Source organism: Embiotoca jacksoni, unplaced genomic scaffold (genome assembly GCF_022577435.1).
Source record: "Embiotoca jacksoni isolate LCO1_2020_lvr unplaced genomic scaffold, fEmbJac1.0.p SCAF_8, whole genome shotgun sequence".
Classification (NCBI taxonomy): Eukaryota; Metazoa; Chordata; class Actinopteri; family Embiotocidae; genus Embiotoca; species Embiotoca jacksoni.
In genome coordinates, this window is record NW_027185436.1 from 14278921 (window position 1) to 14423099 (window position 144179).

Sequence of the window (144179 nt, forward strand, 5' to 3'; positions counted from 1 at the left end):
TGGATTTTATATTTCTGCAAGGATTTCAATATTTGTTTACTCACATGACTCCCAATGAGAATATGTGTGTTTTTTATATGCTGCTAGAAAAACACATGAATATGAAAATAGTCAAATGTTTGCCTTTGATGACAGGTTTTGATTATTTTTTTGGTAATGATATGTGTAAAAGACAAAGGAAGTAAAATATTCTGTTACGCAAAATTCAACGTGAGGAAGAAATAAAAACATACAATACATATTTTTTAAGACATGGAGCAATTGTGACTGAGATTGAATCATAAGATAATTCCTGCTTTGCCAACCAGTCGAGTTGCAGTTTCCACGCATGTCTGTCCAGACTCATGAGATATGTAGTGATGACTTTAAAGGAATTTGAGCAATAAAGCTGATTGACAGTAGTCAGTGCTTTAAATATGGATGTTACAGCAAGAACCTACACATTCTAAAATGTGGATGCTTCACACATTGTCATAATAGTCATAATCTCCCCTTCTGTTCCTGAGTCATGGTGTTGTACAAGGCCAGTTGTACAGTGTTGTTGAACTTTGACCTTTTGGATGTAAAATACCACCACATTATAATTATATTTGTGTGGAATTTTGTCATAATTAGCGTATGAATTCTTGACTCATAAATATTTTGTGAGGTCGCAGTAAACTTTGACCAATAAATTCTTATCAGTTCATCCTTGAGTCAAAGTCAAGGTTTGTGCCAAATTTGAAGGAATCCCTCAATAATTTCCTGTCAGACGGATGTAAACAAAAACATAATGCCTCAGGCCATATCTGTCACTGGCGGCGAGGCATAAAAACGGTAAAAGGACATGCACGTTGGAATTTTACAGATCGGTATGACTTAATTGGGTAGTCAGAGTGGCCTGTTTTTTTTTTTATCTAGTCTAAAGTTGTGAAGTGCAATATCACCAAATCAACTTTTTTTGATTTAAATTAAAGTCACAACAGATGGCATTTATCAGCTGTATATTATAGAGTATTCTTTGTTTCTTCTCAGATTCTCAGCGTTTAAAAATATAAAAATAATGCTTGTACAAAACCAACACTGAGGTGCCCTACTGATTTAGGTTGTGCAAATTTACCTGTTCAGTTGTACAACTCTGTTATCAGTGAAGAGGGCTCTGCATCCATCACAGTGACCCAGGGATTCAATCTGTGTCTCGTTAAAATGTCCTTGATGTTCTGATCATGAATGAGATAGTATGTTTACCCTGTAGATAACAATATCACCCTTCAAACATCCTACCAAAGCTCTGCATCACTCTCATGTTAGAGAACAGGCTTAACATGGCACATTTACAAGAAAGAGCTCCCATATTTAAATTGGACTGTTCTCACCTCCTGCAGCTTTGATGGCTTGAGGCTGAACAGCTATCGACACACTCAAGCCACTGGGATAATTCAATGAAATCTGTACTTTTTAAAGAACAACAAGAATTTTACTTGATTTTATATGACTTGTAATCTTGTTAGTGTCTGGGTAAAAGCAAAATGTTAGTTATTGACAAGTCATTGAGAAAATATAAACAGCAAGTAAATAAAAAAAAAGAGGTAGTTAATCAAATTTTCAGTATTTGTTCTATAAAAGTCAGATTATAGTTAAAGATTAATATACTGTATTTTGTGAGTTCTGTTGTGTTTCAGGTCCCATAAATTAATTAAAAAGAAAAAGGGGACATTCACAAGACTGAAAGATGCACGGATGAAGTATTGTTATAAAATAATGCAATGAAAATGGGGCTCAGAGCCCCCCAGATCACTGCAGATACAAATATCCAAACCACACTACCAACGCCTTGAGGAATTCTGTTCGTATTATTTGATTCTAATTGGGTCCACAGAGGATCTAGAAAAGCATGAACATTCGAACCACCAGACAAAGAAGTAATTTAAACATGTGTCTACAGGCGACAAATGATGAGCACCATCTTACACTTGTTCCAAAATACTCACATTTATTCAAAAGTCCAAAACTCAATTCAAACGTCTCAGATGGCAGAGATCTGTTTATGTGACCTTAGTGCTTTTCTCCTCAGAGCGACAAGTGGGGAAGTGGGGAAAAATACAAAAGGATTAATTCGATTTTTGTGACATTTTATCAGATTTTTAATGGTTGTTATATACTCAGTTTTCCCTCTGATTAATGTTTTTTTTTTTTTACAACAGCATAAGCAGTGGTTATGAGAGAACATGGTAGCTGTATCAAATCCATTTTAGGAACTTGTAAGTACGTAAATAATACCATAAATTATTTATTCTGTTAATAATTTATCGGTTAATTTCATACACTGTGTAAACTGCTGTTACTGTAGGTTGATTGAGATCTTGGAGAACTTTCTATGGTTTCTGTGTAGATTTCAGTTGACTCGGCTGCTTCAGTCTCTACTTGTAATTGCTGATGGACTCCATGATGTTGGGATTAGGGCTCTGTAGGGCCTTGCTGGATTTATTATTCTTTTCGCTGAGGATAGTTGCTGAGGGGGTGGCTGCAGCTCAGATGTTGAAGCGTTTTGCCCACTAAACATATGAAGTTGGCAGTTTGATGCTTAGGTCCTCCTGTCCGTAGTGTCCTTGAGCAAGACTCAGAACCCCAGGTTACTCTCAACGGCAAGCGAACACTTTGCAAGGAAGCCCTGTCACCATTTGTGTGTGAATGCGTTTGTGAGTGGGTGAATGCGAGGAAAACTGTGAAGCGTTTCGAGGCCGCTAAGGTGGTAAAAAGCTATATAAGGGCAAACCATTTACCGTTTAGTTCTTTATGACTATGTATGTGTGAATGTGTTGTAGTCGGGGCTGCAAAATGGATTTTGGGACTGATTAGGCGCCTCTGATGGAATTGCATAATGAAGAAGAAAAAAATCTAAAGAGCCTAAAGCTTTTGTCCATTAGCTTTTGTCACTGCTTTCCATACTTTGTCAAAGAATACACCAAAAATGTCATCCGCTCTCCTTGTTATATGTACTATACATATGTTCATAGTATTTTGTTTTCAAACATTTCTCTTATCATAAAACTGTATATACAGTTGTGTCAAGAGAAGATTCAAAATTAACAAGTTTGACTGTAAAATTGAAATGTACGTTGACATAACAGTGTGAAATACCTACCCAAATAGTTGTTCAGGCCTCCAAAGACCATTTTCCCTGATTCTGAAGCTCTCACTGTGTTCTCAATCCTTCAAGCATTAACTACAGTCCAGAGTATTTTAGACCATTCAGGCTTTGTGCAAGTTGTTAAAGAGGTGACTCACAGGTCCAAGACTCTCACGTTCCTCTTGAAATGGACTGAAAGCTTGCTGGACCTTGGCTCATGCGTCTTTCATAGACTCTGCTGCAAAGTTCTTGTCACCTCGATCATCCCGTAACATCGTCACTGAGGGACAAGGAACTTGTCATTTCCAGCTGGAATGACTTTTCGCTCGTCTCCTTCATCATCACCCCCTTCACAAGCTTTGATTTTTAGCCCCTAAAATTGGTTATTTTCTATCCTCACATTATTTGCATTGTACCAAATTACACTTTGCTTATACTCAAAATGAGACACTCCCAGTTTTTTTTTACAAAAACGCCACCCAGTCTAAAAGGTTAAAGCTTAAATGTCATCCCTGTGTTCACGGATGATTTTTCTAACTCCTGATTTGGCAATGATGGAAGGAAACAGTTCTCATCAAGGTTACGCAATTACTAGGAGATTTCATGCCATTATTGTACTCCACCCTCTGCTTTCCTGTATTTGCTTTGTTTACTGAATTTTGACCTTCAATAATAATCAGCCCTTATCCAATTTAATATTACATTTAAATCATACCAAAGCTGTGCATGATCCGAGCCCAAAAAAAGCACAAAATTGGAATATAGTATGGTCCTGCACTAGTGATCTGTGTTACAGGGAACGTTTTGTTTTTTTCCAAAAGACATTAACACATTATTCCCAATGTATAGACCTCTGCCCAAATACACTGGCAGCGTAAGGCAATTTTTTTTGTGTGCTTTTTATTTATTTATTTAATTTGCATTGAATTTATGGAACACAATACATTCAGTTCTGCCCCATGTGTAAAAATAGATTTACCTTTGCACCGAGGCAACTACAGTATTCCTAGATAAAAAAAAAAAAAAAAATAGTCTTTTCATTATTCTGCATGCAATCTGTTGCCTCATTCTTTATTTTCTTGAGACACATGCTTGCTAACAGTCTTACATTGTTGCATTTAAGCAGCTGAAAACGGAAAGCTCCTTCCAATAATGTTTTTGACGCAGCAGAAAAGAGTGCTAGGATTTTGGAAAGTAGAGTACGGGAAGAAAGCTGTGATAATACTGGACTTTTCCCTATTGTTTCACTGTATAACAGCTCCTTTGTTAACTTTTACTTAAATAATTTACATTAATAAGACTATCTCAAGATAATAGTATGATGAGGTCAAAGAAAAGAAGCCTACACTCAACATTTGTTTGGTCAGCATGCGACAATTTAAAGTCTTTAAGTGGAGGTTTCAGGACCAAAGTGTTGGTGAACTGGCAGCGCTGTGATGCTGAAGGAGACGGAGCTGAGCTTTGATAGGGTGTGATTTAGATGTCAGGAGGCTGAGCTCAGGTGAGCTTCAGCCCAACTTAACCACCAATGCGTGGTGAGAGCAGTGAGAGTGAACCAAAATTAAGTTGTCGGCCATATAACAAAAACAAAACTGTAGAGCTCGGGGGGAGCAGTGGGGTGATCATTTTCTGTCGGCTCATCACGACAAATGACCCCTCTCTCATTAAAAACACTCATATAGTTCATAGTTAGCATGAAAATATGGATAAATGCAGCTCTGACTTTAATGAGACAGGGAGCGCGCAACATTTTCTTTTACAAAACGTACTTAAACCGCTGTTTTCAAATGTAAAAAAAATGATGCCATGTTTGTCGAACTTTAAAAACAATTATGAATGTCAACTGCTTGGCTAATATTCAGCTCTTCGGGATACATTTCCTGGGAACACATACACATACTGTCACAATGAAATCATGATTATCTCGAGGACATCAGGGAACACATGTATTCCCAATTGACTGTGCCTGCATGAAAAGGTAATTTTAAATAATGCATAAAGTCCAGTGACTTGGAGCACCAAGATGCCTCGAGATGTCCTTGTGATACCCATTTGGACTGAACTTTGTTTGTGTTAATGTTTTCTGTTTTCACACAAACTGGGGTTGTTTTATCAACCTTTCTTTGCTCGCTGTCTAATGAGGCATTCATGCTGACCTCCATATTAAAGGACAAGAGATAGTTTGATGCATTCAGGAGCTTCTGCGGCAATCTCGGTCCCTCTACAGGTACAATAACTGAACCAAAAATAACATTTGCATCAGTTTCACTAGAGAAGTGAACAGTGCACACAAGACTGCCCCAGTTCTGCCAAAACCCCCCCAAAGACTACACAAACAAGATAACAAGAGAGATATCACAGGGCACTTGAAACTCATTTGCCCTAAATAGTCATTGCAACAAACAGAGCGGCATGCAGATGAATTTAGTCCATATGATAAGTGACACTATATATAGCTCACACATCGGGTGTATCTTAGTGTTCCAGATACAAAATGTCCCGGCTGAGGTATAATGAAATTTGTCACCACAGTTTTAGCAAATGAGGTAAGAAATCAAAACGGTGTGAGATCAGTGAATAAACATTGTGGGTTTGTTGCATGGAGCAGAGATTATTACCAGCATTACCAGCTGCAGCAAAAGTACTCGTTTTGACTGGTAGAAAAGATAGTCCAAATCAAACAATTCTGATTTGATTTGAAAACGTTACACAGGAGATGGCTCTTACTGTGAAAAAATTATAATAGTAGAACACTCTGAAACAATGTCCATGTTTATTTTTTTCCTGTCACGTGACTCCATGCAGTTGTGTGAATAATGTATAACATGCAGAAAAAACACCTGCACTCTATATGTACATATTGGATGAATAGGTATTTAAATCCTCTTTGACTGAGATGTCAGTGCTTGTGTCCTTTGCCATGAACACGTCCTCATGATAAGAAATCCAGATCAGTAAAACAGATGTAAATTCCTGTTATTTATTTATTTTTAATTTTCAATTCGTTTGACTGATCGTGGGAATATATATTTTTTTTAAATCTAATTTAAGTTGTTTTAACATCGGTATGTTCTAAATCAGCAGATTTGACTATTATTGTGACATGAAGCTCACTTCCATGCACCACTAGAGTTACTTCCTAAATGAGGCCACCAGAATTGATGGTTTATTATATAGTTAGACCTATAGATCCATTCAGGATAGTGTGATATAGTTGTTACACTGGAAATTCACTAGCTTTGCACGAATGGGAGTTGAATTAAAATAGCTTTATAAAAAAAATCTGACTTGCGGTTCATTAAAACATGTTGGTTAAATCTGAATGCACTAAGTTACAGTGCCTTATAGTTTCCATCCATATCATCCTGTCACTTTCGTCATACCTATTTAAACTCTCAAACCCATCGAACAGAATGACGTCAGTGCTAGAAATCATTTTACGTGTAACATTTGCGGTTCGATTGGTAACTGAAATAAGCTTCTTTTTTTTTCAGGAAATCACATTGAGGTCAAGAGAAACCTGGGAACAAATGTCATATATCCAAAATTGTTTACTTCAAGCAACCGTCCCACCATACTGTCTATTCATGTTAACAAACCCCCAGGCAAGAGAGGACCCATAAATAATCGTCAGAAGCATCCAAAGTTGGATTTAAACATGAATGGTATCTATTATATGGCCATAATGTTATCCATCATGGGTCGGAACTGGCCTATTCATCCTTGTCGATACAGTTATTGCTGTGGATTTTGTTTTTGTACTATTGAATGTCATATTGCAACACAGTGACATGAATACCACAACAAATACAGGATTATAGGAATATTTTTACAGTCATGCAAAATACAGTGATGTGCACAGTTGGAATTTATGACTTTCTTCCATGCAAGCACTTTATTCAACCCATCAGTGTTAGTTTGTTGTCCTTTGCTGTTATTGGTAGCCATATAATGAGTCGTAATTTTGGATAAGCCACCTTGAACATTTATGGGAGACAGCGTCACATGTCTCAGCAGTGACAAAACCCTCGAGTGGCTGTAGACAAAAAAATCTATGTGTGGAGGGGGTTGGAGTGGATGGACAGTTGGACTGTAGAGGTCTGGTTCGAGAAATTACCAGGTAGTGTAAATTAAATTCTCTGCTATACAAGTTTCTACAAGTGAAATAAGACAGACACAGTTGGTAAATTATTTCAAAAATTCTAACATTTCCAAAACAATTTCAACATGCTAGCTTTTGCTGTGCAGCAAGAGGCAACCCCTGTTAAACATTTTCTTTTCTTCGGTTTCCTGTGCCATTCCCCTTGCAGCCCCGTCAGTCTGTTATACATGGGAAAAGCAGGAGAGCATTTACAGTGGTCCAAGCCCTGTCATTTCAGCTCGCATGATAATGTGACGTTCTACAGCATTGGGGTGGACACGCTCCTGATTGGAACAAGTCCTAATCTCCACTTTTCTACAAATAGCTTTTTGCAAATTCTATAGACAGGCAGTCAGGGAGACTCAGATTTCACTACGCAATCCCCCAACATTTTATCCCTCATTCTCTTAGTCTGGCCTTTTAAAAATAAACTCTCTGGATCATAATATGCTACTCCTAATATCTCTAAAGCTATGCAACACCATGCTTGAAACTTTAAATAATTCAGGGGGAAAAGAAAGTGTTTGAAATGGATCCTGGCACGACCTTGTACATATTTTATATGATTAAGTTCTATGATGCCACAGTGAGATATTTTAACACAATTTCTTCACGACAGTGTAGTGGACACGAAGCAGTTGAAGTGAAGTACCATTATTTTATTAACACTTGTAGATGATACCACCAATCTCTCTAGTCAGTATTACTGAGTGCTATTAGCATAAGCCTAAATGTGTATTTTTACACATTACATTGGCTTATTATTTTACTTTAGACAATATAAATGTACATAAACAGTGTGTCTTACAATTTAACCCACTTCAAAATGAACAGTTTCTCTCTCATACAAGTACCTATGGCTATCCTTAAGCCCTATCAAATGGTCAGTTTTTTGTTATAATGATGAAGATGATGATGGTTATCATTATATTTTGGTGAAATTAAATTGTTGTTTTTCTCCACACAAGGCCTTTTGTAAAATAGAATATTTCCATCTTAGCTGTGTACACAGTTCAGTGATGCTGTAATCTGTCGACTCATTTAATCAGTTTGCAAATCTAATAATAATTAGTGGGTCACCAGAATAAATGTAACTTTTCATTACAGTTATAGAATTATGATCCTTGCTTGAGAGAAGATAAAAGAAGTGGGACTGAAAACTGAAATGGGAATTAAAGGTCAGGAAACAGAGAGAAGTCCAAACAGCTATACATCTGCTTAAATTAAGATAGCAAACAATGTATGGTTGCTATATTACACTGAGAGCTTCTTAAAACTACAGCTTCTTGAAATAAGAGGAAATAATCTGAACTGTTGAGAGGACAGAGGAGTGATGTGCAAGGAATTATACATGTATGATGTGAAAATTACAGTAATAAATCGATAAGAAATATCCTGGCCAGTTAAATGAGCTGTACTTGTCATGTGAGCAGTAACAGATTTATATTTATATTATTACACATATTGGTAGCCTATTAAGCAATATAATATTAACTTAATATGTATTATTTTGTTCTGCAAGCTATAGTGATTCCAATAAAAACATTTGCACATTGATACTTTTAATAATGTATTAACAGTTCTGTACAGCAAGTTGTACTAATGAGCATCAAATCTAACAAACGCAAGGAATTAAACAAAACAAACAAACAAATTGTGCTTTACTAATTTACATCCTTGCATTTGGAGGAAAATACTGTGGCAACTTATTTTAACAGGGAGAAAATGAGTAGCTTACTTGCATCCACAATGTTAGCAAATCCTTTGTTAGACAGAAAATCTGTGTCTACCTTGCGTTCTGTATTGATTTGATGCAGATACAATACCCCATAGGAACTATCCATTTCAGAGTGAACAATCCTCCTCAAAGACCACAAAAAAGTGGTCACTCACACTTTAACTGTAGAATCTTTAGTGATCCCACTTTAATGGAAAGGACTATCTCACTTAATTGAATTTTTTTTTCCGAAGAAGCCTTTAATTGCCAAGTAGCTTCATTCAGCAAATTTACAAGCCAATTACCTGCTCCTGCACTGACAAACTGATACACTCTTTATTCAAATGTTCAAAAAAAAAAATGCATGTTTTATTAAAAATAGATATTGTTTGCACCCCTTACTTAGATCTATTAAATTTGGTTGCTTTATTCTCAAAACTTACGAAAGAAGAAGTTATGCTGGGAAATATAAATACAAATACAAATCAGTTTGTGATCTGTCATGTGTGATGGGCTTTTGGGATTAGGGGAGAGGCCCATAAAATACTGTCACAAGGGCCAACCACAATCATTTTATGCTGCAGTGTACTGTTGCTCCAAAAAAAGAAAAAAGAAAAAGGCCTGCTTAAGAAACATAGGCAGCAAACAACACTCCAGGGTGTAAAACAGTAGCTGTGATATGTTGTACAGTTTGCTAGTGATTCCCTGCAAAGACGGGCTGCAACCTTGTTAACACACTGATGAGGCTGCTCTTCAGCTGGGGAAGGCCAGTTAGATAGACAAAGAGTGATGTAATGTAGAAGGAAATTAGCATTTCCCAGCATACCTCATTCCCTTGTAACTTTTGAGAATAAAATAATTACACAAAATAGTTTTTGAACACCTCAATAAAGACAAACAAAGAAAATCTAAATAAGCTATGACCATAAGTGCACAAGGTGTAAAGGTGGTATATATATACATCGCATCATGATGGCATCACGATAGTGACGCTAGATGGGTTTATCTCCTATCTGTTGAATCGGTCCTTCTCTGTGATGCTTGGAGATGCCTTCTCTTGTGCTCTGCTTTCTTGTGGGGTCACCCAGGGGACTATTTTGGGTCCTTTCCTGTTCACTATATACATACTACCCCTGGGAAAAATCATGTGTAGTCATACAATTTATTTTAATTTCTATGTATGTAATTTCTTCAATTAAACAAAGATAAAACAGAAGTAATTGTTTTTGGGGCCAAGGAAGAATGATTAAAGTCAGCGCTCAGCTTCAATCACTGATGTTAAAAACCACGACGTGTCTTCCTGCCCTGATGAAATACAAAACTTGCTGTCTAATAACTTACTGCATTTGAATGATTCAAAATCAGAAGTAATTACAATAATCCCCCCAGCCCTAGTACTAACAGCATCAATAATCTTTCCTCTTGTCTGGCTTCCTATCAAATAATATTTGTAAAGAGGCCCGCAACCTTGGTGTTATTTTTGATTTTGAGTTGTCCTTTGATGCTCTGGTGACCGGGGTGGTGTAATTTTTACATTGCCAAGCTGCAACATTTATCCAAGATCAGGTCTTGCCTCTCATCTGCAGATTTAGAAGAGGTCTTCCTTGCTTTTATTTAATCTAGACTTGACTATTGCAATGCACTGCATTCTGGTATCAGCAAGCAAAAAATTCAAAGACTGAAGTTGATACAAAATGCTGCTGCCAGGCTTTTAACTCTTACTAAGAAAAGTGATCATATTACACCAGTCCTTGTAGCCCTTCATTGGATTCCTGTGAGATTTAGTTTTTAAGCTTTTACTGCTTGTTTGTGAAGCTTTGAATGGTCAGTGAGTTGTTAAACCCTTATGAGCCCAATTGCTGTCTGAGATTCTTCGGTAAGGCCTTAGTAATGGGGCTAAAATCACAACTTGTCACAAAGGAATAGGTTTTGCTGTTCAGGCCCCTCTGCTATGGAACTCCCTGTCCTGAGGTCTCAGGCAGATAAACTCTCCTCTTTTAAATATATCACCTTTCACACTTTTATCGAATGGCTTATTCCTAACTGTTGGTATTGGCTGTACCCATTTATTTTATTCTGTCCCGTTATATGAAACGTTTTTGGGTCTTTTCTCATTGCATTACTTGTTTTTATTGTAAGGCACTTTGTAACTTGATTCTCATTATTATAACTACATCGATTACAGACATTTTAAATGCTGCGACCTGCAGCTGGTTAGCTTTGCTTGGGGTCCAATAACTTTCAGGATTCTCCGCTGGTAACTGGTCCCAGGTGGGAAATTGTCCGGCATATAATCCTTTGTGAAACCGTGACTTGTAGTTTTTACACTTTGCTATTAATTGTGAAACTAGGCTGTCAGCCTTTTTGGGGTGCATCATGTGAGTATAGCCAACAATGAGCTTGTTCATTGCAAAGACTGTAACTAACTTCATGACAACAGTGGGGGAAGGTAGTTACAAGTAAAATAATTAAGATGCTAAAGATATACATAAAATTGAATTAAATTAAAGGAAAGAATAACCATCAAAAACAAATGTTAATATTAATAATTTCCATCTTTCAATGTTACTCTTTGCAATGCTTGTATAGGCTGTGAGCACCTGATATCACAGCTCCAGAATCTTAAGTAAAACATCCTGTATCAAGATTTAGTGTTTCATACAGAATATCAAAATAAGTCATCAGATGTGTAAAGAAAACAAAGGAAACACCCCATATTCACAGATATTTTTTATTTGTTAAACTGAAAGAGCTTTCGTTTGAAGCAACGTCTTTTTTGACTGTACACAGTTTCTCACGCTCCTCTGCAGGCTTAAACCTAACCAGCATTATAATAGGTACATTTTCTAGATAGTGGTTAACACTCAGACTGAGGAGGTAAGAAATATTATGTGAACAGTTGACGCAGAAATACAAAGACAGTATGAGTTTCCACGTTACACTCCCTTTTCGGACCTGTGAGATGAAGTTTTACAATGCACAAGACAACTGACGGTGACTTCAAAGTAAAGGCTAGTAGATCTTATTATGATATGCAAGAACATAATGTGCCTGTGGACATCTTTGTTATACTTTACTGTTCAAACTCATACATCATGCAGACTTCCTCAAAGCTTTGTAGCAGGCTTGCTCCGTGATAAATGCTCACAGGAAGCTTCACTACAAAGATCAATCAGAGCAGATGCTGTCCAAGATACAGCTATTTGGCAATTAAGAATTAAAGATTTGAAATGTCGAAAGACAAATAATCTGTGAGAAATAATCTATTTAACCTTATCATGTGTCCATGAACATACAGTGACAGTCACTGATTCACACCAATAACAATTTTCACATATTGGCAATTTACAGCAAAGTCTTTTAGTGTAACTTAAATGTGTAAACCTTTCTAATATATCCCCATAATGAGACACATCGGGGCCTTTATAGTGTGCTATATCATATACTGCGTATCACATTGTAATTTGCTGAATTAGAGTACTTCTGGTTACGCTCAGCTCCAGTTATCCATATCATCAAAAACGTTGTTGTTTTCAGACTTCATCCAGTTACTTGTTAGCTATAACAACATTTGTGGCTGGCACGACAGCAAAAAAAATGCCCTGGCACACAGATATTACTATGCAATATTTGGATGGCAACACATTTCTTGATGTTTTCTTGCTGTGCTTTTCATCATTTTGGATGTCGAATTAAATTCCCAAATTTTGGATTCCAATTTTACATTTTCATTCATTCATTCAATTTTCAGATATAGAGAGATGAAAATATCAGTGGCAGTCAAAATTACTGAGAAATGGTGATGCATTAAATTAAACAGGGTTTTAGTTAAATGTCTTGATTTTTCTGTCAGGCTGTGCTGCAATCTCAGAGAAAATAAATTCCAAAAATATGAATTGGTTTGTTAGGGGACTGACCGCTGTAAGTGACACATGAAGCCTAAAAGTGGATGTGGCTTCTTTCAGGTTTTATTATAGCACTCGGGAGCTTTAGAATAACTAGTCAAGAGAAGAACCACGAGAGTAATCCATGCCTATTTTTAAGCTGTACAGGTTTGATCCTGGTAAAATACCTCAGGACTTGTTTGCTTCCATTTATTTAACCAGCCAAGCATCGCTGTTCATTTCCTGCAGAATTTGTTTTGTTTGTTTGTTAAAAAAAAATCGTGTTTGTTAAAACAAACAAACACAATTTTTTGAAATGATTGGCATAACAGCATCTTTATCCCCCATATCCTTAATGGTTTTAAATATTTGTAGCACCCTGCAACTACTTGAAAATGCAGAGAGCTGCTGTCATATCATGTGAAAATAGCCCCAAGCTCTTCATTACTGTACTATTTTAATCCAGTAAAATAATAAAGATTCAATCCCCTGAAATAAAGACTCTTTCCACTTAGAGCTCTGTACTGTACTGGTTCATCATTATTTTAGGTTGGAGATAATGACATCTATGAATATATTAGTAATCTTGGACATTTGCTCTTTTTTGAAAATAAGTTATCATTTATCATATCAAAGGGATTAAAGGAAATCATCATTTGATTTGTGCATAAAGGGTTGATTTAAATAATTGCTTTCACTCCTCTGACATTTTCTTTAAATAATAACACACATACATCTTTAAATAGGTGGCCAAAAAATTATACATTGTGGGTTATTGAGTGACATCTATCCTGAGCTTTTTAATTGGTTCAAATTAGATCGCCAAGACAACACAAGGACATTAAACACTGATTTTATGAACCTGACAGCCGAGACAAAAATAAAATAAAAATAAATACAAAAAAAGATCAAGCACAAACAATAATACCAAATATCTTAATAATCAAATAGTTACAAATAAAAAAAGAGGAAAATCCTTATGAGAGCATTGAAACATTTCAACTAGAGACAGCCTATGAGCCTCAGTGTCAGTGCTGCAGTACCACTTTTACCTGCAGTGCTTGTTTATTGTCTCATATATCAGTCATCTTTTAATAAGCTTTTGCAGTGTGTTGTAATGTTTCAGAACTATTTAAAAATGCACATAAAAATAGGTCCCTAAATCAAAGCCATTTGCTCTCAGGGCTGGAGGTTTTAAATGATTTTGTCATAATATACATTTATAATTCACGCACCATGCAATTTCTTAGTCTTTTACATATAATACAAGAGCATTAATAGTGTTTTGATTGATGTAGCGATGCCAGTGTTCATTAGGATAAAAGCATGGCTTGAAGATGTGTAGTAATCAAAGTAAAAATATATTTAATAATGAGATAACATGTAATCTCTACATGGTACTTTAGACCGTTTTGTGATGTATGAAGGTTAATCATGTCCAATGAAGCACGACAGACAGATTCCACATCTTTGTTAAAAAGTGACACTGTACAATAGCTTCCATGGCAACAAGTTAAAACCACAGTGAGACCCACGCTCTGACCCCCCAATCCCAACCCGCCCATATATTTTATAGAAGTTAATTCCAAACAGGATGGCAAATCTTGAGAATAATAAAAAGACAAAGATTACGCTTTGAATAGGAAACTAAAAGACAGAAGTGGGACAGGGGCAGGTTTTAAATCATTGTACAAAAGAACAAACAGCAACCCACCACAACCAAACACTTATTCTTGAAAAATCCATTGGAAATTGATTTCTTTTTACAGGTTGCACAGTTTATTACTGAAGTACTGCCGAGTTACTCCAGTATGCCAAGGGACAGGGGACGATGGCAATAAAGATGGAGGAAAGGGCTTCACTCTTCCTCTGTGCATCCGAGTATTTCTACACGCAAAGTGATCCTGCCGTACCATGACCAGGGAAGGATCCGAATGAGCCGAGCGTAGATGGGTGGATCTATCACGTTCTTTCTGTGCGTGTCGTTGTCAAAGTTCCCCTGGAATACCTGTAGAAATGGCAGCATGGAGGGATGATTAATTATTCAGTGGATTTTTCTATCACAGAACACAACCTGAAAATGTCTATTTGACTGTTTTCCCTACAAAAATCAACCATCTTGGAACATGTTCATCTGAAAATATTCTTTTAATGCTTTCTTTGAGTCCTTAAGGGCTTTAGGACTCCAGGAATTGTAACCACATCCGTTATCGATCAACTTCTTGTGGCAAAAGATCTTGAGTGAAAAACCACAAAAAAAAACAAAAAAAAACCAATCTGATGGCTTTTTATCGGGAGACTGGTGCAGAACGTTCTTGGTGCATTTCTTTCTTGATTTCACCAGACTGTTACCTTGAAAAATTCATTCCTGAGCAGGTACTGAAGCGCAGCCAATCAGACCTTCAATTCACACACTGCCAGTAAAAGAGCATTCCCCGAACTCAGTTCTATTCTTGATACTTCTCTTTTATGTGCCACATATGTGAGCACATCAGCAGTTTCCCCCTGGGGAAAATTGTGCATTGTTGAAGTGGCACAGCTAAAGTACCACCTTCACAATTAGCGACAAACATCAGCTGCTGTTTCTCCTGCTCACTGACTGGTGTTCATAACATGCACCTTAAGCTTGTTGGTCTTGTTTTCCTTCAGTTTTGCTACACATCTCACATTTTTTCACCCTAGTAATAAAATACAGGCTTTGACGGATGCCAGGAAAGTTGCTATAAAAGAAAAGCTATAAAAGTTTCTCCAGTAGTCGCTCCATAAAACTTGTGACATGTTGTGCTATGGCCTAATATGCATCCTGGACCAACGCAACTGCATACATACACTTGTCATATGGACACTGTCGCATTTTCACAAAAATTACTAAAAATAAAATTCAGTTTTATTTGTATGGCACCAAATCATAACACAAGTAACCTCAAGGCACTTCATATGGTAAAGTCCATACTGCAGAATGACAAAATATAGAGAACAACCCAGCAATTCAACAATTTTCACATGAGCAACAGCTGCAAGGGAAACTTCTCTTAAACAGAGATAAAACCTCCAACAGTGGGAAGGAAAACTCCCAATACATTTGTATTTCCAATCTATGTCAGCATAAGCACCACTTCCATATCAGTTCAATGACATTTAAGAGCCGTTAGATGAACCCTGAAACAACAATTGAATGGTTGACCACATCAAACAAGTATAATTGTCACGATGGGACACATGCTCTGTTGTTTAATATCAGAAGCCTTGGTGTGTGCTTCATAGACAGTAGAAATAGGTCCATTAGGAAGAAATGTATCGACAGAGTGCTTCATCGAAGGATATGATCATTTCAATTAAACAGATATGATTATGCTTGCGTAATTGGGATGTAATGGGACTCAGTGTTGTGTGGAATGAAAAAATCAGTGGGCTGAATCCAAGCAAGAGCTGAAAATGGGGATTTACATTTTGTTTGGAGTAAATTTTCAACTAATTCGCTTTCAAGAGACAAACAAGGACGGATAATTTTGGAGGAAAGTAGTTTGCATGGTTGAACAACAGACTGTACAGTGTATCCTAAGGACAGAGAAGAAACTTTAAGATTTAAGATTTAAGTTTTAAGTATCATTCAAGTATCAGTATTAGGTATTATCTCAACATCCTCTGCCAGTGTGATTTCTAATTTATAGATATAGTGGCAATATAAATAACTGCTTAATCAAAGTAAAATAAGTGAATTACATATTCATACAAAAACCAGTTGACAGGACGGAAGTGCAACTTTGAATATATAAACTGGTATTTAAATTAGGTCTAAGTACTTCAACTCAATTTAAGACAGTACGATATAAAAACTAAATCTGATATGGAGAGTGCAACGCAATCTTTAGAAAGGTGTGACAGCTTCTGTAGGTGTTATTTAGCTTGATGTTGGTGCTCATGAAAACCTGACACATTGTAAGAGAAAATTTCATTTCATCCTTTCATTCCTACTGACACTTTTCAATCTAATTTTTTTGTAAAAATAATCTCAATGAAGCACACGAGTGTACAGGTCTCTAAGTATTTTATACTGCTCAGATTCTACCAACAGCTGTAGTATGAAACATTGTTTACAGACATCAGATTCTCTCATGGACCATTTGGTCATCAAGTAGCAGGTGGACGCCTAAGACGTAATTGTCCCACATCAATATACAATGATGTGACAATCTATCACATCTCTTCCTTCTCTTCCAAGAATATGTGTATGTTGCCATTAATAAGGCTATGTTTGTGTAAATATTTATTCAGTGTGTTTGGTTCTGTCATTTTGAGGGCTTTTGAGACTTACTCTTACTGAGAGCTGAGGCTGAAATAATGTGACAGCTGTACTCTTTCATTACTTTCCTTATTTCACTTGTGGGATACAAACGATTGTAGGTCACATATTCATTCTACGTTCTTTTTCATCATTTTCCTGCTGCAGGAAAACCTATTTTCTCCCCTGTCTTTCTCATCTATATTGTAGCACAGAGGTTAGACTGTAGTCAGACAATGTTAGTATCTGCAGACAAGCAAACAACGCTACATCAAATGGCATTCTGCTCTTTGTCAGACCCATTTTTTTTCTTTATTCTATATATGTCTATATGCTTTTTACCATATATATTTATAATCTCAAAGTGTTTAACATATTTTGAGTTTCCATACCCTGTACTTCAATAAACAATATTTTCACTTAATTTCTATCCGAGTCAATCACATTCTTGTTGTTTTTATATCTATATCTGAATGTAATAATATTTCGGTTTCTTAGAACAAAGTGAAAAGAAACATACACCTCTGAATGAGACCAGAAAAATCAGCAAGTTATTGTCAATATATTTTAGATAACCAACTCTGATGAGTTTCGGGTGACAAATGTTATACAGTAATGTGGACGCATTTTTAGACAGCCTCTGGCAATTCAACATTGCAAAGGAGAAGCCCAACTGAATTTCAAGTAGAATTTTAAATTACTTTTTTTTTCTTCTAAACTCTGTTTCCGTCTCGCCAGTTTGTGTTTTTCTTTCAATTAGCAAAAATGAAAAAATAAGATGCTGGACGAGAGAGTACAAATGCAATAGTTTGGACCTGTGTTCTGGTACCAGGTGTATTTCTAAACTACCATATGGTACATTATGGTCTTTGTTACTGACAGTCCAGTACATGACCAGCACAAACAACAACACACCATGTGGTTTCATATCAGGTATATTTCGAGATTACCTACGCTTAAGTTCCCCAGTACTAATTTGGCAGCTGCAGCTGCGCTGCTTTTAGCCTGTATTATATGTTACATTTTTTGTCACATTTGTCTAAGATTACAGTTTGCGTTTCATTTGTAAAATATGCCGCTGTGCTGGCAGCACACTTGTCCCTATCTGTGATTGGTCAGATACGGCAAACCCTGCCCCTTTAATGTGAACACACTTATAGCTGGATTGGGAAACCCTGGATTAATTTAGAGATTTGATATTCACCTCTGTGTGACCGCATAGAATGATTACGTTTGTTAAGATTAGTTAAGCCAGATAACGAAGACATATCCTGGGTTATGTTCAACCCACTTCGTTGAACAGTTCTCCGGTGTGTACACTGCATAACATTTCAACATAAAACGACATGTTGATAGTGTGTCTCAGTTGCATATTGCTTACATTGATAACTGATGATATAAGAAGTGTTGACTGAAGAAAGTCACCGCAGGGCATAACATTTCGAAACCATTGTGTGTGTGGACTCTTTTCACCTCCCTTATAGTCTCTTAGAATGACAACGTTTGACCGTGGGAAGTCTGAAATATGTCATCTGCAGGAGTGTTGCTATGACTGTCATATGACACCCGGGTTACATGATAGCACAGTGCAGTAGTCCAGTAAAGAAAGCATGCATGCAAGGCATTGTCTATTAACTCTGGGAATCTCTCGGTACACTACGTGGAAAAATTTGTACCTAACCTGCTGTCTGACCTGTGGTTAGCCTACCCAATGGCAGCAGCATCAGAACCACAGAGGATGAGAGACTGGGAACTGACAGGTGGAACCATCTGGTAATATTTGTGCTACGGTTAACGGAAATACAGAAATGCGGCAGTGTTTTACCATTAACTATTATTGTTCAGGCAAAACTGTTCTGGAGAAAACATCCAGCCAAGTGGTGTTTTTTACATTTATCACATCTTTAAGATTGGAAATTTTGTCAAATATGTGGGAACTAGTTATGTCCCACTTCACCGCCGGGAAGTAGATAATCCAACATGTCTCTAAGTGTCTTCAGACTGACGCACTCTGCTCTTAACTATTGATTGTCCAGGCTGCTAGAGTCAGAAGTTCGCATTACTAAAAGCCTTGTGTGCCTCTGGAGCTACAACACGGCCCATACTCCATTATTTAAAGCTGCTGCACAGGTCAAGGGATCAGGTCGCTGAGATCTCTTTGCTCTCTGCCCTGACGTTGCCTGAGCCATCTGAGGTAATACCAGGAAACCTCAGCTACGACTTCATTGAAAGGTCAAGAGTGGTCCGCCAGCTTTAAAGAGGCAGTTACACTCAATCAACCTGAAATGCACAACAAGACTACTTCTTCTTGGAGGTCGACAATATGTTATCTAGTAATGTGTCCTTTTGATCCTGAGTTGCACTGAGGCTCACAGCTAATATTCTGTTCAACAAATATGACTGTTAGTGGTTAATCTTAAAATTATTGCATTTATAGCTATCTATCATTCAGTTACCCTATGACCTGGAGGGAATTGAATGCTCTAATGACTAATTAACCCCATGTCACCTGACTGAAACACTATTAACCATTAATCAATTACTTTTGTGCTTGATTGCCCTCATCAGCGGACTATATAAATATTGACACCCATGAAAGAGCAGTGGTGCACAACTACAATTTTATAGAGGGATACTGTTGTGCGCGTGCGTGTGTGCTCGCGCGCGCTGCTTTGACAACATCTGTATTCTGACGGAGGCTCCTCGCTCAATCTAGATCTAACTGCCTGCAGCCTGTGCCACACAGGAGCTGGAGGGGGGAGCTGAGGAGAATACTTACAAGCCTATACCACTGTTCGAACCAGACACCCAGAGAGAGAGAGAGACACACACACACACACACACACACACACACACACACACACACACACACACACTTTCACAGTATATCCCTGCCAAGTCAAGCATTGTGGTGTGGCAGGAGGAGCCTCGGGAGTCCAACAGCCAAATGTGTCCTCTAGCATCAATGGCTGCTTCACCCGACTGAAGGGGGAAAACACCTTGAAGGATCATACATCTGAACAGCCACTTGGCTTCGTCTGGGGACAAACTGATTGACATTCACAGAAGTCTTGCTAAACATGCCTGCCCTCTAATACAGAGCACACATACTAAGATTGACTGCCTATACTTGGTTCTGCTCTGAACTATACAGCAGTAAAAACAGAGGGTAGAATATAGATGGTTTTGGAAATGGATTGAAAAAACTGTTGCATTGAGAAAAGTGTTGTGCTCCACTAAGTTATTTTTTTTTTGCGAAAATGAAATTAAAAAATAAACCTAGTAGGTTCCTGAGATTTCACTTGTACTTTTCTCTCCCTCCCGTTGCAATCTCAGATGATGTTTACCAGGCCTTCAGAAGGCATCCAGTGCTCGGTATAGAGATTGCTTGAGTGGAAATCATGCTGAGCATGCATTGGCCCCTATCCAAAGATCATCATGGGTGTTATAAACTCCTCAAGCAACACATTTGAACTGTACGAATGGAAAAATATTTCTAGGCACCAGCAGCTTCACTGGATCCGCAACAAGGATAAGGGCATGAACTAAGGGCGGTTATTTGCCTTAATAAAGTGCTGCTTTAGATCTATTACACTGAGCCAAACTAAATAAAAGCCATTCTGTAAGAAAATCCTATTTTGAGATGGCAGTTGAAGTTACCAAATAACCTCTACAAACTGCTCAGAATCAGTTTTGATGAGAAAGACAGAAAATCATAGGTGAGGCTTTTATGTGCCACGGACTGCAGGGCATGGACAGCAGTTGACCTATGAAATAAGCATGACAGCAAATTTATAACCAAAGGATTCAAAGCCATTATATAACAATCTACCAATGCTTTCATATTGTATAATTGTGATCTAAATGGGTGTAAGAAATTTGTATAAATTAATGAAGGCGTGACAGTACTGAGAGTGAATCTAACAAAGTCTATCAGTCTGCAGTTATTAATCAAACACTATGCATCTAAGCTACCACTAGCTTTCAGTGGTTACCAGTTTGCGTGCTTGTTTAACCTCATGAGAGGTTGCTGAGGCACACCATTTTTTTTCATTCAAGCATGAAGATGTTCTCCCTTTACCTGAATATCTTATAAGCACTAAGGTTTTAATTATCTTTGCAAACTTTTCCACTTGGTCATTCTGACATATAATTAACCACTAAAGGTCTTTCAGTTGAATGGAAACGTTTCCACATGAAAAGAGCTGAACTTTGTTTCATAAAAACAAAACAAAAAAAACTTCATCTTCAGTGATATATTTATGTATGGAGCCAGATTGGGGCCAAAAGTTTTGTTAATTCGAAAAAAAAAATAAGTAAATGAAAAACTAAAGTGAAAGTTCAAGATTTGATCTTTAACTTTTCAAAATACAAAAATGTATTTAAACTAAAAGGATTTGTGGAAAAAAAATTTTTTTTTTTTAACTAGAATATAATTTTGTATGTATTTATCTAAAATTGTAATTTCCTTATGAATTTTGGTGCTTATTTTTTTCAGCTGTAGATTTTATGCTACTAGATTCAGATCGTATTTTATTGCAGTTTTGGATCTTTTTTTCACTTTCAAATCTTTTTTTCACCTTCAGATCGTATAAGTTCAGTTCCAGACTTTTGGCCAGGTTCTGGCGTGGTGGCATAGCGTCAGCTGAGATGGGAGTGGAATAATGAGTGACAGCATAACAAAAAATGACTGAGGACCTGACCTTACTCCTTCAGGGAACGTAGGGACTGCGAGAAGTATGACTCAATACTTTCTCTACGCAATAACCAGGTGATTCACAATGAAAAGACTGACGCCAGTGACAACATTCCGTTTAACAAGCTGTTGTAGATATTACTTGGCACCAATTGCAGTACAAGAGTGACAAACTCAGCCAGATGAATAAAAACAACCGTGCCAGGTAACGCTAGCATATCGTCAGTCGACCACAACTATGAACAGTCGTGGTCCACAAATCAACAATTAAAGGCAAGACGAATAAAATCGTATGTTAACGCAAGCAATGCTCATCCCTTCAAGTTATTTCATGATCCAAGGGTATTTGGCTTCTTGATTTCCATCGTCAACACATCAGCATTACATGAATAAGAAGAAGAAGCAGTGCTTATCTTTCAACAACACAGCAAGAGAGAAACGTAAACACTACTTCTCTTGCCACCAGCATCTAAAAGACAAGAGGCTTCAGTTTTAGCTGTAGCCTTGTGCCTGCAGCTCTCGTGCTATCAGCAGAGAGGCTGCTGCAGCTCCGCTCTTCTTGTCGTGGGCGATTGGAATGGACATTTGTACTGTGTTGAAGGGCTGTAAACAAGATTTTCAGCATAGCACTGACCAGGCCAGGTTGACAGCATGGTCTTATCTGATCCCAAACCAGAGGAGAGGCAATAGGACAGACCAGGCAAGCTCAGTTTGAGCCACAGATAAGAAGATGCTAAAGGGAAGTGGAAGGAGAAACAGACAACTCCCAGAAAGGAAATTTGTACATTCAGTTTGTTCCTTTGCTTTTTTGTCTGCTTCAGGTGTTTCCTGTGCATTTTTCTGTTCAAGCTGTTTACCCAGAATGCACTTTTCCTCAGTGGTGTGGCATATAATTCAACAGTACATACAGGAATATGATTCCACAGTATTTGTCAATGGTTGTTTTACCATTTACAGTAAAAAGGTATTTCTAGAAACACAGTCTTGTTATTAATATGTAGAAAGATAAAGATTAAACCTCATAGACTTGTGTTTGATCAAAGTCATATATTATATATCATGTATTGTGAAAGCAACTTACCTTGTCTTTCCCCTGTTTCTCATCTTGATATACACTCCACCGCTCTCCATCATTACTGTAAGCAACTTTGTAAGAGCCAACAAACTGGACATGGCCAAAATCTTTAGCTCCCTGGGTGATGATACCTGTGACCTTGGTTGGAACAAGCAAGTCCACCTGAGAGAGGCAAAGGCCACAGGAGAAAGTGCAGAGAGAAGGGGAGACAAACAGGAGAACAATACATTTCAATGCTGAAGAAACAAAAAGTGTCAGACATGATCAATTTTCACAATGTAGTCAGCATCTTAAAAAAAGAGGATTTAGTGAATAAAGACACTGAATGCAAGTCAAGTCAGTTAAAATTATTCACAGAATATTGAACAGCAAGGCTAAGTCCACAACCTCGCCTCAGCAAAACAGAAATTATCTGCTGCAGCAGCTTCTGAGACCCGCACGGCTCCATTTGGGTTAATTTTTAACAGGATCTCATTTGTTGCAAAGAATTTACTGCGCATGGGTTCCAGGCAGTAAATACACAAACTGTTACTTTTACACATTTTAGTGTGCAATTATGCTTTTATTATTTAGGAAAGTACTCAACACTGTTGAGTTGATACTAAAATAAAGTTAAATTGAGCCTCAAAATGCGGAAACAGGAAAACTTGGCTCACGCTGCTCCAAGGACAATATATTCTGCAGTTATGTTTAAAAAGGGTTAAGCTTTTTTTTTTTTATAAGTGAAAGCTTTCCATTGTGTTATGTCAAAAATTGTATGTGAACCATCTAAAGCAGAATTTAGGTGAAAGACATTATCTACTAACATAGGCAATACACTGCAGTGCAAAAACACAATTCATATTATAAAGCTCAAGGGTACAGTAGTATTATGAAATTAATCACTCTCACTGATCTTTCATAAGTATAAAGCAGCGGGTGTGTAATGTTAAAGCTCATTCAACATAGTGGGAACTTCACTTCTCTGTATCACATTATACACAAGCTTTATTGTTGTTTTTGAAGGCAACCACATGCATTTAATACTTCTACATATCAAACATATGATAAATTAAAAGTGTGACATTTCCATAACTTCCCATGTGACCCAATTTCTTTAAAGAAGTGTGTCATTTTGTAATAATGCAGAAATATAAACAGTAAATAACAGCATTGCCTGGAGATAGTAATATATTAACGTCACTGTAAAACTGTTTTACTAATTACGTATATCAATGCAGTACCAATTTGCTGTCAATGCAAGATGAAAAACAGGATTTGACTCAGCATTTTGCTGCAAAATAGATAGTGGCAAAATTTTGAAGCACAGAACCTGAGAGGGGCAGAAGCACGCAGATTTATTTATTTTGCTGAATACGCTGTACACAACACTGAGACAACCATACATCACACTAATTGGCCTGGTCACGAGCCTACATATACTGTGTCACACGGCTCTGACAAAACAAAATAGGGCCCCTCATAGATTAAACAAATAAGGAAACAAACTAAAGCACGAGGTAAGGCTCCATTGTCACTCTACCTGCTGGTCCTGAGACATTGCAGAGCACTGCAGTGCGCCATGGTACACTGCACAACTCTTTGTTGAATGAAATATGTTGCAAACCCTAAAATGACTTCTTTTTTTTTTTTTTTTTTTACAAAGTGGTGATGTCAATGAGATTGCTCTGGAGTTTTCATCTCTTATAAGGTTTCAGCAATGCTTGAGGGCTTTTCTTCTCTCCAAGCTACTTTCAGATTGAGGACTTCTCCCTGGGTATTATAGAGTCCTTCTTAAATGCTGACATCCTGCTGTGCACATGAGCAGCCATACTAGACCTTAGTCCTTACACACGTAGACAAAGCCATGCCCTCACCACTGAAAAGCGAACTCTTCACTTTCTAAAAGGCATCCACGTGGATAAACTCTCAGCTCTGCATTTGTCAATAGAAGTAGGACAAAACTTTGCGTGCAGACTTAATTTCCCTCTTAACAGTGCAGTGTTTACAGGTATGCAATTATGCAGATGCTGCACAGTATGCATGCTTCATTTGTTGTGAATACGCTATTCATGAAGTTTTGCCTTCAAATTATTTCTGCCTATGCCTCCATTTTTGTGAAATGCAGTGATCATTGCTGTTTCTGAATGCAGAGCAGAATATTTTCCTGTGATGCATATGAATAACTTCAAACAACAACTTTGTTATAATGACAATAACGTCACAACAAACCCCCTGAATAAAGGGGCCACGTAAAAATGGTGGCAGGAGCTGCTTGGTTGACTCAGAGGGGCATGACACCTCGCATTGTGAGGCTTTGATTATGTTCCAGTTGCAGAACATTGAGGTAATCTCGTTCTACCCAAGCAGTCAAGTCTGCCACCAAAACAAAGGCATGCTTGAAGGGGAACCTGTAATTGCTGTCACAGGTAGCGGTCAAAAAATACGACCGCCCCCAGCGACGCCTGCTCTCAACACTTTGATGGCCCAAACCGAATTAGGGTGCGAGATAAGCTTGTTAAAGCAGGGCCTCTCCATCAGCCCCCACTTTCTGTTCTTGCTCCCCATCACACTCTAAACCGCGTTTCCTCCTCCATGAGCTTTTAACCCAGCCAAACTAGGAGTGTGTGAAGTCTTTGTAGCAATCTCTGAATGCTTGTGGTTTAGATGTTCCAAAAAAATTAAACACAAAAATCAATTTTAGGATTTTGCTCACTGTGTCTGAGATTAGAGGATAAGATTCATACAGCTAAGCTCCTAGTTTTTCCAAAAATCCAGCTACACATCCAAAAGGGAGTCAGGGTCAATTACTTGTTTGTACCTTACTTTGATAGCTGCGTTTGAAGGGGTGAAGTTTGCGCACTTCTGCCAGACAAACACTTATCCCTCCTGCTCATTAAGACAGGAGTTGGTTTGTAAATTTCATGTTCCTATTTGAAGTGGCTCTGCCATTGCAGGATAAAGAGATTAATGCAGTGAGAGGCAGCTATATAAGGAGCCAAACGAGGCCCAGTTTACTACTCTATGAATACATGACATGCATACATAGGAATCTGCTATCATACTCCTTCCAGCTGTGCTGTATGTAATGACGACTCATTTAATCTTCACAGCTTTAGGGAGATATGTTCGTATCTGTGTGTGAGATGCGTATTTTCTGTATATTTCTGAATTGTGGGCTCGCAACTGACAGGAGGAATGGGAGGGCAGTCAACCTCACGACAAGACAGCTATCATTAAAGCTATAGTAGGAGTATGTACAAACAGCACAACAACCTTATTTAGAGACTTCTCTAAACGAGTGTCTAAACAAGACACAGTCTTGATAAACAGGTCTGTTTACTTAATCATGAATCCTGTGCCATGCCACCACAGCACAGAGTCATTAGTATGCTAACCCGGCACCAGGTCTGGTAAAGGCTCTTCTGAAGACCTGGACCATGCAGAGATAAAATCATGCTGGAAATGTTAAGTTCAGGTTTACACAGAGGAAATTAAACGTGTAACATAATTAAGAACGAATAAGAACTGTAATTCCATGTATCAAGTATACTGACAGTCAATTGTGCACATTTCCACATGGCGTACAAGCACACCGGAGATATCAAAGTCACTTTAGCATCATTACTTTAAATGATCTTCTTTTTAACTCGTCTAGGCTCATGTTTTTGAGCAGTTTCACGGTGCTTGGGACTCACAGTATTGTGGGTTTTCTATATTACTGGGATGTCTGAGCAAAAACAATTCTACCTCCTAATGAACAGAATAGAGTAGAATGGAGTACCAAAAGCTTTAAACAAAGAGCACACGTGCTAAAGACGAGAACGCCCACAACAGACCAAACACATTAAAAACCTGATCATTAGACTGCTGTGACTACGGTAGGGACTGGAATATTTCTCCCAGGATTTAAAAAAAAAATGTTTTTCTAGAGATATACATTTAAAAAAATAGCCATCCAATGTCACGATGTTTTCATGATAGCAAAATGTTGGTAGTCTGTAACAATACCATCTAAAATCCCCATTTCTCCATAACAATTTTGATATCACGGTAAAAAAAGAACACATTTGGTATTGACATGGTACCAAACTATCAGTTTGTGTGACATCCCTCGTCATTTCTTTCAATTCGTAATTTCTTTGAAACTTATGTTCGACTCATGTTTACTCATGTAGTTATCTACAACAACTGTAAAGGCACTGGTAAATGTTTTTCAATAGCTGTTTAATGTGTTTCTGTAGTGATACATTATACAAATAATCATCTAATGTCACCATGTATTTTTGTGAGATTCATTCACACTGTACAGAGTAAACAGATAGGACATTAAAACCACTGCGATGCCCAACATCGTTGTTGGTGAACATGGAGGAAAATGAGGGAGCCGTTACAGGAGCTTCAGTGTGTTTTGTGCCAGAGGAGAAGTGACCCAACTGCAACCAATTTGCATGAGGTTTTCCACGAGGTATCAGATCTGCCTGCTCTTTGGACGTGATATTACATGCCACATGACAAACTACGCTATTATGTGCTGCTGCAAACCCACCGTCTCCATAAACGCCCCTTAAAAGCTCACCTCAAATTACTAAAGAAAAAAAACGAGGGATGAGGCAGCAGGCAGACCATTTCTAGATAGATGGCTGACTGAGTGCAGCACTTCTCTACTGAGAGCAAAGAAAAAACTGTTTGTGTCATGATACCTTTCTGACTTTAAAATATGTGCCACTGCACACACGAGTCAATTCCGCAAGGAGGAACCAGTGGTCTGAGTCCCGCCGAGCATATAAAACGTTATGTGACAAGTATTTTTCTGTCCCAGTACCCTAAACATTTAAATGAAAATCTATATAGGGTGCAGTTATGGCCTTACCAAGCAGTTACATTGACTCAATTAAGTTAGACTGAAACCTGTGTTCATTAATGTTGTGTATTTTGTTCATTACTGCAGCAAACAAACAGCCTGTAGCCCCTCACCAACTCAGCCTGTCGGACAAAGAATGCTAATCACTTATTAAAATGTAAAATTTAAATGCTGATCATAGATAGCTGCAGGTCAAAATGTAACAAAAAAAGCAAGGTAAGTGTCTTCGCTAACAGCTTGCTTGGGGTAAAATCTAAATATTTTGAGAAAGTACACCTTCACACCTTCAGGCAACCTATGGCATGAGGTAGTACTAAACATGTTAAGTGACTCCCCAAGAAACAGTTTTGGGAAGAGAATCTATAAATTAACCCACAACCTGACGGATAAAGATAATTTCTTCACAAATTTCAAAAACACATCTCATAGTTTAACAGCAAACAAAACAGAGCTGCACAACTTAACATCACTCAGGAAGTGTGTGTGTGTGTGTGTGTGTGTGTGTGTGTGCCTCGGGTTAGGGGTGCAGTGGGAAGATACTATCCACGCTAGAAATACACAGCTTCATTTTAGGTGACTTTAGTTCACACAAGTACTTTGTGTACTTACCTCAAATAATATCACGATTATACAATTTAAATAAACGTAACCCAAACATCAGGGTATATACAGGAGTTTTGTCCCTGCCCCGCTACCTGTCATCTGCTTCATGGTACACGTTTGTTTATGTTATCTGATGATGTCTCGTGCTCCATCAATACATTATGACTCATTCTTTCTTGGTCTTTCTAAGGTATGCACACACATCCACACAGACTCCAACTTCATTTTTTCATTCCCTTGTTTTTTTTCTTTTGGTACTCTCTGATATATTATTTTTTTGTTCTGTGATTTTCTGTCTCGCTCAGTAATGTAGGATTTTAAATCAAAGTCTACAATTTAACAGAATCCATGCAGTAGCTCAAAGTCCAAGATCTGTGTTTGAAATGAATTATTAAGTCTTCTTTTAAACTTTAGTGTGGCTCTTAGACACACACACACACACACACACACACACACACACACACACACACACACACACACACACACACACACACAGACTGTGAACCTCCTTTCTTACACCTTTTGTGATCAGTGTTTCCACATGTGGTGGAGGGATGTCAGAAGGTATAAATGCCTGCTGAGCTTTTACACAGTGAAGGGAAGGTGTGCAGGCAGTCAGAAGTTGCCCCGCAGCTTTCAGCATAGAAAAGGTAATGTCACAGAGTGAAAGCATCACAGGCTGGTCAGTGTGGCATTCACCACCTTCCAGCATGAACTTACACATTTTCTCCTTTTTGAAACTGGACTTGTATGGAACAATTTTGAAAGTGCTACAGTAGTAAATGTGGAATGTGAATCGAATGCACTTTCCTTAAAGAAACATCTTCATGTGCCATGTGCTGCCCTGACATGAGGATAGATGTCTTTGTCACAGAGCAAGATGTCTTGTTTTGGCAGTACATTACAAGAGTCAGCTGCTTGGCTGGTCAAAGCACATGTCACAGCCAAAATGCGCTGGGGATATAAATGCGGTAAAAGCTCTTGTGCAGTGGCTCAGTGAATGACAAACTGCTGGCAAACACATACATTTGAATGCCAAACAGATATACATAGCACGGACATTGTTATGCATTAAACATCCACCCTCTTCCTCCCTGCTCCTCTTTACTATCTTCATGCTAGCACACTTCCATTAAAATGATGTTGCATGTAAATGAATTTAAATTCATTGTTTTTCTCTCTAAACAAATAATTTTTACATCTTCACAGTGAGCTTAACGCGGTTAAACTTCAAATGAACCCTGCATTTCGAATCGCTTATTGTGTTTTTTCATTTTTAGTACGCACTGCAGCTGCATTTAAAAAGTACTCACTGCTGCATATAGTATATGTACAATTGTGATATACTACTTCATCGTAAAAATGCACCTTGAACTTTGACCATCTTGGTCAAATATGTTGCGATCCGAATCGCAACATTTAAAGTAGAACGAAAAATGACTGCGATTTTAAACGAGTACGCTTCCTTTTAATCCCTCTTCCTCTTCTTCTCTTTCTTCCTTTTGCGGTCAGGAGCATTACCTTCACCAACTTTCTCGGCGCCTCAGTCAATGTGACATATCCTCCGGCGCACAGAAGACTGTGCGTCAGAACAGCGAGAGTAGCAAGCTGCCCTACATACTGCAAAATACGGCTGAATATGGTATGGCAGCCTGGTACTTTTGGCATAATACATTTAACATACTATGTATTGGGTCACACTAAATCTTGTTCTGGCTTACTAAATAGTATGGTAGTATGAACATTGGAGCGTAGGGGAAGAATACCTCCTTGTAGATAACAGTTACAACATTTTTAATTATGCTAGTAGAAAGGGTCAGACATTCATGTCCACCTTGGGATGAATTGTAATAACTTTGGTGATCCCTCAGTTTTTGGCTAGTGTCACAGGCCAATTTTTTTTAAATTTTTTTTTAATTAAAATTCAATATTTTGATTCATACCTGCAACTACTGAGAAATCCATCAGTTTCTGCTGTATTGTAGCAAATGATGACATGTGAAAATGCTAATCTGTCAAGATAAATATCACCTGCTAAACATCAGCAAGTTAGAATCAGAATGTTTTAGTACCAGAATGGCTTTAAATGCTTGGATTTTGTTTATCAAAAAAATATAAGACAATTGTTAGTTTCTCAAATGACAAGTAATGGAGAGGTTGTGCTATGTATGATTATGATGCAGACATGTTACTGAAGCTTTGATTGAAAAGTGATCCTCCCCTTTAACAGCTTGCAACACAAACACCTGCATGGTCAGCTTCATGTTTTTCAGACCTGTTTTTCTCCATCTATAATTTAACAGAATAACCTGAACGCTTTAAAATAGAAAGTGCCTATTCAGGCCATATAATTCCTATTCTTTGCTCCAAAACAAAGGCAGCCTTTCATCAAAGCCAGCACATTAAAGCACAAAGCATTGCTACCTGGATAGGCCTCTAATAGGCTGTTCAGACCAAACAGCCATAAAACAGATGGAGCTTCCCTTCAGCATGTCAAGTTAGATCTGAATGGTTGCAGGAACTGATGAAGAGAATTGGCAATGGCAAAAGGAACAGGAAGGATATCAACCATAGTGGTCTGGATCATTTAGAGCTATTACAGCGGGGAGAACAGCATATACAGACCCAGCCAGATGCTAACCATGTCGGCATGAGTGAAGTGAGGGAGGCAGATCCATATGCGTAAAAAATGGGCTTGTCGGTACACTGGTAAGGGACTTGGGGAATTTCACAGTCTGTTTAAGGCTTACTGTGACATGACCGCTGATGGGCACTTACTCACTGATACAAATCTAAAGTAGTCTGTCTCCATGTCTGATTTTGACTGAAATGAAATCTGGAATTCATGCTGGAGAAAAGAAAAACTGCTTTTTGTTAAAAGATTAAAGCACGTGGAAAATTAGAAATTATTTATTGACCGAAAGTGTGGTTTTCCCCATTCAAACAACAATGCTACATGTTTTAAAGATCCTTCTAAAGAGGGGGCATTTAAAAATATAATTGTTTATGACTCTGACTGCTGCACATACAGCTCATCATACTTCATTCCTCTGTCTCCTCTCCTCCTTCTCACGTGGTATATAAAATATTGATAAGAAATTCTCACTCGTATGCACACATACAAGCACGCACGCACTCTGCACACAAAAATAACACGGTCTGCTTGATAAGCCAAAAAAAAACAAAAAAAGGACAGCATGAAATTTAGATAATAGATTTTTGGACATAAGTGGTCTTTGTGATATGTTTGAATCAATGTGCAGTTTCTATAAAACCTTTGCTTAACTTTGGACTATTCTGAATTAATCATTATACTGTAGCACGTAGCAGTGCTCTTTAAGCGCAGTCCTTACTCTCCTGGGTGGATACCATAAAGATGTCTAATTTAAATGTATGACATGAGTGGCGGTATATCTTACATGTAAAGAGATGGCTCAGAGACACTCTGAAACCACAAGATACACATGCAGAACACATTGGACCCAATCTGTACTGCACTGATTCAAGATCTGGTGCCTTCACTTCTGACAATTCCTGTAGATCCCATGATTACAGCAGGCGCTGCTGCAGACTCATGAATCAATCATCCCAAGATAAAACAGATAAATGCATCCTGTGTTAGCTGAGAGGGAGTGAGCAGGACAGAGGTAAAGAGAGAGAGAGAGAGAGAGAGAGAGAGAGAGAGAGAGAGAGAGAGAGAGAGATGGGAATCAGGATGTGGTGTTGAAGGATAACATGGCTTCCTTGGATAATGAAAACAAAAGACTTGCATTACATCCCAGACCTGTACATTTAAGGAGATAGTTGGAGGGAGGGAAGACTAAAAAACATCCAATTCAATCAGAGAGGCAGATGGATTTACCATCCCTTCCGTAACTTCATTTGGAAGCTAATTGAATTAGCATACTGGCTGCAGGGAAATTGAATAAAATAGGGCAAAGAAAGCCATATTGGACAGGATTAAAATGAGGCTCTGACGATACTGCCTTAATGGAATTTACAACCGGCGTGTTTTCAAATTAGTGTGGCTTCTTTCTAAAGTTCTTCTTGAATTATTGGATAATGTTTCCAAGATGACTGAATTAGCAACAGTTAATTGCTAGGGAACATTTATGAACCAACATTTTGTATTCATCTCTTGAAATTATATGACGGAGTTGCCAGCAGATAGATATATGTTATCGAATGGGTCCCATCTGACATGCTTTGCTGTAAAAGTCTGATAATGACCCACAACAATCCCCCTTAATATGGTCCTTCTCCATATTCAAAAAAACTCGCCAAATCTTATAATCATGCACACACTGTTCATGGCTAGTTGGTGCAAAACTGATCTTGTCTTTCTGAAACGGAGCTGGCGCATCTGCTAAAGCTGGTGCTGGCAGAGGGATTTGTAGTCATGGTCATCTGTTTCCCTGGCTATCTAGATTTGTATCATCAGGCAGTGCCATAGCTCAGAGCTTGTCAACAAGTAAAAAAAAGAAACAAGATGCAATGCAGTTAATATATTAGTTGCAGCCATACATATGCAACTCGCTGCTGTTTACACTGACAAATTGTTGGCTGAACTGTAAATCTCACCAACATTGTGTTGAATAATTAATATTCTTAGGTAAATATAAACGCTTGTGAAGTCTGAATCAAGATAAAATTGACATGCACAGAAGTGTGGTAGCAGCTTGACAGATCAGACGCTCAAGTGTTCACACATTTCATACTTCAAACTTTTTCCAGCATTTTCTGCATCTGTGGCTAAATGGTTGTGTGCTTCTCACTGATTGCAACAGAAACCAATTGGAGGCGTTGGCCCTGTAGCATTCTGTCTCTTTAATTAGTTCAGCAAGAAAACTTTGCTATGGGTGCTGTTCCTATTGATTTGGTTTTGTGTGTAGTGTAGTAGGACAAATAATGATAAAAAGCTGTACAGCCAGTAGAATAAATAATGTCATTAGAACTTTGAATAGTCCTATCTGCAGAGACATGTGCCTCTGTCTAGTTTCGACCAGATCAATATGGTATGACAGTAATACAAATGCTGGATTTAAGGGGATACCCATGCTGCCTAACATTTGGTGTACAAACTGTGTTTTCCATTCGGGGGGGGAATCAAACTTCAAGGACGCAGAAGACGGCTCACCCTTGAAAGTTGCCAATCAATTCTTAATGTCCATTTCCCCCCAAAAAAGTACTAGTCTTTTGTTGCTAAAATAAAGACATGATCATTGCTATTGCAGATAATCAGAATCCCTCTTAAATCCTTTCATGCTACAATGCCTTCACTCTCTCTGAGGCAGCTTTTCTGCTCTCAGAAAGGACACTTCATCTTTACTGCATAAACACTCAAGAAGAGATGAGACTTTCAATGGGACAAATTAAAGCCATTCTCCTCTGTGGAGGGATGAAACAAACACCCAGCTAATTCTATTGATTAAAAGAAATGGTGTTTGTTGTCAGCAGTGCTGTATTTGAGGCAGCAATTTGATTAGGAAGCTGTGCTTGTCAAAATTGCTGAAATGCTAATGCCAGATTTGATTACATCAAATGCCTACTCACAGGCACTGAGTAAGAATCAATCTAGCATCTCATCTAGTCATTGTTCCTTCTAGCCTCTGCTCCACATGGGACAGTGCTCTATGTGAAGTGTCAACAAGCACTAATGCTTTAGGAGCCACTGGAAAACAGCTGCGGTCATTTGCTTGTAGTTTATACATTTGTGCACTTTAAAACCTACTTTCAAATTATTAAAGGCTGATAAATAGTTTTGAAGACAATTAAAACAATTTACAAAATATAATTTGATGAGGGGAATTTGAAACACGAGACTGAAACTGAAACGTATTCACTGTTTTAACCGTAGAGAGTCATTATGATGACAAGCCCATTATTAGATGTACCATATGTTTTAGCTAAAACCTCACACTATTATTTTCAGTCAGAATTATTCCAAAAACTACTATTTCTGAAATAAATATATTTAGACCCAGTGTAGCCACGCAGCATAAGATTGATCAAGTTAAAATGTTGGGTTGTATCCATCTAAATGCTGCTTGAAATGTGCACATCCTGAACATGACAAGACTTTACTGTCATATTCAGCCTGCTGGGACTCTCCTCCGGTCCTCTGTCTGACCTGTTGCGCCCCTATGCTCCTCGCTACTTGCTCAGGTCACTGGACCAGCAGGTTTTAGTGGTATCTAGATCAAGACTGGCACCTAGGGCTGACCGAGGTTTTCTCAGTCGCTGCTCCAAAACTTTGAATAAACATCACCCTCCAGATCAGGTCTTCAACTTCATTGTTCAAATCTCGATTGAAAACATATTTATTCTCAGTGGCATTTCCTGATTAGACCCAATTTTAATTTTATTTATTTTTTCGGTATTAATTACTCTCCATGTCTATCCTCAGGCATTGTTTTACTTTTTAATTACTTCTAATTTAGTTTTATTGGTTAATTTGCTTTTAATGGTGTCATTTGGGTAATTCTGTGTGATGCTATGCAGCACTTTGAACAGCCTATGTTGATAAATGGGCCATATAGATAAACTGATTTGACTTGACTTGGTATGACCCGCGCCAACCCCTTCCGGGGCTTCCAAGGGCTTCATGTTTAGAGCTTTGGACCATGAGTTAAATCCACTTGCCTTGAAATAAAAGTGTTTCGCGACTTGTACACTTCTCTTTTGGTTGAAATATATTCATATTGTACTGAATGACTTATGTATGCTAAGGTATTATTTCTACTGTCTCCATGACCTTGAAATCTCCTTGAAAAGTTTGCAGTGTTCAAACAAGCGACAATGTTTTTTCTTCCCATGACAAACCATACAATTCTACGTGGTCACTAATCCCTGCTAGACTAGAAATGAATGCCATTACCATATACACAGAGAAGGTTCCAGATAAACAGCGATCGTCTATCCTTCCTCTGTGTGTGTGCTGGAAGTGTGTGCTCCTTCTTTGGTCACTACTGTTCTTTCAAGAAGTGCTTCAGCTCTAGAGATGTAAATACTATCAAGACCACCAATCACCATGCTCTGTCTTTTGTCTCCAAAGCATTGAGCTCCTGCAGGAAGTCACCGTGTTCACAAAGCTCAACAAGCACGGCAATCATCTCATCTCATGGAACGAATGGAAGAAGATATAAACCACCAGGTGTAACAGGCGTGACATGTTGAGTTGTTTTGTCTGTGGGTCTCTGGATGACACAGAGCATCAGAGTGTGTATTTATTGTCCTTCAATAGTGGAGAAGCAGTTTCGAATCAGTGTAAATTCAATGGCTCAACTATCTGCTCGCTGGGTTTCCTCCTCTCTAGTGACCATTCATTGCACAGACGGATTTAGCCAAAGTCTGGAAACAAATGGCAGCAACCCAGTTCTGTCATACAGCTGCAGTGTTTTCTGAAACCAAAAACAACACTTTGGTGGCTGCGCTATGTATTGCTTTTACACCCTATTTTCATTATTCACCTGGAATCCTGGGGCCAATACAATGTGTCTGTGGGGCTCGAACAGTGTTTCATCATAGCACCTACTAAATGATGCATTCTGACTATCATAGTCAATCAGTATGAGACCACCACCATTTCATGTGCACTCTTCTCCTATTGGCTGTTAAATGGAAAGAGACTTTATCATATTGGCAATGAAGAGATTCAGATAAACTAGTGTTAGACAGGTACTAACACCAACAGGAGCCAGTTGAACGCTCCAGTGATATCGCAGCTGTGTCTGTGACGGGTCACATTACTTATGTCTCTTCACTTTGTTTCCCTTGACTTTGTTTATAACCTCCCACTGTGCTTTCTGTTTCATCCTGTGTGCTCCAGCAGAGAGGAACTTTTTTCCCCATGTGCATGCACCTGCTTAACTGCCACTATTTACCTCATCAGTATCTGCCAATGCAAACCTCCACTGTCCTAGTACACGCTAATTATGTGTGTTCTGCTCTGCAGATTTACTCAGATTAATGGGATCCTGTGAATTAATTGCTAGAACCATGCTTCAAACTAAACAGCAACAGCAACAGTTGGGTAAATCTGTCTAATCCAGTATAAACATCAATCTTTGTTCACTTAAGTAGAAAAAGAAGGCTGTTGTTATTTCACTTTAGAAACCACAGGAACACCAAATTTATGTTGAACAATTTCAGTGATCAGCCTCTGCTGTATGTTGTTAAATCCATAGATGCACTCAAGTAAAACTATATGTAAAAATATTATATGCATTGCTTTGGTTTACTTATGCACACCTGGTTGGACAGATACATGACTTGTCAGCAAAAAATAATTACACATTACATATTTGGTCACATTACAAGACATGCTATGTAGTATTAATGCATTAGGCAAGAACCGATTTGAAACTATGACTGTATGATGAAATAACATTAGCCTCAATGTACCATTTGCAAAGGAGGTACTTGAGTTCTTTCAAAGTTTGTGCACAAGCTTTAGCTCACTCTGCATCATCAGAGGGTGAGGTGATTATCAGGGGGCCACAGCCACACAACACATATTTATCACTTTAAGGAGATAATAGAGTGTGAAAATCTTGGAGACAGTGGATAACAAATGAACCACAAGAAAGGAATAGCTTCTTTTGTAACCTTTACAGGCTACTAATGAATTTAAAAAGTTGAAAATGAAGTGACTGCATTTTGCCCTAACAATGTCGACACAATAGTGTGTTACATTTTGGGATATTATTCAACTACACCTCATCATTTACAGCACAAATGTACACAGACCACATTGAAGTTATTCACTCAATGCAGTCTATGCAATTATTTAGGCTATTTATTGGACTGATTGTATTTCATATTGCTGTGTTCCTGCCTTCACAAAAGTGCATTTTAGAGAGAACTTGGTGTTCCAAATTGCAAGAAAAAACACGGGGAGATAAATGATGTGAAAAGGCAGAGTTGAGCTTCAGCTACGTGGAACATATCAGATTAATGGTGCGTTCATGAGCAACTGAGAAGTGAGGAATTTCTGACCTCCGAGTGGGAGAATACACGTGAACGCCTGTCAAACAATATCCCACTAAGGTTTTTGAGAGCCCTGAGAAGTAGGTTTGAAAGCACTGGACATGCCAGGGTTTGTGGTGAAAGGAAGAAATGTACTTGCGCCGAGAATATTCAGACTTGGTTAGCCCAGCCTACCGAGTTTGTTAGCTGTGTTAAACAGCAGAGCATCAGACCATGTAGAAATAGAGTGTACAAATAATCCTGCCCTCCTCAGCTCTATTTGGTGGCCATGTTTGTATATATAGATGATGATGAGGTTGTTTGTCACTTTTTTGTAATCTGACAGCAGAAACAGAACCGACTTTCTGGAGGCTGCCGTGTTACCTGTTTATGAAGGCTTTGAACTACGCACAATGAGAAACACTAACAAAGAGTATACAGCATGGGACCTGTATGGCAATTGTGTATTTCGAAACTGAACTGCTTCTTTCGATGCTGTAAGACAAAAATGACTTTTTTTTAATAGAAAAAAGGAAATATAAAGTACATTTATTGCGAAGTGTTTTTGTGATAAATGTAGTTTTCATTCCTTAAAATACACAGAATGTCAATAGGTAAGTAATTCTACTTTTACTTCAGATATTTGAATACAAATAGCTTCACGTATCAGAATAACAGCCTGACTCATCAGTAGAGCTTATCTGTACACCAAAAGACGACTTGGATGCAGGTATGTTTGAATGGAGTTTAGGAGACAACACAGTATTTATTTCAAGTTTTCCTCTTCTTGATTTCCTGTTTGTGGAGCTAGCTACCACCTAAAACCTCGTCAGTGCAATTCAGCATTCAACATCATGATCATGAAGGTGTAATGAAAGTGAATCCTCACCAAGTGATTTGTTGACCACAACAAAATTAAGAGATATAAGAGGAAGAGACACAATCTGTCCTTCCTACACTTGTTTGTTTGCTTGAGGCATGTTTCCTAAAAATCCACCACAAAACCTCTCCAGTCGTGAACAGCACTTGTTAGAAAATTTGCAGTGCACATGTCACATTAGCAGGAACGCTGTGAAACTAAAAAGTAGCTACTGTCTCTCTAGCAACTTCTCTTTGCTGTGTGGACATGTTAATGTGCATAATTAACTAATCAGCTCATGCCAGCTGGAGCAATTGGCAGCTCGGTCTGACAGCTTCAGCATCTCTCTTGAAAACATCTTGAAAGTTTCTGGTTCATTCTCCCTCGGTGTAATTTTATCTTCTGCCCAGGATAACTTCAGCTTCGACGGTACCGAACAAGTCCAGCTCTTGGTCTCTTTGTTTTAACAAACAGAGTTGTGTGGTGAAACATTTCAATTCTGGAGTATTTATTCAGCTGTGCCCAACAAGTGGAGCAAACAGTTACATATCAAACAGTTACAGTTACGTAAAGGCCCCATATTTTACTCTTTTCTGGTATTTAATTTGCAGTCTTAATATCCATGCGAAGATATTTTTGTGGTGTTAACTACCAAAAAAATATCTCTATAGTTTTGCATCTCCTCTCTTAAGCTTCTCTCTAGAGCTCTACCAAGAACATGTGTTTTGAGTCTGTATCTTTAAGGTGGATTGATGTCATTGACACTTTCTTCTGATTGGCTGCCATTTTTTCTGATCGATACACACCCTGGTAAAGCATGGGTTTTCTTTGATCTTGTAGCTTGCTAACTCCGTGATGGGATGACCGCTCGGTCATTCGATAAACTGAATTTGTGTAATATGAGATCATAGAGACTTTTTTGATCAAATATTTGAGATTTTGTTTGATGGACACCATCATTTTGTGGAGCAATGTCTTAATTCTCGATTTAAAAAATAATAAACTGTCATTGTCTTGTTTAAAATTCCATGAAACTGGATAGAAAAATATCTAAAGATCACTAAAGACCACTGAAAATATTGTCTGACAAACAATCAATACAACAACGACACAAAACACAGAGAAGGAAAATCATTTGTGGCAAAAGTGTTAATTGCAGGCTAAAAGACACAATCTATGTATTAGCTAATAATTCCACTGTCTGCTATTCAAATAAAATCATGTCCAATCTGATGCATTAAGGAATCCATATTTAATATGTGGTGCCTGCAAAGAGTTTCCCTATGCTTCCAATCCTCAACAGAGCAGTTGTCTTGATTTATAGGAATACTTATTTTATCATTAAGGCTGATTAATTCCAATAGTCTGTGAGGTTTTAAGTCATTCAGTAATGTCACTGACAATCAATTATTTGCCATGGCAACCAGTAGAAAGAAGACAGGGATTGTGGAAATTTAACAAATGCATGTAAGATGATTACTAAACTATACAAAGTGTTCAGTTCCAACAGATGTATCACTATACATGTGATACAGCACTCTCGCTTTCAACGTTTCAAAATCCAGATATTGTGTATGCCTGTGTGCACAGCAATTGTCTTTGCCAGTGGACACCATTGATTGTCTCACTGTATCTGTATGGCATCTCCTGTTTCCTGCCTTTGCAGCATGTAATATGAGACAGCAAGTTTTCCTTTACCCATTGCAATCAATTTTGCTTAGCTGAGCTCCCTGGCATGGATGGAACCTGCCTAAGTACCTGTCTCCTCCGACACACACAGCCCTGAATACCACCCTATGAAAAAAAAAAAAAGCTTTCAGTGTAATACAAATCTGAATCAAGACCCGACCAATCTAATAATGGCCAGACAAGTCAGTTTGACTATAGAGCGCTAACTGTGTCACTGCTAGGGAGGCGGTATGCGTGGAGCGAGTGCACGAGAATGACCAAGAAATCACTGATCATCCCTGAGAAGATGACTTCACAATTTCTTCTATGTGATGAGTTTTGCAGCTTAAAGTAAGATTTGGTTTCTGACTCTGATAGCAAAGAGCATTTATGGCCTTTTATCTTAAAAGAACCCCCCCCCAAAAAAAAAAAAAAAATCCAATATAAAAGGCCATATGTGAGGGCATACTGGGCATGATTGAGTCTGATTGATACATATCTCACACTGCCTCGGCCCGCATCAATCTCACGTATTATTAAACAGAAAGACTGGGAGGTAAACGTTCACTTTCAGGAGACATGTTCAGCCATCAGTAACTGTAATGAAAACAAATAGATTGGCTGGTTTCATAGAGATATAAAGCCTGGATGGCAGCCAAAGATAACAGGGCTGAACTCTTCCAACAAAGGCAGTGTGGGTGTCAGATTCAAATATAGTGTCGTGGAAATAAACAGAAACAACAACCTATTACTGAGAGCTACCCAACACAAGTAGGATTTTTAGATTTAATTTCAATCGTTACCGTACCTCTACGATGAAGTATTTTCCTATGATATATAATTGAATCCATTGTCATGCATTACCATGTACACATCATCAATTACTATGCCAGGGAGGGAACAGCTAATCCTTCAGCAGAGTGAAAGCCAGCTATCTGCAAGTACAGGCCGTCTGTTGTTCATTTCCCTGCTAATATATTGATTTATCTCTACAGTAGCTACAATAGATAACAGACTTAGCTCAGATTACATCTCACCTGTAGCCACTGACTCTGGTCACTGTGTCCAGCTGTCCAAGCATTGACCTTGCCCTGTTTGTCCAAACGGGCCTTGCCAGGCTCCCAAGTGAACATGTCCATGTTGAGCGTCCGGAAGATGCTAGAAGCTGTGACCTGATAGTCCTGGATATGGCCTGACTTCATTCCCAGTGGTTCAGAACAGCCTGCCAATGACAGAAAACAAACAGATTAGTTCCAACTTTTTTTAAACAGACAACCTCCAAGAAATTTTAGTGCTACTTAAAAAAGGGAGCATGAAACAACTTTTGTAAGTAGGGTGCATAATACTGGAGTGGATTTTCAAATATTTATGATTTATTCATGATTGATGATAATAATCTGACTCAGTCAGACAATAAAAATCTCACCCACCTGTTAGCTCACAACCGAGCAGCTCCATGCGTAAGGTACAGTGCCTCCTGCAGACTTGGGGGTAAATGCGCACGTACTGGGCTTCGATGGGAGGGGTGAAAGAGTTGGCTGATGGAGCGTTGTTATCGACATTTCCTCTGAAAATCTGTTGCAAAGGGATGAAATAACAGCAGATTGGGATGGGTTTGGAGGATGGTAAAGCAGATCAGTTTGCAATAATGTGGCAGTCTATCTTCCGCTGTCTCTAGTGTCTACTCCACACTCAACAAATTGTTGTCATTCAAGGTCAATGAGCTAGAATTACACGGAAAAATGTATAATTTCTCGCACCATTTGAGCCAGTAATTCATAAGAACAGTGGTGTGTTTTAAATTAGTGCTCCAATTACATTGCTATATATTTTAGAGTGTTTAATTCCAATGTTTAAAGATAGTCTGAGATAAGCACTGTGATTTCAGTGGAATAAGTGCACACTGTGACAGACATTCTTGCTTTCTGTATGTTAAGTTTTGACTGACAACACATCAAAAACATTTTTGAGATCCAATTATATTCAAGTCCAGACTCAAATGGCTATGTGTAATAAATCTGATCTGGGTCTTTGGTTGCACGGCCAAACAGAGGACAGACGTGGTTTGCTGTCATGGATGATAGAATGCTGTGTGGCCTATTTGGTGGCTGTTCATCCCCAAATAGTATAAAAATTCAATCTAGAAGTCATAAAAGTGGAGGGGGGTAAGGGGCAGCAGGATGGGCCCGGTGTGTGCTAGCTAATTAAAAAGCCATCTCATCATGTCCTCCACTCTGCCCTTGACTGAGTGCATAGTCTCTAGTCGCTGTGTGTGCGCTTGGATGAGTGTGTATCTTTATCTGTGTATTACAGGGGAAGAAACAGTGGACGAGGGTGGATGTGCATGCCTGGGTCTGTGTGCCCACATGTGTGTCTCACCATATCCTCATCTTTGCCCTTGACTTTGTATGTTCTCCAGGTCTTCCCGTCATCACTGTAGGCTACTTTGTAAGACTTGACGTACTCTGGGCTGCCAATACGCTTTGCACCCTGGGTAATTAGGCCTGTGACCCTCATTCTCCTCTGCAGGTTTATCTGTGGGGAAAAAGGCAAAATCATGAAATTATAGCTTCATTCTCAGACACTACAAAAAGTATGGAGATGTGTCTGTCCGTGTGCGCGAGCAGAATTGTCACGGTGATCAATTCACCCCCCTTGTATCTTTTCTGTCAGGGCCATCCATCTTATTCAGAAAGTCTGTTATCAAATGGAACATTTAATCAATCCTCACGCTCCTCATCCAGTCTGTCCAGCCTGTGCAAACTGTCAATATGGTGCCAATGTAAAGCAGCTTGGTGAGCCAAGAGGAAAAGAGGCAGCTAAGAAGGAGGAAAATGATGAATAGTTTCCATAGATCCTGCTTAGCGCACACAAAGCAGGTTCATTACATACACGGCAGTTTAAGGTCTGGCACTGACGGGTCATTTTAATAGAATACATTACTGCAAAATTGCACCTTTTCCACATATTTTCTCTTCACACATTAACAACAGCATATATGAAATTTTGCAATCATTGGATGGGTTTTGATGTCTGTGTAAAATGTATCTTTTTATGTTTACATACCAGTGTTCCTCATTACTACATATTGATAATGCTGAATAGTCAGGTTCATAGCTGAATCATTTGGTCCTTAAATATATATTATTTGTACCTATATACCTTTAAACTAATTAGCCACCATATTTATGTTCAAGCCTGTGCTAAAGATGCACATCACAAAATGGCTGATACATGATGGCTCCTCCTCATCAAGGGCCAGCATCTCTCCCAAAGTCATTAAAATGCAGGGAACATGATGGTCTTAATAACTAGTGTCACATCTTCAAATGCACAGCGTGTCTAGGTCACTGAAGAACGATACGTTGGCAAGTATTATTGATTATTGATTGAGTCTCAGCCCTTCACACTGATGGTGGTTGATCTTTCTTCAGTCCCAGCCATGCTCCCACAAAACATCATTAGCCTGTCCCCAATTACAAGCCTGCAAGACCTATAAGGGAATATTACACGTCACAGCCATGTTTTCCCACAGTCTGTGCCTTCAGTCTGTCATCGTTGGTTGACTACAAAAGCTCCCCTTGCCGTGCAATTCTGGTGAACCTGTGTATAAAAATGAGACAGCTGATGAGAGTTGATGACAGCTCATTTCACTGTGACAAAATAAAGAACCCTGTGGTGACAAAATGAAGAAGCCTGTGGTGACGAAGTGGTGCTGTGTTGGACTACTCGTACACCAGCATGTATAAACTGTGTATTTGTTACGGTGAATCTTAATATTGATTTTTTTTAAAAAAAATTTTTATAAAGTAGGACAGGAGAGCACTGGGTTGATTTCAGTAATATAATACAGTAGATACATAGTCTGTGACAAGATGAAGCAAATAAAAAGCGATGAAAATGATTAATTAATCATTTTGCCACCACATTCGCACCAAGCTGCTTCATTTTTAGAAAGAAAATTAAAATAAACTATTTGGCTCATCTAGCTCACCCTCTGACGAAATCTAAAAACACAGCTGTCTTGTCCTCCACAGCTGCAGAACAGACAGGCAGCGGTAATACAGTTGAGAGTAAGTATTAAGCAAAGGACCATTAACCTCAGATGGCCAAACCAATAAAAAGAAATGCAGACTAAAACATAATTTGAATTACTCCTATGAATAGGGTTAGTTATGTATGATTCAAGGCTGCAGTTCTTATTACCGTCTCATTTCTTTAGATTACGCATTTTAGACAACAAATCCTACAACCTAATGTGATATTGCAAACAATCAGGTCTGTATTTCAGTTTATGTATGTGAAGCTGAAGTCTATTTCCATTTAAGAACATTTTAAAGCCAATTCAGGAAATGAAAGTTTAGCGCCACTGACAGTGTGGTCACATTCAGGACGATATTCCAGGGGCTTGAGCTCATTTTCTGCTGCAGAAATGGTGGCATTACTATGAAATAAGGCAATTTACAAGTAAAATATTTGAAAGCAAAAGCTCAAACAGATAGTCTGAGCCCACTACGTTATACTCTCCGTTTCTGTTAATGAAAAAAACTCTAAGCTATGTCTCCTGAGGACATTAGAGATTAGTACTAGCTCTTACGAGTCCAGCACAAGGATAGAACTGTTTATGTTCACCAACCTTGTCTGGACTGTCAAAAACTAATGGAGTATTTTATAGTAATTCTCTTTCAATGTTGATTTCCATTCTACTTTTCAATTGTAGAGACAAGACTCAATTACACATATTTTCTTTACACACTTAAACCAACGTTTCACGTTAATTATACATAAGGACCCTTCTTAGAGCCTCGGAGTTGCAGTGGCCCACTCTTTCTCACTCACAGCATTTCTTTGCTCTTCTCAGTTTTTTTCCATAGAGATAGATACTTCTTGCACTAATTAGAAGCCCTGTCACTAAAAGGCCACCACTCGGGTAATTGGGGTGATTCTTCACATTTTTAATGACCACTCAGAAACACACCTCTGTCACTTCAGTGCTAATAGTGATGCATTTCTTTGTTTGAGTGAAGCATTACTTGAAACATCCTGCTTCTGCAAACCTTTGTTTACAGACTTAAATGTGGTGGTTAAACTTTGTTGGAAAACTGCCAATTAAACTACATCATATCGAACGCACACAGAAACTCCAATAACTTTTGCCCATCCTTTTATATCTACTTTTTAGAAGCAGGCAGAATTGTTGAATACATTTTGCAGTTGAGGCCAAATTTAGATGACACATGCATAAATAAACTTCAAGCAAAATTTTATGTCATTTCTTTGATATTTACTGTCTTATATATTTGCCCGATATGTCGTCACTTCTGAGTGGTAATAAGACTGAAACTATTGGGTATTCAGCACAATCCATCCTCATACGAAGAAGTGTCAGTGTTATTTTGATGTATATACTATGTATATTTCAGAGCAGGTAGGTATCATGGTGCGGAATACAAATTCCACCCCCCCCCCCCCCACACACACACACACATACAAAAAACACTATCAAACAAACAAAAAGTGTGTCCTTAGCAAATGTGTGTACTCTCAAAGTTTGGTTTAGAAACAAAGACAGCTAGAAGAAACACTGCAGAAGAAGTTTGGGATGAACTTTTAACCTTTCACCGTTTGACTCTTTCCTTTTTCCACACATACACACACAGTATCTTGTGTATGAGGAGCTCTGACTAAAAGGAGCCTCCAAAGAAAAGAACTTCTACATCAAGTCATTTCTGAACTCAAACTTTATTTGCAAAGGAAATAAAATACCTTTTGTTGGCATGGTTTGATTTAGCCTGTTTTTCCTCTAAAGAAGTTTAACTACCATCAGAAAATGTTCAGCCTGTAATCATTTACAACATCCTGAAACTGAAAATAACCTGACGACAGGGTGTGAAATACTGCAACAGGATACTTCACACACCACCTCCAGCGAACACAATTTTTAGACATCCCTGATATGCTGTTGAACATTGTCAAACCATTTAATTTTTTTTTTTTTTTATTAATGCTAAATAAATGACTGTATACTTAACATTATTACCCAACATGCCTTTGATTTTCCACTAGTTCTTCAAGATCACAGGTGTAGTGATTCTAATAGCAGCCAAAAATGGCCAAAATATTTTACCTCTACCAAGGAGGTCATTTTTTCCCTGAGGTTTATGTGTTTTGTTTGTCTGTTTGTCCTTGTGGAGTACATAATGGAATATTGAATACATACAATTTTGGAGTGGTTCAGAATCACAGGCCAGATCTATGAATTATTTTCCCTTTCATTAACTAGATACGATCCAGTTGTAGATCCAGTTAAGTTCAATTGTGAAAAAAACAGGCCATTCTAGAAAAACAGTAACTCCATATTACAATCCACATTTACAAGTCTCCGTAATTCCTCTGGGATACACATGTACTTTCTCAAACCTAATACAGCAAGCAGTCTTTATGGCTCACTCAGAGACAGTGGTTTTATAGGGCAGAACCAGAACCGGTACAACAACTGCAGTGTGAGACTTCAACTTGGCACAAGCATAAATTGACATGTGTGTAATAGTTTTTGAAATATATCCAGACATATATAATGGATGCAGCTGCAGATTTGCATATCATAGTAGGGTAGACTGTTGGCCTTGGCGGAGGTCTGCACTCTGTCTAGTTTGGATTGCAGCAAAGCAGATCTTTAATTACGGTGAAAAACAAGATACAGACTGTGTTAGCATGTACAGAGAATACTGCTTTTAACATGGTTTGCATGTTTGTTTTCATAAAGATTTTAAGCCCAGAGCTATTTTAAATACATGACACTGGGTTCAATTTGAGTTATGCATAATGATTGGAGCTGAAACAATTAGTCAGTGAAAGGCAGGTTGGCTCTGGGGAATTATAATGGACATTTTCACTGTTTCTTGACATTTCACAGACAGAACAGATAATTGATTAATTGAGAAAATTATCAACAGGACAATCAATAATACAAATATTTGTTAGTCCAACTTGCAGCCCTAATAATGATTGAAACTTTGATTCTCTATTGCAGTTGCACTGTTAGTGACTGGTTCATTTTTGTCATATCACATAACCTGAAAGTAATCTGCTAAACAATGAAGAACAAGAAATAACTATTTTTTTTTTATGTATCTTTCCATTAAATGCTCTCTACAGCTTATTCAGCCTTTTCAAATTTAAACACATTCATTCACACCAACAGCCTCCTATCAAAATGTAACTGCATACACGGTGGCTAGCTTTTAGTCCTTTTTATTGTTAGGACCACTAATTATTACCACAAATGTATAATCATACCAAGAAGCAAGCCCTCACACAGAGAAATACAAAGGTCAAGAGCATATGAAGCAAAATACAACCTGTGTTGATAACACACAGATAAAAAGTGTGGAGGGAATTGCATCAGTATTGTAACAATTAGACTGTCCTTGAAACTATCTAAGAGCCCTGTGGCACTGTTGTGTAAAAAAAATTGTGTGGGCACATACACACACTCAAACACATACACACATTGAAAGGACCGTATCTCTCTCATTGTCATCATATACACATTGAAATTACATCAGGGTTTTATCTTTGCCTTATTTTTGTTCTATTTATATCACCTTTAGTGTGTAATGTAATCACTTTATGATCTGTATAGAAACCATAACTGCAGTCACCCATCAGAGGAGGTTGGAGTGACCTGAGATAGTGCCCTCTTAACCAATATCCCTCCAAGAGCCTTGAGTAACAATAATCCAGTCAGTGTCATACACTCTTTGTGTCTAGACATATGATCACTGCAGAGGATTTTAAATGGCATAAAAAAGAAGCCAAGGTCTAAACATCAATGGGATGTTGTAGTAGGACCAGAAAAAGATGTGGTTCTGCCAGTAAATAGATAGCCACCACACTGCTGATGGAGACTGATTAATTACTCACAGGAGACATCAGGTTATTGCTTTTAGTGCTGATGGTGCTGCAGTATGTTTAGGACTGGGAAATATGGACTAATTTTTTGCCCAGGAATATGTTTTGGTCGGAAATCTAAGCCCAAAGACGTTCTGCAAAAATACAGAACACCCAGGGGTGTGTGTCCTAAGGCTTTGTTAAATCACTGCCATGCAGTCATGCTATGATTGCAGCATAAACTGTCACAGAAAAGCCTTGGTCAGGGTCACTGCCACTACAGACTGCAGAATGTTTTAATAACTAAGGTTACACAGGAATCAAAAGGGAAACGTTTCCAGACAGAAACAGAATTTAGAGTCTAACCAAGTTTTATATTCCACACCGATGGATATCTGCATCTGAACATTATAACTTTAAATACTTAACTTACATTAAAATATGCATGGACCCCCTAAGCCTTCACAAGTGATTTGTATTGTTTCATTCTTCCACCACAGCCGGCTGAAGCTATATTTTGCTGATATTGGTGATACCAGCAGCATATTTCCCTAGAGTGTTCGAATGCAATTTTATGTGTGAGCTAGATGTGGTGCGGCTGTGGAAAAAAACTCGTATTCTCACAGTACATAGATGTGTGAACAGTAGCGAGGTTGCACGCACAAGCAAATCAAAAGCACACGAGCCGACATAAAAACAAACACATATTCAGTGTTTGCATGCTTTGGCTGAAACTCTGTAATGCCTTTTTCAAAGTATGTTGCTCTATGTTTGTCTATGTTGGATTCATTTGTTGAGGTTTAGGGGGAAGGAGCTGGAGCTGGCTGACATCCAAAGATACAGTATGGTACATACTGCACCAGAGTAAACCTTACAAATAGCCAGGCAAATCTGAAGCCCATCCTGATAGGGCTGTCATCTGTCAGTAGAACCTGTTTCGCATGACAGACATGTAAACAGTCACGCCACATCACTCCACACTACAAAAGCACACCGCCGACTCCTTAGCATAATCCCAAAACACTGACATGACTGTACACCTCTGTACTCACGTCCCAATTATCCCAACCCTCTGTAGAAACACACAATGCCTACAGCATCCTGTGCAGCATCCCACGTGGCATCATTAAAGTCAAACAAACCGCCTGAATGTTTTATGTCCCGTTCTCTGCACCCTCTCCATGTGTCAGGCTTCTTTTCTCTCTCTTGTGTCGGCATTTTCTTTGACTCTGTCTCTCTCTCTCATCCCTTTTTTTTTTTTTTTTTTTTTACAAAGCCATTTTTGCCCTCCGTTACTATTCTCTTGTTGTTCCATACAACTTCACTTTCTCCATCACGCTGTCAGTGCAGTATGTTTTTCTATTACACTTTGTTCACGGTTCACTGTCTGCGTATCATGTATCTGACAACAGCGCGCTTCAAAGTTCGCTGTCAGTCAAAACAGAGGTGACTAAAGAGTAAGAAAGATATAACCAAGCTGAAAACAACATGTATGAGAGCTAATTAACTAGCTAAAAAAAAAAAATCAACTACTATTTATGATCTTATCTTTCTATCTGGAGTACTGTGTTGTGTGTGGGATGAGATTATGTTATGGACTTGACTCAGCCTCAGTAGATACCTGCAGTTGGATATAAATATATATTGTACAAATTACAGCTATACATCATCTGGCAGTTGTTTTATATGCTGCGGTTGTTTCAGCAGGAGGTTTTAATGTGTGACTATTTCCTTGACATAAATCCAGATAAAACGTTATACAAAGGGTTGTGTACACTGCAGGTAAAGAAGGTGTAGACAACCCTCTATATTAAAGCCTTAATATTCTATTATTCTGTAACAGCAGAAATTAAGAGCAATGGAATCTCAACAGGGCAGGGAGGGATGGAAACTAGGGATGTGATACACTGCAATAATGTGGGACCACCAGGTAATCTATCATATTGATGTGATGTACCTCTTTGACAATAAGCACCGACTAACGGCACGGCACGACACAGCACAAAGGTTAACCTTAACAAAGCCCCAGTAAGAGGAGGATTTCATGTTTCGGTTCTTTTCTGCTATAAATATGGAGTTTCTTTGGACTTTACAATTACAGGGTTTCTATAGATGAAGGTCCTCTGGCTGGTTATAGAAACACTCAGGTACAAAAGGACAAAAAGGAACAGTGAACTCTTTTCATTTATTCTTTCTTTAACGATAACAGGAAAATTACTGTTAAATATCACTGTTGAGTGTAAAAATCCAACATCAACTTTCTCTTTTCATACCACAGTAATTAGCAAATCAGAATTTACAAAACATATAACAAAAAAAAAAAGGTCAATATATTAAACAATTGCAATACTGTGAACTGTAGCTTTGTTGCAAGGGAACCTTGCTGAAGTCAAATGGTGACACAGAATATGGTGCCAGTGGTGTTGCAATTGTGAGCATGTCACAACGAAATGTCAAAAACGTAGAGTAAATGCTAAAAAGTCATCAACACAAATCATCGGCCAGTTGATAACAGTTATCTCCTTTCGTGTTGTTCCTCACACTTGACTACATTTGCATCTGTTCTACCGCCTAGATTATACTTTTTATGGCTATTTATTACTCGGAGCTAGCCATCAGTTTTACAGTTACTGTAATTAACTAAAAAAAAATAAAACTGCTGCATTGTCAGCAATTTATACCAACCCTCAACAACAACTGAGTGTTGTCCTACTGTTGGAAACTTATGAATATCAATTAAACTAAACTATTTAAAGCCCCAAAAGCAATATTCTAACAAAGATTGTGCCTGTCTTAATTCATTTGTGTCTGGCCCCGGTCCGCCTCTGCGTGCTGCCTTTTCTGTGACTGTGCCTTACCTGGATCCACGGCCATCTGTCATTTTCGGCAGCAGTCCAGGCATTGACCAGGCCCTTCCTGTTGAGGCGTGCAAAGTACGGGTACCACTTCTGCAGGCCGAAGAGAGCGCGGTGGGTAGAGGAGGCTGTTATCTGCTGGTTGGAGATTATCCCGCCCTCCATGCCCAGTGGTCCAGAGCATTCTGAGTGAAGAGAGGGCGAAAGAGATAGATAAGCCTTCCTACGACTTCAACACTCAAAAATGTGTGCAACTCAAGTCTATGGAATGCATATAGATTTTCAGAAACATCACAAAGACTGCAGCTTGTGAGGTCTGTGATTTTGTCCTCCGCAATGTGTTATGGTTCTCTCTTCAATGTCTTCATATCAAAGTCAATGTTTATCTGAGGCAAAAAAAAAAAAATCTTAATTCTCACTACTTGTCGTATGACAGACGCAGTCAATTAACTGAAACTTTTCTTTCACTCTGTTTTTGTATCTTTGTTACAAGCTTTTAAGATTACATTACATTTTATTTAGCTGATGCTTTCATCCAAAGTTACTTACAATAAGTGCATTTACAACCATGAGGGTACAAAACCCAGAACAACAGGAATCAAGAAAATACAATTTCTTCAAGAAAGCCAAACTACAAAGTGCTATCAGTAAGTGTCATTTTAAGTGCTACTAAAGTTCTACTGTTCAAGGTAAAGTCGGAAGAGGTGTGTTTTTAGTTTGCAGCGGAAGATGTACAGTGTTTCCACTGTCCTGATGTCGGAGCCAGATGACGGTTGGACAATGCCTACCAAACTGGCATATGACAAAGTCTATAGTGGATATCGACAGTGAGAGGGAGGGGACGGGGGGTTATCTGTACAGACAGTCGGAGAGATTTACCCGCAAACTGAACTAGTAAGTACTATAAAGCAGTTGTTGAAGCCTTTCTTCAGTTTACCTTGTCATTTCTCGTAATTTCTGACACACATCAGACTCCCTGCTGGGAAAAAGTCCTCGAACCGGTTGGGCTAACCTAACTTGACGTGTTCTCTGGAGTTCAGTGTACAAATGTGAACCATATCATTCATTTCTAATTGACAACAAAGCTCAAGTGGCTTCATCTCCTCTTATCTCACATTTCTGTTCATGTGCTTGTTTATTTTAATATTTACTTGATGCACATTCATTTGCATATAGAGCGGCAAAGTGTGATACGATCACAAGTGATCCTTTGAGAAACATTAGTTTGCTTAACGACACGGTTTTACCCGGGAGTGATTTCAGAAGGACTTATGACACTGAAATGACCCATGCCCTGTTGTTAGGTGCACCCTGCTGTCGGTGGGGATTCTGAGAGGATCACGACTGTGAATCATCGGTGATAAATGATGGCATTGTGCATCAGCCCATCCCTAATTAAGACCTTGTCTTTGAGGTCATCATAGTAATTCCTTTCTCTCTTACTCTCAATGTTGGTGAGTCAAAACAAGGATGCTCCTAATGTTTCCAATATGGCCAAGTCCTTTTAAGTCACAGCTGCCAACAGGAGGACTCCTCTCTGCCTTCATGCATCCCACATTTGAAGGACTACTAGGTTGTTCCTTCATCCTCTTCCATCAGGAAGCGTACAAGCTTTGAAGTATCCTTCTCAAAGTGCCAGAACCACATGTCCTCCCCAGTTATCTCATTTGACCCTAGGATGGACCCATTCCACTCTTCACCTCCACATCTTGATGCAGGATGTGGACCTTTGTTAAACTGCTCTGACCCTTTTTATCACCATTTTTACCTCATAAAAGCCTAAACCTTCTATCACAAGTGACGAAATACACACCGTTTAGGTGAATAAAACATGTCACATCGGAGACAACATTCGGTCATCCATGAACACCACATGACGCCTTCTAATCCCTTTGGTCACAATCACTTCAATAGACACATACCAAAGGGGAACATCTCCAGATGCAAGATGGTCACCAGTATTGACCATCTCAAAGAGCCATGTCTCCCTCATGTGGTCATAGGTCACCAAAAACTCACAAACTATAATAAGGACAAAGGATGAACTTTGTGAATTTTAATTATATTCATTGCTGTAATGTATTCTATGATATCATTCTGCTAACAGCGTGATATTGATAGAAAGTCTTCTGTGTCACTAAACTATATCCTGATGTTAGAGATGTGAACATTGTCTAACCCACAAGTCCTCTTCCCCTCTCTCACTTTCCCTCGCTCACTCTTCTCCACCTTTCTTCATCTCTCTATCTGATTAATTAGGTAGAATGACTTTATCGTTTAAAATGTGATGTGTTGTGATGATTTATTTAATTTAATGTAATTGCATTGGTCCATGGTGAAGTGAAATAAAGGACTTCTTTTATACATAGCTTGAATGAAATCATGCCAAACGGGGGCTCTCATTACACCTCCTCCTCTTCCCCTGAGGCAGCAGGTATTGATGAGTGTGAAAATCAACACCCGATCCGACCCAGCCCCTTTGGGGTTTATAACAGAGATTCAAGCTGATCACTCAGATTCATTTTAGTTTTTCTTTAAGATTTGTTCCAGATTAGTTCGTTTTCGTTCTTCTTAGAGTTTTTCAGACCTGAAAGCATCACTATCTGGACCCGCTTTTGGCCCGTGGTTGAAATCGTCACAAGAAGGCTGGTTCTGATCTCTGGGGTTGGCGTACCAATTAGTCATTATAGACCTAGATTCACCCATTCAATACTTTCTCCGTTAGCCTAGTCTCAAATTCCCTCTTTCACTTCACCATCAGTAATTAGAAGGAATTTGTACATTCTCATTCATATAAACATATCTACCATTTACTCAGTTACTGTGTGAAGTGATGCAATAATCCCCTTTCAATTAGACCAAACTGTGTCGTGGTGGTAACATTCTGAGTATATCAAAGGATTAGAATTCTGATAACGGAATTCATGTTCAGACTATAACTGACTGAATTTACATTGATTTTACATTGATAATTTGTCCAATATTGGACTGGTGCCCCTTCTAATAACAAGAGCAATATTTAATCCCTCACAAATTAAATTGACATCACGCTACACATCCAAGGAGCTGTGGCCACTTCTGGACAGCATCATCCTCAAAGTCAACAAGCCTAGTAAAAGCTTTAAATATCTTATAGGCTGAAACATTAACGTGGGAAGTTTGGACAGAAACATCTTCAGACAAACTGTCCTTTGTTCAATTAGTTTGTTTTTTTTCTCTTAATCCTAATTGGAATGTCCAGGCACATTAAATGCATTTTAATAGACATACCTGTGGTGAAAAGGATGTTTATGTAACAACGAATTTGTTGCATTTCAAAACCAGCCTTTTGTGTTTACTTACAAACCCTACTAGAAAATCAAATAATACTAGAAAATACGTGAAACACAATGTAGCAGATGGGATGGAGGCTTGCATCCAAACAGTAAGTTAGGCGCTATATAGCACAAACCACAGTATACAATTCTATTACATAAAACTGAATGTCTAACAACTTTTAACACTCAACCCTCAAATAATATATTCTAAATTGATAATTTACACAAAACATCTGCTATTTCTATCAAAACACATGGTGAGATCCCACCAGCTCTGGACATATTCAATTATGAAACATGATATGCATGCAAATTGTATAGCTTCCTCTCCAATTTTAAGAAAACTCAGCTTATGGAAAGACATCATAATTGAGGAGCTCAGGTGTGCCAAGAAAACACCACACACCGTTCAACTGTGGCTGAATTGTTCGAAACAGCTGTGGTCATCAAAAATAAATCAAACGAGACTACAGTCCGTAAGAATCCTTCAGCCTGAATAAACTGTGTTAAGTGCAATGAAATAGTCTCCCTTAATCTCTGTTTCATACCAACCTTAACTTGAAATATGCTGTATTATGTATTCCCATTTTTATGTATTCACTTAAGACTTGTTAGAAATTGTCTTTGTAATTTGAAGGAAAACAAAGCAGTTTGAAGGTGACACAAAGTTGGTTTGAATTCTGCCAAACCATGAGCATGCATGGACCCCCGCATCATAACACCTCTTCTAGCCCACAGCGCAATGCCTAACATAAATAGCATCGCAGCTGTAGTGAAGATGTGCTGAATTATTTGTGACAGATGTTTAAGTTTTAATTAATCTAAGTCAGGCATAATGTTGACATAAATGCAAAGAATTATACAGCAGCAGCGGAGGTGTTCTTATGTTTTCAAATGTATAATTGAACATGACTGCAGTGAATACTGTGTAATTCAGCAACTACCACATCCTCAAATATAGTGCCCTCTTCTCTGTGTAAAGAAAAGAGGACAGTATTTCAGTTATATATGGTGTATCCCCCCCCAAAATAAGAACATCCACTGCAAAATACGCTGCCAATATGTCCTAATAGAACAGCTAACACCAGCTAGATAGTTTAATAAGTCTGGGGAGCATTACCAGGTGTTTATTGGATGTTTTGACATCCTCTTTTATGCCAGGACAGTGTGTGTTTGCAGTATGTGTCATTTAACGTTCTATCATGAGGTTGAGCATGATCCTAAAATGTGTGACAAAATGGATTTCCCCCCCCACAGCCTTTGTTATTGTGTTACAGCAGTAAACAAATACAAGTGACAGTCAGAGGAAAATGTGTTTGCATGCTTAATGTTCACTTTGCTGTTTAAATGCACTTACTGAATGGAGAGATGGTTTACTCTTACAAAAGAGAAAATATTATTTCTAATGACAATAGGAATGAAGGGAATTATAGTAATAAAAAGACAAACTGAATTTATTATTCCTCATTTTGTGAGCAGTGGAGTATCTTATTAAAATTGTATCCTCTCGTTTGATTTCTCCTCTTAGCGTGTCTGTGGTCACAGATTATTAAATAGTTGTGTGTAAGAGTTAAAAACCACAATGGAGGAAAAACTTGGAAGTGTCCCAACAGGAAAAGAACATGTCAAGCGCAGACTTCAGCCAGAGCCACAGCTTGCTCATCCTGGCTGAACCACAAGTAACCACTTAAACCAGCCTTCAGGGGAAGCCTGGAGCAATGGTCACCTGAAAGCTGTGATGCTACCGTCACCATTTAAACAAAACGCCAAAGCGTTTCAAACCCAGTCCTGACACACAGACAGAAGAGGAACACAGCAGACAATGCAACTGGCAGAGCTGAAAGAGCTGTGAGACGACTTTCACCACACAAGAAAGCCGAGAGTCAGAAAAGAATGGAACAATGAAAACAACCTTAGCACGGCTTTTCCAGCTGCTAAAACCATGGGGTTTTAGTCAGAAGGGAGCCATGGAGACAGTGAGTAATGTTTGAGGACTGTCCGGGGGGATCGACTGGAGGCTGGAAGAGAGCAAAGAATGTGTCTGTGTCTGTTTGTGTGTGTGTGTGTGTGTGTGTGTGTGTGTACTGAGAGAGATATGTTTATGTATTCCAGTATGGTAAATCACTCTCGCTTCACTAGTTCTTCCTTGTATGTGACTCACCACTTCCAGACTGATGAGAGAATGGTGTAGGTGGATGCACTAGCCTGCTGCTGGAGCTCAGAGGAGCTTCTGATTTTCCGATATCTGTTGGTTGAACTTAATTTGTTCTTCTTTATAAGTCATGCTGAGTGTAAGCAGCTTTTATTTTAAGATGTGCTATACCAGTTTAAACTGAATGCTTGAATATGGATGTTTCTAGGATCTTTGAAATCAATGTTGTGTTAAAATAGTACATTAATCCATCTTCATTTTAAATTTAAATTATAGGACTAATACTTGCCAACTCGTGTAAAACATGAACCACCAAAAAGTACCTCTATTTTTTTTCTCAAACGTAAGTTAGCAAGCTATTGGAAAGCTTATTATTTTGAATAGATTTTCTCCAAAGCTCTTGACATACACTCACTGGGTCAGACAGTCATTCAATTTACATTTTTCCCAATTAATATATATTTCAAATCACTCTTTAGCCATAATTATGGCACTCATAAATCATTTTCACTGCACATCTCTAGTCTAAAAATAGTTTGGAGAAGCGACCATATGAAGTGGCACAATATGTTCAATACGTTTTTGTTCCTTGTCCAGAGAAGAAAATAGTCTACAGCCATGATAACGGCTCTGTAAGGATTTCACACAAATGTCTGAAAGGAGATGAGGTGATGGAGTTTATATCCAAAAGGTCGAAAGTCAACTTCGCTCTGACGTAATATTATTTTTTGGTTATTATTCTCAGGAACAGACAGGTAGATTATGACAATATTTCACATTTGGCTGGATACTGAATTCATGACACCAATAATGGATGATCATCTTGAAACTGTGGTGATTCTGTGCTGATCTTCTGTGCTGTCAGGTTGAAAACGTGTGTGAAACATCCCATCCACATTTTAAAATTTGTAGCGTCTTTCTCTGCAACTAGACTGGTTGGCGGAGGCATATAACCGCGAGGTGGTAATTCTAGTTTCTCATTAGGACTTGGCATTATGGATCGAGGTGCAATTTTGCATCAACACCGTATCATATTTGTCTCGGTGTTGTACATCTTGGGCATCTCTCTTGTAAGATATTCTATGCGGATGTTGTGACAAGACACTGGTGCAAAGCCGCGGCCCCTCTCACCTTATGGCAATGATGGGCCACTCTTAACGAGCTGCCTGCCAGTCGTCCGTCAGAGCAGCAGAGGCAGCCAGCCTCCAGGCCTTGCCCTGCTGGCCCCTGAGCATACATCAGGCCTGCGACAGCACACATCACTAACACCACCACTACCGTGATGTGACAGCTGAATCCATCTCCCACAAGCCCTACCTACAGCTTAAACAAATTAGTGCCCCACTGAAATTAATGCCAGCACACCAATACTAATGAGCAGGCAGCAGAAAGAGGGGATGAGGAAAAGAATGACAAACACACAAAACAGATGTTGGCCATACAACAGAGGTGACAAATGCGACTGAATGAAATGCACCTGTACGCGCACATTCATGTCCTGTTATGTATTTAAAATGACAATTGAATTTTGTGTAAAAAATAACTACACTATGGTTAAATAAAGGGGGAAAAACTGAATACATGTTTTCATATAGAATGAACAAAACAGGCCAATAATGATATTGATCTTTTCATTTGGAAATCCAATAATAACGTATCAGACAATATTCTATGTCTTTATAGAAGTCAAAACTTAAATTAATACAAATTCTTTAGTTTCCCTTAAATTAGCTGAAAAATAAGCTTGTCCCTGTTCTCTGGTGGACAAACTAAAGAACTATTTCAAAAATAAATGTTTAGCATTTCTGACTTTCCGCTTGTTGTCATTTATTGGCTGATGCTGATTTACTGTATCTGCAATTAGTTAATATAAGTTTTATAAATAGGCCTGGACCGCACATATTATATAGCTGCTGTGTAGTTTCAAGCAGTGGAGTCAGTATGGAGGGAACTTTGGTTGGTCTACTGCGTTTTGAACAACCAGTACAACCATATTATTACAAGAAAATAATACCAATGTTGAGAATAACTGGTGTAAGCCACATTTTAAATTAAGAATAAATTAAATACAAAGAAAAAATAAAACAAGACAAAGAAGTACTTACACCTTTGAATTGTCACTATCATGAAAACTGGGGCTAATTTGAAGCACACAACCCACTTCTAGCTAGCTGCAATTTATTTGACACAGGGCTACTAAGTGGGTCTAATTTTATGTTTTTGTGTGGTAGTAAGTTTAAGGGTAAACTTTGTGCACTTGAATTGATTTGGTTTCTGCTTAAGGCAGATGGTTCGGCAATCATCTCAGCCTAAAGATGCTTTTGGAAACTAGGGCCTTGACCAATCATCAACTTTCCTCAGTATTGGACCTTTAATGGATAATTATAATGGAGGCTGCTCACACTGTATTTTATGCCTTCTTTATGCCTTACCTCTCTTTTTCCATTGGTTCATAGAAATCAATACTGAACAGACGGCAAACCTCACTACTATTCTCATGTACTATTCTATATGCTGGTGTATTGCTGTACATCCAGAAAATGTACTAATCTGCAGCAGCCAGTGTGTGTAGGATTTGCCCACACACACAACGTGGGCTGAAGGAACAAGTCAGAGGAGATGACGAGCTCTTACATTTCAGTATTTTACCTTTTTCTGTAAACACTATTACTTATTGGGGAACCAACCGACTGTCCAGCGTATTAAGCAAATGATGAATATGAATATGCTAAGTCCAAATTTAGGAACAGTTTAGTCATCAAAGGAAGTGCAATTCAGGTTGTCAAAAAATTTCAAATGAGGCTCTGCAGAAAGATTTGTCAAATCTGCGAAAATAAACCAAGTGGCATCACCATGATGTCATCAAGCCTGGGCTTGAAGACCGCAAAACTTTAGCTGAAAGTTTGCGTTACAAAGTTGACACATTAAGTCTGGATGATGTGGCGGTTACAGACAGGAAGGAGCTCTTGGAAAACGTGCCTAAGTTGCAATATGAGAAATAAGGATTCCATTACATCAGGAGTGCAGCATATGGAGCTTAAACCATTTTAGGGACAACAAATTATGATATGGTATATTTTACCATTACTTTTAAAATGTGATGGAAAAAAATAAACAAGGGCTTGCAAACACAAAGTAGGACTTATCAGCATTAAAATGTTTTATTTTTTATTTTACTACTATGCTACAAGTTTATTTGTGTTTGTCTGAACATTCAGAAGTGTTCTTGTTATTCAAGTTTTTAATTAAGCTTTTATAGGAAAATAATTATTTTATGGATTTATTTTATGGTATTAGTGAAATTTAAGTAAATAGGATGCGCATACGTCCTAATATCTCATGTTGCCCGGACCTCAAAGTATTTTTAGCTGACAATTGATCTCAATTACTGGGATTTTAGGATATACTAATAATGTCTTTAATTCAGAAAACAGGAACAGTGTGTGGAATGAAAATACTTAGGAAATTCACACTCTAAAGAAACAATACATTTTTTGCATATTATTTAACACTCCAGAATTTATTATAAATGATTGAAAAGAAAAACAGATTATATATATATATAATAAAATAAATATAAAACTAGACCTTCCAAACATTTTGTGAGAGATTACAGATTAATTTCACTGAAACATGATTCTTTACGTGCAGTAGTTCATATTGAGCACACGGTTGCTCCAACTATCATCATTCCTCTTAATTTGACAGTTCATCCATCCTCCTTCATTAGTAATAATTAGCCAGGACTCAATGAATTATTTTCTGCTGGACCTACCAAGAACATCTTGAGACTGTATCTGTTAGGGTTAAACTGCAACCGGTTTACTCTTTCAAAAGTTGCCGAGAGTGGCACATTCAGTGCAGTGAATTGCCTATTGTACCGACTGAAATCGAAGCAGATTTTGTTGTGCTTCATTTCTGCAGCATTGAATTTGGTAGAGTTGCAGTTGACAATTTTGAGAACAGATTCAATAACATCACGATCATAGTCTCCCTCTAGCCTGGTGATAAGGAGATTTATTGTATTTCAAAATTTATCCTACTGTCTCTTATCCATGGAGCCCAAGGTTGTTCATTTTGGCCTTGCAGTTTTGCAGCTGACTGGAATGCTTTTTTTTTTTTTTTTTTTTAGATGGAATTGTCAAACAATAGCTTCGGTCTTAAGGGGTTAATAAACTTGTACAGCATCTGAAAAGATTTCATCAAAGGTCATCGCACTATCCACTGAAGTAAAAGATGGATATTCTTTATGGGAATTACCAGCAAACTGCGTTTGATTGATTAGTTTGCCTGGGTAATACTACCAGCTATGTAATTACCTGCAGCATCAGGTGTTGTGTTAAAATCAATGGGCAGTTGTAAAAGAGTTAAAAGACAAACATTACAAAAAGAAACACGAGCACTTACTGTATTGGCAGTTCCTCCCCATGTACTCCCCCGGGCATTCGCAGGAATAGTTGGCAACCAGATCTGTGCAAATGCCCCCGTTCTTACATGGGTCTCTTTCGCATTCGTTAATATCTGGAAGAGCCAAGAAACAAAAAAGGGTGCATTTATTTATTTGAAGCAGGCATGTAGGCAATTAGAAAGACTTCAGCCTCATTAAAATGCATTGGTAGGGAGCATATATTGAATTTGTGCTGTGCTACTTGATTCTGTCTGCCCATAGAAGCTCACCCAAAGACATTGGTTTCTTGAATCGAATAAATCAAATAACTCCTCGGTAGAGTATTAATGCTAGAAAATAGTTAAGAACAATCAAAGTTAAGAACAATCAACACAGTCTACTTTCTTTGTACTTATAAATAATGATCATACTCTGGCCACTCCAGAAAAGCAGCAATAGTAAAAGAAAGGTAAAGGTAAAAAAAAAAGTCTATTAAAAACGTCTTTTTGATTTCCAGAGACAAGCTGTATCTGTACCCATCCAGGTACAGATTTACTTTGTTTAACAACTTATTAGCATTTTGTTCAAGTCAGATGAACTGCAGCTGGACTCTTTAACATCTGTAGTGTTATACTGAAATTAAATTGAAAAACAGCAGTTGTCACAACATTTTACACTACTGACAGTAATTTTAGAGTGTGCATGCTAAATATGTCTTCACTCAAGTATCATAGAAACAGAAAAGGGTAGAACAGTATAAATATGATAACGTCTCAGAATGATCATCTACTGTACAGTGACTTTGACATGTAACTGCTCTCTGAAACAGCTTTTCTCTGACTGATTCATCTAACCAATTACAGAAGGTGACAGAACTCTAACCCCACCCTTCACACCCATTTGCACTCTGTACAGTTAACAGAGAGAAATTACAGGGAAGGTTTAGGAAAAGGAGGAAGGAAAAAGGGGTGAACGTTGGAACAATTTTCAACATATTTCTAGTGACTTCAAACTTGCCTATGGCTGCCAGAAGACTTTTAATCCTCCAAAACATACCTCGAGCTGGCGGTGACTCATAGGTACATTTTGGTTTCATGAATATGTAACTAGGCTTGAGATTTGGAAAGCTTAAGAAAGTGAAACATGATTAAAGTAAGTCTGTTACGGTGCTCCCATCTCTGTGAGATTGTATCTGTAACATCTATAAGAGTCACAATTTGAATAATCTCCAAATATATCTTTTTTCTGGCAATGCCTTATGCTCCGGAGAACTACAGTCATGGTCTTCACACATAATGGTCACTACGTTACAGTGACTAGAAGCAGTAGCATCTTTCATCTGTGGCAGAGAAGAATATGAAGAAAATAAATAAATAAGTAGAATGAAATAAGAGAGAGGGAGAAAAGGCCCAGAGCGAGAGAGAGAAATGAGAAATGTTTTTTGATTCACAAGACAACCATATTTGGGTGAAAAGATGTTTGATGAAATTGAGCTGTAAAATCTCTGAAAGGACGATAAAAAAAAAATGTGTGCAGGTTGAACCTGAAACACAAATCTATTCTGTTTTCATTTATCTGGTGTGACCGCACGAAGAGACATTTTGCTTGTGTCCCGACCTTGGCTGTTTAGAATTGAATACACGCTGTGTTTTTACTTTCGTTTATTTTATTTTCACTGTGAGCACACAGACAACGCTTTTAAAACCAAGTCCTTCTCTTACTTGTAATGTGGCAGCTACCACCTACTTCAGGTACAGTTGATGATATCCAAGTCCTGCTATTTGTCAATCCGCCATACAAACATTTTGTCAAATGTAGAAGATGATAAATCAAATGTATAGCAAAATACCAATCTTTCAAATGCAATGTGACTCCACCTCCATATTTTAGTGCATCTTTTGCTTTTGCTGGCAGCAAAAACAGTACTCTTCAACGACAGACATCAACATATGCTGGACACTATTAGTCAAACTCAAACTGCAGGGTCCATCTTTCATTTGGAAATAACATATTAATCATAACAGAGACAAGTGAAAACCGTTTAGCCTGTCAGCTGTGAAGTTTTGTGCCTATGAAATTCATTGTGACGATTGTCATTATGTTTGCATTTTGTCAGTGCGGAGATGGTTTGCAATTGTTTGTTTGTGCATGTCTGTGAATGTGTTGTCACTTTCTTTTTCCCCAAGCCCTTTTTTTTGCAGCCATTTAATACAAAGGCATTAAAGCATCAGTTGGTCTACAGTCCCCAAAATTTCATCAGGGTCACATCTTTTTCATTGTCCACTGCGGTCCATGCAGTTGAGTCCTCATGATTTCCATTTCAAAGACTTGAGTGCGAGACAAGATGCTCTGTATATCCGAGGGACAAGGGCTTAAAACTGAAGCCCAGTAATTTAAAAAAACAAAAAAATATAATATTGTATGCCTTGTATTGCCTTAGAGCCAAGCACGTTTCACCTGCACCTGGTGTAGTAATACATTGATAATTAATAATCGAATAATAGCCTCATAGTTTCAAGCAAATATCAAATAGTATTTCTGCTTGAAATGCCTATTGAACAGTAAGTGAACAGTAAGCGCTTTATAAAGACCATTGTACACAGCAAAATGCAGTGTAATTTCACCACAATTCCCCCCCCCCCCCCCCCCCACCCTCCCGCTCCTTCTCCCTCACACTTAGATATGTGATTCTATTGTTACCCTTTAAGTTCACATCCTGCTTTGTTGCCACCAGTAGCTTCAAATATAGATGTAAGCCAAAAGGCCAGGCCACTCAAATAGCCTGAAGCACAACGCACCACAAAGAGGAAAACACAGCTCGCCCATCTTGCGATTTGCTTCCCTTTTATGAGAGGTGATCAGCCCCTTGGAGATCAGCACGAGGGAACGTGAGACTTGCCAGTAAATCAGGTGAGAGAGAAAGGATTACTTCAAGAAATGCACCTAATCCACCTGCTAAAAACGAGAGAAGAGAGGAGGAGATATGCATGGAACAGAGCAGGGGAGGATGGGAGAGACAGAAGGACAGAGAGGAGAGGGAGAGTATGGAAAGAAATGTACAGAGAGAAAGAAAAACGTGCTATAGCCAAGTGATCAGGTAAATAAACTTGATTTACACACCTTCTTTAACACAGTTGCAGGCATGCATACAGAGATGTCCGCTCACTGATATTAGACCAACTCGACCATTCTGCATTTAAACGTGTCATTAAAGCCTTAAACGTGGCAGAGCAACATTTTGCAATTCAGTATAATGAGGATGGTGCTATCTTGGTTATAACAATTTAACGAGCCAGTTTGAGTAAAGATTTCTTCAGTGGATGGAGACAATAAAAAATGCCAGACAATTAAATGCAATCCAGTAATACTAGTGAGGCTTGTAATGTTTTTGTTGAATCTATGCCAGAACAATGCTGCATCAGCTGCGATTACATTGCATTAAACTGGATTGTAACTTTGCAAGGTGATCATGTAGTTTTGCACTGTACATACAATTATGGGCAAAATTAAGCTCAATTGAAAATCAACAGCAACAGGTTGAAAGTTAAATTAGCCTGTTCTCATTCCGGGGCTCCAACACTGCAGTTTTGTCAAAGCCGTTGGCATCCGAGTGATATGCACAAGGTGCCCTTTGGCGTCAGCACCGTGACCGACCGGGGCGAAGAAGGAAATCATGTGACCGATTATGAAGAGTGACAAAGTCTACATTATGAGGAGGTCAGGAGCAGTTGCAATGAACAAACACAGGACTTTTATCTGTAAGTCCAGTGTTTGTTGGTGAGAAAGCCAAAGTCAATGTGGAATTATTTAAAAAATGCAAATAAGTTACTTGGTAATGTAATTTATTTAACTTACCTAACATACGTAAAGTAACAAATGTGACATCAGTAATGTTACTTAAGTAAAATTACTTATTTTAACACTCGGATCTTTCCCAAAACCTAACCAGGTGGTTTTGCCGCCCAAACCAAACCACACTGTCACAGTGTCGCATTTAATGTATATAAATCACTGTGAAAATGTATAATTTAAATGGCCTCTTTTAAATATTAAAATTGATGAAACCATGAAGAAATACCACAGACTGATCAATATGTATTCATCATTGTCATCATATATCGCTAACTCTGCTCAAAGCCTCTTAAAAATCAAGCTCTGAACCCCAAAATATTTTTCTCCCGTTTCTGTTCAGACTGTCAGACTGATGAGAGCATGACGCTCTCATCAGTCCACTGGAACATCTTGCTCACTGGCTTTACTCCTCAATTGCTCTCTAAAAAGTGTCTCTGGAAGACAATAACGAGAGCAATGAATAGTGCTGTGTGTCAAGAACTAATACTGGCTGCGAGTGCTAAATTGGCTATGGTGTTCTCAGGGAGCGGGAACAGGCCAGCAAAGGGAGGGGTCACGCGTGCTCTGAGCTGTGTTGACCTCTACAGCGCCTGCACCTGCTCCAGCCAGATTAACACACAGACCAACGAATCTGCTTTCCAGTTCATTCAACAGTAGCGGTATCGTGTCAAATCTTGCAATGGAGGGTTGCTGAAGGTTACTGTGATGTGGTATACGGACGTTTTCCAACCATGGTACTGGTATTTTCTTTAACAGAGGATAAATGAAAGTTAATTTACAGAGCTGAATTAAATTAGAATCACCTTTTTTAATTTTTGTTGGACTTGCATACACTATATGGTAGTGCATCAGAAAGTCTGAGCAGCCCCAAACAACATAAATCACACAAATGATTGAAATAAATGCCTGCTAATAGCTTGTAATCCTCTCACACTTGTAAAGCCCCTAAGCTTAATTAGCTGAATGAAAGGTAATGTCCCAGCAGTATTGCTCCTGCATCTCACCCACTTCCTTCATTAAATTACAGTCAGATGCTGGGTAAAACTGGGTAAAGCCTTTTTTTTTCCCTTCTGCCAAGACACTGTAAGCCACACAGCTGGATGTTATTCAAGACTTTGTTTTCATTAGGAGATGTTTCATTGTATTACATATCCACATCCGGATACAGTTTAGCCCACATGTACAATTTCCCCTGGGTTTCATCTTATCTGTTACATATGTTATGTTACAGAGCCAGCAGATGCACAAATGTTTGGTAAGCTAGATGATCCCTGCAACCCCTCTATCTAGGCAAGGAGCAGTGGTTTGACCTCTATGGTCAGTGATCGACGGGAATGAAGTGGACAACCGGTTGTTTATGCCTTCTACATAATTAACCTCCGACCTTGAACACCCGTACTTCCTGAGAAGTAATCATCCCATTTTTTTTATTTTGTTTTTGTGGTTAGGGTTTCCCCTGGGACATGCTACTGCTGCTGATGCCTTGTGATTCATTGTGGTCCTGCAGATGTTGTATCTAATACTGAAAGAAAATTGCACATTCAAGCAACTTATCAAGGGAAAAAAATGAAAAGCATACAGACAGTGATTTATATTACTGAGTTGGAAAGATACATATATCATTAGCTCATAAACTGTGCATTTTATTAGGGAAGTTCTGAAACCAGGAATTTCATGTCAGATGATGAAGATCATTTGATGTATTTATATGGGGCTCACCTCAAGGACATAGTGTAGAACACAAGTTCTAGGCTTATGTATATATATATACTGTCCATACAACAGCACATGATGTTATCATTCAGTGACAAAAAAACCCATATATATGACTTTTTGTTTTTCATACTTAACAACTGCTAAACAATTTGTTGGACACACAACAATAAACCCCATGCAAACAATGTAAGCATGTTTTAGAGTTGCAGTTTTGATAAGAACAGCACATCTCATGATGTCCTGTCTCCTATTCCCTCTGTGACTGATGTGAAACCCTCAAACCTATTCTCTTTCTTTGGTGAATATGACTCATTCTCACTCATTTATTATTTTTTTATTTTTATGTAACACAAAAACAAGAAACCTCAGTGGGTTGTATGTGCAACCCACTGAGGCTATTAAGCCTTTATTACCACTAAATGCACACTCTTTCTTTTCAACCTGCATTTCATCACATCAGAACTCAATGTGCTTTTCATTCAGTTTTTCCTGACTGAATGCTCACACAAGCTGAATATGAATTACACCTTGATACGCACATATATTATTATTATTGTTTGTCTGTGTGAAGTTGAGTATAAATAGTTATATAATGCTACTATACATAAAGAAGTGCTGACACGTCCCTGGAGTTGCAGCTCGACATATGGGTGATCAGTTTTGAATGTTGTGTTTGACGGGTCCCGGTGCCGTGATGTGTGTCTAGTCCACACTACACAAGGCCAAGACAACCCCTGTCTCTCCAAGTTAACTCCGAGATAGAAGATAGAACAAGGAAGTGCCTGTCTCCACTGTCAATCTGTGCTGTCAGTATGTCTTTGCTTTACCCGTAACACTGAAGTGACTATCACCGCATAAGACTGGATTCCTATCCAGGTTCTGATGAAGTCGCACAACCAGTTGGAAGAGATTTAACATCACCCAATGCATCCTTGAAATGTGTTTTCACAGTGATATATTGATATATATTCGTCGTAGGCATATAGGCTTAGCATAAGTATTGATTTTATTGATCTCTCTTGCTGAAATTCTCACCTAATATGCAGGCTAGTTCCCAGTGGTGTACGCTGTATGTTTCAGGGGAGATGATGATGCATGAAGCTGTGAATGCAGGATTAAGAATAGTGTATTCCGAGGACATGCTTTCTGAAGTGGGATTAGCCTACTGAGAAGTTATTCGCAGCAGCAGTCCAGAAGCCCTTGAAAAGGTATCTCAGGATGCATTGCAGAGAGGTTTGAGTATCTGAGAAGCAAAACACTCATCATTTTGAAGGGAGACAGACTCGGGGGCTCGACTGAAGCTGGGATGTGCAGAATGTGAAGAGCTCTCTGCTCGGAGGTAGAATGATACTCGGAAGAAAGCTTTAAGTGTCATTTTAAGCTCACAGATGGAGGCTCCACTGCAGATATGTGAGGGGAGTACTGATCTAATTCGGGACAACAGAGTTTGATACACAAGCTCCGTAACATCATCAAGGTGCACTTAATAGAATGTTCAAATAACGTGCGAATAAAAGTGGAAAAAAGGTGACGGGTAAAGAGGAAATACTGGGCTGATGTAGGGGACAAATAAGACAACAAGAGACATCTGCACGTAAATGACTAATAGTTCTGTCCTTATCTACTCATGGGGTCACAATATTTATTAACTATACGATATAGTAATACATAAATATCAATGTTGGTTTTTCAACATTGCTGACAACTTTAATTACATCCAGATGACAGAAATAGTTTGACAACCATCATCTTCTGGGGAACATGAGTGTATCATTCCATTATCTATCACGATATTTAAATAAAATATGTCAACCTCGTGGATGACAGAGAAAAAGTAAAGGAATCATCTCAGAAACATGTCTGCACCAATCCATGAAGCAGACATGGATGATGCGACAGGGAAAGTAAGAGGATCATCAAAGCCATTAGAATTCATCCTCTCGGGACTTTGGATTTGTGACTGTGAGGAAAATGCCAACAGTTTTGTAACAGTGTAAGTTATGACATGGGGAAAACAAAATCACGAAAGGTAAAAGATAAAAAGTCTGGGGATTTACTGACTGAGGACAATGAAAGTCTGTACAAAACAGTGATCCTTCCAACCCTAGAGCTATGCTTCCAGCATGGTTAAAAAACAGTTTGACATGATTAAATAAAATACTGTAAAAACATAATTATATTAAACACTCTAAGGCATTACATGAAAACAGGCTGACATAAAGGATTTAATACATTTAGTTTAAAACATCTGAGGAAAAAGTTGCATCATGACCAAACACTTAAAACCATATCTATCAAAAGGAAAGGGTTTTAATAAGGGCCAGATTCTGAATTACTTATGCAAGGTTTAATATTGATTGTACTGCCAAATTAAGATGCATCAGTGGTTTCAACAGAGTAATTTCACACTGGTTTTATTAATTCATTTCCTGGCTGACCCTTTTACTGAACTATCTTTTTCTGTCTACCAGAGGAGATTCCATGAGTGCTTCCGTAAAAAAAAAAGGTACTATCATACCTATAAATGCCACTCATACATAATTTCTAACATGCTGAGTCATATTTCCAGTATGCTTAAATCAGATAAGAAATGATAATATATTATTTGCCTGCAAGGTAACTGCCACAATCATGTTACACTGCACGTTCTCATGACCGTCAAGTCTTTAATCCATCACACCGAATGAACTTCGTTTGAAGTAAAACAACCCTGCTACTAATTTGGCCCACATTGACCACCCTGAATTAATACAGGTCTGTGTAGTCAAGCTGAACATTTATCAGCGTTCTGCTCTTGCTTGCAGTAGAAGCCAAAAGCTCTGGGCAGGACTGAGTCTGACTCTTTTCTGCCATCTGGGATTTGGAATTGCATCTCTATTTATGCCCTGGCCATCTGCCAACAGGTCCTTCCTTACTGCAGAGGCCAGGAGGCGACAGCGCAGCTGAAGTGACCGAGGGGGCCTTACACAATTAGGCCCCGGTAACAGTTCGTTCCCGACAACTCCTCCACAGGAGAGATAAACCAGGTGAACGGGTGCTCGGGGGCCCTGAACAAGGAGAAGAAAAAAATATATACTACTGTGAACAAATACGTCCAGGCGCCTTTTGGCAATACCAATCTCATTATTATCCTGCTGTTTTTCTTCATAACACCTACAGTAAACATGTTCAAGGCCTTCGTTTCTTGTCCTTTTCCCTTTAAATCTCAACAAACATAACTGAAGGAAATCCAAGCTCTAACAAAACCTCTCCTTAAGCACAACGCATTCACGTTACTTCAAAAGTGCTGGCCTCTGCCAAGAAGGTTTGGTTTTGCTAACAAAACTACATTTCAAGCCACCAATCACACCATTTTATATGCCTTACAAACTTCCTCGACACACTCTGTGTCATTATCTTTAGTTTTTTCCACTTGAACCAGCTTCATTTTCTACCCAAAAAAACTCATTAATTTAGTCAGTAACAGCTGCAAAACGGGAAGGCCAAAATGAAAAACCTTGGTCTCTATAGATAAGCGATACTTGGAAAAATGTTGTAATACCATACATAGAACGACATTGGATTTTTTGGGGGGGGCCAAGGCCAATATAAGATGGTGTTAATGCACTGAAGCAGGAAACTTTGCTGTGAAATGTATACTTATAAATAGCTATAAAAACACAAACGTAAGAATTTCTTAAGATAATGTTTTCATATTGGCCAACATAAATGCAGATACCGATAGATCTGATAGCCCGAAATATTGGTCAGGCTCTAACAATCCTCACCAGACCACAGTGAGATTTTAAAATGTCAAACAAAAATTCACATTTAAATTTGTGCCTAGAGTAAATAAGAGCTTTATAACAACACTGATCTTATTGAGCCTGTTCTAAAATATATTAACTGCAACTCTACCAAATTTAATGCAGCAGGAATGGAGCATAATAATGCTGCATCCATTTTTGTTACAGAGGTACTCGGCGGTCTCTTCACTGAATGTGCCATGCTTCGCAACCTTTGAAAAATGGCACGGGTTGCATTTTTATAACAGATAAAGCACAGTCCCGGTAAAGGGACATCCAAGATGGAAGGGGTTAACAGCAATGTTGCATCTGTCTATTCTGTGATTTTTTGCTAGCAAAGCACCACCTTGCTAACAAGGAAAGGTCATTTTACTCACAGTATGTTTTTTTTACAGCAGTTTCTATTTGTCAGTATTTGCAGAAGTGAGTGCTCGCTAAAGCCATATGGAATAAGTGACATATCACTGTTATATTATAGATGATGAGCCACGGCACTAACAGGTGAGGGGGTGAGAACATGCAAACGACTAACACCGACAAGATCAAGGTCGAGCACAGGCATCCTGATCCGTATTCAATAAACATGTGGAAAAAGCAGTCGCCACGCAAAAGGCTCCATCAAAAAGGCTGAATAAAATACTGGTGTCAGTGGCACAGAAAAAAAAAGTGCTCCTAAAAGCTTGTTTCCCCAGCTTGTTATCCAAACTGACCTCTGACAGAGGCGAGATGGGGTCAGCTCCTCCAGGAGCGGAGAAAGGGGATGCAGGATACCTGAGAAAATAGACATTTGAAGTACAACACTGATCTTTGACCAGGGTTCTTTCTTTGTGGATGCATGCACACACACACACACACACACACACACACACACACACACACACACACAATAAGCAACACCATCTATAGGGGACAGAAAATATTAATATTAATAACGGAAGCTTCTAATGTCAGTACGTCATTTCTACAGTACTGTAAACTATGTTATAGGTGGGCCATTTTCTGAGTAAATGTATTATTTCAACAGCTACTGTCTAACTACTGCCTTCTTGCCATTTTTATTTTCTATTTTAGATTCAGACCACAAAATGATAGAAATGTCCTTGACGATCTATACCTCTTACTGAGACCAAATATAAAATGCAAAAAGAGAAAAAAAGAGAAAAACTAAACTGACACATTTTGGACATGTTGGCATGTTTCTTTGTACCTTATTTGTAGGAATGCCACAGGAATCCACATACTGTTGATATATTGATACAGGAACACAGTAAAGCAATCTATTCGCTCAGTGGCTGCTCACTGCTCTATTGTACCAAGACCATTATTCCGCCCACCTATATGTGTGGCGGCCCTTTGAGACACACTGCAGGAAGACACGAGCAGTGTTTACCTTCAGCATAGTAGTGCGAGAGAACAGAGACTTTCAAATGAAATGTAACACCAGTACTGCCCCAATAAAATGGTGAAACTAGTTTTTAGTCCAAAGAAAAAAAACAAATTGCATGTCAACAGGGCTGCAGCCCATCCCAAATAAACAATTTATAAATGTACACTGTATTTATATTTATATTCATATTCTAGCAACTACCTTGCCAAATACAACCGCACCATGATACCATGACTGTGGCAATTTTGCAAGATGCTAAGAATGAATCAAAAACCTTGCAAACCTTACAAAAAAAAAAAAAAAAAAAAACACTCAACGGTGCCTACCTGCAGCTACATTAGGACAAGTGTTGGCAGTGACGCACAGCTCAGAAAGGGAACACGATGCCATCAAATAAACCCTAACACCACCTGCATTGGTGTGCAAGGCCTGCTCAATAACATCCAGGATCTATGTTGGAAATGAAGGCGTTTTACCAGAAAGCCTCGGTGCTTTTAGGATGTGGCCCTTTTTTACAGCAACAGGCCAGACACACCTTCAGTAGGTTCTTTGAGAAGAACTGTCAACAACACACAATAGTCAGTGTCGCTGAGAGCTACCCCTACTTTGGTGTGACTAAAGCCTCCTTACATGCAAAGAGCAATCCATAAATACCGACTAATATGCCCAAAATGCCTTTACTACCTTAACAATGGAAATAATTAAGCATCTGTCAAGTGATGCAATGCTGGTTACATTATGCAATAATTAGACATCTGCTTCCACTACGCCATTTTCACAGAAGCCCCAAGAGGAGCTAATTCACTAAGAGACAATCGGCCACTCTGAGAAACAATTGTAGCATTCAGTAAGTCTAAGAGAGAGCTACAGTCTAATACAACCTCACACACATTAGTGCACATTGACAGACACACACGTTTCCATCACTTCAGCACATTACATCTACTTAGAGTCATTTCCTACCGACTTACCCAAACTCTGACCATAACTACAACTTAACTCTAATCTTGACCTCCAAATAAGTTTGTCCCAGCTTTAATACAAAATTGTATCTAATCTTTACTATACACAGTTTTGTCCCCACAAACCATTCGTATATGACATGTTCACAAAAACATCATCATTTTCTTGATGAATTGTTTACTCCCTCATGTACATCTATGAATCCTCTTACAAAATAAAGATACCTTCTGATGTTATATTTCTAAAGAATCACATACTGTACAGTTTTAGCTGCTGATCTGTAGTTCTTCACATCATTGGATTTACTCTCTTTACAGACTGAACCCTTGGATAAAGAGGACTTCTATTGTTTTCAGTTACACCAATAGGCAGTACTTTGAAGAAAGAACAGACCAAATGTGCAGTAAGCTAAAACAACAAAACTGCTGGGCCACAGGCTGCCCATATTTCCATTTTGATCTGCAGACACGCTCGCTGTCTCTCCACCAGTTGTTGATCATTGGCGTCTGTCGGTTTGGCTGTGTGATTGTGGTCACTTCTTTGGATGTTTGGTCGACTACAGACCCTTCCCCACAGGACTCTCTACACCCATCTCTTCCTGTAAATGCAACTTTCTGGCCACAGACTGTGAGCAGTGGGTGGGCTGCGCGACTATGAAAGTGATGTTGAGATGGCATCTGGAAATGGCTATGTCCTCCACACAGCTTTACATCACACCGGTCTGGCAGTGGGGAGAGCCTTGAGCCTGCCAGTTTTCATAATAGTTGTGAGGCCACTTCATGGTTGTGGAGCCACATTTTTAAATATGTGATGTAAGGATGACTTTGGTAAGAATTTCAGAAAATCAGTGTCAAATAACATACATTGGAGACTGTAGACTGAATAACCCAAACAGAAACAGTGCTGTACTGACATGAAGCAACTACTGACTGCAGTTTAAAATAAAGCAATACAACAAACACAAACACAAAGTTGTGTGTGTTAAATTTCGAACTTAAGTCCTACATTTTGGGATATTCAGAAGATATTCTGAGAAAACAAACTGGTGCTAAAAGTTATTCATGCTAATTTATGCATATAAAAACAAAACTGGTGTGCAGATTAGCATAATTCCCGTAAAACTTCTCAACTCTTGTAACCCAGAGGCTGTTAAGATGAGACAGATTTATACCTACAAGTACAGACCTGAGGCACTATGACTAAACCAAAGCCTCTGTTTTATTTGAAAATAGATTAACTTTCTATGGACAAAGTACTTCTCAAGTTCTTCTTTAACAAACTTTTTCACTAACTTGAGTTGTACTTCAATCTATCTTAATCCATTTAGCTAAGCCTGCCCCGAAAACTTAATTTTTTCAACTTGAAGTGAAAATACGCCCTAAAAATAAATTCAGCTATACTGCTTATATGATCTAAGACAGTTAGTGGATTTCTCTACATGAACAACTTTGCCCTGGAGCTACAAACAAAACAGCAACAGCACTTTGTGAAGCTTCACCACTGAGATAAATAGGAAGCTGATGTTATGGACACAGCGACAATTTGCGAGATCATTTGCTGGAAATATGGGCCCATTTACTGATTCAGAACTGCTATCGTTTTACAAAAGAACATTGAGTGTGCACAGAGGGAGCAAACAAACACTTATTTAGTCCACACATGTTCGTTATATCTGTGAACTGTGGGAGGGGCAGTTCCAGGAGTGACAGTGATAACATTGTTAATGAGGCGTAAACTCCGAGCATATATAGAACAGGCAAAGAACCTGATGCTTCCTCATATGATTTGACCTATTCAAATGATTAAATATTTCCTGTTTTAGGACGAATATAGCAATGTTTGAAGTAAACTGTACAAGCGTGTCTCTTAAAAATAACTATTCTCTTTATTAGAAAATGAAATTTCTATTTCTAAATGAAAGGATTTGTCAGGCCCAGTGAGTTTCCATTAACATTTAAAAACAGCTACAAAAAGAGAAGGAAGCCTTCATACTTCATCGTGATCTTAGCAGGAGTGACTTTAACAGTGCAGCCTCACAGTCAGGAGGAGATAACAACTGCCTCAATCATAGTGAGAGGGAGCAGAAAACCACAAGTCTGCCAATATCTCTCCACCTCACGACTGTACTCTCCTCGGTGGCCTCCATGGGAGGAGTGGAAGATGTGCTAACAAAAACGCCCACCCTTCCTCCCAATACCATCACAAAATATTGTAGATCTGCAGCCACCTCCCGTGATGCAGTGGCAGCTTGGAGAAGGGCAAGTTGTTTTTCACTAGAAGAGGTGCAGGTAACCACACATAGTGCAAGTAAAGTGAAGTGGTGGATGATCGCAGGGTGCTCGGAGACAATGTGGGACCTCTGCACACAGCCTGACAAGCTATTGTTTTAGTGAAATGTATATGGGTTAAGTGTACATAACCACTGTTGTTTTGATACTCATTCATGTTGCCTCAGGTTTAAATGCTGCTTTGAGTTCTGTCTTCTCTTAAGCAGTAAATTGAGCTAAATAGAATTTAGAAGAGAGGAGAAAGTCCAATCTTAATTTCTCTAGCTCACTTCCCATGAAAATCCATGTAAAGGTGAGGTGTCCAAATGGAGAAAAAATACAAAATACACAAGAACAGAAAATGTAGTTGCCTTTGGATACCCAGCTTACCAGCTGCAACATACACTAAACAGGGCACTAAAGCACTTCTAAAAAGGGTACCAAAGAGTAAGCAAAGAGCGAGTCTTTATGGGGTCTCTTCCTACATCTTGTCCTGATGAAAGCAAGTCTGTGATCCACCCCACGTGAATTGACCAGCAGTAATGGTTCCTTGCGGCTTTACATCAGGACACAGCCATAAACACTGTCTGATTATCCTGTGGCAAGAAGCTGTGGAGGCAGCAGGAATAATACAGCCTGATAGCAACTGTCAATACGTGGGCCATGCTTTAAAAAAAAAAAAAACATTTCACACATCCTATATTAAGCCTCAATCAATCCCACCCTGCTGGTGTGTTTCAGAGACAAAGGGAAAGACACGTACTGATCAAAGAGCAAGATGAAATCTGCTCAAAGGACTTGCAGGCAAGAAGGTTTGGAGAAAGATCGACTTAGAAAGTGAACACCAGTCAACAAAAACAATTGTGCATTACGTTTTTGCATTAAATCAAAACCACGTGTGCACACTGCGTCATCCAATCTACAGTTTTGCTATTGGATTTAACTTTCACCCTGACTTGTATAGGGCCAAATATTATTCACAATTTCTGATACCTCTACCAGTTCTGATACCTTGACTTCAATACCGGTTTCTGAACAATGTTTTTTTTTTTTTTTTTCTTTATACTGGTTATATAAAATACATTTTAAGAAAAATATTATTATATTACAAATTAAATTAAAATTGTAAATTATGAAAAAAAAATTGTTGGTCACAATCGTTTAGTTTTCATGCAGTTTCGAGGGGAAGAATGTAACTCATTGTTTTCTGTGCCTACAATGAATAGATGTCTCTTATATAAAGGCATAAAGAGGCCTCCTGTCCCCAGTCACAGTGTTCGCAACTCAGACAGATACAATGGCAACAATTTATTTGAAAAGAGTGAAATAAGGTGTTCTAATGTAAGATTAAGCGAAGTTGAATCTTTGGAATTGTATTTACCTGGTCTGACCACCCAAGTAGTGCCAACATATAGTAAACACTTTATTGACTCACTGACGCTGATACAGGTTCCGGGTTCGAATCCGGTCCTGGGCCTTTCTGTGCGGAGTTTGCATGTTCTCCCTGTGCTTGCGTGGGTTCTCTCCGGGTTCTCCGGCTTCCTCCCATCATCCAAAAACATGCACCTCAGGTCAGGTTACCTGGCGCCGCGCTAGTGGCAGCCTGCTGCAGCATCTCCCCCCTGAGAGCCCCCCTGCTGTAGTGAAGAAATTTCCCCTCGGGGATTAATAAAGTGTATAAAATCTAAAAAATCTAAAAAAAAAATCTAAATCTAAAATACGACTGACTCCTGTATAAACTTAGCAAAAGTTATGTGTTTAAAACAAAACATTAGTGTGAATGTAGCCTAGGTATTGAAACTTGGTTCCGAATGACAAGGCATTTTTTAACACTAGATGGTATCAAAGCAATTCAGTAGATGTCATAAAAGTATCAAGCACTGAGTGAGAGCTTTAAGAAATTGGACAAAGAAAACATATCTGAACGACAGTAAAGAAGGAGTCACAGAAACTTGTGATCAAGCTTTACTTCTCAAAGTGAAACAAAAGGGCAACACGTTTTCATCCGATCTGACAACTTTCAAAGACAGGATTTAGTATTACTGAATCACATCAAATTATGTTGTTCCTATCAATCTAAAAACAAGTTGGCCTGTTACACAACACCATTCATGTTGAGGCATTGCATCAAAATGTAGTGCTGAAAAATACTGAAAAAAATCTAACAGTTGATCCAACATTTGTCCTTCATAGACTGAGAACGTGTGCCTTAAAAATGATCTGCAACCTCGAGGTCTGAAGCAATCAGTACCAGTCTTCACACTGTGACAGTTCATTACAGTGTCTGGCTACTTTCCCAATAATGTCGCACTTGTTCTCCTGTCACCACAGAGACATGACGCGTCACTATTTAAAAGATGAATGACTTATGTCATAATAATGGCTCTAATTATAAAAGTCGTGACACTAACCTAAAGTTAACCCTGGTATTCTCAAGTGTGCTTCAGACTTAGACTAAAAGTGAATTAAAAATGGTTTTAAAAAAAAATATCCAGCTGTTTTATCTGAGTTCCACTTCAACGGTAAAACCTTAAGTCAATGCAGTAGATGGGCTACTAACTCTACTTAGCACAAGCGCATTATTAATGCAAAGTACAAAAGACATCATTTTATATTAATAGGAATTTTTATAAGTTACAAAAACAGTGAGATTGAATTGCATATGAAGTGGCTGAGTAGAATCAAACTCTCTTCTTAAATGCACACTGACTGTGCCGGCACACTGTCATCACTTTCAGCTGGGATTGTTTGACATCTGCACTTTACGTGGAAATTTCAACACCTCAAAATGAATCACTGACAGCTGTTTTAAAAAACAAAAAGTCAACAACATTAAGTACATACAGCATATGTCCATCAAAGAAGTCTGAAATAGCTTGCACTTCTCCTAGCTGTCCATGTGCGACATCGTTTCTCACTGTGCCTCATAAAACTGGTATAACAAGCAGGATATGTAGGGCATGTATTTAGGATAACGTTCAAAGGTGTGAAATTGGATTTGGCTCTGACAGAGCAAGGATATATTAAGAGCAACAGCGAGGCCTGGTCTACCTATATTTTATGTTACATCTTTATGGTGCACAGCCTCCAAAACTAAACATCAATCTGGAGCAGTACTGCTTTAAAACACAGGACTAGATATCAAATAAAGTGGCAGATAATCCTAAAATATGATTCAATCCTGAATTCAACATCCTGGAGCCGATTTTAAAAAATGACTGAATATGTAAAGCGAAAGGTTTGTTCCATTAAGAATGTAGTTTAATATTTTACAATCACCAGAAATGATCAGAGGGCGCAGACATCCATTCTGTCGCAAGAGATGTGAATTCATTAAAGAGGAGACTAATGAATTTATTGATGAATTTTAAGTATTGATAAATGCCGTACTTAAAAGGTTTTTAATGGCTTGAACTGTTATCAGAAGTCAAAATGGGCTCTTATTGTCCTCATTGAACTGATATTCATTAAAATAACATGCATAATTGCTCACCGTGTCTAAAAAGCTCCTTGTTTTTTGTTGTTACTTGTATTGTGCAGAATTCCCAGCCAATATTTATTTTCACTTTTATCCTTTTCATTAAGCCTGTCATTCATTAAAAGACAACAATACTACAACAAAGCCAGCTAGACTCTCATCCAAAAGGAACAATTATTAATGTGCCTTTATGATTTAATTGCAGGAATTATCAAGAACCAGATTTGATTATTAATGTCCTCAGATATAGAAGCCATATCTCTCTCTTTTTCACTCCCTCACCCACTCTCTTTTATTCAACTGTAATGACTGTGAGGGAAATTGGCAGACATTAATGTGTATTCAGCCCATATCGAATCAGTTTCTCACCACCCTAAGGGTTTAATAGGAAGCAATAACTGAATTATGACATGAATGCAAGCCAATTGCTCACAATTCTGAGACAAACCATTGCTATAGTGACTCACTCCGTTTCCTTTTATGTTGTGTTGCTTTTTATAAAATAAAATAAATAACAGTGATGTGGAAACAAATGATCAATGACTGACACTGAGTGTCCCAGGATAAACAAATCTTTGTTCAGTTCACCACGACATGGCAATCTTGTTTAACCTTGGCGTCATTTATATATATATGAGATATATATAAAGGTGTTCTGTAAAGTATTGGTTACCACCTCATTCCCTCTCTCTGTCTCTCAAACCAGTAAGGTTCCATCTCCCCACACAGTTTGCAGCATAATACATGAAATTCCATTACTCACAAGCACACTTATTATGAAGGACAACTATGTTACGCGGGCTAATGCAATGCTCAGCCAAGCACAGACGCTGGCGGGGAAGCCACAGAACTTGGCCTATATATCATACTGTGGGATTTAGTAAGATTTAGCCACTTCAGACAAAGCTGCATGTTATTTCCATTCAAAATGCTGGATACGAATGTGTAGTTTTGATGCCGCATGTGCGTATTTTCACTGCTTGCCTGCTGATGTTGTTCAGAGGTTCTCAAACTTTTCAGACCATGTAACACAAAGTACCAAACTAAATTTCACGAGTACTCCTTCAAAAAAATAATTTGAGAGCAAAGCACTGAGCAGGCAGTGCATTCAGTTTATGCAGCAAAGGTGCTCATACCCCATGTTTCCATTGGTCATTATCCTTGTGTCTAGTTTCAGAACACCAGGTTTAAGAGTCCAGAGAGGCAGTTTAAAGACAGCATAAATTGTAGTGAGGGTGAGAACAAGGCTCCTCGTCTAACGTCAGGTATTATCACAAAGGCAGCAAAAACCTTCTGACACTTACCTTTATTAAGAGCATGCTCAACAAAAGAAAGCAAGTCCAGCTTTTCCTTTTTCTACCAAACCCACTATCATTTTGCTGAACTTGTTCTTTCAACAGGAATTTACTGCTTTCAGCTGTTCAACATTTTTTCAGAGCTCGAGGTCATTATTTGTGTCGGAAAATCTGATCAAACAGACAATTCATACTTAATGTTTCAACAGTGACACAAAGCTTTTCCATGACCTTACACTTTTTTTTATTTCCTATTCTGTTCTATGAGAATTTGAGTGTTTTAAGGTTCTTAAGAGAAACAAGAAAGGGAGTGGTCAAACTTACTGTGTTGGCAGTGAACTCCACTAAAGCCTGGTTGACACTTGCACACATAACCGATGAAGGTATCGCCCCTGTAGGTCTCACTGATCTCACATGTTCCTCTGTTGTGGCAAGGGTTTGGATGGCAAGGGCCTGTATCAAGAAAAAGAAAATCAGTGTTAGATGTTGGTTTTGTGCCATGATAAAACAGTGTGTGAAGACTGAGACACTGATAATGGGCTGCAACTTTAACTTTCTCATTGACTGCGTCGAACACAATGTACCTAGGTAATATATTCATTCAGCTGTTTTTCAGTGTGCCTGAATGAAATAAATGTTTCCTTGTCAACATCGACAGATATATATTTCAACAACCTAACACAGACAGAGATTTGAAAAACTAAACACATATTGACGGTGCTTTTGAACACATTTGCTGCGAAAGAAGTTTGGATGCATAAATTACACTGAGAGACCTTGAGAGATGGTGCATAAGTAAAACTGGTTGACAGGCAAAACTGAAGATGACAGTAAAGTGGAGAAAGTCTGACTTTCAGTGACTGCTGCTGGTCTCTGTTGTCTAGAGGCACTGTCTTGAAATCATTGAATATGTCCCCTCATGGATGGCAACATGTCATACTCACGCAGAGCACAGACTAGCTGCAAGGTAGAGAACTATCATGTAGATGCAGTGAAAAATGTACACGGCAAAACACATGCTCACAGATTCACACAAGAATAGAGAGTCCAGGGGAAGTTGGATTTTCTCAATTCAATTTTGGTCAGCTGCATACTTAAAGCGATAACTTAAACTTGAGAAAGTACTGATGATACGAGGCAAACACAAAAAAGGCATTTAGTGGCTTATTTGTTATGACAGAACCAAGCTTGTACTGTGAAAATAATGTGAAGTGGCTGCAATTATACAAAGCTCACCCGTTAAGGAGGCCAAATTGCTTCATTTTTGTGTTTACGTCCTCAATGTAGAAGGCCAATTATCAGTATGTGTACTTTATTTATATTCCACGGTGCAAAACATTCCTCTCTGAAACAGTGATTGCTTAAGTGATTGCAGAGAGTGTTGCTGCTCCGCTGGATGTGAGGCGCAGGATCGCTGGATAATTAATAACTGACCTTCTGCCGTTGATGCTTTAAATAACAGGAGATGCAGTATACAGTAGAGGCCAGAGCAAACATCAAACATCGTTTGATAGCAAACATCAATAAATAATTAGATAAATATTCAACTTGTGTTTGTTTCAAAATGTAAAAAAACTAAATCAATACACTCACTTTCAATCATTTAGTCACATTCTCATTCATTCAACTCTCAAGGTGCTCCCATGTGCACACATATTTCAGGACTGCATTTATAAGCAGATAACTAACTGAACTCAACATAATACAAACAAAAGTGTTAGGAGTATACATGTTTGGCACCGGCCTGGTATTACCAGACCCGAAGTCACTTTGTGAATAGATAAGGTCTGATCACACTGTATTGAGGATTGTTTCCAGTTGTTGTATTCTTATGGACATCTGGTTATTTTTTTTTTAACTATACGAGCAGCCTTTAACCAATCAGCATTGACAATCATATGACATACTGTGTGCGCCGAAACTCACCAATCTGTGAACAACAGAAACCCTCCTCAATGTGATCAAAGTGCAATATCATGAAGGTGAATGACCATTGCATACTTTGTAACTGTTCGGAATGTTTCTTGGAGCTCTACCTCCGCTGCCATTTTTAAAACTACATTTTAAAACAAACGCTGAACTTCAAGGTCATTGCACTTAGCCACCCACACTGGTTAGTCCAGCCTTCAGACTGACTGAGCAAACCCTCATGCAAACAGGGTGTCTAGGCAGGCAGTGGCCAGTTAGTTCAGTACAACACCTTTCATAATAATTATTTTCCTTTTGTAAAAACAGAGTCCTCTTAGTGCAATACATTTACTCTAAGAAAATGTGTCCCTTAAAAAGACATTGCTTTAAGTCATAACCAGGATGGATGTATCATTTTCTGCACAGTTTGTATTAGTGAAAAATGTTTCTATTACTCTTTTTGTTGGGCCATGACCTATTTCAGAACCTCCAATCACTCTGATTACGGGCCAACTTTGTAGAAGTTTTCACATGTTTCCAGCAGATTACAACAGCTTAGCATTTCAATTGAAGACCACATGGTGCTCATGCCATACCCTGTCCAAAGGTCTGCCAAGCTCACAAAAGGCTCTTATGAGCCAAACACTAATTTGCAAGGGAATTTATATTCATAGCCACTGGGCATATAGGTTCTTGCTGTGTATACACCGTCCCACTCATCATTACCATTGTTGTCTATTCAATATTTGGGGAGAGAACGCATTTACGCTTTGGGGATTTAGCAAACAATAGAAATAATTTAAATCAAACAACAACAACAAAAAAGCTCAAAATCATACTGGTAATGATTAATAATTCTGTTGGAGAACTTTTCCTTCTGTGTTTTTTCCAATTCTTTCTCTGCATAATGGTATCTCTTCAGGACCAATGATGATAACCAAGGCTTTGAATCAAAGTTATTACAAACGTACTGTGTATGACACAGCAATAATTACTTCACTGGCAGATCTATATATATATATATAACTACTAACATCTTTCTCAGACTAACCTGCAGCATGGTGCCATGTAAATGATGAGGCCTTGACGCAGGGCTATTGGTTTCATAACTCAAAGATCTGCCAATAGCTGTCTCATCTTTTATACATTGAGTTGTACAACCGTACCGAGGCTGTCAAAACTTGAGGCTGGGTGGGACAACTTTAGAAGTCTCTCATTGGAGTGAGCTAGGGACATGTTGTGTTGAACATTAAAAGACTGATGTGAAATAGAAATCTAATGGTTTGTATGGTAACTTGTTCAAAGCTTGTAAAAATCTGTTGACAGAAGAACCAGAAGATGCAAGACAGATTTTCCTCCATGAGCATGTCCTCTCATAAGCTTTCTATCTTTTGACACAATTTCTATTCTAGTCTTTTTCCACTCATATCTTACTGTTGACAGGTAAACTGCGCTTTGACAGGCCTCTTATTTCATTTTAAGTGATAAGCAACAAGAAGAAGTCTCAAGGGTGAGAATATCATGCCCTCTTAAGTCAGTTTGACAAATTAACAGCCATGAGCACAACATTTGACACTGTCAAGTAAATGGGCGCGCCCTTGAATTGTACACTACATCATTTGGCCAACCATTCATGACTAGCCCCAAAACAGAAAATGCATAGGCTAAAAATGAACTCAGTTGAAAATAAATAAACAAACCTCACTACCTAACTTATTATTGTTCTCTCCTTGGAATTAGTGGGCTTCTGGATGTGAATTACAAACTAGGTAATCCTATCGAAGTCATGCCATTTCAAAGCCCGGACCTGTATCAGTAATAATGAGAGCGGTGGCTAATCAGTAGAACAGAGTAACATATAATAGCTTTCACAGAGGCCTTGCTCTCTGAGGGAAGGGGGGGATGACAGGTTTTAGGGCTGTTTTGATGTGACGATCTATAGTCGCAGCATGCTGTACTGACAGCTTCTCTAATGGGGAGCGCAGAAAGGAATAAAAGCAGGGAGGAAATGAGGTGGAGGGGGACCTGGAGAAAGAAGTGGGAGGGAAAGAAAGTCGAAGTGAGTGAGACAGATTCAGAGAGTGTCTGCATGACAGCTATGTTTGAGTCCGAAATATTTACTCTAAAAGGCTCTAAAGTAATTACAAAGCAAAGATTCATAGAGATTGATTTACTGTGATGTATCGAGCTTGATGTCGATTCTAAACCAAAACGACTTCAAGGTGCTGCAAACATTGCATAATTTTACACTGTATGTGTTGAAAAAAAGACAAACCTGATGGAGTGCCAAACTGTGATAAGTCAGGATCGGATAGCAGTTAAATTAGCACACACATTCAAATCCAACATCCTCTGCATATTATATCAAAAATTATTCAGCTGAGAAAATGCAAACAAGCCTTGCCAATTGGAAAATGCCAATTGGCAATTGTTGTTCCTTTACCATCATGTCTTCAGTGGGTTTGAGATTGCCAAAACTTCTCAAAACCAACTTAAAAGTACACAGAAATCTAAATTTCCCATCCATGAATTTCCATTTTGATATACAAAGTGTTCTTTAATGCTTTAAATAAATGATTTCACTCCAACAATCAGTATTTTTCAATTAACCATGAATGCGTAAAGCAAAAACAGCTATGCTGAAAGCAGCAGGAAGGAAGGAACCGAACAAAACTAAGAGAGAACAAAACCTTTACCAGCTAAGGGCAAGGAAATGGCCATTGTGTGTCATCAGTGGAAGCTCTCTTCACTCTGTAAGTTGTGTGATGCGTGTCTGTGGGAAGCATGTCAGGAGGAAACATTGGCAGCTTTCTTGTGTGAATGTCAGCTGCTGCTCTGCTGTACAAGCCGCCGCTCGCTCAGTGATTGATGTGAGCCTGTGTTGTGTCCGACACTTGTGCTCTGATTTCTTTTCTGGCTGCGAGGAGAGGCCTATCAATCCGCCGTGAAAACCTGACCAATGGTTAAACACAGGAAAGCATCCTTTGTTTCCTTGCAGATCAATCACGTAGAGTTGACATTTCCAGGGTTAAGGCTGCATATGTGCTCTTACATCATAGCTGAAAGCAGTCACAAACATTAGCTCGTTCCAAATGTACACAGAATACTGATTTCATTACGGAGGGATATTATAGTACGTGCTCTGCAGGTTATAACGTGGCCCCTTATGGATGATCGAGTTTAGATTTTACAAAGCACCAGTAAAGCTGAGAAGCTGGAGGTATTAAGACTCACTTGACTTTGTAAGAGGGGCATAATTGAATACAAAGCCTCTTGTTCACACTGTTTTTCAGTAACAGAGACTAAAAAAATACATATATATATTCCAGCTATTTCAAAGACAGTTGAATGCAGAGGAAAAGAAGGATGTCTTGCTACTAATATTCAAGTGTTCACTTAATCTCTTTAGATCACTGTCGGGTCATGACGAGGTTGGACAAAGCATTACTGACTGTTCCTTGTTGCAGATTTCTGCTGATCCCAGAGAAGTGGGTCAGGTTGTGGGGCTAACTGAACATTTATTGTAAAGCAGCAGTGGAGGAGGTGCTTTTAATCTGATACACTTAGTAACCACAAACAAGCATCTGCACACAAGTCTCGATCTTCTTGACATCTGCACTGAGCACTGTCCTCTGTCACACCTGCAGCTTTTATTGAAAATCTTTATCACACCGAGATTCAGAAGATATCTAAATGACAGAATTGAATTGAAAATGCACCTGAAGATAAAACTGTCAGCTCTAAATTTCAAGTTTAATTTCTTCATTTTACATTGCACAGACTTAGCAGTGACAAGCCGGCCTGTCAACCACCTTCTTAACCTTTAATAAATCGACACAAAAAGACACAGACACACATTTTACCTGCCTCAAGAGTTTGAAATTTACATTTAAGCTCCCGGAGCTCTGAATGTGCACCCAGCCACGTCACAGAGAAAACCGACATGGCCTAATTGTGTCAAATCTATTTTAACCCAGCCTCTTTTTATATGATGGCTTCACTGGTTCATGGGTTCATGGTCAATGCACCCGTCCTGCATGTCGATCAGATGAAAGTTGGCACTGTACCACCAATATAACATTAAGGCTCTCAGCATGAGCCACGGTACGACCAAGCTTTTAGTGAGTCCTTGGCCTCCTATTCTCCTGTGCCCTTGCCACTGCCATTCCAGTCCATCAGCATTTGACAATGTCAGACAAGTTCACTTAGAGGACAAAGTAGTGTAGCAAGAATCGCGCAGAAACAAAATGATTTTGAATATTTAATAGAAAATATCTAAAAACTGAAGTCATATTAAAGATCAGCATCATTCGAGGAAGATCTAAAGAAATGCAGAAATGGTGGACAGGTAATCAGAGACTAAATGACAAGAAAATGTCAGAGCTGTACCCTGCATCCCATGGGTGTCCTCAAAGAAAGGAACATTTCTTATTCTAATGTTTGCGAATGATGGAAAATTGTATATGGTAAAAGATATCCCCAGAATCCTGATGTGATTTCTGAAAATCAGACATAGCCTGGCTCCCACTCGTTCAGTGTAGGACCACTTTCTATGTTGTGCTCAGACAGTGATTGCTATCTACTTAACCTGAAGGCTCAAATATGGTTCTAACAGTCCCAGTTGCAACCATTGTGTTTTGAATTCACATGTCATGACCACGGGGCTTGTGCATTTATATTATTTGTTGGGACACCTGCAGTGGTAGGGTGAGGCAAGGCAAGTTTATTTGTATAGCACATTTCAACAACAAGGCAATTCAAAGTGCTTCACATAAAACCATTAAAAGCATCAAAACATCAGGCAAAGGAAAAGCAAATTTAAAAACAATTAAGAACATTGATCGAAACATTAAAAACAGTCATTAAAACATTAAACAAGCTAAGAATAGAATACAAGTTGCAGTGCAGTTTAAGAAATAAAATACAGTAGTAAAATGCAGAAATGCAGGAAATTGATCAACATCCTTGAGTCTGGTTCAGTTGAAGGCAGCAGCAAACAGAAAAGTCTACAATCTTGATTTGAAGCAGCTGAGAGTCTCGGCAGACCTGCAGCTTTCTGGGAGTTTCTTCCAGATATGTGGAGCAGAAAAACTGAACGCTGCTTCTCCATGTTTAGTTCTGACTTTGGGAACAGAAAGGAGACCCGTCCCAGACGACCTGAGGGGTCTGGGTGGTTCATAAGGTTGCAGCAAATCAGAAATGTATTTTGGTCCTAAACCATTCACTCCTTTGGATTGGATCAGCCCAGAGGGACGTGCCCACTAAACTCTATACTAACGTGATCATTTGTTTAACTGTAAATCAACTGGCCTCAATCACTCTCGCGAACCCAAACCTTGACTCTCCCACATCATAACAACCAATCAGAGGCAGAGTGTCCCTCTGACTGATCCAATCTAGCACCTCATGGAGCCTCCTCAAAGAAATTCACCCTGCATACCATAGAGGTCACTGAAACAATAAAATGAGCTTTGCTTCATCAATACCAGGAACACTGTGGATGTGAAGAACTGATGTTTGGCCAAAAGTCCGGTAAAATGTAAGACTTTTTAGCTGGTGAAACACATTTCACACAGAAGAATAAAACCAGAAAATCAGAATTTTACCTCAAACAGACAATTAAGCATTGATATATTTGTTTTCTCTTACAATTAATGCAAAGTTAGAATGTGACCAGATACTAGTGAAGTCAAGCAAGTATCGTATTACATAGTAATAAGTGATGTGTGGATAGAAAAAAACAATTATGATATGCAGTACCAGAAAGCAGAATGTAAATGTAAGTCAGTAGATGAAGGCAAAATCATTTTTGCACTTTTTCCTCTCCTTTTCTTTCCTTTTATCTTTGTCTGTAATTGTTGTGATCGGACAACTCAATACAATGAACGTCATGTTCTATTTAACATATGATAAGTGCATCTATGGTGCTGAGAGCCAATGAAGTGTTTTAAGCACGTGACAATGAAAGGCGCAAGGATTAATTTTGCAGTCAGACCGTATTGGGGAAAGGTGTTCATTTAACACATTGACATGCTAATGATATAGTTTCTCATGTTCACAAGGCAGTTTCTCGTGCTCACAGGAAACTTGGATGGCTTCATAAAAGATTAGATTTTGGAAATAATTCAAATTAAAAGGTGTTAATAGTGAGGCAAATCACTGAAGACAATTTTAAACTGCCAAACTGTGTCAAACTTAGCCCAACTATTCTTCATGATTTTTTTGCAGCAAAGCGGTAAAAGTAGGGTAAGGTAATATCAATTGCCTTTGTCCTTTGTATTTTTTATTGCAATTCAGAATTTTTTATCGATTCAAATATGAATAGACTTCCCTAGATGTGCAGAAAGAATCCAACCTTTTAGATAAAATGTGGCCAATCAATTTCCTTATTTTATTATTCAATTTGGGCAGGGAGAGCATAAAATGAAATCCAGTATGCTGTTAAGTTTAGAACACTAAGCAGATTTTCCTTTCTCAGCCTCAAACTTTCAGTTTTAATAGTAACTTCAAAGGCCATGTAGATGGTTGGCCAATGTTATCAGACTGCATTACAATACAAATATGCATGGACACACACAGGACCCACATAAACCGAAGCCAAACATGCTGAAGAATAGCCCGCTTTCATGCGAGTGCACACAAAGCATGTGAATATGTAGATTAAAGACACGAAGGTTGAGAAAGAGCAGCTGATATGTTAAACTCTTCAAACCTGTCATAAGTAATTTGGCCTTCTGCATCACACTGTCACATTTTTTCTCTCGGTCCAGTTCCAGGTCAGTGGTCACAAGTCATACCTAATTCAGGTCATTTTCAAATCCGATAATTATTTCTTGTGCCGTTTGTCACGCTCTCTTTGATCTGAAGTGTGTACACAGAAAAAAAATCTTTGGGTAGATTCAGACGACAAGATTTGTGGCGTTTATTTATGCAAGGAATCAGCTTTGAGTATATTAATGCTAAAAAGAAGTGTATCTATAACATTAATTAAATTTAGACTGAAATTGTACACATTAACTGTAAATCATTATGAAGAATCATATCATTTTAGAAGCAGAAAATAATTATGGGTGACATATTTAATATGTAGTTAGAATAGTCACTAAACCTTCTATCTGTAAGTTGCATGTGTGTGTGTGTGTGTGTGTGTGTGTGTGTGTGTGGACATGTTTTAAAAACATGTTTGTGTTTCTCTTTGATTAGAGTCAAGAGATTCTACAAATCTCCACATTGCAACAACAAACTACTTTGATGCCCAAGGTATTATGTGTAATCTAAATAAATCATTCTTGTTTTAACCTACTTGATCTCAAATAAACCAGCAGGGATTGATATTAATGACAGAAACATAGACAAAGACAATTAGATGCTGAGGAGGCACTTAGAACTGGGAAGTTTGTATTCAGTTGCAGTGCTTCCCCAGGATGTGAAGTGACATTTTAATTACATTACTGATGATGATAAATCAGGTCCTTGTTTACTGTTGTCCTCTGTGGTCTTGCTTTTTGTAATAAAACTCTCGTTACATTAGTTCTTTCCATAATCAGACGCGGTACCTCTGAATACCAAGTATGCTCTCTTAGGAAGATTATTTCAAAAGTCTGTATGATAATTGATAGATAATTTTCTTTACTATAGATGCAAACAGTAAGACCAGCACATTACACATTCAATGCACTCCTTAGGGAGTGGATACACTATATAGTCAGATTTATGCTAATTACATGTATTTACAGATGCAAATCATTTAACTTTAGAGTAAAGATATTGAAATTTCTGTAGCTTAATGCTGCTCTTTAGTTAATGGATTATACAAGCAGCACTCACACAAAAGAAATGATTTTCATAAGCCGCTCTAGAAATGGAGCTAAATACTCAGGTACTCCGAATATTTTACTTCATGTGGAAAACAATCAAGCAAAAGCAATCACTGGACCAAATTGGACTGTGAGCTGCTGGAAACAATCTCAAAACTCTGCCAAAAAATACGATATATTTCTGAGTCACACTATTATAGGGAGTTTAAATACGGCAGCCCTGTGAACTGAACTACAAAATGATATAATGAAGGATGCTGCTGACCAGGCATGATCAGGGAGCTGATGCAAGAATTAGACTCAGTCGTAATGAAGGAAGGAAGGGGCTTGGCAAAGACTTAGAAACTACGAGCTCTCCCTCCATTTCTTCATCTCCCTCTTCACACACACACACACACACACACACACACACACACACACACACACACACACACACACACACACACACACACACACACATAAATGAAGGGAAATCATGTTACCAAGCATAATAATTTCCCACCTGCTGAAGTTGGTTCTTCACCATCTGCTGCTGTTGAGACACAAAGGAGGAAAAAGAGGGAGGAGGGGAAGAAAGAAAAATTATATTAGCTTTATCACAACTATGTCACAATATTCAGTGCTGCAGCAGTATGTAACACTGCTGATTCAACTCTTTCATTAATCGTACAGTGCACTACCATATGTGCAGTAACATTTGACATGTAATTCATTGAAGCATAAAGTATGGGAAGCCAGACACACCTGCTACCTGTAGGGTACAACTTCCTGCCTGCAGAAATCCTCACACTGCTGCCATGAAACATAACCTGGCACTGTGTCAGAGTCCATCCCCCATTTATGCACTACGTCCTGGTCACTTGCCTTTGACTAATTTGTGTTCATCATTCTGGACCAGTGTAGGATCGGCCCCTGTGGCGTACATACTTGCTTTCCTGCATCCCTAGCTCCCAAGCCATAGTCCAGCTTGATGGCTGAGTTTTGGCCTGTCTGGCATCATTACCACAACCCTCCATCTCCATCATCACTCGTAAAATTGCTCCAGAAAATGTGCCTGAAAGCTGGATACAACTGCAGAGGCAGTAGATCAAGGGCATTAAATGGATGGAAGGAAAAATGAGATTGCCATTATTTTTGGGGATGATCAGAACATTTTTTTTCCATGCATGGGTTGATAGATTGATGGACGCACGGAGAAACGAACAGGGTCTGAATGTATTGGGATTTGCTGCTCTGCAGACCATATTAAATATGCATGTCTGTTATTTCTTGATCACTAATGATAGATGATAGTGCTTAGCAGTGCTTGCTTAATTAAAGTATGATTCGATGTCATGTACATGTTTTCATCTACAGCATTGAATACTAATCATGTATTAGCATATGGAGAGGGTTATGGCCATATAGATCATGAAGCAGACAGGAAGACCGTTATCGAATACCTGCATTTCACTTTGCTGCAAAAGCATCTAAATCCATCTCAGAACGAGTCTCATTTCCAATCATAACACAGAGAAACATAAATGGAGTAAATGTTTCTCTTTACAAACCAAACATCAGTGCTCCGTCAGCTTGTGTTCCCTGTGGTGTTTTTGGATATGAAAATCGAATCGCTCCACAAAGTGCTCTCAGAGGGTTTTAAAGAAGTTTTATATTGCCTATCTAATTTAATGGAGTACCTTATTTCTGCTCAGGGGGTCTGTATTCAATGTATCTACTAAATTTGTTGCCAAAGATTTGGTAGATACACTAAATGTGAGCTGACTGTTTTGAGAAACTTTAGACATGACTGGAACATGACTTTAACCCAAACAGCAGCATCTGCAAACTAAAGGGAAAAACAATTCACTCAGACACAACTGTGATGAACACACAAAGAATTAAAGAGTGATCCGCAGCATTTAACACACTTTAAATGTGAAGTCACACAGCGCCAAAGCCAAGCACTTTCTCAACCACTCATGTGTCTGGCAGCAGACGCTCCCCTTTGTGTTTTCCCATGCACATGGGCCAATGTAATCCCCAAACCAAGCACATTCCACGCTTCACTTACTGTGGTTTTATTTCTGCCATTTCCTCTACACTCTCACCATAAGGGTCAAGATGCACACTTGCAAGCCCTCAGACGCATTGTATACACACAATTACTCACTAACAGAGAAGAAGAAAAAAAAAAAAAAGAAAGAAACATATGCCTCCGACTCTCCACACCCACACATAAATACATATGCTGAGAAGATAGAGAAACATGAGCTGAAGCTTTTTTGTTTATTCAAGTGTTGAAGTGGTGAATCATAAAACACTGAGCATACAAAACACGAGGCCAGCAAAATGTGTCTTCAAGCGCGGGTGTTCCCTATAGATGAGTCAAAACGCCCAATGTGAGCTGCAACACGTCTTGTTTCCTGTGGAAATGAACATCAGTATTTAGCTACTATTGTCTGACAAGACAGAACTGTACTCCCTATTGAAATAAATAATAAATACATTTGAAGATGAACAACGTGTTTGGCTCTAAAACAGCCAACTTGCAACAGCTGGGCCTGTCACCAGAGCTAGGTAAATGCCTGCTCTAGGTAGTTGCTGGCAAATCTTCTCTCCGTCTCACTTATAAGCATGTGATGTATTGTAGGCAAGTCAGAGGTGATGGCATGTCTTTGTGAGACCGCCCTCTTTAAAATAACAGCACTGGCTGTTTGACCAAACTGAACTGGATGACATCTATAGGCCCTGAAAAATGTTTCTTTGCAGTTGTGCGATTGTAACCATCACCAAATGTTACCCACATCCTACTGGCATGTACAACTTTTGGAACAGCCGTATGTGGTGTTTTGGAAGATTTATTCTATCATTAAAGCTTTGTTGCAGTTTAGTTCTGTAGATGCAGCTACATAGCTATAGACACGTACAGTAACCATTACAATACTGGTGTGTTGCAAAGAAAATATTATACAGTCATTCAATTACTGCATAACATTGTGCTGGACAATTACTTGTGAGTATAAACCTGCAGTTAAAGCCAAGCTACAAATATTTTGCAGAAAATGTCTCTAATATTGCATCGCACAGCACCAAATAACATACTGCCAGGACAGTAGGAAAGTATTACTATGCTGGGACCTGCACATTTAGTAATAAAAGCAAAAAACTAAAATAACTTTGTTTTACTCTGGAAATGTAGCTGACAAAATGTTCTTTGAGGAACAAACTGTTTTAGTTCATAAATTCCTGCAAATCTAACAGATCTTTTGAGTTTCCCCATAAAAGTTGTCTTCAAAGCCAAACCAGCATATTTCCCTCAGCAGCAAGGGCTATAAAGAGATCTATAAAGAAGTTTAAAATAGGAGTGATTTACCATGTGCATGTCACTGCTTCATCAAAAAAATGCTGTGATATAAACACTCAGTTTAGTTTAATGTGCATTGTCAAAAAGTGTGGAAAACCAAAACGATTATCCTAACCAACGAGCCACACATGTCACAAGCTCAAAAGCATGTGTGCATGCTTGTATGGCAGTATTTTGCAATAGTTAAGACAAAGTACCAAGATTGTTAGACAATGTAATTGTTGCCGTTATAGCTCTGCTATTAAGATTGATACATAGATAGAGGGACAGGCCGACAGACAAGGACAATACCCGACATATTGCTCCATTTTGTACAATAAACACTTGATGCATTGATCGTTAGACTGCACTAATAAATTTGTAAAACATGGAAGGTTCTGGAGATGACTTATTTAAATGGCCCCACCTCCTTCCCAGGAGAAGGTCCTCTCTGTGGCACGATAAGCCACCATCCTGGGACATATTGGTTTAATCTGCCTGACAGCCAGGAGGCAGTAATAACCATCCATAATCTAAATAGGAACCAGCCAGCCTGTCCAGCACCGGGCTGATATGACCTCCAGGTGTTCAGTGGAGATTGAGGGGCGAGTGCACAGGACGAAAGTATAAAAACCATACGAGAAACATGCCTACACTGCACGCACACTCATATACGGATGAGAAGCCACATGCATATAGTAAAACTTGAAGACGTTCACATACAGTACATGTAACATGACAGGCAAATGTGTTCATGTAAACCGTCCTATTATTCAACATTATAGGTAGTTTTGATTTGGTCACTTTGGTTAAAAATTATTTTAAACAAAAGGCTCAACAGCAAAATCAAATTATTTCATTGCTAAATGGTGACTGGCACGATATAGATCAAAGGTGCATTTAAAAACAGATACATTGACTAACAGCTTGTAACTAAAAAATGTTTTGCCCCAACCTTTGGCCTCATTTAGAAAAGCAATTGCCTCCATTTCAATTCAGAACAAATTCTGTCTAGAATTTCAATAAAATAAGAAAAAAAAAAAAAAAAAAAAGTCCTACCATTGGTGACATGACATGTCACAGTGCCATTTATCACAGCGCTTTTACACCAAGTGAAAGCATCTCCGATGATTTGGACATTTGCAGAGCAGAAGGTAGATGTGATATATTTGAGTTAGGTGATGATAGGAAAATGGTTGAAAATAGTGAATGAAAGTGTAAAATGCATTTGGATCATCTCAGATAAACCATGTGAATCACAGTTTTACAAATTGACAGAAACGCAGAAATGGAATCGGAGAAGGTGAAAGGCATTGGGCAAAAAGATGGAGAAAACCTTCACTGCAAATCATCCTAACCTGATTTCATCAAGTAAACATTGTATTTGGCACCTCTGGTAGAATAAATGATCCGTTGGTGCATTAACAGCACAAATAAAAGGAACAATCTGTTGTCTTACATGAGAGACATTCTTTGTCAGATTTCCACACCAAATGTTTCATTTGATGTGGTTGGGTTTACTTTTTTCTCTTTAATGTAGCCATCTTAAATTTCAACAAAGCAAATGAGACTGTTAAAAAGCTTAGATTCTTGACTGAGTTTCTAAGCACATGTGGGTGATTTTGTTGACAATGGCAAAAACTCAGCGCTCAACTTCAATTATTGTGATGATAAAGAAGTGAGTACAACAGTTTTATAGTGTACTTGTTAATGGCCTAAAATATGACTAGCAGGCTGTGAGATGAGATAGACAGTGGGAACACTGAGAAGGTTTTATAAAATGTCTGTGGATTTATCAATTTTCATCAGAAAAGTATCTATAATTTCAAGATATAATAGTCCATTAAGTTTAATGTGAAGAGGTCAATACATTCAGATTGTTTTGAGTGGCATTGGGTTGCATGAAACATTTAATGTGCTTTTTCAGTATTGTTTCCTCAGCATTAGCATTAACCCTGTAACCCCAGAAGGCTTCCATAACTCAGACAACATTATTGTTTTGATGTACCTACATTTGTCTGGGTGAGAGGTCAACACAATGATTGCACTATCTGTAATTATGATAGCAGTGCATTACACAGTCTACGGAGCCATGGTGTCGTGTTTGATGGCAATGGTCTGATGAATGCTTTGTATCCTGGAGAGGTTGTGGACTAATTTTATTTTAATGGTATTTATTTTTACAAGAAGAGCCTATTTGACATCCAGTAGGTGTTATATTGTATGAGTGGCTGCCCCTCAGATTGACATGATAAACTTGTGTTGTTGTTTTAGGAAAGAATGAGCGAATGGACAAGATCGGTCCAAGGTAGCAGGTAGCGATGTAACCATGGTGACCAGCAATCGTATGTTGGCTTCAGTGAACTTTATATTGCCAAACATTATTGTTTAGTTGGAATTTAACTGAAAACCCAGCAATATTAGATAGACATGAGTAAAATGATCTGACATCGGGGCTCTATAAGTCTCATCTCTCTTACCTTCATGGCCAGTCGGACCATGACAAAGTCACAAACAATCTGGGTAATGGATCGTATTCCCATTTAACAGTGTAGCATCAAGAATGACAGTCGGCTGTCACTGCTAATGCCGGCAGCCCAGACACTGCTCGCTGGGGCTGACAAATCCTGTTTGTGTCTGTCAAGCGTCTCTAGTTATGAATCTCAAGCAGTGAAACTTTTGTTGGGAGTTTTTATGTTCACTTTCCAGCATTTGGCAGTGAGCAGGAGCCATGAGCTGTATTAATCAGAATACTACAGTATGAGTAAGAGTCCATAAAATCATCACACAAACCAGTTTAATTTGCCACAAACCTGCATTTAATTAGTGCACGAGTCAAGTCGACGTTTAAAATGTTCCATGTGTTTTCAGCCATAAATGAGCCGTATCAATTGTCACAATCAACTTGCCAGGCAGCTGCAGCTTAAGAATGACACAAATTGTTACAGACAAGTTGAAATGGCAATTCTAGGTGAGTTATTATTTATATAAGTGGCATTATTCAGCCTCGTGAGCATTTACACTCACCAAGTTAGAATGCCACTTATATTACAAGGTTAGAATATTTAGAAAAGTGCTCTGGACTGGTGAAGTTGCAAAAACTCTCGAGACTTTTTACTTCAATTTGTTTTATAGACAATTATAGAAGTCAGTTCGGCTTGCAATAAACCCTCTTGTAATTTAAATCTAAATTTACAGTATATATTACTGTATTTTTGTCTGACAGGGAATAAAAGAAAACAATGTCTGGAGGGGTTTGTTGCAAATGAGGCACTGTGGCACATACGGCCGTCTGTGCACTGCTACATTAGCACTACAGATATCACCTTTCCTTGTACCCCCTTCCCACACACACACACACGCACACACACACGCACGCACACGCACACACACACACACACACACACACACACACACACACACTCTCAATCTCCTACCACCAGCAGATGCTCATTGCACATAGGATCACCCTTAAAAGTGTTTGTTTCATCGCAGCAGTGCTTATTAGCATTAAATCATTTTGCAAAAGAGTGGGTGGCTAACTGTGAAATGACTCAGACACAATACCAACAATAATTAGGGAAGGCATTGTTGAGGCACTTCCTTATCATTAGTTTGTCTTCCTGCTAATGACAGCAGTAGCATACCCCTTTATATCAAGTGGAGTGGTAAACACTGCCTCTCTGTAAGTAAATAACCCATCCATCCTTATTTTACTTTTTTTGTCAGTGGAGCTGGAGTGCAGGGTAAAGTCCTCCATTAACGAGTGGCTCCTTGACATGTGATTTATGAAGGGAAAAAATACATACACCTCCCGCCAGATTGACATGAGACATGTTTCCTTACAACTTATCTGGCTTCTGGAGCTGCTTTACACTCCATTTCAACCTATTTTAAGTAAGACATCAAAGTAGGAATATTCTGAAAAACAGACCAGCAAGTATGAAAAAGAACACATCTTTTTGCAATGTTTCTAACAAATACTATAACTGCAGTATGGTTTACAATGTATACAATGTTTGCTTCACAGGTATATTTCCTAATGTAGTGATGAAAGCACTGCCAAAACAGTTTATTATAGGAAAACATGCAGTGCTTTATGAAGCAGAGAAGGATGCTATGGTCTTCAACATCTTAATATTAGTTGATACAATTTTAAAACTGTCTGTAGTCGAGTCAGTTAAATAAAGTGAACCCTGTACTGAAGGAAATGTTAAATAATACCACTGTGTTGTAAACTGCAATTTCAACTTTATTCTTCTGTAGGCATCTGGTAAATAAAAGACATATACAAGAAATTATATGCTGAAATGTGTGACAGAAATAACATTTATTTCTCTTATCAACATATTTTATTTGATTACACAGAAGGTAAACAAATTTCATATAACCTAATCTGAGGAGACTTATCCTTTGCAATAATTAAAAATAAATGCCCACATATTTACAATATGCTGTACATATTGTGTTCTCGCATTAATTTAGCAGACTGTTCTGGGCAAAACAATGATCAAGGAGTCTTTTTTTTTTTTTTTTTTTAATTTTTACAAGTCTGCCAGACTGAATTGAGAGGAAAAACAAGAAACATAAAAATCCATAATAGCACATACTGAAGTATATACTGTGTGTGATTGCATGTGGAGGGGATGTTCAGTCAAATAGAGCATCAAATTGCTATTCCAAGTATAACATAAAGAAAAGCCCATTGGATCCGTCTGTCTACAGGGAAGTGTTTTTGTAATGTGGTCAATACAGAACGCAGACATATCCAAGGTCGGATTCATACTGTGTTTTTTCGACATGGAATCAATATGTTTTTAAAGTCTCCTCTTAAGTGTCAGTGTGAAAAACCAAATACTGTATGTTCTCAACTTTGCTATGGTCACTATTGATTGTCCATACTATACAAGAGGCTCAAGAATACAGAAGTACACGAAATTGACAATTTACTGACAACTGTCAATGAAACGCAAACTCTGATGCTGCTAATTGAAGTCGTTTACAAATTCTAAAATGTTATGCCACATGTAAGAGATAGAAAATTGAAACATGCTCCGTCCACTGAGAAAAAAAACAAAAACATTAATCTTGAGAGTAATTTCTGCTACTCCTCAAAAAAAGAATTCCTATGTGAAAAAGGGTTGTGGCTGTGTTTAATGATTTGCTTTGGCAAAGAGGCTGGTGGAAGTGCAGCTGGTATTCTTTTTGAGATGTTGTTTGTCAGGCATGTTGACCCATCTCCTAGAAACGACTTTTATACATAACTAATTTACAACAGCAAATATGTTTTGAAAGCAACATTATTGTGACTGTATTAGGTTTTTTTAGTAGCATAGTAAGGAAACGTTGTTAATGAATGTATGTAGTTTGCATGTCGCAAATATGTCGATACTGAATGGATCACTAAAAAGCATCACAGACAACTCTCCAAAATATTGTGTTGCAGTACAATCTCCATGTAACTAGAGCATAATTACATTTCTTTTATGGTTATGTTTAGGCTCTGGAATGACTTGGTTAGGACACGATTTTGGTTTGGTTTAATACAGAAAACATCTACAGAGACAGAACACACAATGCTTTTAATTACATTTAACCAAAAACACATTTCTTTCCTGATGTTAACCGAAGTGAATTTGTTTCCTAACCTTAACAACAGAAAGCACTTTGTTTGTGCACTCCAGAGTGCTTTGCTCAAACGCTCTCTGCCACCTAAATGTGACACGGAAAATGTACACATTGTAATATACAACTATGAAAGTATGTTATTTTATTTTCGCTTTGTTTCCTAACATGCAACGAATATCCCAAATCTCTATGTTTTACACATTGCAATATAAATGTCTCGAACTTGGCACTTTACTCAGATGAATCATTGTCCACAGATCATCTGATCATCCCATGAGAGTTTGGGGTAAACCAAAAGAATTGCTGCAACTTATTGCACTGAGTGTATTTACATGTATTTTGAAAAAAAAATTAAAAATTAAAAAAATTATATATATATGTGTGTGTGTGTGTTAAACATTATTGATGCTATTATCATAAAAAAAATGTTTTACAAATGCCACATGACTAGCAACATGAACATGTACTAAGATCAAAACCCAGCTTCACTTAATGTAGCACCAAATATGCATCACAGCAAAACAGTGGATACATGCAGAGAGAGTTGGGCGTTTTCAAAAAGAATGTACATTCCATTTGATCTGTTTATTCAAATGAAAAATGATACCACAACAGTGCTGAGAAGAAGGGAACTATAAGAGTGAGATAAAACAAAAAAAAAAGATAATTACAGAATGAAGAAGCAGAACAAACCAAGAAGCAAAAACCTCCATATAATACACAGACCGCCTCCATCTTAAGCAAATGGGTCACACCAAAATGAAAATGCTGCTTTCACCGTCATCTATGAAAGTCAAATTCTGCCCAAGTGTGTACAACCAATAAACAAAAGCAAATAAGCTCCCTGAGTCCTGGAGCACTCAGACCTCATTATGCAGCACAAGCTGTTTTCAGAAGTTTTACACTATTTTCCACCCTTTTGTATCAGAAACCATTGTTTACTTTTTTTTTTTTTTTTTTTTTTTTTTTTTTTTTTTTTTTTTTTTTTAATCTGAGATGGAGCTCCAAAGGTTAACTACTATTGTCTTTTCAAAATGAGCTCTATACAGGCTTGACAAACATCATTTTCGGTTTAGTTGTACAACAGGATTTTTGTATCACCTTGTATCACATGATATACCAAACTGTTAGTCAGACATGCTCTAGCTTTATCATTTGTGGCATGGAAAGCTGTTGTCGCAGGCTTTGGATGCACTTAACGCAAACACCTACCAGATCTGCCATCTGTTTTAAAGGATTTAGTTCTCACTATGCTCCATGACACCGTCAGTATGATGCACAATGCTAGGGATAAAATGCATCACCAAAACCATGTTTTCTCTCTTTCTTTAATCAAATAGTGCTGATGTACATCACACAGTTTCCAGTATTTCTTAAGTTCCCTTAAATTGTTTGGCAGGAAAAAAAAAAACATTGGATGTTAACTTGTGGAAAGGAAAGACGTCACTCTTCTTATATGTAGTGCTGATTTACATTCAATAAAGGGGCCTCTGAACATAGAAGAAATGTTCATGCAGAGATTTGGCTCATATACAATCTGCAGAACATAGAAAAACCATGGGGAACCACATCACTGTAAGTCAGTATAACATGACATGAATATTAGTCGTACAGCTGATAGTGTTAATGGAAAGACAGAGTAAAGCTCCCACTTCAGAGAGAACTAACTTTGAAATATGTTCACCGTTTGCGACCCCTTGAAATTAAACCACACTATATGCACACATATTTATGATTCAACTGAAGCTTAAGCTCGTATTTATTTTTATCATTATTAGTTATTAGTATTTTTTAGTGTTTTTTGGCTGGACTGAAGATACCATGTGTACTAGGTTTTGACCTGTTCTTGTTAAAGCTGGGGGAGAATAGCTCAAACCAAAGAAGGTACCAGTCCACACAAAGTGATCTCTCCTTTTATTGTGTATCATGTTGTTCACCAAATGACAAAGAATCCAAACTTGAAAGAGTAAACGGGATCTTTGTTTCCTTGCCAAGTGTGCATCTGAAGTGTAATTTGTTCACATCAAAGAAGAAAAGAGAAATCCCTGACTCATTTCAGAGTATTCCACGTTGTTAGTGTAGAAAGGAAGGAGGGGAGAAACTCTCACTCCTCCTAATTGGATGTAATAGCTGGAGGGAATAAACTTGCTTTGGCCTCGGGGAGGGGAAAGCGAGAGGAGAGAGAAGATGTTTAGAGAGGGCTGAAAATGCTACATATCCATGGAAGACTAGAAAGGCAGAAAGTGTGGTCCTCGTAAGCCAAACACAGCCTACTGTTCAGATACAGCTCCATAAAGACAAAGGCACAACAAGGGGGAAAAAAGGAACACATAGGGAACATGGACTGGAATTAAAAGGCACCACAGAGATGAGAGACGAGAGAGAGAGAGAGAGAGAGAGAGCGAGAGAGAGAGAGAGATATCTGAAAAGCAGCACATCAAACAGATTAAATGGGTATTGATAACAGAGTGCATGCTAGCCACTGTGAAAGTCTGTGAAAGCTTTTGGGAGGTCCTCATCCAGAGGGAAAAGATCTAGGTCTTCATTGCAGGGACATTTGAAGATAAGAGCAACCTTAGGTGCTCCTGTAAAGTCAGTCAACTGCTGAGGGCAGTCCTTTAAACTTCCCTCCTCATTGAACTAAACAGATTTTCTACAGGTGGTAAAAGGGAGGCAGAATGGGCCAGGATTAGTATTTAAAAAAGATCCATCTCGTGATTTCCTCATTTCAAACAGGTCAATGTAAAGGCAGAGACATTTCAGAGTTAGGTCAGTTTATTGAAATGGGATTCTCATTTTCAGTCATCTTGCCCATGGCTGCAAAATCAGTCTGTGCTTAAGTGTCATGGACCAAAAATGTAAACCATTGACCAATTGTAAACTGTCTTGACTGCGCTGACCTTTTAGTAACTGGTTATCAGAGTCCAAAATGTAAAAAATGATGGTATTGGCTGTGTAAGAAGAATGTCGGGCAAAAATTCAGAGAACTTTTCGCAGTACAAACCATGTAGGCACTTGACCTACTGGACAAAAGCAACCATCAGAGACTGAATGTCAAACTACTTCTTCAACTTCCTGTTAGCAACTCCAAGTAGACACTATAATATAAGGGTTCAAGAATCAACTATTTTGCTGGTATGCACAAATAAATGTTGCCACTTTCTGGTATTACCAGGCATTAACACAGACTGACTTGAACCGTAAGGAATACATACTTCTTTTCTTTAAGTTATTCATATCTCCTTAAGCACGAAACAAATGTTTGTTTCAACTCCCATCACCATGTTAACCACCACACAATATTATTTAAGTGCCGGGTAAGTCTCACCAAACCTTACAGCATTCATGACCCAAAATCAGCACCCATAATTGGTATGGTGTGGTTGAGCTCTGGTCACTGTGAGGTTTGAGGCTTCACCGAATGTAATCAACTTGAAGGGCTGCACACACAAAGCTCTCTCTTTGGAGTCCTTTTCATAAAAACAACTTCTGTTGCCACAAAAGCCTCAAACCATGGGGCTCAAAGGACTGCCGACCTTTCTTCCCAGCCGGAGGTATCTTACCCTCTTCGGTCCGGGTAAGCTCAAACCATTTTCTCTGAGAAATGCTTTTAATCGTTTGTGGCCACCTCCACTGCTTCTCTGACTTCATAGAGAGAGTAAACCAAATTTAGTTTTCAGACAGTCTGTACCGAGATATTCCCATAGGAGCCTCAAATTCCAGATAAGACCATCACAGCTACAGTGCATGGTGTGGTTAAGACCTAAACTGTTCTCACAGAAAGACAGAGCAGAGTGACTTTAAGGGAGGGATTGAAAAAAATGCCCAGCTAGCTGTTTTCTTTTCTTTAGTGAAAAGGTCTCTATCCTTGTTAGGAATAAGCTGGTCCCTCATTCTGCCCTCTTCTGCTCTCATTACTGTGCATCCTACCTCAGCCAACTCTAAGCCCTGCAGAGGTGCAAAGAGGGCTTTCGTCTGAGGATAAGATCGATACCTCTCCTCATCATGGGCCAGGGGCAACGATAATGCACTCAGACCGAGGCATAGAGGGTTCACAGGATTTTCCAGCAACTGGGGACTGGAGCTTTCCTGGGGTGAAAGCATATCCCATTTACAGTATAAACCATGAAGTCAGTACAGGATAAAAAAAATGTGCAGTAGCTCCAGAACTACATTAACATTTTTACATGAGGGTTTTAAGATATTAAAATATGCATTAACTGTTATTTTAATAGTGCAGTGGTTAGCACTGTTGCCTCACAGCGAGAGGGTTCTGGGGCCTTTCTGTGTGGAGTTGCATGTTTTCACTGTATCTGCGTGGGTTCTCTCCGGGTACTCCGGCTTCCTCCCACTGTCCAAAGACATGCATGTCAGGTTAACTGGTGAGTCTACAAAAAGTTGCCCTTAGATGTGAATGAGAGCGTGAATGGTCTTTGTTTCTGTCTGTCTATTTATGGTGACGAATTGACGACCTGTCCAGAGTGTACCCCGCCTTTGCCCAAAAGTGTGCTGGGATAGGCTCCAGCCCCCTCGTGACCCAGTTCAGGATGCAGTGGTTATAGATAATGGATGGATGGATGTTATTTTAACTCCTAAAAGGTGATTAACACCATGCTGCCTTTGTAAATCACTATAAAAATCAGATGCAGTAGCACCACCTAATGTTAGAGAAGTTAATAATTCATGGCTTCCTGCATCCGGCATTAGTCATGAATGTCTAATTCATCTGGGAGTTCAACATTGGACTTGGTAACTTTCACGACATCCAAGGAGCAAAGCTCAGGTGATCCATCCTGAAGATCCAACACAATAAACTGTACCTGAGCAATTCTTCCAAACAACAATAAGAGACTGATGTGCTGCAGTAAGTGTGTTGTCTCATTTCTGGTTACCCGTGTTTCTGGTGGCAGCTTCTCTAACTAACCCTGTTCATTTTCTACATTCTTCATTACAGCGTGCACATGTAGGTGAAACTAGGTGCCGGGGCTGCAGTTTAGGGGGCGCTAGCGAGCCGTTTGGCCATGTCCATGCGCCATACACATTAGATGTACCGTCTCACCACGCCAGGTGTATGTGCCACGTTTCGTGAGGTTTCAAGCATCCTTTGACCTTAAACATCAACTTCCTGTGTCATAGCGAAACATTAAACTTTGCCGCATCGTCCAATGAATTTCATGCATTTAGGTAAATGTAGCTGCCGGGGCATCTGTTTAGGGGGCGCTAACGAGCCATTTTGACACGCCACTCGCGAAAACCACTAAAATACGAGTGTGCCACATTTTTGAGCATGTTAAAGCCGCCAAATAGGCAATTTATTTTTCAGAACTGGGATTAATAATAACGCCTTGAATAACAATAGTGCTTTCGTACCATTCGGTGCCCTAATAGACATACCAAATTATAATTAAAAGCACAGAAAAAAAAATAAAAAGCCAAACAGTATTCCTTCTCTATTTAAATCAAAGACTGGCAGAGAAAAAATTTACATCAAAGCTCTTTGATGGATTGAGCCAATTAATATAATTCATAAGGATCTTATTTCAGGTTCTTGCTAATTAAGAGACGGCGTAGCTAATTTGGTTTAGTAAATATTTTACTGGATTCGCAATCCTGTTTCAATACTGCCATTACATATCATTTTGGCAATGCAGTGACATTACATTTGAAATGGTTTCCTTTATCAGATTAAGATTTTCAACAGTATTGTCTACATGCAAGTCTTGAACAGAATATAGGACTGTAATGCCATGACGTACATGTTCATGGCCGTGCAAGACTGCAGTTAACAAAATGTAGTTTTACATGGTTTTTAGTGTAAATAATGGTCACATAGTGAAATTCCCTCCCCGTCCTGTTTATAATAGTGCTTGTGTTTTCTTCTGCTGACAAACACGACCGGGTGTTTCGCCATCCATTCAAAATTATTGAGAAACTGCACATGCCCTGTTAAAAACCAAGCAAGCTGAGTTTCTGTAAAAAAAAAAAAAACACACAAATGAGGTCAGAAGGGAGTGATTTTAACCAAAGTCCTTCAGTATCTCCTGTTGAGTGGAAGCTCTGACTGACACCTACTTCCTCTTAACATCCACTGGACAGCTGATGTAATAGCAAGTTCGCAACATGCCTCCCTGTCTTCTCTCTGCCCCCGCCCCCTCGTCTCTCTGCACACTCATTACAGATGCCCTAGTTTGCTCATGAGCCAGGAGAGCCTTGCTATCCTCATTACAAACTTGGACACCTCCCATCTTTTGTACCTTTTTTTTTTTCCACACAAGATCGCCCACATTCATGCTTGTATCCCAGAAGCAGCATAAAAAGATTCATCAAACATGTATAAAGAAGTGGAGCTCACATTTCATCTGAATCTTCACAGTAACCACCGAAGAGGAAGGTGTCTGTGATGGAAAGTGCCAGCACAGACTTACAGGCGAGGAAAGGAAAATAGGCAAAGGGGAAAATGCATTTTAGTTGAAAAGTGTGTCACTAATTCACAGGATTAATGCATATTCAACAGCACATGGAGGCATTCCTTTGACCCTGTTCGTTAACTGTTTACCTCATTAGCTCTCTTGTTGTCATGATGTTTTCCATGTGGCATTTTGGATGAAATGGAAATTATGCCACACAAATACACTCTGTAACTTAGCAACGCTTTGATTCAAAATTTACAAAGATTGCACTAGTATGGCAAATTCAAATGTTTAGTCTTTTTGCCATGTTCTAGCGAGTGTTCGTAAGATACAGGGAGACAGATAGCTTCAAATAACCAATCACAAATTTGATTAAGCCAGCAAAGGTGTTTAATTTCATATTTTCACATTTTTGTTTCTTGAGCATTACATTAAGGGAAAGATTTATGGAAAAGTTGCTTTGCTGCCAAAAGTAACAAACTCTGTTAGCTTAGCAGAACGACTAGAAACAGGGAGAGTTTGGCTTTGTCTAATTAACAAAATTTCACCTACCAGTAGGGGTGGGCAGTGTTAAAAAAAAATGTCTCCATTTTCTAACTTCAATACCAGTACTTTAGTTTGAAAAGAGTGAAATAAGGTCTTCTAATGTAAGATTTAAGCGACATTAAATTGAAACAGTGATTTATCGACGTAGTCAGGCCTCCCGATTAGAATCCACGTGTGTGCTACGTTCCACGTATGCTCACTGACCCTGATGAGACTCGTCTCCTGTGTAAACGCTGCAAAAGTTATACATTTTCGAACAAAAACATGTTGGCGCCGATGTAGCCCAGGTTTGAAAATTTGGTACCAAGGCATTTGTCGACGTCAGTAAATACAATCAAACAAATTCTGTCAGTGCTAAAAAAAAAAGGATCTAAGTTTAGTACCCAACCCTACCTACCAGCACCTCTGAAGCTGACTAATTATCATATTTTATGGTCTTTGTTTGGTCCATATAATGTAAATATGACAATTACCATTTAATGGGAAAATATCAGTTGGTTTTCTGGTGCACTCACAGTGACAAGAAACTTTCATGAAAGAGTCCTGCACACAAAACATTTAAAACAGCTTACTGTATGCAATCTTGGATCTATGCACAGATTAATCAAATGAGACATGGGATAAGTTTACAGTCCGTTGGCTCTAGCTGCATAAGAAACGGGTACAAATCTCTCCACTTTATACTTGTCAACGAAGTAAATAAGCGTTTTTCCCAAAAATGTAAAATGATTCCGTTAAGACATCCTTTAAATGTCATCTCACACATGACACATATTACTTCGTCGCAGCTTTATCACAATTAGCATAACAGTTAATTTAGGGGCATATTGGGTTTAATGAAGTTAATATGATCACCTATGCAGCTAACATTCAATGCACCATTTTCCACTGTCTCTAGCAGGTCTTTAACATGGTGCAATTGCTTACTTGGTTAAGGTCATACTCGTAATTTAAACCATGAAAAATGTTACAATGGCACTGTGTGATGTTGCTCTGCAACACTAAAAGCATGTTAGAGGAACATGAAGAAGTAGTAAAAAATATATCTTCTGATCCCAGTTCCCTTTCGTACTTCACACCCACTGGCCTAAGCTGTGCATTGTGTGTACTGAAAAGGGCAGGCCTTGACAAATTAATTTTTTTCATCCTGCTTACCACTTGGTCAGTGAATTTCATGTAGCAGGCACTACTTACTCAAAGAGCCTGAGTGTTGAGCAAGAAAGGGCTCAGTGTATAGTAGCTTCATGAGTGATCACATAGAGTCAAGGGTGATTACTGGACCTCAAAATATCACACTATGGCTACTTTGCCTTGATTATTTTGTGTCTCTTTGAATAAGCACTGAACTCATTTCACACATTACTCGGAAATGAGTAAATGATAACTGAACAGCATCAGACACAAACAGACAAGCATGCATCGGTGAATTAAACAGATGCTTCACAAGCAAACACACCATTCCAATGCAGACTGCAGGCAAAACCTATCCAATGGCTTTATTCATAACATCAAACTAAATCTCTGCCCAGCTGCTGCAGCCACCTGAGTACCATGTTTTGATGTGTTATAATTATAACTTCTAGAGTTTTTGAGTGCGTGAGAGAAAGAGATGGAGACAGCAAGAGAGAGAGGGTGAGATATCTCAAAGAAATCCTCTTCAATGCAGCAAACCTGGTTTAAAATATACTGCGATTTCAACTTTTGAACTTTTTCAGCTGCTAATTTAACTTATCAGACTCTTCACAGCTTTAATGCTAGACACAGTGCAATATTTTCAAGCACAGTGTTTACAATGTACTGCCTGCATCGGCAATAGAGCACACCTACGGAGGACAACTGAGGCAGGTTAGAAAGATCACACTGGTAAATATTTCATAAACCTCAAGCAGTGGAGAATAATACAGAAAGCAAACTGCTGGAAAGCCTGGTTTTAAAGCAAAATAGAAGAAACAAGACAGTGTTCAGCATTGGTGAATGATGTCAGTGGAATTATGTTGGCTGTATAACATGGGAAGAAAACTAAATGTGTTGGGAAACTTGAAGTTTTCAAATAAAAGGTCGATACGATTCTCAAAACTGTAGCGCTCTTAGGTGAAGCTTAGATTGTATTTTCCCAGTGTCATTCTTTCTGCTTTCCTCTTGTTTCACCAGAAGTCTTAAAATAGGCATAGCTGCGTTATAAAACCAGAGGTGCTCCTCTGGACTACGCAGTAACTGATACATCCTGCACACTACAGATATTCTAAGAGCACCCTTCATTGTAATATAAGAATTGAGAATGTGTGTGCATCTTTAAGTATGTTGGCCCTGTGACAGACAATGCAGCCAGGGTGTAATGCACATGCTGGGATTGGCTCCAGTCTCTCATGACAGGTGGAGAGGGACCTGGTGGATAGATGGATGACTCACTTCAGGCAAATTATAAGAAGATGGCAAGAAGACATTACTTTGTAAACCCAAACAAAGACTATTGTACATGTAGCCCACCTTCTCAATTCCAATTGTAGTGCAGGGTCTTCATATCACACCCCTGGTGCGTGGGAGGTGAATTGGACGGGTTTACGAAAATATAGATTTTAGCCCAATTTAAGCGTATGACTCTGACTAAGGTGCAGAGAGGCCGGGTTAGCTTAAAATACAGTTATACTTTCACTGTGAGTTCAAACTCCCAAGCCGTTAGCTTCTTAGCAGCCAAGTCCACACGGGGCAATGACCTCAGCGGCACTTAAGAGTTTTACAGACATGCACGGCTTCCAACACGGCTCACGTTCTGGTTTTATTGGATCATACACGGCTATAAAATACTCCGGTTCTAACTCGAACAACTAACTACAATAAAACACATTTTCTGAACGTACAACTTGCTACATCTTCACCCGCTTTCCCTCGTCTTCCGCTTCGCTTTCTCTGCTTCGCGCTCTCCTGTCGTTACTCCCGCCCCTCTAAGAACCCGGTAGGTTACCAAAAAGTTCTCTCTGCTTGTCCTGATCGGCTGGCAACACGGCGACACCTGACCAACCAATACGGTAAGGACATGAGAGGTTCACAGGCAACTCAAAACTGTAGGACACTTAAGTACCTGTGAAACACACACACACACACACACACACACATATATGTATATATATGTGTGTGTGTTTCTTTAGTGCCTCTATAGGACCAACATGTCCTAATATTTAATCGACAGAATAACTCTTGACCGTTAGGCAGTACCAGTGACAGGTGTCACAGACCTTCATCATCATGGTGACTAAAACAAGCACGTAGTTGATGTTGTGAAACAGCTGCAGTTTTGTCACATTCAGGCAGCAAAACTATGTGGTTCGATTTTTGAAAAAAAAAAACAAAAAAACATAAAGAAGTATGTTTGTGGTGCGAGTTAGTGAGTGAATTACATTTGGTGGGGAAAAAAAACATGATCTAATCATATCTGTACCTAACAATTACCACAATGGTGCAACTCGTTGCAACCCTTATCCTTTTGTAAGTGACAATGGACCGCGATTACACAGTGGAGACGATTATACTTTTCCACTTTTCTAATGGGCCTTACTTTGAAGTTTGAAGGTGAGCGGTTTCTGTTCATCGAATGTTGAATTAAAGAGGATTTTCATCGTGGCTCTCAACTCTCTCTCTCTCTCTCTCTCTCTCTTACTCTGTCTGGTACTACATACCCCAGGGGTAATCTAAAACATCTGGACTGAAGACATTCCACTTTAAAAAATTGCACTTCACTTTTCAATGGTCAGTATACATTTTATTACGCTACCTCAAATAACCACTCTGAAAAGCACTTGGAAACAGTCCAGGGAAGTTTGTTCATATTTGAGTTGAAGCACGGGCTTCCAGTTGAAGTTTGGCATGTGCAGATGGATAATATCAAAGACAAATTTTGAACATGTTTACCTTTTCTTTTTATAGATACTCTTGCTCTCAGTAAATCGCTCACCAAACACTTCATCGTTGGCATTCAGCAAAATTGAGTATAAAAGTGGGCTGGCTGACATGATAAATAAAGGGATGTTGTTTTGTGTTTTGGCAAATGAGTGAAGTATGGATGCACATCCACAATGTGCAAAAGAGCCAGAATTGCTGCCTAGACTTCGTGTGATGACATTTCTGGGTTACCTCTCCAAGCTTTGAACACAATAACCCACACATCTGAGCACACATGCACACACAAACCGAAAAGCACACTGCATACTCGATTCAGGTACTAATATACTTAAAATAATTCTATAAACTCCAGAGCTGATGAGTCTAGGACGAAATGCACAACGCGTCCTCAAATAAAGCCTGTCTTCTACACATTCTTGAAGTGAGAGGAAAAAGACAACATCAATTTGACTGAAGGATGAATGGAGAGAAGTGAAAGACGGACGACACCTGCGTTTAATTTTAAATTAGGACATTATTAACCAGTGACTGTATTTTATTTAATTTAGATGAGAATGTATCTCTTTTTTTGCATCTGTAGTACCACAACTGTACATTTATCATAGAGAGGACTACGTTAACGATTGTAGTTACCTTTTTAACCTTGGTCTGTACATTGGGCCTCATGACTTTGGTATGTCTTTCAAATAGGAATCACAAGCCCACATTTCCTTAGGGCTTGTTGGATGTAAGAACTTAAGCCACCAACACCTATCTGATCACTAATAAGTATCTTGGGCTCATTAAAAATGTAGCCATGTTCCAAAACCTAATGGAGAGACTAAATCAGACAGAAGCAAAGCTCATAACTTTAACTCCTCAATCGTATTTAGACTAAGGCGGGCTAAAGCATGTTTATCCAATAAAAACAAGCCTACTTGTGAATGTTCCAAACTTTAGGTTTATTTGAAAAGTTACTCACAAACTCTCTTCCCATTACAAACTTAATTGGAAACTGGATGCCCTACACACACACACCTGACAGCACTATAACGCTGAAAGCATTGTTAGGAAAGAGGAAAAAAAGATGGAAAAAAACATTACAAGCACGCACTCAAACACTAAAAGAGATTATATACCTTATATATAGAGCAGATATTACATCCCAAGAATGTGTCAGGAGCTGGGTTTTTGTGTAAACATCAAACATTCAAAGATCTACACATCATTCATCCTTCCGTGTACAAGCAAAAATTGCATGTCAGTTTGAACCTCTTTGTCTTAAAGTTTTGGTTTCCCAATAGAACCTAAACAAGCTGAAACTGCACACACCTCCTTAGACTTACAGGCTTCTGCAGTTCTGCATTTAATCAAAAATAATGTATTCTGCTTATTGATCCGCTGTGGAGAGGTGGATTCTTTCACTCATGACCAACACTGATAGCAAATGGCTGACGCTGGTGTGACACCTCCCCGAAAAATCGGCCGAGTCCACAGCGCTCAGCAGACACACCCACAACAGCATAAAAATTGTGTTTGGCTCGCATAAGGAATGCAATGAAAATCCACCCTGATGCTCCCCAGTGAGCTTTGCAGTCCTGCCTCCCTTCCCAAACCCGGGCGGACGGACAAACAGGCAGATAGATGAAATGAGTTTGAAGACAAACAAGAAAAAGCACTTCAAGTGAAGCCACATGAAATCCCCCCTCTTTCCTCTCTCACACAGACATCACACTTTTCTCCATCAAACTGCAGCGTTTTACTGATTCCCAAAAGGAGTAATTGGGTTCCTGCAAAGTAATTATACTGTAAAAGTTAACAAGAGCAGAAAAATGATGGAATGTGTGCTTTGACATTTCATGTGAGTGAAGGTAAATCACAGCAACAAGGCCAGTGCAAAATTCTTCTTTTTCTTTTTTTTATTATAATTTTTTATATTTTTGTATTTCTAAGGTTAAAAGCACCAGTCTTACTGTGATTTAAATCCTGTACACTGTTTGATGGTGCCAGACTACTGCGTATAGTACAATTTGGGCTAGTGTTTGTAATGGAATCAGAACCATCAACCTGACGACTTCAAATGTTATTTTGGAGAAAACTAAAAGCTATATAACATACAGTGTAACCTTACACTATTACTGCAATAATTGTGAAGATAATAGCACTGTTGACAGTTTAATTAAACATGCACTCATATTTGTGTTTGTGTATGAACGTTTTCAGTGCAATGAGTATTTATGGCAACATCAGAATTAAGCCATAACATGCTGTGATAAATACATAAAATTATATAACATATGAAAAAATATACATAATTTGAAAATGATTTCACCATATTCCCCGGGTGCTGTCAGTATGTGAGTAAATACAAATGCACATAGTCCTACTAGCTGAGAAACGGGATTGCAATTAGCTTTGATCTTCTGGTATCAAGATAAATTTCAGAGCATGCTGTTTATTGCCAAAACCTGCACTTATCAAAACTTGATTTCAACACCACATTAAAGTTAATTTAAACATTGCCTCAACAAAGAATGTACCTTTAGGATGTCTGTATTAGATATGTATTCAGTGCCTGCTTAAAGTAAGTGGTGGAGATCGTGTTGTGGTGGCCAGTAAAACAGAAGTATAGTAATAATAAAAGTGGGTCTTAATGGCGGAGGGATAATTGTTGGGCTTTATTTTAAAAGTCTAAGCACATAGTCTAAAGTGCATTTAGGGCAGTCAAAATCTGCTTTCACTAGTTTAACTGCAGATAATTTGAGTGCAAAGTAAAGTGCATGCTTCAAAGGGGCGGTACTTAGTCACTTAATTAATCATAGGTGCATTTTGGATGTAATGTGAAATAAATTAATCAGTGTGTCATCTCCCATTCCCCTGAAGAGCCTGGTGTGCTTCTACCTTGGTGGATTGCTATCATAACAGTGAATTTGCCAAGTAGTAGGAAAGAAGGCTTTTCTGCACAGGAATCAGATCTGTTCATGTGCAAACTGAGCAAACTGATAATAATTATCTTTCACATGGTAACCTTTTCATTTTAATCTTTTGCCTTACATTGACGTAAGACCAGCTTTTTGTTGGTCAACCGCGCAATTGCTTTCAGCTGTGTCAATATAGCAACTTGTCAACAATGCACCTGACCATATCTCGTTTAAGACCGACGTGGGCGCTCACACGGGCACAAGTACATTCGCTATTTAAACCGTGTCAGCCTGAAACGAACAAAGATCTTTACATTGTGTTGGCCCCTCTTTGTGCTGGGTGTAAGACAGAGGCCTATTTAATAAAATACTGACCTACCACTTTATACCCTCCAGTGACAGTAAGATGAGCTAACGGCAGAAATGTTAATAATTCAACTTAAAATAAACCTTAAACGTGATTTGTCCAAACAACAATTTAGATTAACTGTACCATAAATATACATAATCTCCTTCATCTTAATGTGATGTGTCTGGATGGCTTTTCTCTTAATATAATATTTCTTTTGATAAGACCCAAGTCACAAAAACAGTGAGCTTCAAACCCATGACCGATTCCAAATAGTTCAAGTATTTCACACAAGGCATCACATAACTATTTGCTGTTGCTTTTTTGACACACGCACACACACACACACACACACACACACACACACACACACACACACACACACACACACACACACACACACACACACACACACACACACAATGGGCCTGACTGTGCCTCCAGAAGTTGAGTCAGTATTATTCGTGACCCAGTGGGATTACTTACTTACCAGCATGTGGTATTATAAATGCTCAAACTATGAAAGCAGAGGCTCCTACATGTTCTTAGCTGAAAAACTGCTGTACACGCGACATGAACTGACACTACAAACGAAATATTCATGTAATCTCTTTACTGTTTTCTGGGGGCTCTGTCCGCCTTTTTTTCCTGGCATGGTCACGGTCTGAATTTTGACATAGGCATTACTAGAATGTAAAGATAAACACTCAGTTTAAACCAGTCGTCACAATGTTACATGCTGTTTTTAGTAAACAATAGACCTTTAACATGTCTGGGAAAAGTCAGAATCAATGTTTCCAGAGTTTTGTGAATAGAATCATTGATTTAAGGATTAGAGGTCAAACAGGCTTTCACTTGTGTGAAAAGAGGCTATTTTCACTGACGACCAGTCTCAGTATCTGTCTTTTGTCTCTGCGATGAGTTGAAACATTGTCCCTTTTCACTCTCAGATGTACAAATGCGGGGTTGATGAATCTGAAGTCACCTTGAGAATCTGGAGCTGCACCTAAAGCACAGTAGATCGGCAGCTCCAGTATTTTAGTTGAGTGAGACACTTAGGAGTAGTCACTTGATTACTCAATTACAAAGGAAAAACAGTGTCTACAAAGAAATAACAAAAGAACAGTGACGCAGTCATTTAGTTTCTGTCTCAAAGCTTACATGAGTCGAATTGGCTCAAACAACTTATTTTACCACTGTGCTGCTGTCCACATGTCAGGCCTATATTAAAGTTCTTTGGTCAGCGCTTCATCTGCACGTGTCCTTGGAACCTCTATAACTGTCCCTCTAGTGCACTCCCAATAACTCAAGCATGAAATGGAGGCAGGACAACAGAGGCCCGACTACAGCAAAGACAAATAGCATTGTATCCAATAACTTCTCGACATAAAAGACAAATGAGGTCTTTCTCAAATATAAAAGGGATTAAGAAACACCTGCACTGACAATGAATGTCCCAACTAAGTTCCACAAATATGGAAAAAAAGACAGTGCCAATGTTGTTGATTCCTATGGTCTGATAGTCTGTGTTGCATTTCCTTTTGCATGGGTTGTTGTCCAATGAGTTGCTTTAATTCCTCTGGTTATAATGGCTGCCGATCTGACAGAGGTCTGACCTCTATCCACTGATTGAAGACTCTGCCATTTAAAACCAGAGTGAAGGGCACTGTCGAGGTAGGTCATTGTTATTAAAAGTCACCCGTACATCAACCATAACCTCCAGAGGCCAGTAAATGTAATGAGTTTTTAGATAAATCGCCAACATCTACATGCATCTCTCATTAATATTCATTCAACTGTTTGCATACAAAAGATCAAAATGTTTCTGTTCAGTACAAGGACAACCAGTTAAATCATTTATTTAAGACTGTAGTAAATTAAGGACATTCAAGGAAAAAAACGTGTTCCTGTATTTTTTTCTCCAAAGGTAAGTTAATAATTTAAGGTAATATTAAGTTACATCGAGCTAATATTTCCATCTAGATCTATCATTTATTCAAATGTACCAGACATCACTCCTACTAACAAGGAGGCAGCCTTTTGTCAGTTTGAAACCCACAAATTTACAGTCTGTGAGCATGATGAGCATCAAGCCACAAACAATCCAGAAATTACAATATGTCTACTTCAGTGTCTTGTGTTTAACAAACTTCTTCAGCTGTTACACACATAAAATCTTTGAGTGAAATGAATAGCAACCAACAATATTAACGCTAATCATGACTCACCAACAGCCGACAATCACACTGCCACTCCAGATGGCTGTTATTTGCCTAAAAGGCTCTAATTGAGCAGCAATTATAACAAGACCGAGACGAAAATTAAGATGCATAAAATTCCGCAAAACTGACTCTAAACAAGCACAAAAGCATCTTACATTTCCATTCAGAGGGCCCACGGGTGCAGTCATGTGCTTTGTCCTGGCGGACAGGCAGGATCCCAAACAATGTGTGAGAGTCAGCACCAGTAACCAACCGGAGGATGTGATGTATTGCACACTGACTTGGAACAATGCAGTCTGTTTTACCTGAAGGCGTAACACTGCTACCCCATCAATTTGTTTCAGTGGACAGAGGCACCCTGTGACATCCTCAGCAGAGTGTTTGTTAGCAGCTATCTCTCAAGACACCTGCTATCTATTATTATTTCCATCTTTGTCTTTAGGATAGAGTTTGAATGCTTTTGGGGCCCTGTCAATCTGACCGTGGGATGTTTTTTTCCCCTCAAACATCCCAGACTCAGACTGATAGGGATGAAGCAGTTACAATGCTAAAACAGCTGCCAAGCTGGCTATAAAAGGGAGTTCAAACACAGATCAAATATTGTTAACACCCTCCATGCACCTTCATCTCTTCCTCATACCAGCTCCTCTCTGTTGATGTGATTACAGCTGTTCTCAGTTTGGAAACAGATGCACAAAAATCCCTTTACAATACTGCAAATTTAACTGGGATATGATTAATTGAGGCACTAGTTCAGGGTGTATTTTTAACTCACTGAGCCTTGAAACAAGTGGACCCACGGCACCCTGCTTTTCCTCTGCATTCATTACGCCAGCCTACCAGGGTAGTATTATGGCTTGTAACGGCTGACTCCGAGTTGACACTGTGAGGCTTAGGGAGCTTTGGAAACTCTGCTTAAGGCACTCTCCTTGTGTAGAGACTGAGGTCTGTCTGACATGTGTGACTCCTGAGGCAAGCATGTTGCTAAATGAAAAGAGACAGGGAGGATGGCATGACCCACTTCCATGAGGATTTCACTGTTTTCCTTACAGAAAATCTCACAGGTACAGTTCTTTCTGTTCATGGAAAACATATAGCAAGCGAAAGCTTAAACATTCCTTGTTACCAGAGTGCTGGGAGGGCAAAGGAGGGAGGCTGTTGAATGGTTTGAATGCTGATCCAGGGGGTTAATCTGTACGTTTACAACAATCTCCTCTCTACAGAAGGCAGACTAACAGTTTTTGGCAAGAATCTACATTAGACGTATCTAATTGACCTTCTTGTGATGTCATCATCGTCAATAATGGTACAGCTACTAACACAGGAGGATCTCTGTCTCCTCTAACTGATAGCATCTGGGTCTGTCTATAGCCCACATGCAAAAGATCTTCCCATTTATCCCCCCCACCCTCCCCCCGCGTAATTCAGTTTACTAAAGAAGGAAAAGTGACGTCCTTTTTAAATTAATCGACGAGGGCTATACTATACCTGGACTCTCGGCTTATTTCATCCAGTGGAGGCTTTCACAGAGAGGCGAAGCCAGCAGCTGAAGATGATCGGTGAGGGTGCACAAAATACTGGAGCAGCGCACATTTTTACCTTAATTGCGCGCGCCTAATGCACGGGCTGGTGTGGCCCCTTATCAAAGAGGAATTACGCACAGATTGAAAATATTTAGTTAGCCGTTTGATCGACTCAAACAAGTGTCCTTAAAAACAATTAACTAACGAGTCGCGCACACATAGCCTACGAGCGACTGATCTATGTTGCCAAAGCGTACTGACAGCCTGCTCGTATTCCGCAAACAATACAGACTCACCAGAGACCCACATTGCATTTTGTTGCGCAATTAATGTGGGATTCCCCCTTTTTTTTTTTTTTTTTTTTTTTTTTTTTTAAATAATCACTTGGTCACTTTCAGAGCGATATGTCAAGAGACTTGGTCGATCCGTTGTACTCCCAAGCTAAAGGGCTAGTCGTGTAAAAATATAACAACGATAATGACAGCCGGTCACTTTTCTACTCACCTGTCACATGCTGTGGGACAGCGGCGCTCAAACACAAGGTGATGGAGAGAAGAAGCAGTTCCATCCTCTCTCAATAATCAGGTCTGACTTCCAAGGTTACCGGGGGGTGGTGGTGGGGGGGAAATCAAGCCAAAAGTTCTCCGTCCGTCGCTCTCGCTGGGCTGCAGGACTGCCCTGGGAGCTACTGGTGCTGCTGCTGTACGTCCTCTCAGGTAAAGTCCTCCTCTGTGATAAAGTCGGCAGAGAGACACACTCGCCCACTTGGATTTTTGTCGTGCAGGAACAAGTGAACAGTGGCTGCCGGATACACCTCTGCTGCTGCTTTTGCTGCTGCCTGCCCGCTCCTACCGCAGTGGTGCGATGTTGTGGTGAGGGCGACGTGTGAGCTCAATGCTACCGAAGAACTGCTGTAAAGTCTAACGTAGGCAGAAGAAGCACAACTTCCGGTCTGCGCTTACAAAATAAAACCCGCTAATTTCTTTTACTTAAACCTTTTCTAACAAAATAGCCTATGTTACAATGTAATGGTTTATTGACACTATTTGATTTTGTTTTGCTGTTATCTCTCGCTGTATGCACTGCAGTGCTTGAATCAGCTATGAAAACCCATGCAAGGCTTTACTCAGCAGCCTATCTAATGTCTTTCCTTACGAATTTTATATTATTTATAACTATTTCACTCCACAATCTAACTTTTATTGTCTCGCTGAGGAAAAAAAACAATGTCAAGTTTTTGCTTTGAAGGTACAGTCACGTAACATCCCGGCTAGGCGGTGCACATTTACGGAGCTTGCAGGACATTCCGTTTGGCTGATCGGAGGATATGCGCTTCACGGTCGGTCGCAGTAAATCGACTGGGGCGCTGTCTCGCTGGTGGAGAAAACTCTTCCTCCTCCTCCTTCTCCCAGAGAGCACTTCCAAAAAGCGTGCTGGGTGGGAATTTGTTTTTGAATTGTGTGTAATCAGCCTCTTCATTGTTTTCTATAACCTCTTTTTTCACTCCCAGTGGCTTTCTTTTTCAAGCCTGGGAAGTTGATTGCTCACTAGTGCATTTTCAAGGACTTTTTTTTTTTTTTTTGCTGGAAAGCCTCATTGAGTTTTGAGGTGCAGATCCTCAACAATCAGCCTCACCCAAAATATTAAGTATGAAAGTTCTAAAATGTCAATGGGGTATTAAGTATACTTTAATGATAACACAGTGTGTTGCTTAACAAAAGTTGAACAACATTCTCAAATTAATTTCTTTGTGAGCTGTAGCCAATTTATGGGCATCCTATGTACAGTGTATCTCATGATAACAATGAATAGCCCTTGTGTTTTTATCGCGATATTGTCTATTGTTCTTGGGAAACGTGAATGGTGGCACGGCGTTGGTCACTGAAACACAGTAAATATTGAAATATTGATTTCAAGGTTAACAGAAAGTGTGCACCCATTCTGCTTATCGTGACTGCATGAATCACAATAGCACCCATATAGACAATTTCATGGCTGAGACACTGGCTTTCCATCTGATGAGTCATTTCCACTACATTGAGAACCAAAACATGATATCATGTTACTAAAACATCAACCTTAATGATGATCACCTTGGGATTTTGTATACATCCATCCATACAGACACCAGTGACAATGAACTAATGAAACTAGAATGTATGCTGCTGCAGGTTATATCTCACTGAGCTGTGGCATTTTCAAAATTAGATTATTTCGCACAAGGATGGCCCCACACTGATTGTCCCTGTGCCATGTGTGATATTTCAGCAACCTCTGATTGGATTTTGATCAACCTCGGGTTGATTCTTCTAAGGCAATTTTAAATTTACACAGATTAACCCATGGTGGGAACTATCACCGGCCCAATGAAGCTCTTTCTTTCATGTTTAATATTTGTTATGGTCTGTGAAATGTTGATAATGATATTTGATGATCAAAATTGGAGAGAAAGGATTTTTAACTGTTTCCAAAATGTTAAAATGATGGTCAATAATATTCTCCACTTGGAATGACAAGTATGGTAGTTAGGCTCTGATGTTCCCAGAGGTGACATTCACTGTAGGTCAATGATTAGTCATTTGGAGGAATGACCTTTTAAACACAATATTTCCATTTCCAACCCAATATCACACCAAAGTATGTAATAATCTGTCAGTCCACTGGAGGATACTGTGTCAGTGCCATGTTTTGTCTCACCTAGGCATGAAAAGTAAGGTGCCTAAAGTTTAGGCACGGTCATGGTCAGGGTTGAACGTGTGATGGTCACAGTTCGGTTGGGGTTAGGCACCAAAACTACTTGATTTGGGTTAGAAAAAGATCATGGTTTGGGTGAATTGATTTTACAAAAGAAATGTTTCATACATCATGTTAAGTACCCAGTTATGCAAGTTAAATGTATTACTTCATCACTTTAAAATATATCCACGTTGACTTGGGTGAAAGTCTTGTGCTTGTTCCATCCAACCACCACCAATGTTCACCCTTTGTGGACTTTGTTGCTCTTTGTACTTTGTCTTATGACTGCCTTCTTCAGTCATGGTCATGCATACATGTACTTTTAATGCTTAGGTGTGGTGAAACGTGACACTTACATGGTTCATTACACACTTTGGCATGATACTGGGCTAATATTTTTCACACATTTTAGTAATAACTTTCCACAACTAAAGACATAAAGGGGAACGATTTCAACTTTATAATGATGTCATCATCCCACATCCCGTAGTTATCAGTCTGACCTTGAGGTGTTTCCAAGCTCCACATCATGAATCATGAAAGATATCAAGTGTCTTATGGTTTAATGTAGACAGAGACCTATAACTGTGTGCATTTGGTCAAGACTAATAAATCATCCACAGTAGCCACAGTTAAGTCTGCTATCATGTTAATGAGATGCTGCCCTCTATTTCGACGATCACAGCACCTTCCATTGTTTCAGATTTGTCTGTCTCTGTAGCACATGATTCAGTGGAATATGCAGTCTTTAAAAAGTGTTGTCACTAAAAAGAAAGCAATTGTACACTGTAAGACTTTAAACAGCATTAGTTAATACGTCAACAGCCATCCATGAAATTGTGTTGTTTTACTGATATTGCCAAATGTTTGGAGTTGGAATAAATATACTCTTTAAATAAGATTTTTTTTTTTACAAATTTTGTTTTCCAGATTTGACTAGCAAGTGCACATTAACAATCATAAAACTGACTAATGCATTATTAGATTTGCAAGGGAGAGAGAGAGAGAAAGAGAGAGAGAGCAATCGAGCAACAGAGAGATGTTCAGAGAGGATTGGCCACTGGCACAACGGCTTGCTGGTAAATCTGTACACTAAGTACAGGCCCTTTGACCTCCTCCCAGTCTCCGCTGCCAGCCTACACACTAAACACAGCAGCTACGACTGTATTCTGTAAATCCTCCACACGAGTATATCTAAACTTCGCCACAGCCAGTCCTTCTTAGAACTCAGCTGCTCTCGCCTCTTCTGCCCTTGTCTTTCCCTTGTCTTTTTGAGAGGCTGAGCTCAGACCAGTGAATCCTCTTCAGCTCACATCCATCCTCATTTACACCATGGGGACCCATTTAGGATGAGCAACGGGCTGGAAAACACAGTGACCTTCTCATATTTGACTCATTTACTGCTGTTTTTATTTCAGCCACTAAAAACTGGTGCCATGTTTTTATTTCTAGCAAAAGTTAAATGGTTGGACAGGAGTGGCCACTATTTCTCTTCCAGCAATATTTTTTCCAAATGGACTTGGGGCTATACCAACCTTTGGATGCAGAAATAATCACAAATAGAAGCTTAACAGTTAACAAATCTATGAATTCAGACTGAGTCTGTACTATTGGCTTGAGAATTTATTATCTATCATGCCCTAAGCATTTTCGTAACCACAATTTTAATGAGGTTAACCTCTTTAAAACACTGGATAAGGGGATAACCACTTATTTCTTCTTTGCATATCTGCGTTTCTATCAGTATGCTCCCTCTCCTCTGCCATTCGCTCTGTTTCTCACGGGGGAGAAGAGGTTTTTCATATCCACTCGCTCCCTCTCTCATCTCCCATGTCTCCAGGTTCTTGTGCGCTCCTTCCCAATCAGACTGCTTGAGTCGTGTTCAAGGCCTGTCTCTTTCTCTCTGCACTCGCCACAAGAGTCTAACAAAAGCCTCAGGCAGAGAACGGAGAGAATGAGAGACAGTAAAAGGAAAAGGTGGTGGTGGTGGTGGTGGTTGGAGGGTGGGCTGGGGGTGGCATAGACCAGGATGGAAACAGCGAGACAGCAAAGTAGATGGATGAAGAAAGTGGGAAAGACAGAGAGCGAGGGGCAGATTGAGACAGTAAGGAAGGCAAGCAACACTAAATTAGATGCTCTTGGAAAAGAGAGAGTGAATTAATTCCAAAGAGAATATTGCATTGTGTCTTCTTTTCCTTTTCTCTCTGAGCACTGGGACACGGAGTGGAGTTATGTTCCCCCAGCAGGCTTCTCTGTTTCTCTCTTCACTCTTCTGTTAGTCCCAGGCCACTCATACTGGCATCAGCTTGTGTTTTCCCTCTCTTTGTCACTGCTTATTATTATACTTTTTCTGCAGCAAATACACTGAGTGCTAACATAACAAATGCACTGAAAATGAGATTTTGATCAAGCTACTGTGATTGTGATGTTTCACACAAAACTACTCACTACATAGCATTTGGACATTTTGTCACTGAAAATCAGACAAATAGCATGGCTTCTATGGTAGCACTGAGTATTGCAACACTTAATAACAACCTCCCCCCCCCAAAAAAAAACAACAACATGAAAACAGCAGTCAAGATATTGCATTCACATCAAAAGCATTCGTATGTTTGTTCTTTGTTTTTTTGTAGAGAGTAAATTAACCATGATACATGCCTTACAAGGAACATTTTCCATAACTTGCCCCCACTGTGTGACCATAATAACGATGATCTGCCACGGTGCACCCCATCCCATCTGTTTCCACTACAAATATGTCCAGGGCAACAATCTGGTGGTTGCCTGAAAGACTGGCCTGAGTCCCCGCATCCAGAAACCTGCATTACTTATATAAACTATGGTTGGAAACCATAATATTTGGCTCGGTGTGCTACACAGTCAGTGATGTTACGCTGACGTTCCACTCGACCGTGTTTTTATCAGTTTGTGCTGAATGCATAATACAGTAATATTAGATTACACTGAACAAATGACATGACCTTTCATAATATTCTAGTTCATTGCCATTATTTAAGCAGAGCAAAAATTTTGCTTTCAGTCATTTTTAAACATCTAACATTTGACAGCCAATTTCATGTGCAAGTAACTTGATATTTCTACATTGTACTTTCTGGAATTCGTTCTCACTCTTTCAAAGTCTTTTATTACAGACAGACATCACTAACGCCTGTTGAAACAAATCATTACAAAATTTAGGATGTGAAAACAATTGTTTCAAACTAATATTCTTTGTCTAGTCCAGCGATGCTACCTTTAACTTAACTCCACAGATTTCCCAAATCAGCAGGGTGTTGTCTTAACAGGCTCCGATTTTTTTGTTGGACTTTATGCAGCTTTTAATTAATGAAAACTTTGTTTATTCAGATTTCCAGGATTCAGTTATGAGTAGAGTTATAGTAGATAGTCATGACATATTTTACATTCTGTGCAGCAAACATCAAGGATATAATTTTATCAGCCTGCAAGTTAAAGGCTTTTTACTCTGTGATTGGGCAAATGTTTTCTTCACTGGCGGATGGCCCTGTTAACAAAGAAAGCATAACGTGAGCAGCACGTCATTACAGCAGCAGTAGCAGCAGCAGCACTGGTGCTCTCTGTGTATCTACAAAGGAGGAGATCAGGCACAGTATTGAGTTGTTAGTCACCTCTGTTTTGGAAGCATTCAGAGCCAAATCACAGTAGTTAAGTGCACAAATCCAGGAAAACAGACAAAGTGTAAAAACATGCTTCAGGTCGCATTTATAGGCATAAAACGCAAGTGAAACACGAACTGTATGCAGACAGGTACATTGATTAAAAGACAGGCATTTCTGTTTTGTTAGATGAATAATTGAGATGAATAATTGCAAAAATAAGTGACTAAAATGCTGTTTACATACAGCTTTAGAAACACTTTATAGAGATGGCGTTCAATGCTTTTTTGAGGAGCCTATTTAAACACAAGTTGCAAACATGACAAAAACAACCTGCAGAAACTGTACAAAGCAGACAAAAGTGAAAACATAAATGCAAGTTTATGCTGAGGAGCGCTTTTTTTAAAGTCACTGAGTGTGATCTTCTCCCTGAAGACCTCTGCGACTCATTTTCCACACCACAATGCCACATATCAACAAAGGCAAACGTCAGGAAGGACTATATTTCTTGTGTAAAAATCAATATGTTGTTCACCTGCATTACACAGCAGGATTTATAATGTAACAGTGTGAGTTATGACCAAATCTTTCCATCCTCCTCTCCCACCACCATGATCATCAAAGATTTGAGTAAACATGATAACCCCCCCGTCACCCAAAGGTGCCAACCCATTCCTTTCCCCTGCCACCCATCTATTAGAACCCCAACCAGCAAAAAGCCCATTAAAAGGAATTACACAGGCCAAGAGGAGTCTTTCCTGATTAAAAGGGTAATCTTGTTTTGAGTGAATTTAGTTAATAACAACTTGTTTGGTTTGATTTGATTAGCATTTGAATGAATCAACTCTCTGTTGCTGGCAGATTGATCAAATCAATAGCCGTGGCATACTGAGGTATGTGGCTCAATTGTTCTTTGCATCTTTTCAGTTGTAGATGGTATGAATGCAGGCTAAGAGATGTGTTTATATGATAGGATGAATAGTGTGTTGGTAAACAACGTGGCTGTATGTTCTGGTGTGCAACAGGAAGACAAATTTACCTATTCCTGATGAGTGTCCTATTTAACAATGATTAAATGCAGTATTTTTCATTGTCAGCAGTGATGATAAATCTTGTTTGAAGTTTGCTTTTCAACAGTAATGCTGGCCCTTGTTTGTCCTTCTGCTCTAACCTCAGTCTGGACAAACCTTTTAAAATCTATTCAGCCAACACAAAACATAACTGGAGAAAGTATGACTCACATAGAAGCTGGAGTTCAATTAAAATTTTCATATTTGTGAGAGTGATTTACTGTAAAATCCACAACTTGAGGACATAGACACTCGGATGACTCACTGTCCTTGAAAAGTGAGAGCAGGTTTTTAGCCTAAGCACTTGAATCAATCGAGGGAATCATTGGTCTATGCCACAATTGCCTGAAAATAAATTGTATCAGTGGTAATATATGAGGAATAATGGTAAAGGGTTTCAGGTAAGGTATCATGCTTGGTTGAACTGCTTATGAAACCATTTACTGAGGCTACTTAATGGCCTCAGTTCCAGTGGAACCATAGAACGCATTTACTGACACCCAGAAGCTACAAAAGGCATTTAGGAAATTGCACCCAAAAAAATTGTGCTTATGTGTTTATTGTTTGGTGAATAAGTGTGTGTGGATTATTTGCCTGTAATTGTGTAGTATTTAATGCGTCATAAAAACAGACAACAAAACATTCTGTAGTATGGCAGTCATATTTTGAAGTACTAGAATAACTGTTAAATACAGCTTATAGGGATGCCTTATAGTACACATTTCATTGAAGTGTGAGAGTAAGAGTAAATATAACTGGAAAGATCAGTACTGTGTCAAATTAATCAAGAACAGTGAGACATTTTGGGGACTATGTTACTTCGTTCTCCTTGCTAGAGTTAAAGGATTGATATTTTCTGAATGCTAAACATGGGGTCATTGCCAGCAGCCAACTAACTTAACATGACGAGTGGAATCAGGAGGAAACAGCTCTGTCCAAAAGTAAAATCCACCTATCAGCACTGAAGTCTAAAAACTCTTGTCAAGAAAGCACGATCACATATTTCCTAACATGTTCAATTATTTCTTCCGCACTTACATTCTTGCTTTTTAGCACACACAATATTTTATTACATGAATCCCAAAATGAAGTTTGGCCTCATTTAATTAGATAATTTTACTTACTCACGGCTATTTAAATGGCTTTAAGAAAAACAAAAAAAACACCATAGTTGGAAGAAATTAACTAGTTGTCCTTTGGCTCTTTTCTTCCTAAAATAAAGACAATACCTGTGTGTGGATTGTCTGGAGCTTAAGTCACTTATTTCCAATTATATTTTAAACCTTTGGCTTAAAGTGTGAGAAAATGTTTTCTGAAAACTTTGTGTTTTTTCTAGCATCCCCGGCTTGATGATACATCTTCAGCCAGAGCACATGCAGTCAGTCTGTGGGTGGAAAAGGAGAAGATGAAAGAGAGAAACAAGAGGCGACACTTAACATCGAGCCTCCATTTATAGCGAGGAAACAACAGTATCACAGTGTTTACACACTTATGTATAAAAACTTTTTTTTCTGTTTTAATTTACTGAATAACTCGAGGACAAACTGCAAATATCAATGATTACTGAATGTCAATGTACAATCATTTTTGCAACAATGGCTAATATACTATATCTATAAATACTGTATCTAGTAATATGTCCATACATTATAAAGTAAGTGGTGAAGATGAGGGTTTTTAAAAATAAAACAATCAGGACTCAGAAAAAGAAAGGAGCAGAGAAGGTAATTTCCTCTTTTGCGAACTAAGGACCTCATTTATGATGAAAACAAGCAGCTGGGTCAACAATCCAGTGCCCTTGTATTAGTAAGCTACAGAGACTTTCCTTTAACTAGTATTGATAGAGAACAGTGCCCTGGAGACCTGAATCCTTGAAAGGCTGCCTTTTCATGGTAGATAACCAACCAGAACAGAGGGGATTTTTTTTGTATTCACTTTTCAATCTTAAAACATAATTTTAGTTGAAGCTAATCAATCACCTGACATTTGCACTCTGCGGGTATTTTCATAGAGACAGTGGGAAGGTAAATGTTAAAGATTAATCCCTGCATTACCATTGACTGCCGTGGCAAAAACTATTAAATGATCAATAAGTTAAGCGGAGGTAGGATGTCTACTGACATGACAGTGCCAATGGCCCCTGGGTTACGATCAATATATCGACTCTGCTTGCAGATACTGTCCCCCTTTTCTCCATGGATTCTTCCACCATCACGAACACTGTAATATGAAAGCTGTCAAGGAGTGTTTGTGTCCATTCTCACCCAGCAAGGCATATAACAGAAATGTTTATGCACCCCAACCGCAATATGTAAATAATTCAGAGGCAATGCAAGGGATTGTCCTGGATGTGCCTGTGTCAGGCCGTGAAAAACTCTCTGTTTGGCAATGGAGGATTTTCAATTTTCTCATCCCCGTCTTTACAAAGCAGTGCACTTGACATTTTCCCATTCCAATTCAGGAGCCATCTTTGAGCAGTGTAAGCCTCCTTCCAAAATTTGTTTCTTTTTCCCTTAGAGATCTTGAAAACAGCTGTGGAAACGGAGGACGCTGCAGGGTAATTAGCACACTGCTAGTGGAAGTGAAGCTGGCAATACAAAATCCACTTTCCCCCATCGATAAGGAGATTTTAGTCTTTCATGTGACTTCTGAAAATGCCAAGTTAGAATACAAAAACTATTATTTATAATGAATTTGGAGACAGTTTTGTTAGGCTCTAGCCCTGCACTGTAACAAAATGTAAAAGAAAGGAGACAAACTGTGCTTGTGAGTGTTTATTGCCAAAGCTTTAATGAACCAGGAACAATTATTCTATTCATGTTCAGGAGTGTTTTAACATTTTAATACTACCTTATCATCAACATACAATTACTTCACATTGCTAAATGTCAGCAAACAAATATATTTTATATCATTTACACAAATACAGCCCCACTGTGACATTCAAAAAAGCTTGACCATATTCTGAAACACTTTCACTTTTGAACTCTCAAAAGTTCCTGATCTCTTTCACACTACTGAGATTAATTTAAGGGTAAACAGGTCTGTCCTGCAAAAATGTTATTGCAGCTGCTTAATTCAGGGGATTTGAATTATGTGCATCCAAGCTTTGAAAGATAATTTTGCAAGGCCACACACATTAACTAAATGTGAATCAAAGCTGGACTATCGGTAAAGCAGAACATGAGCGGGGAAAAGGTCTCTCCTGAGTCCCCACTACCACCACCCATGTTGGTCTCCATAGAAACTATGAGTGTCAGGAGGCGTATGTGAAATACACAGGCAAACAATTTCTTAGTTTTGATCTGTATCTTTACCACACTTAATTGCACACACATGGGTCACTATTTCTACATATGATTAATATTTATACTTATTTGCATATTTTAGTGGAAAAACTGTCAACAGTTAGAGAGGTGTAAACACAGATATATGGACACACACACACACACACACACACACACACACACACACACACACACACACACACACACACACACACACACACAGCCAAATACTGTACAAGTACAGTGAACTGCTTCAAATGTCAGTTCTAGGTCTAAAAATGATCAGAAGCACAAATAAGGTGCTTTGATCTGACTATGATTTTAGCAGTCTGGCAAGAATATACTTTCAAACCACATCCTAGTAAACACAGTTCAGTGATAAAGGACACCCAGTGTAACTCTTAAATGCCTATACCATTATACCATACATTTTTTGCAACTCTGGATTATATTTACACAAAGTGTAATTCATTCATTTTAATCAATTAAGTACTAAGATCCCCAGTATTCCTCAAACCTGCAATTTTAACAGTGTTCCAGGGTAAAAATATCATAAATGATAAAATAATACAGTTTGTTGGGCAAATGGCACAATGTTCAAAATACTGTATGTAAGGTGGTGTTCCAGAGCAAATTTTTAACATCATAAACCAAAAGAGTGCAAGAATGTCCAATACTACATTTCAGGTTCCATTGTTTAAAGACTTGTGAGTGTTGTTGGCACCTGTTCGAGTAAGAAATCATTGTTTGAAGTTGCTTTTGCACTGCATGGTAACAGCTCCAATCAACTCAGTTCTACTTGCGTGTTTTGGTTTTCTATTGGGGAAAAACTTGTTGATATTACCTGGTGTAGACCAATTATTAGTCAGAGAAAATTGTCACTGGAATGATCACTGCGTCATTGCATCATTATTGCGTGACCCAGGACATCCTGTGCAAACCCACCAGGCAAGCTACTTGAGCAGCCACAATAAACCTATTCACTGCCCAACTTGATTAATGGAAACTTACAAAACAAAGCCAAGGTCAATTGAGGAAGTCTGCATACATGGACGTGTTCCACACATGCGCACAAGAAAATATGATTGTGATACGCTGACAGCAAAAGAAAAGATGCTTTGTTTATTGTGTCTGGCTGTACAATACAAATCACAGAGAGAAAACAAGAACAAAAAAAAACATCATGAAAAATATATAAACTTTTCTGCATATGCAGTCAGCACATTTGCTGTGTGGACAGTCTGTGTGGTATTTTCAAAGGCTATATTTTTTATTTGATTTCTTTGGACATCAGAATCAGCTTAATGCCACTTCTTGGCAATAAAATCTAATATGTAACTGCACAGCATGCTCTTTGTCAGGTTTGGACAAATCCAACTTTTTTCCCTTTCGATACTGACACCTCAAATTTAGTGTCTGCCAATACCAACTGCTAAACCATTACCAGTGCTCTCATTTGCCCAAATGTAGAGCATTTTAATCTTAATTTAGATAACTTATTGATTTAATGTAAATCAAATTACTGTATAGTGTATTCACTGGATTTTTATTGATTTTAATGATGAAAAATAACTGGCCAGGACCCCATTTGTTTAATACAATGGCAATCCAGTTTTATTGGATGGGACTTTATTACTCTGTTGGATTTTTTTATGTTACATTTAAAACATGTAACCTCATTAACTGTATGTTCAGTTAAGAACTAGAGCAAAAACAATGTAAAGGGACACATTGACAATAGCATAACAGTCACAGCATTGATAAGCACTTGTGTACATAGAGGCGACAGTAGAGTGACGAACACAATGAGAACTGCTGACCTGAGACGAACCTCAGTTTGCATGCAACAAAACTATGTAAGACTCTACATGTTTGGACCTCTGCCTTGTTTTTTCATGGAGTGTTGGCAGTGATAACGAATACAAGACTTTGGGGAGTTACATTTCCCAAATTGTCTGCATGTTTTTGTACTCTGAGGAATTTCAGCTATTTTTAATTGAAGAGTGAATCTACTATTTGAGAGGTTTTTTGTCATCTTGTGTCAGACATGGTGCTGCCATGGCAGTATTTAGGTGTTTGTGTGTGTGTTTAAGTGTATAATTACACATTTATGATCATTTGTTGACAGTATGTGTGCGGTTTTATAATTGGAATAGAAATTTCACAACAAAACTGACAGTTTTGCTGACATTAATATCCAAAATACTACCATGAGAATCAGAGATGAGTTTGAAGCAAGTCTCAAAGCTTTTTGTGAGAAAATGAATTCCCTGTTCAGCACACAATATCTTCACTGCCATCGCAACTACTGAATAACTATTCTGTTTACCTGTTTCCTCTGAACTGTGCCTTTGAATGCTCTGAGTTTTATCAAAAATAAAACACATTTTAATAATTAGGATTTGGGTTCATGGAATTCCACTTTTACATTTGTCTCTTTTCTGCCTCACTTAAAAACACAATATGTTCAGAAATGCACTTCTAATACTGAACACATTTGAGCCCTTTCTCTTGTTTCTGTCAGTGTGTCTGCTGCGGTCTGTCTTTTAGATGTTTTGGACACCCAGGAGAGAGCTTCTGCATGTTGTAGGTCAGACTGAATATTAGCATGTACCTTGTGCTCATAGACCAGGCTGTGTCAGATATCACCCACCTACCAGGGTTACACAAGAATTCTGTAATCTATAAAACCATTCAAAGTTTAAAGTTCATTTGAGGTGAAAATGAATGAATGCCTTGAAAGAGAGTGTCTCCAGTTCACTCTTTCTTTTGTTTGACTGATGTTTTCCCTATGGCATTAGAAGGAAAGGATAAATGATGAAAAGGGTCTTGCTGCAGTTCAGGCTATTCCCACCTGGAGTATCATGCTTTTCAAAAGCTGTCAAAAATAATTACAGTGATGTAAAAACAACCCAAATGTCATTATATGGTTCATATAGTACATGTGCATTTGTATAAATGTTATAGCTATATTCACATACTTGCATCTTGCTGGCAAACATCAGGGAAGTGCATGTGATGATAGAATAATCTTAAAGGAGGGGGTGGGAGAGGTGTGGGGGGGTAACTTCAGCAACAATATGTACAAACAAAGTTATTTCTGTAGGAGGAAAATGAACAGAAAGAATAAAAATGAAAGTGGGGAAACATTTTTGGCTCACGCAACATGTACATGCCAACAGTGAAAATGCTGTATTTACGTAAACGAGGAACTGATTTTACACACAATCCTTCAAGAGTACCACTCCATGTGCGAAAACATTTTATAAAGACTTGTTTGCCTCCGATGGGAGATTCACAACATCTGATACCAGACATTCGTAGCACACTTCTCAACTCTACTGGAGTCTAGGAGCTTCAAAGTTACATTAACCACCATTAGCATAATACGCCGTAATTTACAACATCACTCTCATCGTTCAAGTTGCATTGTGGGTAATGTGGCTGGCAGGTCTTTGGTTTTGCTGCATTTACAGTATTTTGATCTTTTATACGTAGGAGTAAAATGCAAAATTTTAAGTTTTTTTTAAAATCTTCACTAATGCATTATCAGTCTTAAACAGTAAATACACGTTCTATGCTGTTTTCTGTCTGTTGTTTTATGTCTCTTCAGAACCAGAAATAGGTTTTACCATACACAACCAATACCTGGGAAGATTAAATTCAAGTAGTCAGAATATTTTCGGACTATTAAAATTTTAGAAAAAGATAAAGGTTCAGCAGTTCCAAGACATTAATTTTCTTAAAAAGATCCTAGTTCAGAGAAAAAAATGTTGGGTGTATGCAGCTTTCGTTGGAATGAATGAGCAGCTACGTTTGAGCACCTCATTCATTATATAATACCTTCATGTATTTGCTTGATAAATAAATCTACCATCGGATCTGGCAGCAAAGTCTGCATACCGCTTCAAGAAGGCTCGTCAAGGGAATGAAGTGGTGCTTGTGACTAAGTGCCACTTCCAAAACTGGAAACTGGTGTTTTCCTGCCCACTTCATCTTCAATATGGGTGGCTCATTTCCAAGCGGTCTGCATACATAGTATCACATCACCACTGAGGCTCTTGGAATATACAGTGCCATTTTCTGTCTGTAACACAGATTGGGAAGTCATTAGGTCCAGTCTCACTTGTGAAGGTGCCTCATGGTTCAGATCCAGATCCCCAAATTGTCAGACAAATTTGGAGTGGCCAGGTGATTCAGGGGATGGAACCAGGCTACTTCAGTAGCTCTTATGCTTATCAATATTTGACTCTGTACAGTTAATGCACTGTGCAAAAAGTTTCTGTAATTGCATTTTTATCTCACCATGTGCCAGTCATGCCTTTTGAGGCTTTGTGGCTACAACACTACATGCATTAGGGGGACTTTCTTGGCCCAAATTAAGACTCAGACTGAACTTAGTCTCATGCTGTGAGCTTGGTGGGGGAACTAGACAGCCTGAAAGGAGGGGATGCCTCAGAGAATTAAATCAGGGCACAAAACTCCCTGTGGCAGTACATGCTATGAGCTGAAGTGTAGTGTAAAAGGGCCGGCACTCAAAAAGTCAAGTTTGAAGAAATTTAAATAGTTAATGCACACACTGTAATAAAATCAACTCGAATGCAATCCATAGGTATAACTAGTCAACAGAGACATCTCGTCCCTCCGTGCAGTTTTATATCTCGTGGCTCAGTATTCTGTATACTTCTGGATACTATTGCAGCATTGTGCCTTTCCATACATCTTTGGGGGGTTGCTGACAAATACTTGAGGGAACGCTGCAAGACTCTGAAGAGAAGTCGATTCCTGCTCTGAAATCCTAAATGTTTGCATGCAGTATGATTTACTTTGGAAAGCATGGGCCTTCCTGATTGCGGCACGATCAGTAAGACTGAGCACACGGCATATGTTTTGACTCTGTGTTGGGGTTTGGAAGATTATTTGCAGTCCTATGTGAAGGATAGGCTGCCTATACATGCACAAGGCAGAATCATAATTTGCGCTCTCATTATTTTATGGAGAGATGTCAGAGAACCTTGCCACAAATAAATGTTGCTGATCAGAATACATTTTTTACCTTGCCGCTATTCTGAAAGTTTGAATTACTGGAACTTTAACCCTGTTTTTTGCTGGCCTTTCAATGCATGTCAGATTACAGATAACCCTGGAGCTTGAATACAGTGAAAGGAAAGAAACTTACATATACGCTAATATTAACACAAAGACTGGAAACAGAGAGAAACAACTAGTTAACTTTTTCATAAGGTAACACATTCTGCCAATCAGCACTTCAGAAGACAATTTGTCAAGAAACCAGAAACCCGTTTGAGGGGAATATAACTCCACTTGGCAACAGTGTAAAATACCCCTACCCTACTCTCTGTTTTGTTAATATAACTGTAAACTGCATAGTCTGTTTGTTTACTTCATCATAACTGTGGTAATTTTTCTGCTTCAAGTCTGTATTGCAAAAGTCACCTAAAATGAAACAAAGAAATGAGACTGTGCCCCCGCAGTCCCACTGTTACATGTCATTACAGCATGTTATAGGAAAATAACTGAACATTCACACAGCATGAAGCCTGTGGCTGAGATCTAACGTCACATACAAACAACATATATTGCTATGTAATTAATGTGTTGTGCTAAATACAAGTTAAGGCACTTGAAGCTAACATGAACATTACGCACAATTGAGTTCAATATATTCTGTCTCGGAAAATCAGTCCTTGACAGATAAACGGCACATTGCTGTATGGATATCCAACGCAATTCTGTTGTTTATTGTCTTTTTCATGCATTAGACCTTGAAGACAATAACATGGTATTGTTATTGGACACCTTTTTACTGCACAATGTAAATTTCCTATCTCGGCACACTGTGTTTTGTTCTCTTTTTTCACTCCTCACTCCAGGGACAGCATGTGAACAACACAACACACTGAAGGCAGGCGTCAGGAGAGATGTTGCTGGTGATGTGTACAGCGTCCCTATGTGTGCCTTTGCTGTTTTCATCCATGATATGTAAGGTGAGACAGAGCATGAAAAAATTGTGTCACTGTGTGTGAGTGTGCTTTTGTCTGTTAATTACAGTGTGTGTTTACACCAGGGGCCCATAGCTGTGTTAACTGGGGTTATCACAGATGCTGTTTTCTTTTCTGTGCCTTTGTGTGCTACTATGAAAACGAGGGGAGAGCTGGAGTTTTTTTTTCTTCTTTTGCTTTCTTTACAGACCACTTGGAATTAGTTAATCAGTAGGGATAGGTAATGAGGACTGATCTTGAATCGGTCAGATCCGTGGCACCGATAAGCTCAGGAGCTTTTAGTAATGCTATTGGTATTTAAAGATCATTAATTTGTTCATTTAATGTTGTTTTTTCATTTGCCTAAATTAAGAAATAAAATAAAGCATTTTAATGTAAGATTTAAGGTGAAACCTAGGTTAACTATGCTAAACGCTGTGGTATAAATATATATACGTATAAATGTAGCAAACGTTTTGATAGGTATACAAATTTGGTACTGAATGATGAGGCATTTTTCAATAGTAGATTGTATTTAAACAGTTTGGTTGGTGCCATACAAGTATAAAAGTTTGTCACCTAGCTGAGCTGTACCTGAGCAGACTGATTGCTAATGATGATGCACCCATTAGTGTTGTGCAACTATGCATTTACATTCTGGACTGCACTACAATCGACCAGTTAAAATGCTAAATGGGCTAACTGTAACAGCTGGAAAAAAAAAATCTTATCTAACAAACACTTGTGTGTTACAGTGAAAAAGCTCGCTGGGTAATGGAATAAAAAGCCATGAATTTGCAGTAATTTGAATTGTCTGGACAAATAGGCCTCCTTCTCCACAAACTCTACTGATCAGTTGATTCAAGTAAAGGTAAAACTATGGCTGGCTGTGGTGGCCCATTCGTGTTCTTGATGTCAACGTTCAATAGTCTCAACTCTGACATGTAGGACATATTTTATCCTTAACAACAAAGTGGAGGCATTTCTTAGAAGTATTAGCAAAAAAACGGATATCTCTCATTTACAAAAAATATCTAGATTTCACATCAATGTGTCCAGTTGAAATATATTTAACCCTGGGCTGCTTAGTAAAAGATTTGAATCTCATTAAGTTAAGGAAGAATACTGATAAGAGTATTGCTAAGTACAGATAAGTACTGCTGTTATTGATAAAATCCTACCAATATCTATCTCTATTAATCGGTGCCAAAATATGTTCAGGGACAAAATCCTTCGGGGTAATTAATTAATTAATTTTTCCAGTGAATATTTTAAAATTAGTTTTTTTTTTTTTTATATCATTGGAAATGAAATACCTGTGGTAATGGACTATTATTTACACAAAACAAGACATTTGGAGATTAGTAAATCAACACACTTTAACTTTAAACAAAACAAAACAAATCCCTCATACCATGGTCACCAAATATCAGCTGTTCCAAAACACTTGAATTTGTTTCATTTCTTGTAGTTTAGTCTGTGGTGAGGTCTATGTTGCCACTGAGGGTTGAATGGTATTGAAGCATGAAGCGGATACTGTTAATAACACCCATCTGTGATGTTTGGTGTAAGTTAAACCTTTTATCCCAGAGTGGTCAGTGGAGCGATTATTTCCCTCTGCAGGAGCTGCCCTTCTGAACCTACCGTCATGAACCGTGAGACCTTAGGAAGGAGGGATTTTGCAGTGAGTGACCCCTGCTGGGTATTCTATCACAGTCCATTTAATGTTCCTGTTGAGGTCTATGCGAGTATTTTAAATTATATCACCACAACACAACAGTTTTCCCCCATCATATACATCATGGAGCTCCAACAATAGCAACAATGACTGTCCTTCTACAGCATGTATATGTCTATACTGCGACTCGCAAACTGTGTACTGAATTTTAAATTGTTTTTTAGTGTTGATGTCAAAGATAGCCAGTAAAAAAACAAAACTAACACTGCCTTTAGTAAACATATCACTTTGTCCCTCAAAAACATCCGTGTACTGTATAATCCAACACATCAGGCAAAGCCAAAATGCTGAGTTGAAGAAACCGGCTTTCTGCAAACTGCGCTGCCTCCCTTTCTGCTTACACCTACACTTTATCTGCATGCAATATTTACCCAAGACATAGGCCCTCACCACACTGACAAGAACATGCTGGCCTCCGGCTTCTGATTTCTCTGTTTCCTGTTGGATCCGCGCTTGATTAATTCCGCTTACCGATTGAAAAACCTATCCATAAAGTCGTCTTTGATGATAAATGGGAGCTGTGTAAACAGGAGATGTGGGATATGTAAATGACTTTGTCTTTGGTGTGCTGCTGTGGTCCCCAGTCAGATATCACATGGGATGATTCTCTATGTCTTGGACACAGAAAAGAGGGAGGATGATATGAACGGGTTCCTGGGGGTTTGTACTAATGCAAGCATGTGCAATAGGATTTAGCTCTCCAACTGGTGCAGGCAGTTGTTCTGTCAGGGGAACTAAAATGAACCAAATATGTGATCCACAGATATGACTGAATTACTGACGTCTTCCATTTTTAGCAGCGAATTCTTTTCTTCATATAGAAGGATATACTTTAGGATCTCTCTTTATGGCCTTGGCATTTATGCAGCTTGGGTAGCTCTTGATGCAGTGTTGAATGAATGATCATAATAAACATTTAGGATTCCTTCAGATTAATTGAAAATGGCGCCCAGAGATATTAAAGGCTCAGCAGCTGCCAGCGCAGTTAAAAATAACATCTCACAATGAAATAAATAACTTTTTCATCTTGTTAGAGAATTCTCTGTATCATAATATATATTCCTTTGGTTTATATGCATTTTAATTATTCTGCTGTGATATAAATCCACATCCTCAAAACTTAAAAGTAGTATATGCAGTTAAAAACAAAACAAAAATAAAAATATTAGATTTTAAATCAATAACACTATTCGTCTAAGTATGTTTAAGATGGTATTAAAACACCAAAACAATTTTGCAGTAAATGCAGCAAGACCATTTGAATTCAGTCATGCTATGTGAGTGTGTGAACTACTCAGATCAGTTTGCTTTTAATGTCTATTCTCATGTTTGCGTCGATCCATCAGTTACCCCCAACCGATTGTATTAATAACATAACCTGGCTGACCTGATCAAACCCAATGAGAAATTACTTTTGAATGTGTTCATAGCATCCAACATGACTCCTGGAAGCCATTGTCCTTCCTGTATCACACAGCTCTCTCCCTGCTGAGATAGTTTACAGTCACCACAGGGACTGTGGGAAAAGATATGGACCTATCGATTCCTGAAGGGGAATTTACAGGAACTCTCAGCCCACCACAGATGAAGCAAATGTTGGGAGATGAGAGTAGATTTATCAGTGTTGAAACCGAGTTAAGACTTTGATTAACTGTAATGTGTCAAACGGTCAGGATGAAAACAGTCCAAATGGGGAAATAAGCTAACTTCATAAAACAGACAGATACCCTGGATGGGAGAAAAAAAAAAAAATCATGCTTTCAAATGTTTTTATACACTGTAGTTTATGAATGATGCATGTACATGTATTTTTCAATGTAAAATTAAATCTCAGAGCAAAGGAAACTGCAATACAGGAAATGCTGGTGTTTTTTATTTAGAAAAGTCAGTTTTACTTAATAGAAATTCAAAGCATTGCGAGGTCAGATATATAGTCTTAAACCTATCCTTTTAATATGTAGGACGTAGCACAGGCCAAAGATGTGAATGATACATAAAACGGAGAAAAGCAATTGCACTGTTAAACAGAGGAAAAAGAGAGCCTTTCATGGTTCAGAGTGATGAGCAGTTGTCTCAAAACATGATAAAATAATTTGGCTCGAACAGCAACTGAGTAATTTTGGCTTATTTGGAATAAGCTCTCCATGTACTATCTGGCAGAAGAACGTTCACACATCATTTCCAGGAGGCCATCATATCAAAGAGTTTGAATTATTTTTTTTTCCATGTAAGGGCTGTGTAATAGAGGAGTACTGAGAAACATGTACCACTAAACCTGTGAAATGTCCATCTCCCTTGTTGATGAGGCGATGTGCTTGTTAACAGATTCGTTATGACCACCTCACAGCGTCACCTCAAGAGCGTCACCAGTAAACCAAATAAACCTTATTTTTGTGTTCAACACCTTTTAAGCAAAAATTTAGAGTGAAACAAATGTGTTTGTAGCCATATAGCAGGTACTGACTAGAGAAACATCACCTCATTTATGTGGAAGTTGGAAGATGTCAACTGTATGATGTGTGGAGGTGTGCTTATTTAAGATTCATTCATTTTTTTTCCCCACTGGCTTCATATGCCAAAGGCATTTTGTTTTGGCTACAGTATCTTCAGGCACAAGAGGATGCATGTCACTCAGCGAGCAAAATTGGAGAGCCAAACAGACTGCTCACCTTCTATCTACCTCGGTGGGGAAGATAACACTAACGCTGGCGCTCACACTCACTTATACACTCACGCATTCCATGACATACATACACAAGGAAGCAGATTTCTGTTTTGGTGATTTCAGAAAATGCTGTGCTAAATAGGTTACAGTATCACAGACACGTGCATAATGCATTTTCAGTCTATACTGCATTAATGCTTTTACGCCAACCACACTTTCCTTTAAAACATATGTTACAGAAGCATGACTTACCTTTTCTAATCCACTTTGCTGCGTGCTTTTTTATTAAAGGTAAAAAATGCCGGCCTAACATCATCCACTGATTTTATTCTATGTTAGAAATAAGTCCTCAAAAAAAAAGTATGGCATTTTGAACAAAATACTTTAGATTAGTTATATAAAAATATGTATTGCAAATTTGTCTCATCTACATAATAGACAGAAAAGGAGAAAAACAGGTGTCCACTAATGTAATTACAGCGGTTAAAGCATAACACAATTTTTTAATTGTGCGTTTGATTTGTATAAAAAAAAAGGCATATTTGAACGGGAGTGACAAACTACTGCAGATAAATATTATAGCATGTAAAATGATGATAAGAGACACTTATTATGACACACTGAGTCCTCCTATCCAGGTTTGCACTGCTGTGTTCGTGGCTCAATGCTTTGCCATTTGAGAGTCTTGAAAGTATTTTTGTAAAATATGTATGAGTGGAAATGAAGTCAGCAATGGTTCATTTGTCTGCTATGGCCAGGGACAGCGGCAGGAAAGTAACCAAACACTACATGATTGAATGATGATTGGCTCATGCAGCAGCAGTGTGAAGAAAATCTCTTATCATGTCCAAACAGATTTTCAGTACTTCACTACCTAATACCACATTAGTTTAACAGGCCAACATTTCCTTGTTTCACCATTCCTACTTACATTATATTACTGATAATGAATTCAGCACAATAGACTACAGTTTGTCAGCCAGACCGACACAATCTTAATTAAGTAAATAAAATACGTGATTTATTGTTATGTACACCTTGACTATAAAAAAAACAAAATAAAATATCCTGTTCACTGTTTTAAAAAAAAAAAAAGGAAAAAAATATAAACTGTAGAAATCTGTCAAGAGGAGACAAGCAACAATTAGCTAAAACTGCAAAACTACATAAAGTAAAATATACTATTAATGGTAATCTGCCATGTTATTTACCTTAATGTTTGGGAGTGATTGGATGACAATGAGTTATTATCCAAAGCTGAAAGCTTCCTTCCACTTAGAACTGTCATTAACTTTTCATGCTACACTTTTACATCAACCTATTTGTGATGTATCATGAAACTACACACACTCTCACGTTTATAATATTTGTAATGCCAGAGGCAGGCATGCACTACAATAGAGGTGCAGTACATGTGTCCCAAAATGATGTAAAATTACAACCAATTACAACAACTATTCCTCAGAGCTTAACTGTGGGACTTGTACTCTTCAGTTAATACATGCTTCCTCTCGGATACCTCATTAGGTTGGATGGGATTGATTTTCATAGATGATTACATATTTCTGGATCATCTTGGGATTTCGATTCCATTGAAAATTGTATTTATTGCAGTGAAAACATTGATGCACAGATGATGGGGCTCTCCTATAAGAGAATGAGTCCCCTTTATCATGTTACCATGGGTTACCTTTTGAAGCTTCAGAAATATCATGTAACATCACGATAGACGCACCATGACTCTGGTTCAATGTTTTGTGTCTCAACACTGCCAGTAGGATTTATTTTATAGAAAGACAAGCACTCTTGGCAAACAAAATATTCAAGTAATATATATGCAGAACTGCTTGATAATGTCTTGACATGGAATTAGTCTTTTTCTGTAATAGCTGTGGTAAAGAATTTCCTACATTTTTCAGCTAGCAAAACATCCAGTTCATCCCCACTACATCATTGACAAGCTGACATTTTGTTCTCCATGGCATCCCATAAATGCTATGAGATTCAGGTCAGAGCTCTGACTTTGATTTTCTCCAGGGCAAAATATTATTTCAACAGGCAGCTGGTATCATTACCCTGCTAAACGATCCACTTCTGTTGCTTGAATGATTTTTTTTGGCTGACTTACATAAGTTTGCATCCAAAATTCCTTTTTACACTTCAGAGTTCACAATTCCATCAATAAATACTAACTCACCAACACTGCTGTGAGAACAACAGCTGCCAACTTTGATGTTCACCCCTACATGTTTTACTGTGCCCTTAGTTTGGTCTGGTTGGTGTCCTTCTCCTGGTTTTCTCCACACCAAACTTTATACCATCACATCCATGTTGGTTTGAATTTAGACTCATCCAAAAATAACGTGTCTCCAAAAGCTGTTGTCTTTCTGTGGATGCTCTTTTGTAAATTTTAAACCTTGCTAAAGATATTTGAGTTCAGGAATGGTTTATTTTATTGGTGTCACTCTCGCTCTTTACTCATACTTGTTGATCCCATTTTCAAATGGTCTGTGGACTGAGTTGTATCTGGTCATTTTTGTGGATGAGGATGGGCCTAGAATGGTTATAGTCTTTGCATCCTAGTGGGCGTAAGCCTCGAATTAACTTTGAAACTATTTGAGCTGCCTACAACGAGTCGGCAATAGCCACTGTATGCTGTATGTTGGGAGCTGAAACTTGACCACCTTCACCATTGTTGGAACTACTATAATGTCAGACTCAGCCCCTTCTGCTGGTCGCTCACTGGTCCGGCCTTCAGAGTGGCTGATCAAACCTTAATGTGAACAGGGTTTCTAGACTATAATCAGGAAAGACGGAAGCTGAAGCAATAGTAGAATGGAGCCAGGCTAGTCCAACATGATGTTCTTTCTGGCTCTGTTCTCAGACACAAACTCTCCGTTTTTTTATTCTTTTCTCATGTCATTTTCACACCTTTGCCACAGGAGTTCAAATGAGTATCATTAAATTGTATGGCATGAACCATTAACCAAACAGATACTAAACATAAATGTGACACATGCAGCGATGGCACCGAACATTACTTTGGCACCTGGGTCCGTTTATTGCAAAACACCTGAAATACTTTAAGATGAAATTGAATTGACTCCCCTGGAGATTTTTGATGAAAGGATCATAGCTGGAAATCAAACTGCTCATCAAATTGATGGTGTGCTTGGCAGCTGCTACAGAAGTTAGGTTTGGGATGACCTCATAGATTCCCATGGCTCAACACTTGGCTTGAAATAAAGAGATGTTGATAGATGGGCAGATGGGCATGGAGACAGGCGTCTGCAGTTACACAAAAGTAGGAAGCAAAACTTATATCTGGAGGAAAAAAGGTCACCAGTGAGAGAAAAATGCCCCCCCCCCCTCTTTGAAAGAGACAAAACATTAAAAATATTCTATTAACGGTTTTGACACCACAAGGTAACACATATGAAGGGCACTCAAACAGCTCAGAAACTGTTCCTGTTACATATGAACAGAGTGGAGCTAGTGATGTGCATGAAGAGTAGGGAGAAGACATTTGCGATTTCAACATGGACTTAGGCAGAGATCACACATCAAATTGTATATCAAACTCTGGAAATCAGCAATGGAGACCCTTGAAATGCTTCAGAAAATCTATGTTGATGAAGCAATAAGCAGGCGAGGTGTTTTGAGTGGCATTCGTGTTTCAAAAGGGGTAAAATGAAGAAGGAAGGTCAGGAGCTCAACCAAAAGGATTTTCTTTGAGATTTGTGGGGTTGTACACTGTGAATTTGTCCTCCAAGGTCAAACTGTCAGGAGATCAGTCTTGGAAATTCTTGATTGTAGTTTGTATATATAGATTTCACATATGAATGCTCAGTTACTGTCTGTTAATACTATGTTCAAAAACTTTATGTTTCAAACTAAAACATAATAGCATCAAAGACAACAATAAAAAAAAAGTAAATTGTTACACCTAAATCGCATAACATAAGGGGCCTTTACAACACAGCTCATGCCTACTATATGTAAGTACTGTTTAATTATATGTCAGGATCCCTGTCTAACCCTGTGTGTGTTAACCTTTTGGTCCCCCGATCTCCTGATGTGTTGTGTCATTCCCCTGTTTGTTGTTGTTTGCCATGTGCTTCGTGTTTTGTTCTGTGTCCTCCTCTGCCCGCCTCCAGTCTCCTCCCATGGCCGTGCCCCTGATCAGCCTGCAAAGCTGCGGACAATCCGGCTGATCACCACCTGCAGGTGGTGCAGGTTCTTCATCCCACTAATCACCTCCCGACACTATATCAACCCAGGTCCTGCAGTTCTGAAGTGTCGGTCCAAACTGTCTGCTACGTCCACTCACCTGCAACCTGTCGCCAGTGCTACCAGCCATCTGTCCTGTCCTGTCCTGTCCTGTCCTGTCCTGTCCTGTCCTGTCCTGTCGTGTCGTCTTGCCATGGACTACCTCAATCCTGCATGCTACCCTGTGTTGGACCTCGGGAGACCACACACTCTATCCAGCCTGCTGGCCTGCCTCGGACTCATCCTCCACCAGTAAATAAAGACTGTTCTGTACCTGAACTCGATTTTGTGTCTGCATTTGGGTCCAGTCCTAACCACCACATAACAGAAAATAAATATAACTAAGCCCTTGATACATTTTTCAGGCAGGACTGCTGTTAATGTAATGCTGTTAACTGGAAGAAAATCTTTTTTTTTAAGTAATTGAAGTGAATAAATTTAGTCGCATGAAGGCAATAAGTGAACAGAACTTTCAATAAACTTAGTGCAACTAAGAAAAAAATGTAACCTCATAACAACACAATTTTCTTTACTGGAATAAATAAGTTAGCACTCAAACCTTAAATTTAAAACAAAGACATTTATACTTGTTTTTCATGTCACAGCTTTCAGAATTATGATAATATCTAATTCTATTCATCAGGAAGTAGTGGTCTTCAGCCAATGCTCAAGCTGCATCAGAGAGGGGCTGTCAAAACAGAAATCTATAGCATCATTTTTTGTGTCTTCTGGTGTGCACTGAGCCCATCTATTTCTTCAAGGACAACACCAAAGGTAGCAACAACACACAAAATGATAGTGAGCAATCATGTCGACACTTCATCATCTCAAACGCCTTTTCAGAATCACCCACAATTCATCTGACATTATTCCTGCCTCTTGATGAGATTCTGTAATGTCTCTGTCATGCTTTTCATATCACCAGGTGAGAGGGGACATTGTCATCCTGATACACACTATTCCTATCAAGACAGACATTTATCATGGAGCGGGAGTTATCGGGACAAATTTGTGTTTTCTATTATCTCAACTTTTCTGGCACGTACCATTGCAAGATAATGAAATGGTGCTGTAGAGAAAATATGTGCAGAAATCTAACACTATATTAGGTTTACTTTTGTTCATAATTGGAAATTAAAGGACATTTCATATAAAACAATCAGCTGCTGCAAGATACAACAAAAAAACACACTCAGTCGTATGTATTGGTAAGAAATTAGGGCCAACAGATAACTTTACATATCTCACTTCATACACTTCACACGTTAAATTGTTGTGATGTCCTCAACAGAAGCTAAAGCTGGATTGGAATGAACACAGTCAATATTCAATTATATTTTATTGCAGATTTCCTTTTATCTTTACAAGTGAAAATGTCTGTATTCTAATCAGTCACAAAAACACACACTCCAAACAAAACCAAACGGAGACTAGAGAGGACCAGAGAAATTAAAGGCTTTAGACGTTTTCCATAAACAATATTATCCTGTCCTTGAGCCTAGGCATTATTCCATTGAAAGCATACACTTTATATATAAATGCCAGAAGTGCTGATTATGTTATTCTAATCAAAATAGTCTTTTAATATTTTATAAGTTGTGGGTGGAAGGAGGCAGAAAACAAACTGTGGCTGCAGCACTCAGCCTGATGCCTGCTGCAATTGCTGCATCTCTTTGTTGCAGAGGTGTAGAGAAAGCTATGAGACATTTTTATTGTGACTTTTTTGGGGAGGGGGGGGGGGGGGGGCTCCAGATAAGCGGCTGTTACACTTTCCTAAATTAGCATGTTTATTACTTGCTGTTGTCCTGCCATGCCTGTCTGCATATCAAGCTCTCACTTTATACACTGTCCTTCGGTTGGGTTTGAGGTTGTGGGATCGTTAGACACATTAAATAGAACTATCCCTCCACTCAGAGAGACAATTGTTCTGCTCAAACACTGATGCACTATTGATCTTCTTACATATTGTCTGTGTTCTCATGACTGAATTACAGCACTTTTATAGGACCTTGAAAAAGGGTGTAACTTTATAATCAACAAGCGTGTTAACATTTAAAGCTACATTTACAGTTTTTGTGGCCAACTAAGGGCTAGAGGAAACCATGAGATAGAACCAAAACAATAAGGTTTCCAGGCTGAAAAACCAAAGCAGTGAACTGTTGTAACAGTAAATAACAATATTCTACAGAGCTGAAGCTGAGCTGATACTTTATTGTTGGTTTGTTGCTATGAATGACATCTATCACGCTACACATTGTGATTCTTTGTTATTAAAAAACACTGATTACTATAGCCTTAAAAATTAATTTTGGGCAAATCTTAGTCAACAAGATTTGCTACTAACATAAGTAAAATAAAAATCCTTAACATCAACGTATGTTAATCATTGAATCACATAATCATGTAGATCCTAAAAACAAAAAAATACAATGTCCTCTACCTTTTAACATCTAGTTTTACATTTTTTTTATGTCCAGCGGTTACGAGAAATAATTGACACTTCTTTCATTCAAACATACACATAAGACCCATATCATATGCATAGGTAATCACTGAGATTGTCATCATTGATATTTGCTACAATAAACGGCATTTTCAAAGTGCAAAAATGACATTACAGCTTCACATTTACAGATACCAGAGTTTAACCAGTGGTGACCTGCATTTTATTTCACGTCATCAAAGTCTTGCTTCTCCATGTTCTGTGCTCTGCTGCAATGCTTTGCCTCTGCACGACTGTTAGAATATAAGACGGAGGGGGAGTTAAAGATGCTGCTGGGTCCCCCAGGTACAAGAAATTAGGTCACGTTATACAGAGAAATGAGAGATTTCTGTGTGCAATATACTGTAGTAATTTATGCAGGTTTTCAGGGTCTCTCTCCCCACAGACTTGGGTGTTCTAGCTGAAGATCTTTTTTCCCCATCTCCATGTGCCTTAAACAAATCAGTCCTTGAGTTTATTTTTGGCATAGCTGTGATACAGTTAATTAGAACAGAGGAACAATGCTTTCTCACATCTACATTGTTTCTGTTTGAGGTCTAAGTTCCTAAGACAAAC

General features: G+C 38.6%; 1 protein-coding gene across 2 annotated transcripts; it reads right to left on the bottom strand.

The window, feature by feature from the left end:
* Window positions 1–11684: 11684 nt before the first annotated feature.
* On the bottom strand, window positions 11685–116606 carry edil3a (EGF-like repeats and discoidin I-like domains 3a). 2 transcript variants are annotated; one of them, XM_069178233.1, is made up of 10 exons: window positions 116221–116606; window positions 89419–89445; window positions 79516–79644; window positions 60469–60582; window positions 50596–50777; window positions 42224–42379; window positions 41275–41419; window positions 40882–41066; window positions 22911–23066; window positions 11685–14859 (listed from the first exon to the last, which is right to left on the bottom strand). In XM_069178233.1, exons 1-10 carry the CDS (start codon window positions 116282–116284, stop codon window positions 14710–14712), a joined length of 1308 nt encoding a protein of 435 aa, XP_069034334.1. In that variant the 5' UTR covers window positions 116285–116606; the 3' UTR covers window positions 11685–14709. The 2 variants fall into 2 exon arrangements, with proteins under 2 accessions (XP_069034334.1, XP_069034333.1); XM_069178232.1 differs by having other exon boundaries at window positions 89419–89448; window positions 116221–116605.
* Between the last annotated feature and the right edge of the window lie 27573 nt (window positions 116607–144179).

What these genes read in the sequence shown, in the direction of transcription:
- edil3a (XM_069178232.1), bottom strand. Translation starts at nt 116,284, where the DNA reads ATGGAACTGCTTCTTCTCTCCATCACCTTGTGTTTGAGCGCCGCTGTC. An exon ending in GGGGAGGAACTGCCAATACA is followed by an intron (nt 50,778 to 60,468) that starts GTAAGTGCTCGT and finishes CTCTTCACTCAG; the next exon opens with AATGCTCTGGACCACTGGGC. An exon ending in GCTCGGTTGTGAGCTAACAG is followed by an intron (nt 41,067 to 41,274) that starts GTGGGTGAGATT and finishes TGTCATTGGCAG; the next exon opens with GCTGTTCTGAACCACTGGGA.